Here is a 107,245-nt window from a genome sequence, read left to right on the forward strand (position 1 = left end):
CTGTCCCTTTGTAATTTCCCCTCCTCCCATCCCGACCTTCACCCATGTCCTCAGGCAACTGCTGGCTTGCTTTTTGTTACTATAGATTAGTTTGCATTTTCTGGACATTTATATAAGTGGAGCCACATGGTCTATATTCTTTTTCGTCTGGTGGCTTCTTTCACTCTGCGTTATTCTGAGATCAGCCATGTTATTCTGCATTTCAGTAGCTCATCCCTTTTTCTTGCTGAGTAGTATTTCATCGAATTTGAGCACTAGTTTGTACATTCACCTCTTGATCAAGATTTGAGCTGTTTCCAGGTTTAAGTTCTTATCTAGTTTGGGTTATTACTATGCACAGTCGTGTATAGTCCATGTGTGGACATAGAGTTTCTTTTCTCTTGGAGGGGTGGAACAGCTGGGTCATATGGTAGGTGTCTGATTTACTTTGTAAGAAATTGCCTGCCAGAATGTTTTCCAAAGTGGTGGCACCATTTCCCATTCCCACCAGTCATGTGAGAGTTCTGTTTCCTTCATGTCCCTCCAGGACTCGGCACGGTCAGTCTGCTTGATTTCAGCCATTCTCAAATGGTGGTGTGTCAATGTGATTTTAATCACCTGGCCCTAATGATTGGATGTTAACCAGTCTCCCATGTGTTTATTTGGCATTTATTTTTCTTGTTCAAGAAGCATCTAGTGAAATCCTCTGCATGTCTTTTAGGGATTGTGACTTTCTTATCATTAAGTTTTGAAGGTTCTTTATATATTCCAGATATGAAGCCATTCTCAGATACATACTTTGCAAATTATTTTCAGTCTGTGCTTTGTCTTTTCATTCTTTGGACACTGTCTTTTGAAGAACAGAAGTTTTACATTTTAACAAACTGATTTTTCAGTGTATTTTTGTATGGATCATGTGTTCACCGTTGCATCTCATAAATCTTTGCCTAAACCAAGATCAAGATTTTACCCCATTTCCTTCTAGAAGTTTTAGTTTCTGGTTTCACATTTAGATATATGACTCATTGGGTGTCATGCGAATAAGAAATGCATTTGCATTTCTTATAGTTGGGTCAGCTGTTGATGAACCCTTTCAGCACTTGTAGGTCTGAAAATGCCTTTACTTCACCTTTGTTTTTGAAGGTATGTGTGTGGGGGGTATAAAGTTCTCAGTTGAAAATTGTTTCTTTCAGTGTTTTGAAGATGTTCCTTTACTCTCTTCTCACATTGTTTCTAAGAAATGTGTGTCATCACTGTCTTTGTTTCTCTACACATAATGTGCCTTGTTTTGTGGTTGTGTTTAGCTTTTTCTCTTAATCACTAGTTTTGAGAAATTTAATTATGGTGTACCTTGGTGTAACTGTTTCATGTTTCTCTGGGATTCAGTTGAGTTTCTTGGATCTGTGGATTTATAGTGTTTTTTTAAATTTTTTTAATGTTTATTTATTTTTGAAAGAGAAAGACAGAGTGTGAGCAAGGAAGGGGCAGAGAGAGAGGGAAACACAGAATCAGAAGCAGGCTCCAGGCTTTGAGCTGTCAGCACAGAGCCCAACGCGGGGCTCGAACCCACGAACCGTGAGATCATGACCTGAGTGGAAGTTGAGTGCTTAACCAACTGAACCACCCAGGCGCCCCTATAGTGTTTTTTTAAATCAAATTGGAATATCATTGGTATTACATACTCACATACTTTTTATGTCCCTTCTCTTCTTTTTTTTTTTATTTTTTTTATTTTTTTTATTAAAAAAAAATTTTTTTTTCAACGTTTATTTATTTTTTGGGACAGAGAGAGACAGAGCATGAACAGGGGAGGGGCAGAGAGAGAGGGAGACACAGAATTGGAAACAGGCTCCAGGCTCTGAGCCATCAGCCCAGAGCCTGACGCGGGGCTCGAACTCACGGACCGCGAGATCATGACCTGGCTGAAGTCGGATGCTTAACCGACTGCGCCACCCAGGTGCCCCTCTTCTTTTTTTTGAAACTCCAGATGTAATTACATATCTTAGATCACTTGAATTTGCCCCACAGCTCACTGAAACTCATTTTTCTTCTTCTTTTTTTTAAATTTTTTTCCTGTTTAAATTTGGGAAGTTTCTTTTACTGTGTCCTGTAATTCACTAATCTTTTCTTTTGTCATGCCAAATATGTTGTTAATCTCAATGAGTATATTTTTTATACTAAACATCATAGTTTTCATTTCTAGAAATTCAGTTTGGATATTTTTTATGCCATCCATATCTCTGCTTGGTTTTTTCAATATATTGGAAAATATATTTTTTATATTTTATATATTTTTAATGTCCTTGTCTATAATTTCAACATCTGTGTTCATTAAATGTTAGTTTCAATAGATGATTATTCTCATTATGAGTTCATTTTTTCTGCTTTTTTTGTATGCCTGGTAATCTTTGCCTAGATTTTTCATTGTTGGGTGATGGACCTTTTTGTATTCTTGTAAATATTCCTGAGCTTTGTTGTGGACAAGTTAAGCTACCTGGAAAAAGTTTGATCCTTTCTGGTCTTGCTTTTATGATTTGTTAGGCATCTAGCAGCTAATTATTCCCCACTCCTGAGGAAGGACATTCCTGAGTATCCTACCTATTTGCCCATGAATTCTGAGTTTTCTGAGAAAGGCTGGTGGAGGCAGGAGCTATTCTGGCCCTGTGCTGTTGTCTACTCCCTCTGCATGACATTTCCTAGCCTTTGGTAGTTTCGTCACATGTACACAGTGATCAGTTCTCTGCTGAATATTCAGCTCTCTCCTGGGTCAGGAAAGGCATGACTTTATGGATTATGTTTCTCAGCTTTCTTGTTAGGTGGGAGCACTTTCTTTACAACTGTGTGCATCCTTAGTGGAAGGACAAGCCCCATCTGGTAACTTTCATCCACCTCAAACCCTCATTCTTGTGCTCTCTTGGCACTGAGCAGTTCGCTCCTCAGGCGTTGCTTTACCGGAACCTCAGTCTCGTGTTCTCCCGGACAGTCCTTGCACTTGTCGTCATGCTCATTAGGGGATTTCGGTGCTTCTGTTTACCCCATTAGATGGTAGGTTCCATGGCAACAGGAGCTTTTTCTGCCTCTTTTGCTGCCATGCCCCACGCCTGGCTCCGTACCTGGAATGTGGTGGATACCAAGTACTTGCTGAGTGAACCACTGGGGGTGTGACCCAGTCTTGAGCTGTCTCCCAGCATCTAGCTATGTGTGTCGGGATCATCATCAGGATTGCCACGTGCTAGCAGGGTAGGCCGGCCTCTTCCCCACACTGCGCTGTTGTGCTCTCCGCCCTGGCCATGGGCCGGTCAGGCGGCATTTTGTCTTAATTCTCGCCTTCCTTTGCCTCCGCTGCTCTAGGGTTTTGTGTGTCTCTCTTGGACCTATCGTGTTTTTTACAAAGGCCTCCTCCTGGGAAGGTGCTGAGGACCTTTGTTCTTACTGCACTTGTCAGGAGCCACATCTTAGCATTTCTCCATCTTCCCAGACCTCCTATCAGTCGTGGCTTCAGACGTCCCTTCTAACATTTCTGTGCCGACAAGGCCAGTTTTTGTCAGCGTCCTCATTTCACTGCTATGCCACCCGTGTACTGGCTCAGAATTTATCAGCCTTTTGTAATTCAAACTATCTGACCTCATACGTTGTATTTTTGTGAATTCTTTTGTACCCTGAGTCCTCCGTCTTCTTCCAGGTCAGCTGTTAAAAGTTGTTTGAATTTATGGTTATAAAATGTCTTGTTTGGAAATGTTAGAACCAGGGGTCATTTAGCTCTGGTCCCTTTGTCAGTCTTTCCCCCTTAGTTTCTTTATTTTTCTCACTGTGTGCCCGATACTGTGTTAGCATGCTTGTGCTAGCTTTTTCGTATGGAACCGAGTTGGAGACAGATTAAGCTTTTGTTGTGTTATGGTTAATGCTTTAAATAATTTGTGATTCCTTGACCCCTCTTGCTTTCCCTTGCCTTCAGGCTACTTTTACCTCTGTTTAGACCCCTTTTCTGCCCCTCGGTCCCTGAACACGTCTTCCTCCAGCCCGACCTTCTTTGCCTGGTCACTGCCTGCTCCTCTGGCTGCAGCTCAGGGGACATGTCATCACGAAGCCTTCTTTGACACCCTCCCACTCCCGAAGCTCAGTTAGATGCCCCTTTCCCTATGAAAAAGGTGCGGAGCCAATATAAGGAACATCTTGTGTGTCCGTCGTTCAGCCTAAGAGCTTAAATGTTACTGGGAACATTTAAAGCTCCTGCCTGCCCTTTTCTCAAGTCCATTTCCTTTTCTACCCCAAAGTTAGTGTTTTTTCCGTCCAGTGTAACGTCTGCACAGCACACACACGCATACACACACGCTTATATAATAGATGTATGTATACGTACATGTATGTGTCTCTGTGTAAGTATCCTTAAATAATATAAGCTTTATATAAATGGTATCGTATTATACTTACATACTGCTGTTTCCATTCAACACATTTTTGAGATCTATCCACATTGGCAGAAGTAGCACCTGTCCATTTACCTTGGCTACTATATAGTATTTCTCATATAAGTGTACTGGATCACTTTTCTGCAGTTAGAAACAATGCTAAAAAAAAAAAAAAAAAAAAAAGCAGTGCTGTGATGCATGTTCTGAACATGTGCAAAGATTTCTCCCGCACCTCGGTCCTGTTGCCTGGCCGCAGGGGTGCTGGCTGCCACTCTCCTGAGATCACCAAGCCCTCTCGGGTGGGGCGGGGGGCGAGCCCACACCCTCACCTGCAGCCTGGGAGAGTGCTCGCTGCTCCACGGTGCCCACTGCTCCTGGTGCTCCCACACATCTTACTCTCCACCAGGCTGATGTGTGTGAATTGGTATCTGATTATGGTTTAATATTTGGGTTTCTTTTTGGTTTCTTCAGTGACTTGCCTGTTTACCTCTTTTGCCCATTTTCAATGGAGTGGTTTGTCTTTTCTTACTAATTTGTAAATTTTCTACATATATTACAGATACTGGTGTTTTGTTCACTTACATAAGTATCTTCTCTCAGTGTGTGTTTGGTGTTTTATGTTGTAGTCAACGAATTTGATTCACAGGTATTTTCTGTGTTAGTGTCATTAACTTTGTAGTCTCTTCTTTATCATTTTACGCTTTGTGTCTTGTTTAAGGAAACTTTTTCTACATGGAGATCCTAACGATACTCTAATTCTCTGAATAGTGTTAGGGTTTTGCTTTTTCATGTTGGGTCTGCAACACCCCTGGAATCTTGTGGTTATGTTGGTGTTAGGTAGAGATCGATTACTCTCCATCTGGGAAACTGCTGGTTACAACTGTTGTTACTATAAACTGTTGGAATAACTTTTGGTAATTTGCAGTGCCTTTTTCATGCAGGAATTTTGACAGATGCGTGGATCTGCTTCTGGGCTCTCAGTTCTGTGCCCTTGGTCTGTTTGTCTATTCTCACGTCTTAATTGAAGGTAGTTTCATTAGAGATGTGCGTTCCCAGATATTCTCAGCTTAAGCTGTAGTATCACTCATTCTCTTGCTATGGTGATTGCCTTCCTTCTACTGTATGCTCTTTGAGATGTTTCAACATTTTATCCCCGAAATGAGCTCAGTGTCCACCAGATGATGGGTGGTCACTAAATGTCTTTGAAGTAATGAATAAGATTGGGCACTGAAATCTTAGTCATTGAGCGCTAAATATAGCCCATGTGTTATTGGGGGAAGAACATTTTAAGTACAAATATGTAGCATTAGTTCTTACAACTTGTATTCATTAGGTAAACGAATCTCGAATACTTTATATATTATGTAAATATTAATTACGTGGAGGTTGTGTTTGAAAAACTAGTAATTTTCATAATACTGTAGAATTTTTTTTTTTAATTTTTTTTTTCAACGTTTATTTATTTTTGGGACAGAGAGAGACAGAGCATGAACAGGGGAGGGGCAGAGAGAGAGGGAGACACAGAATCGGAAACAGGCTCCAGGCTCTGAGCCATCAGCCCAGAGCCCGACGCGGGGCTTGAACTCACGGACTGCGAGATCGTGACCTGGCTGAAGTCGGACGCTTAACCGACTGCGCCACCCAGGCGCCCCAATTTTGATGAATATAATAAACGAATTCTTCTAGTCAAGAGAGTCTTCTTAAGAATATTTTTAATAGTGAATATAGGCACGCCTGGGTGGCTAGGTCGGTTGAGCATCTGACTTGATTTCGGCTCATGTCACGATCTCACGGTTTGTGGGTTTGAGCCCCGAGTCAAGCTCTGCGCTGACAGTGTGGAGCCTGCTTGGGATTCTCTCTCTCTTTCTGCCCCTCCCCTGCTCGTGCATGCTCTCTCTCTCAAAATAAATAAACATTAAAACATGTTTATTGAAAAAAGAATATTTTTAATAGTAACTATATATTTTATAGGAGATCCTTTTTATAATTTTTTGAAAACTATTATTTTTTCAAAAGAATATATTTAAAATATCTGATATTTTGAAAAAAGATACTAAGTTCCCTGTGGGCAATTTATCACCACCTGAAGCTCCTAGATGTGAGTGGCAACTCAAGTTTGAAGGACATCTGGGTTGTTTCCAGTTTGGGGCTATTATAAATAAAGCTGCCATAAACATTAATGTATAGATTTTTGTGTGAGCTGAAGTCTCCCTTTCTCTGGGATAAGTGCCTAAGAATGCAATAGCTGAATTCTGTGTGCTAATATGTTTTTTATTGAGGTAAAAGCGTCATACAACGTTCTATCAGTTTCAGGTGTACGACATAATAATTCGGTTTTTGTACGCCCTACGAAGTGATCCGCGGAGGGAGTCTGATCACCTCCCGTCACCATATGCTTGACCCCCTTTAACCACTTTATCCCCTCCCCGGCGTCCTCCCCACTGATAATCACCAGTCTGTTCTCTGTATCTGTGAGTTTTATTTTGTTTTGGTTTGTTTGCTCATTTGTTTTGTTTTTTAGATTCCACATAGAAGTGAAATCATGCAGTATTTGTCTTCCCCTGACTTATTTCACTTACCATAATACCCTCAGGATCCATCCATGTGGTCACAAATGGCAGGATTTCCTTCTCTTTGTGGCTCAGTAATGCTCCACTGTGTGCACACACCACATCTTTATCCACTCATCCATCAGTGGACACTTAGGCTGCTTCCGTATCTTGGCTGCTGTAAATAATGCTGCAGTGAACATAGGGCTGTGTGTGTCTTTTCAGATTCATGATTTTGTTTTCTTCAAGCAAACACCCAGTAGTGCAATTGCTGGGTCGTAGGGTGGTTCTATTTTTACCTTTTTGAGGAACCTCCATACTGCTTTCCTGAGTGGCTGCACCAGTTTGCATTCCCACCAGCAGTGCACAAGGGTTCCTTTTTCCTCCACATTGTTGCCCACACACCTTATTTCTTGTCTTTTTTTTATTTTAGACATTCTGACAGGTGAGGTGATGACTCATTGTGGTTCTGATTTGCATTTCCCTGATGACAGGGGTGTTGAGCATCTTTTCATGGGTCTGTTGGCCACCTGTGTGTCTTCTTTGAGAAAATGTCTATTCAGGGCTTCTGCCCATTTTTAATCAGATTGTTTGGTGTTTTATATTGAGTTGTTTGAGTTCTTTATTTATTTTGGATATTAACCCCTCATAGGATATATGATTTATAATTTTTTTCCCATTCAGTAGGTTGCCTTTTTTTTTTTTTTTTTTTTCCGTGCAGAAGCTTTTTAGTTTGATGTGTTCCCACTTATTTATTTTTGCTTTTGGAGTCAGATCAATGTTAAGATTGATGTCAAGGAGCTTACTGCCTGTCTTTTCTTTGAGGAGTTTTATGGTTTTTGGGTCTTACATTCAAGTCTTCAATCCATTTTGAGTTAATTTTTTTGCACAATGTAAGATAGTGGTCTAGATTCATTCTTTTGCATGTATCTTTCCTAACACCATTTGTTGAAGAGACTGTCTTCTCCCCATAGGATATTCTTGCCTCTTTTGTTGTAAATTAATTGACCATATAATCATGGGTTTATTTCTGGGCTTTCTGTTCTTTCCTGTTGGTCTATGTGTAATGCCAATATGTGCTAATATTTTTAAAGGATTTTTATGTGTATATTCATGAGAAATACAGATCTGTTTTTATGTGGTTTGGATATCAGAATAATACTAGTTTCATGAAGTAGGAAATGTTCCTTCTTCTTGCATTTTCTGGAAGATATTATGTGGAATTTGTGTTAATTCTTCTTCAAATACGGATGTGTGGCTGTGGCTCAGTAGAGCATGTGATTCTTGATCTCAGGGTTGAAGTTTGAACTCCACATTGGGAGTGGAGTTCAAAATCTAAAGAAACAAAATCTTTTGAACAAAATCTAAAGAAAAATTATTCTCTAAATATTTGGTAGAATTTGCTAATAAAATCACTTGGGTCTGGAGTTTTCTTTTGGAGAGTTAAAATTATGAGTTCAATTTTCCCAATATTTATAGGGTTATTGATATTATCTTGTTTCATACTGGGTAAATTTTAGTTGGTTGTATTTTTTTTTAATTGGTCATGCATACATTTGCTGATAGCATTCCCTATCCTTTAAATGTCTGCAGTAGTGGCCCCTTTTTGGTCTAGATAGAGCTTTGTCAGCATTATTGATATTTTCAGTGAACCAGCTATTTGTTTCATTGGCTTTTCTCTGTTTTCAGGTTTATTGATTTCTGTTCTTTATTCTTTCCTTTCTTCTGCTTAATTTGGGTTTATTTTGCTTTTCTTTTGCTAGGCTCTTGAGATGTAATTTTAGATTACTGCTTTAAGACTTTATCTTTTTTCTCATGTATATATCTTTTGTGCTATAAAATTTCCCTCTCCCCCACTGTTCTAACTGTATCCCACAAATTTTGATATGTTGTATTTTGTCAAAGAAAAACTCAGCAGAGTTAAACAGGCAAGGAAGAGCTTATTATTGCAATGGTGGTGGGGGGGGTGGCGGTGCCTGGGTGTCTCAGCTGTAAAGCGTCCAACTTCGGCTCAGGTCATGATCTCGCGGTTTGTGAGTTCAAGCCCCGTGTCGGGCTCTGTGCTGACAGCTCAGAGCCTGGAGCCTGCTTCAGATTCTGTCTCCCCTCTCTCTGCCCATCCCATGCTCATGCTCTGTCTGTCTCTGTCTCTTGATAATAAATAAATGTTAAAAAAAAAAAAAAAGATTATTGCAATAGGGGAGGGAGCTTGAACTCAACTCCAAATAGAGCAAGAGCACCTGGGGATTTACAGCCAGTGGGGATGTGGATGGGGTCAGTGGGTAAAAAAATACTAAGAGGAACTTGGCCAGGTATGAAGGGTGGGAAGATTCATGCTAAGTTACTTGCTAAACCCAGCCACAGTGGTATTTGACTGGAGTAGCATGGATATTATCTAAAAGTTTTCTGTCAGGGTGCCTGGGTGGCTCAGTCGGTTAAGCGTCAGACTCTTGATTTCGGCTCAGGTCGTGATCTCACGGTTGTGAGATGGAGCCCTGTGTCTGACTCTGTGCTGGGCCCCTGCCCTGCTTAAGAGTCTCTCTCCTTCTCCCTCTGCCCCTCCTGCTCATACTCGCACACTCTCTCACTGTCTCTCAAAAAAAAAAAAAAATTCTGTCTTGCTGGGCGATCCCCTTCCTGTCTGTTGGCTGGAGAAGGCAGGCTACTCCCCTCCTGTGCCACCTTGTAGAAGGAGGGGCAGGAACAGAGGGACAGTGCTTACTGAGCGCTTTCCCCAAGTGTCTACGCTGGATGATTAAAATATCGCTAATCCACGTATTGACTCAAATATGTGCAGTGGCAAACAACAGAAAATCAAACTCAAACTGATCTAAACTATCAGGATATTTCTCAGCTTACCTGACTTGAAGTCCAAGGAAGGGCTCGCTAGCTTCAGGCAGTGTTGATCTGGCAGCCCAAGTTACACAGGCAGGTCCAGCTTCTGTCCCCCATTTCCCAACTTCTCTTCCTCAGCATCCCAGCAGGTCTTGGTGATACCTGCTTCGTTTCTCCCCAGTGGGGATGACCAGTGTCTCTCCATTGAAAGCAGGAGGAAGCATCTTTCACAGGTCCCTTAGCAAGCATCTCCTTGCGTCTCTCTGAAGCCCAAGCCATCCTTATTAAAGTAGTCATGGTGGCCACAAGATGGCCTCTGTTAGCTGGCTTAAAAGGAGGGGGCCTTAATGAGAATCTGAGTGTCATTCTCTAAGGAAAAAGAAAAGAGAATACTCGTGGCCCAAATAGCCAGTATCTCCACAAGTGACAAGATTATGGGTTTTTGTTTGTTTGTTTGTTTGTTTGTTTTTAGCTATCAGCACAAGTAACAATTACAGATTTTAAACCTACCACGTGAGATAAGTTTATTTTAACCAATGTCCCTTTGCATGAACTAACAAAAAGGTAAGGACCGTTTATTTCTTATCTTTTTGTTCTGACAGGAAATGTTCTATTCTGTCTTCCAGCGTACTGGCCATTCTTAGGTTGTTACTCGGTAAAGACTCTTAGGAAATCTGTCTTCCGGCTCAGACTGCACCACCCAATGAAAAGTCTTGCTTTCCCGGGGCACCTGGGTGGCTCAGTTGGTTAAGCATCTGACTTCAGCTCAGGTCATGATCTCAAGGTTCGTGAGTTTGAGCCCTGTATCTGTCTCTGTGCTGACAGCTCAGAGCCTGGAGCCTGGAGCCTGCTTTGGTTCTCTGTCTCCCTTTCTGTCTGCCCCTCCCCTGCTCACTCGCATGCTCTCTCTCTCTCTCTCTCTCTCTCTCTGTGTGTCAAAAATAAACATTAAAAAAAAGTATTGCTTTCCCGATACAACATTTAAGCCCTGTTTCATCATTACCTACATAAATATTAAAGTAGCTAATTTGAAATAATTCTATTCAAGGTCTTCATACTGTTGGCATGTGATTTTTCTGCTCTCCTGATGAATATCTCTCCCACATAATATCATTTAACTATCAAAATATTTATTAGCAAGATTTTCATAAGTCACATAATTATTGCTAACTCTGCACACTTTTTGAAACCCAAATGAGAATTTTTTTTATGTCTATAGTTTGTTGTTTTAGGGATTAAATATTTCCCCATTTCCATTGACGTAAAAGGAGCAGTCCCCTCATTCTCTGTGGATCACTGCACGGTGGGAAATGGAGCATTCTGGTACTTTCTGTGCAGCTCCTTTTTTTGGGACATCAGCAATTAGAGTAAACTAAGGGCAGGTACCACTGTATGCAAAACATGACACTTCTTTTTTTACTGTTTTGTTTGTTTTTTTTTCAACGTTTATTTATTTTTGGGACAGAGAGAGACAGAGCATGAGCGGGGGAGGGGCAGAGAGAGAGGGAGACACAGAATCGGAAACAGGCTCCAGGCTCTGAGCCATCAGCCCAGAGCCCGACGCGGACCGCGAGATCGTGACCTGGCTGAAGTCGGACGCTTAACCGACTGCGCCACCCAGGCGCCCCTTGTTTTGTTTTTTTGGAGAGAGAGAGAGCAAGCAGGGGAGGGGCAGAGAGAGAAGGAGAGAGAATCCCAACCAGGCTCCATGCTGTCAGCACAGAGCCCAACGCAGGGCTCAAACCCACCAACCATGAGATCGTGACCTGAACCGAAGTCAAGAGTCAGACACTTCACCAGCTGAGCCACCCAGGCACCTCCCCCCCACCCCCCGCCCTTTTTTTTTTTTTCACTTTTTAGTTAAGTTTCAATTAGTTAATATGCAGTGCAATATTGGTTTCAGGAATAGAATTTAGTGACTTATCAGTTACATACAACACCAGGTGCTCATACAAGTGCCCTCCTTAGTACCCATCACCCATCTAGCTCACTCCCACCCATCTTCCCTCCATCAACCCTCAGTTTGTTCTCTATCATTAAGAGTCTCTGGGGCGTCTGGGTGGCTCAGTCGGTTGAGCATTCGACTCTTGATTTCAGGTCAGGTCATGATCCCAGGGTTGTGGGACTGAGCCCCATGTCAGGCTCTCTGTGCTGAGCATGGAGCCTGCTTCAGATTCTGTCTCTCTCCTTCTGCCCCTCCCCTGCTCGCACAGTCTCTCTCTTTTTCTCTAAGATAGAAAGAATCTCCTGTGGTCTGTTTCCCTCTCTCCTCTTTGTTTTCCCCCTTCCCTTATGTTCATCTGTTTTCTTTCTTAAATTCCACAGATGAGTGAAGTCGTGGTATTTATCTTTCTCTGATTAACCTCCTTCACTTAGCATGATACCCTCTATCTCCATCTACATCCCTGCAGAGGGCAAGATTTTTTTCTTTTTGTTGGCTGAGTAATATTCCATTGTATACATATACCACACCTTCTTTATCCATACCTCAGTTGATGGACATTTGGGCTGTTTCCATAGTTTGGCTGTTGCTGATAGCACTGCCATAGCCATCAGAGTGCATGGCCCCTTCAAATCTGTATTTTTGTATCCTTTGGGTAAATATCCAATAGTGCAATTGCGATTACTAGATCTTAGGGTAGCTCTGTTTTTAACTTTTTGAGGACCCTCCACACTGTTCTCCAGAGCGGCTGCACCAGTTTACATTTCCACCAATTGTGCACGAGGGTTCCCCTTTCTCCACATCCTCACCAACATCTGTTGTTTCCTGGGCTGTTCATTTTAGCCATTCTGACAGGTGTGAGGTGGTATCTCATTGTGGTTCTAATTTGTATTTCCCTGATTCTGAGTGATGTTGAGCATATTTTCATGTGTCTGTTAACCATCTGGATGTCTTTGGAAAAGTGTCAATTCATGTCTTCTGCCCACTTCTTAACTGGGTTATTTGGTTTTGGGGGGTGTTGAGTTTGATGAGTTCTTTGTAGATTTTGGAATCTATCCCTTTATCAGAAATGTCATTTGCAAAAATATTCTCCTATTGCTAGGCTGCCTTTAACTTTTGTTGATTGTTTCCTTCACTATGCAGAACAAACAACCCTAAAATTTGTATGGAACCACAAAAGACCCCAAATAGAGAAAGCAGTTCTCAAAAAGAAATACAAAACCGGACGTATCATGATTCCAGACTTCAAGCTGTATTACAAAGCCGTATCATCAAGGCAGTACGGTACTGGCACAAAAACAGACACATAGATCAAGGGAACATAATAGAAAACTCAGAAGTGAACCCGTCACCATATGGCCAACCAATCTTTGACAAAGCAGGAGAGAATATCCAATGGAAAAAAGACAGTCTCTTCAGCAAATGGTTTGGGAAAACTGGACAGTGAGATGCAGAAGAATGAACCTGGACCATTTTCTCACACCAGACACACAAAAATAAACGCAAACCCAAAATGGATGAAAGACCATAAACTTATCACAGTCCTAGAGGAGAACACAGGCAGCAACCTCTTTGACCTCTTTGACCTAAGCAACTTGTTACTAGATAGGCTGACAGGGGCAAAGGAAACAAAAGCAAAGCATGACTACTAGGACCTCATCGGGGTGTTTTTATTTTATTCGATTTGATCCTTTAAAGTGCTTTGTGACCTCCTAAGGAATCACGACCCACAGCTAAATGGGCCACCAGGGTCAAATAGCAGGCAGGGAGGGCACCTGCTGGGCGTCTCCACTCTACCCACACTGCCCGACTCACCCTGCCTTCCTCCTGGCTTGCATGGCCCTCCTGTGTTCGGCTCCCTCTCCTGTCTGTTGCATCTGCCGCCTGGAGGCTTACTCCCCTTCCTCTCTCCCTGCAGCTGGGGTGCTGCTCCTCCTCCTGTTCTGAGCCCCCTTCAGCTCCCACCCACGTGCTCGCGGTCCTCAAACCTCCCCTCCATTCAGCTTCCCTCCAGGCCTCTCAAGAGAAAAGCCACAGTGATTTCATCCTTTTATGCCAAATCCGGCTCAGTTCTCCTGGTCACTGAGATGGGAGCCCTGCCTTTTCTAGCGGCTCACCAAGGCCTGTGGGGTCTGCCTCCCGGCTGTCCGCTGCCCTTCTCATCCTGCTCGCCTCCGCTGTCTTTGGCCGCCCTCTCCCTTCCAGTCTTCTGCCTAGCACCCGGAGAGCCTCGTGGGCCAGCCACCTTCTCTACTGCTGGCCTAGTGTCCAGGGCTCCTGGTGTTCTGACCCCTGCCCCACTCTCCAACCCCATTTTCTCCCACTCCCCGTCCATCTGTCTATTTGTTCGTTCATTCATTGATTCATTCATTCATTCAACAGATGTTTATTGAGCACTTCTTGTGTGCTGGGCTGTTCAAGATGCCTGTGCTGAATGCATCACAACCTCTACCCGTGTGGAGGCCAGAGGGTGTGAGCAGACGACAGACATACTAAATCAATCCTGATACGAAAGATGACAAAACCCTGTGGAAAATCGAGTTGCAGGGGCAAGAATCAAAAGTGCTGGGGAAGACAGTGCTCGTGAGGGGAGACAGGGAGGCGCTGACAGAGGAGTGGAGAAGCAAACAGAAGCTCTCGTGGGGAAGGAAGGGGCCCCTGGGGCTGTGCGGATGCAGGAGAGGGACATCTCGGTGCGCCAAGGCCATCCAAGCCCCTCGCAGAGCCCCCCGTTCCACACAGGGCCGGGGCCCATGCTGCCCTCGGGGCTGCAGACCAGGCTAAGTGCGTCAGTGTGAGCCCAGCACTAACTACTGTCTCGTCCATGTGGCTCTTACCCTGTTCTCTCGTTTTCCCTCGTATTCTTTAAAAAATCATTTCAGGAAACCTCTGGCACTGTTTGACAGAACGCCAGACGCAGCTGAGCATGGGTTTGGGGCAAACCTGGGTTCAAATTCCAGCTCAATTGCTAGCAGTATGACTCTAGCACATTTTTTTCATTTCTAGAAATTAAAGTTTTCTCATTTTCTCATCCATGAAATGATAAAATAATGCCTTCTTTGCCAGGTTATTGTGAAAATTATTTCTTTTTCATTTCATTCATTCAGCTAGTATTTGTTGGTTGCCCCTGTGTGCTAGGAAGGGTCACAGGTGCTGAGGACGCCGGTGACACCACAGGCACGGCCTTGCCCTCGGGAGGCTGCGTCCTGCTGGAGCATTGTCTGTTCGCTTGTTCTGCCAGCCCATCAGAGACATCTCATGTGGTGCTTGGGAGTCGCTGCTGCTGCTGCTGCTGTCACTTAGTGATCAGGACACAGGGAAGCCGGTGTGCCCCGGGGCCAGCCGTGACGCCCATTGTAATGATCACCGCCATTCGGCTTCATTCCAGAGGTTCCGAGGACATACCCACTGGGAGAGACAGGTCTGCCATCATTGTCACTGTATTTCTGCCGCCTCCTCGGTGTTGCATCTGAAGTTTGGAAGCTTTGGCCAAACTGAACATCACTGCTGATGCCGATCGGCAAAGCCCACACGGTGCCTGAGAAGACGGCCGACAGGAGATGACCTCCTGCGTGCACCTCCCTTCTCCCCCAGTTGAAACTGTTCCCCACGTGGCACTTTCACTTAAAACTACTGACATTTTACCAAATGCCAAATTGTAGCCTTAAAATGTCACCTCTGCACCTTGCCTTTTGCTGCATGTGAAGTAAAGGCTGTTGACACTGAGTTTTTCTAGATCAGTTCTCTTATTTGGTTAAGCATACCAAAGTTCACCATAAAACAAATGCTAAGGGTGTGCCCAGTTTTTATTACTAGCACTTCTTCTCTGCAGCCACGAATGGGGCCCAGAGCTGTCGATGGAAGCTGAGAAAAGAGTGCTGGGCGCAGAGCACAGGGTGTTTCCTGTGTGAGGTCTCAGTGTCCTGGAGAATCTGGCCATGTTTGCTTATACGGGGACATGGAAGTGATTTTCATACCACTTGTGATGTGCACATTAAAGCAGAAAAAGTTGTAACCTAGAAGAGGAGAATGAAGCCCCAATTTGCTTTTACTTTCCATAGTCTGGGAAACTGAGAGCAGTCCTTCTGATGTATGGTCATGCTGCTATGTGGTTGCTCTGCATTCTGCTCTGGAGTGTTCAAGAGGCTCATGGGCCTGGTCCAGACTCCTGCACGTTAGGGGCACCCAGGAAGTTAACATTTTCACTGCATGTTTCTTCAACAGAGTACTGGAAGTCCTAGCTACAGCAATAAAAGAAGAAAAAGAAGTAAAAGGCGTCCAAATTGGTAAGGAAGAAGTAAAACTTTCCCTATTTGCAGATAACATGACACTGCCTGTAGAAAACCCTAAAGACTCCACCAGAAAACTGCTAGCACTGATAACTGAATTCAGTAAAGTTGCAGGATAAAAAATTAACATATAGAAATCTGTTGCATTTTATATACTGACAACCAAGTAGCAGAAAGAGAAATTTAAAAAACAATCTGATTTACAATTGAGCCAAAAAAACAAAAAAAATATCTAGGAATAAACTTAACAAAGGAAGTGAAAGACTATACTCTGAAAACTATGTAACATTGATGAAATTAAAGACACAAAGGCACAAATAAATGGAAAGATATACCATGCTCATGAATTAAAAGAATTAATACTGTTAAGGGGTGCCTGAGTGGCTCAGTCGGTTAAGCGTCCGACTTCGGCTCAGGTCATGATCTCGCAGTTCGTGAGTCCGAACCCTGCGTCGGGCTCTGGGCTGATGGCTCAGAGCCTGGAGCCTGCTTCGGATTCTGTGTCTCCTTCTCTCTCTGCCCCTCCCCCACTTGTGCTGTGTCTCTCTCTATCAAAAATAAATAAATGTAAAAAAAATTAAAAAAAAAGAATTAATACTGTTAAAATACCCATAGTACCCCAAGCAATCTACAGAGTCAATGTGATCCTTATCAAAATACCAATAGTACGGGGCGCCTGGGTGGCGCAGTCGGTTAAGCGTCCGACTTCAGCCAGGTCACGATCTCGCAGTCCGTGAGTTCGAGCCCCGCATCAGGCTCTGGGCTGATGGCTCGGAGCCTGGAGCCTGTTTCCGATTCTGTGTCTCCCTCTCTCTCTGCCCTTCCCCCGTTCATGCTCTGTCTCTCTCTGTCCCAAAAATAAATAAAAACGTTGAAAAAAAAAATACCAATAGTATTTTCTACAGAACTAGAACCAATAATACCGGAATTTGTATGGAACCACTAAAGACCCAAACAGCCAAAGCAATCTTGAGAAAGAACAAAGCTGGAGGCATCACAATCCCAGATTTAAGGGTATACTACCAAGTTGTAATAAGACAGTGTGGTACTGGCACAAAAGTAGACACATGGACCAGTGGGACAGGTAGGAAGCCCAGAAATAAACCCGCATTTATATGGTCAATTAATCTATGACAAGGGAGGCAAGACTACACAGTGGGGAAAAGAGTCTCTTCAATAAACTGTGCTGGGAAAACTGGACAGCTACATGCAAAAGAATGCAGCTGAATCACAAAATAAACAAAGATAAACTCAAAATGGATTAAAGGCCTAAACATGAGACCTGAAAGCATAAATATCCTGGAAGAAAACACAGGCAGTAATCTCTTTGACATCAACTGTCACAACATTTTTCTAGATAAGTCTCCTGAGGCAAAGGAAACAAAAGCAAAAATAAACTGTTGGGACTACACCAAAATAAAAAGCTTTTGCACGGTGAAGGAAACCATCAGCAAAATGAAAAAGCAACCTAGTTAATGGGAGAAAATATGTGCAAATAATATATCCAATAAAGGGATAATACCTAACGTATAAGGAATTTATACAACTCAACACCAAGAAAACAAATAATCCAATAAAAAATGGACAGAGAACCTGAATAGACATTTTAGCAAAGAAGATATACAGACTGCCAGCACACACATGAGAAGATACTCAACAACACTCATCATCAGGGAGATGCAAATCAGAACTACCAGGACCTGCCATCTCACACCTGTCAGGACGGCTAAAATCAAAAAAGACAAGAAATAACAAGTGTTGATGAGGATGTGGAGAGAAAGGAACCCTCGTGCACTGTTGGTGGAAATGTAAATTGGCATAGCCACTGTGGAAAACAGTATGGATATTCAAAAAATTAAAATTGGAAATACCGTATGATCCAGTAATTCTGTTCCTGCGTATTTACCCGAAGAAAACAAAAACACTAACTTGAAAAGACACATGCAACCCTGTGTTCATTTTAGCATTATTTACAATAGCCAAGATATGGAAGCAGCCCAAGTGTCCATCGACTGATAAGTGGATAAAGATTTGGTGTATGTACGCAATGGAATATTACTCAGACATAAAAAAGATCTTCCCATTAGCAACAACATGGATGGACCTTGAAGGTATTAAGCTAAGTGAAACAAGTCAGATAAAGACAAGTACCATATGATTTCACTTATATGTGGAATCTAAAAAACAAAGGAACAAACCTCTCAAAAAAGAAAAAAATAGACTTAAATGCAAAAAACTGGTGGTTGCCAGAGGGAAGCTGGGGGGAGGGGAGTGGGATGTGTGAAATACATGAAGGGGTTTAAGAGGACAGGGGCGCCTGGGTGGCTCCGTCGGTTGAGCGTTCGACTTCGGCTCAGGTCATGATCTCACGGTTCGTGGGTTCGAGCCCCGCGTCGGACTCTGTGCTGACGGCTCGGAGCCTGGAGCCTGCTTTGGATTCTGTGTCTCCCTCTCCCTCTGCCTCTCCCCCACTCGCGCTCTGTCTCTCTGTCTCTGTCTCTCTGTCAAAAATAAACATTAAAAAGAAAAGAGTACAACCTCCAGTTATAAAAATTACAGCACAGGGAATGTAGTCCTAAATGTCATAACATCGTACGGTGACAGGTGGTGGCTACATTTATCGTGATGAGCACTGAGTAATGTATAGAGTTGTTGAACCAATACATTGCACACTTAAAACTAATATAACATTGAATGTTAGTTATACTTAAAAAAAAAAAAGTCTTGCTTCAGTGAGTGGTCAACATGAGGGGACTAGCTGACGTCAAACGATAATGTTTGACCCTAACAAATCAAGTGTCCTGGTTTTTCCTTTCACACCATAGACATCCAGATACTACCGTTTCCTGTCAGCATGGGTGCCAGTTCGTCACCTGAGGAGATTCATAGGGAGTCCAGCCCCACCTGACAACACGGTATCTGCGAGTAGTTTGTCATTTCTTTCCTCTTCTTCCTCAGAAAGGCAGTTTCTCCTGTGTATTAACATCTGGTGTTGGTCTTTGACAACAGGTCTGCTAGTCACGTCTGACTTGAGTGCCACCGTGGGCATGTCACAAGCATGCTTCCACCTACACCCTCGGTGTGCTGGGTCCCGCCCCCAGGCTTTGCCCACATGCAGATGGCCACCAAATGGGGTCTGACTCCTTCCCAGATGTTTCGGGCTCTTGTTAGGATCACCCTTGGTCTTTGATGACTCACGTGGGTGCGCACTCATTGCTCACCTTGACGGATGCGCGAGCACTGACTTGTGCGTGAGACTCCGGCGACGGGACCGTCCGATCGCTGTTTTCATCACAGAGGCCAGCGCAGAAGCTCTGTGGCATTTCCGGTGTACGTTCTTGAACATGAACCCTTGTACGCGAGCCGACATTCGCAGACCTGGCTGGTACCGGGAGCAGCAGAGCAACGGGAAAGACATTGCCCACGAAGAGCCTGGCGTGGGCCGACACCCGTCTCAGGATCGTGTTCTGTGAAGGAGCGTATTTAACAAAGCATGCTATTTATAAGTTAGGGATTTGGTGAAGTTTCTCTTATCCTGTTATTTGTTATATCGTAAAACTTAAAAATTGCCATTTAATTATTAAAAGGCTTCCTTTGTAGTCATCTAAAAACAATCCATTTAAACTTAACATTACTGCTTTCTCAGAACAGATGGGAAACTTGTTTCTCTCTCCCTTGGGCAAAGCGATTTTCAGTAAAGCTGATGTTTTATGAGCCCTGGGAGGAATGACATTAGGAATTGTGCGCTTGTGTGCTGGCTGACCCTGACACCACACCGTCCCACCAGGGGCGGTTAGCTGGGCGCACTAGTTACAGTCTGACCTGGTCCTGATTTGGCATTCTGTTGGGTAGAGAACACATCTTATTTTTATACAAGCTATGACTAAAATTACTCAAAGTGAATAAATTTTATAGATGTTCTTTCTTAGGTTGAGAATATTCTTTCTCCCCCCTAGTTAGTTGAGATATTTGCATATGAGTGTTGGATTTTATCAAATGCTCTTAATGTTTTATTGTGTGGGGTTTTTTTCCCTTTATTCTACTAATTTGATGTATTACATTAATTATTTTTGGAATTTATTTATTTATTTGTTTATTTAGCATAAGTGATTGTCAAATTGGTTTGCATACAACATCCAGTGCTCATCCCAACAAGTGCCCTCATCAACGCCCATCACCCATTTTCCCTCTCCCCCACCCCCCCCCATCAACCCTCAGTTTGTTCTCAGTATTGAAGAGTCTCTTATGGTTTACCTCCCTCCCTCTCTGTAACCTCTTTTTTCCCGTTCCCCTCCCCCATGGTCTTCTGTTAAGTTTCTCTAGATACACATATGAATGAAAACATATGGTATCTGTCTTTCTCTGACTTATTTCACTTAGCATAATACCTTCCAGTTCCATCCACGTTGCTACAAATGGCAGGATTTCATGCTTTCTCATTGCCAAGTATTATTCCACTGTATATATAAGCCACATCTTCTTTATCCATTCATCAGTTGATGGACATTTAGGCTCTTTCCATAATTTGACTACTGTTGAAAGTGCTACTATAAACATTGGGGTGCGTGTGCCCCTATGCGTCAGCACTCCTGTATCCCTTGGGTAAATTCCTAGCAGTGCTAGTGCTGGGTCATAGAGTAGTTCTATTTTTAATTTTTTGAGGAAACTCCACACTTTTCCAGAGCAGCTACACCAGTTTGCATTCCCACCAGCAGTGCAAGAGGGTTCCCGTTTCTTCACATCCTCTCCAGCATCTCTAGTCTCCTGATTTGTTCATTTTAGCCACTCTGACTAAAGGCGTGAGGTGGTATCTCAGTGTGGTTTTGATTTGTGTTTCCCTGATGATGAGTGACGTTGAGCATCTTTTCATGTGTCAGTTGGCCATCTGGATGTCTTCTTTGGAAACGTGCCTATTCATGTCTTCTGCCCATTTCTTCACTGGATTGTTTTTCAGGTGTGGAGTTTGGTGAGTTCCTTATAGATTTTAGATACTAGCCCTTTATCCGATATGTCATTTCCAAATATCTTTCCCCATTCCATCAGTTGCCTTTTTTTCTAAAAGTTTTAGAGTTTTACATTTTACATTTAGACCTCTGATGCATAATTATAGAATTATAGAACTATATAGAACAATATAGCTTGTTGATGGCCGTGAAATAATATCCTGCTGGGATTTCAACTGGGATTGTGTTGAACTTGTAGATAAATTTGGAGGTCATTGGCATTTAATAGTGAGTATTCTAATCCAAGTACATGGTATATCTTCCCGGACTTCAAGCTGTGTTACAAAGCTGTAAGCATCAAGACAGTATGGTACTGTCACAAAAACAGACACTCAGATCAATGGAACAGAACAGAGAACCCAGAAATGGACCCACAAACGTATGGCAAGCTAATCTTTGACAAAGCAGGAAAGAACATCCAATGGAATCAAGACAGTCTCTTCAGCATGTAGTGCTGGGAAAACTGGACAGCAACATGCAGAAGAATGAACCTGGACCACTTTCTTACACCAGACACAAAAATAAACTCAAAATGGATGAAAGACCTAAATGTAAGACAGGAAGCCATCAAAACCCTCGAGGAGAAAGCAGGAAAAATCCTCTTTGATCTTGGCTGTAGCAACTTCTTACTCAACACGTCTCCAGAGGCAAGGGAAACAAAAGCAAAAATGAACTATTGGGACCTCCTCAAAATAAAAAGCTTCTGCACAGCAAAGGAAACAATCAGCAAAACTAAAAGGCAACTGACAGAATGGGAGAAGATACTTGCAAACGACATATCCGATAAAGGGTTAGTATCCAAATCTATAAAGAACTTATGAAACTCAACACCCATAAAACAAATAATCCAGTGAAGAAATGGGCCAAAGACACGAATAGACACTTCTCCAAAGAAGACATCCAGATGGCCAACAGACACATGAAAAAATGCTCCACATCACTCATCATCAGGGAACTACAAATCAAAGCCACAATGAGATACCACCTCACACCTATCAGAATGGCTAACATTAATAACTGAGGCAACAACAGATGTTGGCGAGGATGCAGAGAAAGAGGATCCCTTTTGCACTGCTGGTGGGAATGCAAACTGGTGCAGCCACTCTGGAAAGCAGTATGGAGGTTCCTTAAAAAATTAAAAATAGAACTACCCTACGACCTAGCAATTGCACTACTAGGTATTTATCCATGGGATACAGGTATGCTGTTTCGAAGGGACACATGCACTCCCACGTTTATAGCAGTGCTATTGACAATAGGCAAAGTATGGAAAGAGCCCAAATGTCCATCGATGGATGAATGGATAAAGAAGATGTGGTATATATATACAATGGAGTATTACTCGGCAATCAAAAAGAATGAAATCTTGCCATTTGCAACTATGTGGATGGAACTAGAAGGTATTATGCTAAGCAAAATTAGTTAAAGAAAGATGAATATTATATGACTTCACTAATATGAGTCCTTTAGGTACAGAACAGATGAACACAAGGGAAGGGAAGCAAAAAGAATATAAAAACAGGGAGGGGGACAAAACAGAAGAGACTCATAAATATGGAAAACAAACTGAGGGTTACTGGAGGGGTTCTGGGAGGAGAGATGAGCTAAATGGATAAGGGGCATTAAAGAATCTACTCCTGAAATCATTGTCGCACTATATGCTAACTTGGATGTAAATTTTAAAAAATTAAAAAATTAAAATTAAATTAAAAATTTTTTCTAAAAAAAAAGAACATAGTTTATCTTTCCATTTATTTAGGGCTTTAATTGCTTTCATCAGGACTTTGTAGTTTTCAGCATACTGATTTATACCTAGGTATTTTGGGGTGCTGTTATAAATGGCATTGTTCATTTTCTCTCAATGCCCAATTGTTCATTGGTAATATGTAGATATATAATTGATTGTATGTTGTTGACTTTGTTCCCTGGTACCTTGGTCAGCTCATTTATTAGTTCCAAGGAGCTTATTTGTCGTTTCCATGGGTTCCTCTAAATAGACAATCATATCTTCAGTGAGTAATGGCTGTTTTCTTTCTTTCTTTATACCATGTGCCTTTTCTTTTTCTTGCCTTATCGTACTAGCTCAGACTTCATCTGTTGTGTGGACTGGAATGCTGTGAGCAGACATCTGAGCCCCGCCCCCATGGTGGTGGAAGAGGAGACAGTCTTCCACCATCAGGGGTAGGGTTCATTTTACGTTTTGTCACAGATTCTCCTTGTCAAGGTAGAGAATTTCTTCCCATTCCTAGTTTACTGAGAGCAGTTTTTATCATGAAGGGATATTTAATTTTTTTCAAATGCTTTCTCTGCATCTATTAAGGTCATATGATTTTTTTTTCAATGTATTCATATAGGGAATAACACTGATGGATTTTTAAATGTTGAACCAACCAAGGCTGGGGTTTGTGGGATTAACCCCACTTGGTCATGACAATTGTCCTATTGCTGAATTGATTTGCTAATATTTTGTTTAGGATTGTTTCTGGCTATATTCATGAAGGATATTGGTCTGTAGTTTTCTCTTCTTGAAATGCCTTTGTCTGGTTTTGCTATTAGGATATTACTGGCCTCATAAAATGAGTTAGAAAGTATTCTCTTTTTACTTTCTGGTAGAGATCATGCAGAATTTATATTATTTATTCCTTAAATAACTGGTAGAATTCACCACCGAAACTTTCTGGACCTAGAATTTTATTTGTGGAAAGGTTCTTAACTACAGAGTCAATTTTTGTTAATAGATGTAGGTTATCCAGATTTCCTGTTTTTTCTTGAGTGAATTTTGATAATTTGTGTGTTTCAAGGAACTTGCCCCCTTCATCTAAGTTGTCGAGTTTATGGGCATATTGTGCTCATACAGTTTCTTTATTGTCCTTAGTGTCTGTGTGCTCGGTGGTGATATCTGCCTTTCATTCCTGAAATTGATCATTTTCACCTTCCTCTTTTTTTTCTTGAACAGTTTAGGTAGAGGTTTATCATTTTTATTGGTCTTTTACAAGAACTGGGTTTGGGTTTCACTGATTTTTCAGCACAATTGACTCCTGTACAACACAAGGGTTGGGGCACTGACCCCCAGCTCAGTAGAAAATTTACATAGGACTTTTGACTCCCCCAAACAGCCTACTGTTGACCGGAAGCCTAACCAATAACAGATATAGTTGATCAACATATTCTGTATTATGTGCCATATTCATACAATAAAGTGAGTTAGAGAAAAGAAAATGCCATTAAGAAAATCCCAAGGAAGAGAAAATACATGTACAGTCCTGTCCTGTATTTTTCAAAAAACCCCATGTGTATGTGGGTCTGCACGGTTTAAGCCCATGTTTTCAAGGGTCAGCTGTATTACTTTTCTGTTTTAAATGTCATTAATTTCAGCTCCGTTATCTGTTTCTTGCATTAGAATTAATTTGCTCTTCTCTTTCTAGTTCCTCAAGGTAGAAGCTTAAATTATTGACTTGAGGCCTTTCTTTTTCTCCAATATAAACATTTCATGCTATAAAATTCCCTGTAAGTACTGCTTTGGCCCCATGCCATGAATTCTGATTCTGTGTGTTTTATTCTGTGCTCCATTCAATATATTTTCTAAGTTCCCTTGAGACTTCTACTTTGACTCCTGACTAATTAAGAAGTATGTTATTTAATGTCCAAGTATTTGTGAATTTTCCAGATAATTCTTAGTTTACCTTTATTACGGCCAGAGAACACACTTTGAATGATTTGAATTCTTCTAAATCTGCTTGTTTTATAAGCTATGGTGTTGTCTATCTTGACCAATGTATCAGGTGCACTTGAAAAGAATAGGTGTTCTGTCTATGGACATAGTGTTCTATAAATGTCAGTCAGGTCAAGCTGGTTGACAGTGTTGCTCAGGTCTTCTGTATCCTTGCTGATTTTATCTCCACATTTCTACATACTACTGAGAGAGGGGTGTTTACACCTGTAATGTAATTGTGGATTTGTCTGTTTCTTGTTGCAAGCCTACCAGTTCTTGTTTTGTGTGTTTTTAAGTTCTGTTGTTAGATGTCTGCACATTTAGAATTTATATTTCTTTGTAAATTTACCTTTTTATCATTCCATGATGTTTTCTTCATACAGGTATTTTCCCTTCTGAATGATGCTTTGTCTTATGTTAATGTAACCACTCCAGATGTCTTCTAATCAGTGTTTGCATGGCATATATCTTCTTTCATCCATTTACTTGTAATCTATCTAAATCTTATTAAAGTAGATTTCTTGTAGACAGTATATAGTTGGGTCTTTTTTGTGCACTCAAACAAACTCGGTTTTTAATTGGTGTGTTTAAAGTATTTAAATTGAGTGTGATTACTGGTATGGTTGGGTTTGGGTCACCATTTTGTTTTTCTGTTAGTTCCTTCTGTTTTTGTTCTTCTGTTCCCTCTTTCATACCTTTCTTTGAATTACTGAATAATTTTTAGAATTCCATTTCAATTTGTATATTGGATTTTTTGCTACATCTCGTTGTGTAATATTTTTTAGTGATGGCTACCGAATTATAGTATACATATCAATTTCCAGTGTATTTTTGCATGGAACATTTTACCACTTTCCGTAAGTTGTGGAAGACTTACAAACACCATCTTCTGTCATCGCCGCTATGCGTTATGTCTGCACACGCTATAAACACCCCAGAAAGTGTTATAGTGTTTGCTTTGAACAGTAGTAAATATTCTAAAGAGCTTGGGAAAAAATAGTCTGTTACGCTTCTCCGGGTCCTGAGCCTCTCTGTTGCTCACTTCATTTCTCAAGTTCCAGGCTTTCTTGGGACCTTCCCCTTCAGCCTGAACAACTTTCTTAGCACCTCCTTCAGAGCAGGCCCCGGAGGACACGTTGTCTGTTTTTATTCGCCCAAGGGTATCTTCAGTTTGCCATCATTCTGGGAGGACACAGTTTGTCGAAGAGCAGTTCTGAGTTGACAGAGCCTGCGTCCCGCCCCGCTGTCGTCCGTGGACCTGGCTCCAGCAGGGAGGCCTGCAGCCGCCCGCGTGGTCGCCCCTCTGCGTGTCCTGTGTCATTTTGCTTGGCCTGCTTTCAACTTTGTTCTTAATCTTTGGTTTTCAGCAGTTTGACTGTGATGTTTCCAGGCCTGATTTTCTTTTAATTCATCTTATTTAAGGTTGTTCACCTTCTTGAATCTGAAAAACATGTTTTTCACTAAATCTGGGATATTTTTAGCCATTATTTAAGGGTTTGTGTGTGTGTGTGTGTGTGTACACAAGTCTTTTTCAGGGACTAAAATAACACAATCAGGGGCCCCTGGGTGGCTCAGTCAGTTTAGCGTGTGACTTTGGCTCAGGTCATGATCTCGCAGTTCGTGGGTTCCAGCCCTGCATTGGGCTCTGTGCTGACAGCTCGGAGCCTGGAGCCTGCTTCCGATTCTGTCTCTCTCTCTCTCTCTCTCTCTCTCTCTCTCTCCCCCTCCCTCCACTCATGCTCTCTCTGTCTCTCTCAAAAATAAACATTAAAAAATTTTTTTAAATAATAAAATGACACACAATCATATTGTACTTTTGATATTATCCCACAGGTCCCTGCGCCTCTGTTCATGTTCCCCCAACATTTTTCTTCTCTCCTCTATGTTGGATAGTTTCTATTGATCTGTCTTTAAGTTCACTGGCTCTTGTTTTCTGTTGTCTGTATTCTGTTACTGAGCTTATCGTGTGAATATTTGGTATTGTTTTTAAATGTCATGTGATTCTGTTGTACAGAAAACTTGAGAGCCACTAGCTTCATACCTCTGGGCCTCAATATCCTCACCTTAAAAAATAGGGTGATGGTGCCTGCCTCCTGGGGTTGCTGGGCCTGAATCACAGGGTCTGAGATGCCCAGCAGCCTCACCAGAGTAGTCAGGGAGTGTAGACCAACCAGTGCCCAACGAGTTCCATTACAGGCAAAGCAGGGTGTCTCTGTGGAAGGTACTACCGAGCACAAAAGGATACTGCTCCAGAAGTTCTCAGTTTGAATGGCAGTGACAGGCTAGAAGTCAGCGGCCATTCAGTCCAAGTTGTGAAGGTGTGAAGGTGCTTAGCAAGCTGTTGCAGGGGATGTGGACAAAGTGGCCACCAGCCACGGGGTGGCTGCACGTGCCCAGACTGAGGCCAGTACCGAGTGCCAAGAGCACCAGACAAGGGTGGAGAGACCAGGATTTTCATCTTAAAATATGTTTTTAAGGGGAAACTACAATATACAGACTTCACAGAAATCTACATTTAGCATGTTATATAGAAAATTTTAACTAAGTTTGTAATTTAGGCTGCTGCTAACAGCATTACTGTGTATAATTACAATAAGGGCTGCACAGGCTAGAGTCAAAAAGAATTGTTCTCATATTTGCCAGCTATACTTAGTGGTGTACTCAACAGAGTCATGTTTCAGTATTAGACTCTTGTGTTGAGCAGTAATATGCCTGTGCATAATGTGTATTGGCACTAGGTATTTTGATAAAATATGACGCATTTTAAATGCCCTTAAGTGATACAGATTTGGGGGCACCTGCCTGGCTCAGTCGATTGAGCGTGTGACTCTTGATCTCGGGGCCATGGGTCCAAGTGCCATATTGGGTGTAGAGCTTACTTTAAAAATAATAAACAAGAGGGGCACCTGGGTGGCTCAATCAGTTGAGCGTCTGACTTCAACTCAGGTCATGGTCTCACAGCTCATGAGTTCGAGGCCCACGTCAGGTTCTGTGCTGACGGCTCAGAGCCTGGAGCCTGCTTCAGATTCTGTGTCTCCCTCTCTCTCTGCCCCTCCCTCCCTCTCTCTCTCTCTCTCTCTCTCTCAAAAATAAACATTAAGAAAAATGAAAACAATAATAAATAATAATATTAAATGATACAGGTTAATTTATGAGTAGATATTTTAGCTAAAACTGTCCTCCTCTTCTTCACAGAATATTCAAGGTATCTCCAAGCACCCAGTTCGGATTACTAAACCGCAGTATTTTAAAGGTAACCTATTTCTTTCTACTTTGCTGAAGTCTGGGGTAACATTTTTCTAAAACCCTACAAGTGTATATAATTGCTTTTCTGTAGAACTAATTTCTTTGGTTCCTGAAGTTCTCTGTATTTGCCTGACCAGGATTTAAGTACGCATTGAAAAATAAACTGATATGGCACCTCCTTTTAGGGAGTTAAAATAGATGATAATTATACAAGGAAAGCAGCTCCCCTCCCACCATCTCTCCCTCACCAGCTTCCCAATAGAGGAGAAAAACAAACACAGTAAAACTGGCTTTTATTAAAGTCTGAAAACTACTGGAAATGTTTATAAAAGCATGCTAACACCTTTCTTTTGAGCCCTTCCATGGTAATGCTGCTGGTTACATTTTTATAAAAAAGAAAAAGCTCAAACCTGAGCAAAGAAGGTTCTGTGGCCCCTCCCCCTGGGGTCCTGCACCCTGGGGCGGGGGGGTCCTGCCCCCTCTGCTTCAGGAGCTGCTGCTTCTGCTGGGTCCCCACAAAACAGTGAATCATGACGAGGGGTCCTTTTCAAATACACGAAGTCACACTTAAGCAGGACCGTGGAGGTGACCATAACAACTTTGCCTCCTGCCGCCCTTCAAATCACATTGGTGCATCGTAGGACCGCACTTCCCCAAAGTCTGTCTCCTGGTCGGAGAGGTTCAGGGAGTCTCTAGACTGTTCTTAACTGGAGTACGTTCAAGAGTCAGTAGTTTTTGAGCTTTTCCTCACCAGGAATTCCAGACACAACATAAAATTTTAACAACAGAAAATCCACTTTACTCTCAGCAGTACCATGATATTTCTAAATTATGTTAATAAATATATTCAGCAGTCAGAAATCTGGACTCTTAAATGTGGAATGATATTTGAATAAACTTTGTGAGAACTGGCTGTGAAGAAGCTCGTGTCCAGATTCGCCAAGTGCCCTTGAAATAACAATTCAGGTGCGGAAGGCCGAAGGCTCACCGTCTCCCCAAGGAGCACGTTGGTCTCACCCGAGGGCCACACCTTCCTGGCGGCAGGTGCGGGCAGACTATGTCCGAGAGACACCCTGTGTCACTGCAGCTCACTTTATGCATCTCATACAGTTCATGTGTTTGGAGACGAATACTTCAAAAGTGCTTACAGAATTCACTCTTTAAAATAAATCCTAAGGCAAAAATTTATGCGGAGAGATTTCTTGTGCATAGTGCATAGAAGCAGATCTGCTCCCAGGGTCCCTCACCCTGTCTAGACCCCAGATGCCCCTGTACAGCCCCACCCCGTCTGCCTCTCCTTCCTGCCATCTGTCCTCATCACCCTGGCTCCCTGCCTTGCTCACTCGCTGCAGATGTGCTGGCCTCCAACGTGGGCCAGCCCCACCTCGTGCCCAGCATGGAACCTCTTCACTAGAGACCTTCTAGCTCCCTCCTTCACCTCCTCTGTGCCTTTGCTCAGACATCACTGTCTCAGGGACGTGTATACCGACGGCCCACTCACTCATCAACCTCCTTTCTTGATCCGTCTTTTCCACTTCTCGTCTTCCGACACTCTAGATAACTCACAGTGCCTCCTGCTCCTGGAACGTAGGCTCTGCGGAGAAAGGCTGGTCTGTTCTGTTCCCTAACAAATGCCAAGCGCACAGCCTGGCACACAGCAGGCCCTTCCACACTTCTGATGTACAGAATAAACAGGCGAGGCGCTGCTGGCCTCACAGAGGCGGGCGGGGGGAATCTCTTACTTAGACTTGCAGAGACAGGGATGGCCGGTGGCCCTGAGGCCAAAGGAACCTGGCAGATGGGTGGGGGGATGTCGCTAGAGAGGCCGCAGTGAGGACGGAAAGTTGAGGGTGGGCTGGGCCACGGGTACAACGACAAGAGGCTGTTCGTGGATTCCGAATTAGCGTAGACTCTTATCTCACAGACTTTTCACAGATTGAATTGCACATTCTTGCACACTTATCTGGGGATCCGGAACTTTGGAAGCTATTCCGGGAATCTGAAAAAGACGATGTATTTTCTACCCTGACTTCACTGTGGTAAGATATATGAGCTCACAATGTTATCAGATCTGCAGGAATGCTGACATGAGTTTTCAAAAGCCTGAAGTTATTCCAAGACTATTTTTTAAGAAAGAAGTTATGTGTCTGCAGTGGTTGATCCGTTTGAAGGAAGCAGTAGACAACTGGATGCCAGTTTCCCTAATTCTGAAAGAACCCGTGCCCTTCGCCTCCAAACACGAAGCCCCTTGCTAGAGAATGTACCGCAGATACTAAAGAGCCCAGGGTGGGAGTCCGCCCCCCTCCACACGCGCGTGGGGTGTGCGTGCGCTGTGCTGGGCACGGGCCCTTGTCTCCGCGCTCCCACCCCATCAGGCCGGGAGCACCTCAGGCCACAAGGGACGGTCCCTGCCTGATGGTGACCTACACTCACAGAGAATTCTGGGGGCGACGGCCTCGGGTTCTGTTGCGCGGCCGGACAGTGTCTCAGACGCCTGCGTCTGTGTCCCCGGGCTGTCAGCTTTTCCTGGTCCCGATTGTGAAGTACCTGCTGCCCCCTCTCTCAGGAGAAGAGAGGGAAGTGGGGGCTCCCCCTCGGAGCCCCCCCTTGTCAGGAGGGAATCCCGCCTAGGCCCTGCTGCACACAGCTGCCTTGCAGCCTTTCCAGAGCAGGGCTGTAGCTGCAAGGGAGGCAGGTAGCAGCTCCTCTCCGGAACAAGGAGGAGCACTCAGTTTCCCCGGGGCAGGTACGCCCCGCCTCGAGCCAAGCCGAGATGCTGCTGTGTGGCGCGAGAGGCGCTGGGTGGCCACCTGTCGGGAAGGCCACCGCCCTGCTCTCCGTCCCCCCACCAGCAGCTGCTCGCCCCACCTTCCCTCCTGCCTCGGGCCTCCTCCCCCCCCAGCCTGGCTCCCCTCAGGAGTCCCCCCTGGAGGCACCGCCCCACCAAGGCTGGGGTGCTCAGGCCGCTGTGCTTCCCTCTCTGTGCGCTTCACGGTCCTTTCCGAAGCCCTGTGAGGCCGGCCCCCCGTCCAGCACGGGCACCAACCCCTCCCCACCTGGGCCCCCACGGCCACCGGGCACTGCAGGTACTTGCCTCGCCCAGGCCTTTGCTTCCCTCACTTGAGAGGCTCTTTCCCCGAGCGTCCCCGTGACTCCCCAGCAGCCCATCGTGCAGCCCCACGGCTTCCCTCGAGGACCCGACCTCCCTGCCACCACAAATACCCATGGTGTCTATCCGGCCCGTCCCGCTGGAATGTCCCTGCCTCAGCGTCCCTTTATGGGGGCCCTGCCCCCTGCCTCCCCGTGAGGTGTGCGGTCTCAGTGTGCGTCTGTTGGGTGAATGCGGGAATAGCATGGAGCCCGTTGGCCAGAAGGCATCTCCTCTCCAGGCCCCCACCATCACAAGACTTCAACCCTAACTTGAATTTTAAGAATTGGGAAAATTACTCTTGCATACCCAAGAGGAGGGAGGTATACGTTGAGCTGGATTCTGAAGAGTGGTTGTGGGAATTAGGCTCATGATGGCATCCGAGGGGGAGGTCACAAAATCCACGGAACAGCAGAGCATTAGGCCGGAGGAGGGGGCGGGGAGGGCATGGCGGCTCCCCCCACCCCCCCCCCCCCCGCCATAGGGCAAGGCGGTCATGGCCTCAGCCAGCTCCCAGCAGCGACCTGCAGTCTGGCCACCGGGCCTGGGTCCCCTGTACCATCTGTAGCATCTGGGCCGGGGCCTCCCCCATACTGGCCACCCCTCCGGGGCCACCTCATACTGAGACCCGAGACCCCACCTCCCCCCCAAACTGTGGCCCGGGTTCCTCTCTGGCCGCCCAGCCCTCCTCTCCTGTCTGCGCTCCCTTCCTGGGAGTCCTGCCATAGGATGCAGTCCAGACTCCTCCTCCACACCCCCTTCACCCCCAGGCCACACAGTTGTCTAGTCTCTACTCATTGGCTGCTCCAGATGTTTTTAGACTTGCCACAAACGTCTACTCTTCTCTCTAATCTTGAAAGAAAACCTCACCTTTTACTTGAATGACAAAGAAGCCTTCAGACATGAGATGAGCCCCTGAACTCCCTCCCACTCCGCCTCAGTGTCAATGTGTGCCCTTCTCCCAGTCTTCAGAGTTGCTGTCTGAAAAGAGGAAGCATCCTCTATTGCCAAGATCAGGACTGTGCATGGCATATCTCTAGGCAATGCCACTCATTTACACATCATTGTGAGCGGCACCTCCTAGGGTTGTGCAGTGCACAACCAGTACAACTTTACATGGAAGTCCTCATCCACAGGCTCTTTATTTTCCATTTTTACTCTAGCAGTGTTAGATTCCCCTTGTCGACTTCCGCCTTCCCCTCTACTGAGAGCAACAACAACAACGACCGTCTAGGGTGGCTTCAGGGAAGCCCTATTTTCAACCCCAATGAAGCCCTCAGTTACTGTTTAGGTACAAAAGAAGTCTACGCTTACTCCTTGTTCTTCCTCACTGCTGGCTCATCTTTGCTTTTTTTGAATAAACTTTCCCTTTACCTACTTAGGCTTTTCTTCTTCCAGTTTGAAGCCCGGAACTCCTCCATCCAGGACAATTATTACCATCCTTCAGGGTGCAGTTGGTGCTGAGATCCACAGTACGAGTGGGCTCGGGCACTCCCCACCTGCAATCCCCAGCTCAAAGGCTCTGCGGCTCTGTCACTGACCCCCCCTCCGAGTCCCGTGCTCTCTCCCGGCCCGCTGTGTCAGGAGATGCCCTTCTCCTTGTTCTTTTTAAAATTGGGATATAATTTACCTACCATAAAACTCACCCTTTTAAGGTGTACAATTCAGCAGTTTTCAGTACATTCACAAGATTTTGCAACCATTGCCACTGCCTAGTTCCAGAACGTTTCCACCCCTCCAGAGAGAAGCTGCGCTTGTATCCCTGTCACTCCCCATTCTTCCTCCCCCACAGAAACCACTAGTCTACCTTCTGTCTCTACACTCGTCTGTTCTGGATGTTTCACATTCATGGAACCTTACGATATGTGGGCTCCCGTGTCTGGCTTCTTTCACCAGACATAATATTTTTAAGGTTTATCCTCATGGTAGCGAGTATCAGCACTTCACTCCTTTTTTATGGCTGAATAATATCCCTTTATATGGAATAGTGTATCGTCTATGTTTCGGTTTAAATGAGCAAATAATCTTCCGTTTGTTTAGCCATTCACAGCTGGCGGGCGTTGTGTGGGTTTTTCCGGCTGTTAGGAATAATAATGCTGCGAGCGTCCACGTACGAGTTTTGTGTGCACACGTGTTTTCATTTCTAACCTGACAGAATTGCCGGGCCCTACAGTGATTCTCTGTTTAACTTTTGTTTCTTGTGGTAAAATACAATAATATCAGATTTACCATCTCAACCATTTCAAAACGTACAGTTCAGTGGCAACTGTATTTAAGTTTTGGAGGAACAAGGTAGTGATCCTACTTCACACTCTCCTAAGCACATGGGCTTCCACTCTACCCGTGTTCTCGCCAATACCTTTTACTGTCTGTCTGTTGGGTCCTCGCTGTCCTGGTGGGTGTGAGGTGCTGTCTCGCTGTGGTTCTGACTCACGTCCCCTGATGACTGACAGTGCTGAGCGCCCCTTCGGGTGCCTGATCTTTGCCTCTCTTCCCTCCTCTGCACCTTGAGCACAAGTGCTCACCGTCTTCCTCCCGAATGTCCTTTCTTCCGCCTCACTCTCCCTTCGGTTAGGATATAACATAATACAGCGGGTTTTTTTAGCATGTCATAGATTTAGTTTCACCCCTGCCCTTTCTCCAAAGGTATGGAAAACAAGGACAACGAAAGAACTAATAAAGATAAGAGCAGAAATCAATAAAATTGAAACTAGGAAAACAGCAGAGAAGACCAATGAAACAAACACTGATTCTTTGAGGGACGCCTGGGTGGCTCAGTCAGTTAAACATCCGACTTCAGCTCAGATCATGATCTCGCGGTTCCTGAGTTCAGGCCCTGCGTCAGGCTCTGTGCTGACAATATGCTGACGCCATCCCTCACTCACACTCTCGCTTTTTTGCTCTCTCTCAAAAATAAACATTAAAAAAAAAAAAGCTGATTCTTTAAAAAATCAATAAAATTGGTAAACTGACAAAAATAAAAACAGGATGCAAATCATCAGTATCAGGAATGGAATAAAGGATATTAATACAAATCCAGCAGACATCCAAAGGGTAAGAAGGGAGTATGGCAACTTTGTGCTAAAAACATTCAACAATTTGGGAGAAATGGACCAATTTCTTCAAAACCACGAACTACCAAACCCCAACTAAGATGAAATAGATAATCTGAATAGTCGTATAATCATTAAAGATGTTGAATTTGTAATTTATAAGTTTCTTAAAAATAAGCCCCTAAAGAATCTACTCCTGAAATCATTGTTGCACTATATGCTAACTAATTTGGATGTAAATTAAAAAAAATAAAAAAAATTAAATTAAAAAAAAAAAGCCCCTAGGTCCAGATGGCTTCCCTGGAGTATTTTACCAAACATTTAAAGAAGAATTAAACACCTAAGTGTATATAATGCCTTCTAGAAAATATAAGAACACTTCCCAATACTGTGAAGCCAGTATTACTCTAATGCTTAAACCAAAGAGAGTAAAAACAAAATAAACCAAAAAACTCAAACCCTCTGCAGTTCAATATCCCTCACAAACTTAGGTGCTAAAATCCTCAACAAATTATCAGCGGGCCAAATCCAACAATGTATAAAAATAATTATTCACCATGTTCAAGTGGGATTTATTCCAGGTAGGCAAGACTGGTTAAACATTTGGAAATCAATTAATATAATTCACTATGTGATTAAACTAAAGAATAAAAATAATGTGATTATATCTGTTGACTCAGATGAAGCATTTGACAAAATCCAACATCCATTCATGATAAAAACTCTCAGGAAGTTAGAAAAAGAAGTGAACTCCCTCAACTTGATAAAGAGCATCTTCCAAAAAAACCTGTAGCTAACAGCATTTGATGGTGAAAAGCTGAATGCATTCCCCCTAAGATCAGGGACAGCTTGTTATTATTGAATGTTGAAGTTCTAGCCATTGAATAAGACAAGAAAAAAGAAATAATGGTATACAGATTGGAAAGGGAGAAATAAAACTGTATTTGCAGATGACATCATTGTCTGTATAGAAGTCCCAAAGAACATACTAGAAAAGAATTTTTTTAACTCTTAGAACTAGTAAGTTTAGAAGGTCACAAGACACAATATCAACATATAAAATCCAATTACATTTCTATAAATTGACAACATGCAGAAAATCAAATTAAAAACACAGTACTGGGGTGCCTGGGTACCTCAGTCACTTGAGCATCTGACCCTTGATTTCAGCTCAGGTCATAATTCCAGGGTCATGAGACTGAGCCCCGAACCAGGCTCCATGCTGAGCGTGGAGCCTACTTAAGTTTCTCTCTCTCTCTCTCTCTCTCTCTCTCTCTCTCTCCCTCCCTCCCCCTCTCCCCCTCCTCTCCCTGGCTCATACTCACTCTCTTAAACTAACAAACGAACACAATACCATTTAAAATCAGTCCAAAGAAAAAAATTAAAATAATCACTCCAAAGATAATGGAGTAGTATCCGTAGCATCCAAAGATAAGAAAAACTTAAGTACTCAGCTAGCAAAGTATGTACAGGAGCCACAGGTCTGAGATTTCACCGTGCCAGTGAGAGAAGTCCAAGAGGACCTAGTAAGTGGGGAGACACACTGTGCGTGGAACGGAAGACCCAACATAGTAAATGCGTCTGGTCTCTCTAGATTCATCCATAGGCTTAATTCAATCCCTATTAAAATCCAAGAAAGTGTTTTGTAGACATAACTACACTTAGTCTAAGATTTATGTGAAAAGGCCTAGGGCCTGGAATAGCTAAACCAATGTTGACAAAGAATAAAGTAGGAGGAATCACTAGCCGATAGTAAGATATGACATACGGAAATCAAGAGAGTGGGATGTTAGCAGAGACCAGCAGGAAAGAGAAGCCAGAGACAGACCCACACAAATATGCTCAGCTGATTTTTGAAAAAGGTACGAAGTGCTGGGCAGAAAATAATTCTCTTCAGATTCATGTTAAGCTGATTGGCCATAAAGCCAACCTGAGAAGTTCATGTCTACGTTGGATCTTGTACGTGTCTTTTCTGCATTTGATTAGCTTGTGTTAGTTTTTGAGAGAACTTCAAAACTAAGAGGCTTTTAATATTTGCATGATGGTCGCTTCTAATTCCCCACCAGTGGTAATAAACCAGTGCTTGTGACTTATACTATAATTAGTTGCTGTGGAAATGACTTTTATGTTCCAAACAGAGGACTAGAATAGCACATGGTAAAAAGCTGCAAGATCAAATCTACTCTTAAAAATGTTTGTTTCATGCAAATGTCCTATTGTTTGAAACTCAGAGAGCAAATGGGCAAGTTGATATTATATTCTGGAATATTTAGTAACATTTTCAAAGACTAACAATTTCCTTGAAAAACCTTTTATCAAATATATATATTGCACATAAAATGGAGACTGGGAACAAATCTTAGAAATCCTCTAGAAAGCTGCAATTTGATCAATCAGAGCCAGAGAGCCTGAGAGCTGGAACCTGCCCTTGGAGTCACATCGGAGCGAGGTCAGACCTTAGAGCTGCTGCAGCCAGCTTCAGCATTTTCAAATGCTCATGGAAGACACAGCCATTCTGAACTGCGGGTCCAAGATAGGCCCTGCATCGCTCAGCGTGGAGCCTGCTTAAGATTCTCTCTCTCTCCCTCTGCCTCTCTCCAGCTCACGCTTGCTCTCTTAAATTAACAAAGACAATATAATTTAAAATCACTCCAAAGATAATGGAGTAGTATCCGTAGCATCCAAAGATAAGAAAAACTTAAGTACTCAGCTAGCAAAGTATGTACAGGAGCCACAGGTCTGAGATTTCACCGTGCCAGTGAGAGAAGTCCAAGAGGACCTAGTAAGTGGGGAGACACACTGTGCGTGGAACGGAAGACCCAACATGGTAAATGTCTGGTTCACACATAGGAAGATGCCACAGTACAGTAATCATTACACATTTGCCCAGTTAGGTGGTTTCCTAAAAGTTTTACAAAATGTTCCTTTTTGGCTACGCATTCAACTCAACATTTTCAGAGTGAAACTTAAAAAAGAATTTTTCACTGCAGAATATATTAGTTTTTCTTCTTAAGATTTTTTGGGGCGCTCTTTTGAGATAGTCTCTCATAAGGTGAGTGTGGTAGATAGTATTGCGGGCCGCTTCCCTTCTCTGGGGGAAGGTGGTGCTTCGCTACCCAGCAGATGACAGACTTGGGCCTGTGACTTTCTCTAGCTAATAAAATGTAAGCAAAAGTGACTTGTGTTGCTCCTAAGCTAAGGCTTTAATAAAGTGCACATGCTTCCTCTTGATTTCTCTTGTCTCTGTCACCATAGCTGGCGACACTGACAGAGGCTTCTCCATCACCCTGCATTATACATGGTGGACGGGCCTGGAAGGAAGACGTAGTGAGACTGAAAGATAAACTATTCTTGCTGCAGGCCGTAAGATTTTGGAGTAATTTATAATGGCAGCATCACTTGGTCTAATAGTATCTATAGGACTTGGTGCCATAAGTAAGAGGTTGTATAAGGAATCCTAAATCATGTAGCACTGGCTTCTCAGGGAGGTGGCAGGCAGTGAGGAGTCATCTACTGGAGGCTGGAGGACGGCATTTGGTAAATGGCATAACATTTGGTGAAATTGTCTTTTGTGATAATTTGTGAGGCAAATAACATCTAATTACCTGAGGCTTTAGGCTGAGTGGCCAACAGAACTAAAACGTGTTCTGGTCACTTTTGCTGCATGCGACAAAGTGCTTAAGAAACAAGAGAATTGGCCAGTGTACAAAGAGGCATGAAAGGGAATAGAGATTCCAGAAAATTGGAGTCTTGGGCATTTGAATATAGAAATGATTCTCCTCTCCAACCAGTGAAAGATTAATCTGAAAAGGGCTTTGAGCAACAAAGGCCAATTAAAACACCGCCTTTAACAAATGAAAGATGTGGCCTTAATGCCTACTGTTAACATCTCTGAAAGAATCAAGATGGTACCCATAAGGTTTTAGACCACATAACTCCAAAAAAAAAGAGAGAGACCAGCAGTGGCTTTCCCACAAACTCCTGGTAAAGCCAAGGTACCTGCAGTAAAGTCTAGAGAGAGGATACATCTCCAAATGAATTATGAGTGGGTCTGTTGGCACATGGAACTGAATGAAGTCAAACAGAACTGATTATGTTTCTGAAAGTTGTACTTCCCCGAGGACCACCAGTCTGGAGTAAAAAGAGGCGGTGATGGTTTGAGATTTAAACCCGTGGCCCCCACATCTTCTATGGGAAGCAACAGTCTGGGATATACGCTCATCTCCCTGGGAAAGAAAATTTCTCAGTGCCCTCTTACATGTAGCCAAGAAATATAACAGAAAAGGAAATCCCAGGAAGTGGATAAAAGGACACACAGAACAATGAACTAGGAATACATTCCCAGGGAACAGATTCAGGGTCTAATTGAGGACCCTCTTCCACTCCCAGAGAGGGGCAGCACCTGCCCAATGACAATGCTGTGAACCGCTGACTGCTGTGCATTTCACACTCCCCCCTCATCCAGATGGGTGTACTTATTGTGGTCACCCTGCCCTTCCCGGCTGTGGCACATCACACACCTGGTGGGACAGGTAGCCCATCAGCCTACAGAGCAAGAGGAGCCACGTAAGACCGGATCTGAAGATGATCACAAAAACCCTGATGCCCTGTCAGATGGGACTTTGAACAGTCACCCTTGGCAACAGGGAAGAGAGCAAATATGTCTGACCAGGAGGGTGGACTGCAGTACAATGTATTATTATTCAAAACTATTTGTCTTCCTCCTGAGAGGGACAGTATTCTTCCTTGCCCATGGACTCAGTCTTGGCTACTGACTTGCTTCAGCCAGTGGCGTGGGAATGGAAATGATGTTGTGTTTGTCACCAATGGGTATAAATCTTAAGAGCCAACACGTGGTTCTCCATATTCTCTTCCTCCTCTGCCACGAGAGCCACCGCTGTGCCAGATATGGGCTGGGATATACTCCTGAGTCACAGGATGTGGATCACATGGGGCAGAGCCTCACCTGACCTACGATGGACATTCTGCACAAACAGAACTAGCCCTTGTCTGTGGAGGCCTCTGAACATAGCTTGGCCCGTGCTCGCCACACAGCACAGGTGCAGCCATTTGTTTTGCCATGATTTAGGTATGCCTCCATTAAAGATGAAATTACATCTCAATTCTGTCAGCTTCATGAATGAGTTTATACTAGGCATCAGTAATCTCTGAGTAAGCAGACTAGTGTCACAGAGAATTATATGCGTGTTCCAGACACTCCGGACCTACTTTCCATGACCACCTGAGATTTTCTGTGCCTGGAAGGCCAAGAACAACTTTGGGGTCTCTGTTGGGTTGCCACTAACAGTGCTGAAGAACCTCTTGCAACCTTGTGGTTTAGGGTCCTGGGTCACACTGCCACATAATGGAGGAGCCAGGTTTATAGGCCACGTCCCCTTAAGAGTTAGCATGACCTCTGCACCTTTCTCCTGATGCATACCTCATCCTATACTGATTAGATGTCCTAACATGTGCCTATCTTAGTGGGGCTATTTTTTAGGTTGTAGTTCATGAGAACATTAAAGGATGAATTTTTAGTTAAGATGTAAAAAACAAAAACAAAAAAACACAAGAGACTATTGCTCTAACCCTAACAATAAAACCAAGGTAAATAAATTACAAAATCAGTTTTTCTAAATTTACCAGAGAGCTGAGGATACAACTAAGTGAACAGAGCTCCAGACAGTGATGAGCCCTTCACAGAAAAGAAGAAACCCATTGCTTCTCCCATCACTGGAAGAGTGGCAGTGGAGGAGGACTGTCTTACAGCAGGGAGGAAGAGATCAGCTAAGCTTAATTAGTTGTGGGCTGGTGTGACAGAGTTCTAAAGAGCCTCAGCTCCAGATCCTATCACTTATCAACTCTTTTCCATGAGTCTTTACAGAGCGTCCAGGGGCAGATATCAAAGTTGGGCAGGCAGGGCAACTGAAAGGAGTCAATCCACGGTGTCCCAGACCTGCAGCTGCCAAGGGCTAGGTCAGGGCAGAATACTGAGAGAGCCCACCACCCCTGGCAGGCATTCTGGTACAGGAGAGCTCTCCTGCAGTGTAGAAAGCTAGGCTGAGACTCGAGACAAAGCAAAGCTCCCAGCAACCCAAAAAGCTGGAGGCAGGTTTGCAACACAGAGAAAGGTCGCCTATGGTCTGAAACATTGACAGTGTACCTGTAAAGCCCAAAGAACTACTGGCAATTGTGCCAGTTCTCAGACTCCAGACCCCATAGAAGGGACATTTCTAATCCCACTTTCAAAATGTTTCAAGCCAATAATGAACCGAATCAAACCAAAGTTGCAATAAAACCCAGACCCAGCCCAACCCACAGCTCAGATTGACTTTGCTCTCAGCTCTAGTGACCTGATGTAAAAATTGGTATGTCCTTTTCAGGATGTAAATATTTGCTTCAGTCTCTACCGTCCTTGTATGTAAAATGTCTAGCAAATGATAAAAATTTTTAAGAGCTAAGAAGTAAAGGGGCACCTGGGTGGCTCAGTCAGTTAAGTGTCCAACTCTTGATTTTGGCTCAGGTCATGATGTCATGATTGTGAGATCAAGCCCCATGTCAGGCACTGCACTGAGCATAGGACCTTCTTAAGACTCTCCCTCTCTACCTCTGTCCCTCTCTCCCGCTTGCACATGCACTCTCTCTCTCTCTCTAATAAAAAAAAAAAAATTCTTTAAATGCCAAAGTATCTAAATGAAGAAGTAGACAATATGTGTTAAGAGATTTTTCAATAGAAATGTGAAAACTATAGAAAGGACTCAAATAGTATTGTAAGAGATTAAAAAGACAACATCAAAACCGAGAATCCATCAGATAGCTTCAGAGCAGACTGGACCCAGCATAGGAAAGAATCATCAACTTGAAGACAGGCCGGTAGGAAGTGTCCCAAATGAAATACAAAGAGGAAAAAAGTGAAAACCACCCAACCAACCAGAGAATCCAAGCTATGTGGGACAATATGCTTTAACCTGTGTACATTTGGTATCTCACAAGGAGGACAGAGAGAGAATGAAGTAAAAAATTTTTGAAGGTAACATTTTCCAAAATTGATTGAAGATATCAATCTGCATATCCAGAAAGCTCAACAAATCCTTAATAAGTTAAACAAAAAGCGAACTACCCATTAGGCACATTAAAGCCAAACTCCCAAAGATAAAGAGAAAACCTTGAAAGCCGCAGAGGAAGAAACAGGATACACAAAGATCAGTACGAATTACGGCTGACTTTTCCCAGAAACAGCGGAGCCCGGAAGACGATGGAATAACATCCTTGCCATGCCGAAAATGTCCATCTAGATTTCCGTATCCAGAAAAACATCTCCCAAAAAGCGAGGCAAAATAAAGACCATTTCAGATTTACAGACTCTGAACCAATGTGTCTCCATAGACCTGCACTGCTTGAAATGCCAGAAGTCGCTCTTCAGGGTGAAGAGAAAGGAGACCACATGGGCCAGGAGCCCAGGCAGGAGGAAGACCACCCGTGACAGTGAGGGTAGATATAAAAATATGCTTCACTTCGTTTTGCCTTGTTTATTTTGTTTGTCTTATGTAGTTCTAGATCCAATTTATATGTGGTTTTGAATTCTTGGAAAGTCTATTAACAGTTTTTTTAAGTTTACAACATAGAAGGAGGATATAAGACATAAAAAGTACAACGGGCAGGACGGGGCGCACACGGAACTGTGCTGTTACCAGGGCCTGACACCACCCGTGCACCGGAGTAGTAGAGAAAGGCAGTGCGACACCTGCTAGAATTTCTAGGGCAGGGCAGCCTCTAAAGCAATACCTAGGAGTCCATGCAGGAGACAGAATGGGCTATTCAAAAACATGTGACTCGCCCAGAGGAATTCAAGAAAGACCGGCAGAGAACAAAATGCCAATGTAAATAAAACTAAAATACCAAGATGGGACGTTTCAACTGCAAAACAAAGAGCATTCCTGGAAATAAAGAGGGACATTTTGGGATGATAAAAGACAAATTCATCAGGAAGATATAACCATCCTAAACCTGAGGGTACCCAAAAAGAGAACTTTAAAATGCTTATAGCAAAAACTGACAGAACTGAAAAGAGAAATACATTGTACATTTTATTTATTCAGTCACTGAAACAGTCATTGCTTTTCCCAAAGGGAAATTTATTTCTAAATGAAGTTCAGTAAATATGTAATTAAGATGTCATATGATTACTCTTTTAAGATACAGTTTATGGAATTGGTTTCGAGATACACGGACTGCTAAACATTTGATCACCACACAGTATTATTTCTTCCTGGATTCTGTGTAGTGCTTCCATAAGAAAGTCCTGCTGTGACAATTAATGAAAGCAAAGGACCCCTCTCAAATGATTAGTTCTGTTTTCTTTTTTCTGACCCAGGCATTGGGTAAATGGTATTGTCTGATCTTCCAGCCCCTTCTGTTCAGAGGTTGATTGGTTCTCTGGCACAATTACTTCCAGTATTCCTACAAGCATTGGCAGTATTTAAATAATTCAGTGTTTTATCGGCCCTCAAAACTTCCCAATGTTACATATTCTCAAAAGCATCACTGTAGTGACGTAGATTAATAAGCACGGCAAGATAGCCATGTCCTGTTGACGAGCAGAATCATCTCTTTCAGTGGGAACAGGTTATTAAATACTTCTTCTTGTCAAAGAGTAAAGTGGCTCTGCGTGCCTGATGACCATGGTCATTTTCACTGCTTTCCCCTTGAGGCTGAAGACTAGTGCTGGATACAGAGGGGGCACCGCTGGCAGAAGGGTAAATGTCAGCCAGAAAACTCTGGCCCCACCAGGGGCATCTCTGCTCCAGAGTGTGGGCAACACACAGAGAGTCACAAGGCATGCCTTACGGGGGGAAACCTAGGAGGGAAGAATTAGGATAATACTACCTTAAGAGTATTCTTAAACTTTCATGGATTTCAATGCATGTAATACAATGAATAGTTTATTCCAGAGCTAGAGATTTGGAAGAAACATTGGCAGAACTTACTTTTGTTCCGACTACCTGTGCACACGTGCCCTCCCTTCTGTCCCTCTTTCTTCCCTGCTTCTGTCCCTTTAACAACCAGAATAACACTCACGGAGTCTTACTGTTTGCCTTGTATTGTTTTAAAGACATCTCATTTAATACCAGCAAAAGCCTGTGATCGTATCATTCCCCCATCTTTTGGATAAACTGAGACCAAGGTGGTTTAAGGAACTCGGACAAGGTCATACCGTTGCCGCCTAAGCACCATGATCCATGTCTAGAGGGTTCAATTCTAGGGCCGTGGCTTTTAACCCTTCGGGTTTTAGGAAATAAATGCCCACCTCCTCTTCCTGAGCCTTGTACTGGTGGGGCCTCTACTGTGATTTTCAGTTAAAGAGGAGACCACTTGCAGAGATGTGGCAGGGCGAAGCGCTGTGCACCAGCCCCAGTGGACAGGCTTGGAGGAGCGGGTCCCGGATCTAGGCAGTCTTCCTGGAGGCAGAAACGGACTCTGCAAGGTCACAGATGCAGTCAGGGCCGCAGCTCCCCCAAGAGGAGCAGGAACACTCACTTCTCACCTTCTGAGATCTGCCAGGGTGAAGCTAGGGGATGCTGGAGTCCAATCCCTTGGGACACAGGGCAGCACGGGGATTCGGGGGGTAGAAATGGGAAATGCCACGCAGAAACCCATGGAGAAGGACATCAGGAGAACGGCGTTGTTCTGATGAAGCCGGAGTGGAAGGCATGGCTTGCAGTGTGGTCAGACGGACCGGACCCCCCTGTCTGCTCCTAAATTGGACCTAGCCCCATACTAGAGAAGTTGCCCTGCTTCTGAGCTGGAGCTGAGCAGGCTTGTTGCTTTTGAACTCAGAAGTCAGCTAAGTCATCTCCTTTTGGGACAAGATAGCAGGTGCACCAGGGACCCTGCACCTTCTGCCTCTGGGTGAAAGTACTCCTGATGCTTTTCCAGGGCCCCTTCCCATCATCCACATGTACCCAGGATGCCCTCCTCCCTTCCCTCGGTCCACCTGGGCTCCAGGTCCAGCTGTGCCTTTGGCTACAAGTATGATCTGAGATTTTTTCATTTATAAAATGGGACTAAGGACGCCTGCCTTCCAAGATGATCCCATTCATCCACTCAACAAATACGTGAACATCAATCATGTTGATACAGCCATGAAGACAGGCCATCAGTGGGGAAGATGGACCTTACGCAACGCAACTGAATATTTCATCATATTTTTAGAAGATCATAAAGGAGAAGTACAGGTCACAGAGGGGGCACTGAGCAGTGCCCTGTCCTAGCCTGTGGTCAGGAAGGCTTCCATGAAGCTCTCGGCAAGAAAACGTACAGCAGGGAAGGGAGGGTGGCAACACGTCAGACGGAGTGAAGGCACCAGGCCCTGGAGTGCAGAGCATCTCAAGGCTGTCAGAGGTGAGGCCCAGGTGCCCGGAGTGGGGGAGCCTCAGGACACGGTGGTGTAGCTGCGCCAGGGTGCCCCTCAGTGCCGAGCTCCAGTCCAGCCACTCCAGTCCTTGGTGGCAGTCTGTCTGCAGTCCGCACCAGGGCCCCGTCCCTCCAGGGGCCGGCCTGCACCCCCCTTCTCCTTCCCACACCCCGGTCCCAGCCAGGCCTTGGGTGCCTCAAGGCCTCTTCCCTCTGTGACCTCAGCTCAGGCCTTTTTTTCTGCCCACACCCACTGTTATAATAACTTCCACCTTATCTCGCTGGGATGCGGCCTCACCATGTGACCCCTCTGGGCCTTCTCTGGCTGACGACACTCACCAGCCACAAGCCAGCAAACCTCAGCCAGCACCCCCGCCCCCCTGCCGTGAGAGCCAGGAACAAGACAGCTGCAGTTGCTGCTATCGTCCCCGATTGATCTGGTTGAGGTTGTGCAGTGAGAAGCATAACAACTGGAGAGAAGAAGGCAGAGGACTGTTTTGTGAAGACGGCATGGTTGCCTGCCTCAGAAACCCTCCACTCCAGGGCCTGGAGACGACCAGGCACATGTGGACGCCAGGAGCAGCTTCCCAGTAGACAGCAACTGGCTACAAAATGCGATGGAGGAACAGGTGCAGTGGGAAAGATGCGACTAGGATAAGCCTAACAACAACAACAAAAAAAAATGTGCAAGATCTGGATAAAAGAATAAAATGAACATAGAAAAGAAAATAGGAGGGGCGCCTGGGTGGCGCAGTCGGTTAAGCGTCCGACTTCAGCCAGGTCACGATCTCGCGGTCTGTGAGTTCGAGCCCCGCGTCGGGCTCTGGGCTGATGGCTCGGAGCCTGGAGCCTGTTTCCGATTCTGTGTCTCCCTCTCTCTCTGCCCCTCCCCCATTCATGCTCTGTCTCTCTCTGTCCCAAAAATAAATAAACGTTGAAAAAAAAAAATTTAAAAAAAAAAAAAAAAAAGAAAAGAAAATAGGAAATCTCAGTTTTATAAAGATGTCTTCTCCGTGCATTCAGGCACGACATAGAGAAGTGTCCTAGTAAATACACCATAGGATTTTTTTAGGAACTAGACAAAGTCACTTGCAGTTTATAATGTAAAAATAATCCATAATAACCGTGAAAAAAAACTAAAGATGAGCAGTCCAGTCCTAGCAGATATTAAAGTATGTTATAAAGCCACAGTTACTAAAACATTATGGTATGAGTACAAAATGGAATAGATCAATAGAAAAAATGCAGTCCAGAGATAGAGACCCGCATATAGATATGAATTAATCTATGATAAAAGAGCTACTAATTTAAATGAAAAACAGGCTCTTGAATGATCTGTAATCTTCTGACAAAGCCGCGGGTTTTAGCTGGCCAGTGCTGGGTGTCCTGGCAGAGGACGACCATGGTCTTTTTCTCATTCAGCCAGTCGAGCCTTGTGTCTACTGGGCTGGCAACACAGACACGCCTGTGTCTGCATCATTGCCGGCAAAACAAATGCCACACGAGACGACCTATCACAATTACAGGGCCCTTGGAGACGACCCGACAGGCCATGCGTAGGAAGCCTGGGAGCCTTGCGAGCGCCCTGGGAGGACTGGGAGCGACGGTGGAGGGAAGGATATTGGCTCTGGTTTTCACCTGCACCGGAGGCCAGGGGTGTATTCGCGTGGAGCTCCTCATTTAAGATGTTTTCAAACTGGGTCTTGAAGGATGTTTCTTCCTCCACAGCTGCAGGGCAGAAGGAGCATCTGCATCATTTATTTCTTAGACTCCTTTTTTTTTTTAATTTTTTTTAACGTTTATTTATTTTTGGGACAGAGAGAGACAGAGCATGAACGGGGGAGGGGCAGAGAGAGGGGGAGACACAGAATCGGAAACAGGCTCCAGGCTCTGAGCCATCAGCACAGAGCCCGACGCGGGGCTCGAACTCACGGACCGCGAGATCGTGACCTGAGCCGAAGTCGGACGTTTAACCGACGGAGCCACCCAGGCGCCCCTTTTTTTTAAATTACGAAGACTTGCATTTTTAAGGCCAGACTCTGGAGTTTCTTTAGTTAGCATCATAAACAAAGGCAGATGCACCAAGATGACTTCGGCTGAAGAAATGAAGCCTGAGGAGGACTTTGTGCAGCCAGAGTGAGCTGTGCCGCCACCACGCGCTTTCTCCCAGGCGCTCCCCGGAGCCCAGGACCGAGCGCTTCGCCAGGTTCGGAGGTCGGAGAGTGGTCTCAGAACCAGCTTTGGGGACGTGGGGGGCCTGGAACTCGGGTTTTCTGGGGCCCTGGCGACCCACAAACGTGGTTGTCTGTCCGCAGTTCAGACTGAGGCCGGGAACGTTTGCTCAGAGCCCCTAGTTCAGTGAGCAGAGGCTCTCGGCCTACAGACCTCTCTTCACGACATCAGGGCCTTGGGCACAGCACACCAGGGACACGCCCAGAGACAGGGGTCGCTTGTGTAGGGTCGTCTGTGTTTTCGAGAATCCACTTTCCCCTCCTCCTCCTCCTCCTCCTCCTCCTCCTCCTCATCTGTCTGGAGGGGGGTGTAGATGCCTGTCCAGACTCACACTGGATGTATCTGGGGGGTGGGTGATGGGTGGGGAGTCAGAGAGAGGGCGCTCGGCCATTCTATACATAACGCTGAATTCACGCCCCTGCGTTCAGCCCCACTTCTCCCCTGCCCTGGGCTGTGCCTCCCTATCTTTACGAACATGCGGAACTGAAATCCCTTACTGAAGCCCCTCTCCTGTTCTCTTCTTTCTTGTAGATTTATTTTAACTCCTTTGCTTTATTTTAGTGGAACCTCAGGAGGGAGCAGAGAGGTGTATGGCTAATCGGCCATGTTTAACTAGAAGCCAAGGACTGGCTTTCGCTGTGGTTGCTGAGCAGAGAGCAGGCTCTAGGGCAGAGGGGTCATCGCGTCCTCTGGGTGAGGGTGACGGGCCAGAGTCAGGGAGAGGTGGCCGAGCTGCAGGGATGAATTGACAAGGTTTGGGATCTGGGGAAGTGGGGTGAGTCAGGCCCGAGCGGGTGGTGAGGGGCAGCCAGAAGAGGGTGCAGCGGGAGGAAACAAGAGCCCAGCCCTGAGCCTGTGGAACCTGAAAGTCTCCGGCACACCCACGGCGGGGGGTGGGGGGGGGTGCCAAGCAGGTGAGCTCAGGAGACTGAGTCCAGAAGGGGCAGGGACATGGCAGGTTCTCAGGAGACGATAGCTGTTTTCACTGCCCTTGGGAGGGAGGGGACGGTGCGCGTGTGTGCGTGTGCCCTGCTTGTGCACATTTCCGACCCTGTCTCCCTGGAAGCCCCGGCACGCCCCTCCCCTGAGCGGGCGTGAGCGTGTGGAGGGGCTCGGGGGCAAGGAGGAAGGCTGGGGTGCAGGTCGGGTGGGAGCTGTGCGAATGGGCGGCCCTGGTCCGCGAGCTGAGGAGCCATCTGCCACCAGGGCCCTGCTTCCTCCCACGGCCTCACAGGCGACTGGACCGCCCCATGTGGCCCGACCAGGGCCGCTCTGGCCGAATGGCTAGGATCAGGGTCGGGGGCGGCACGGGCCTCTGTCCAGAGAGTTTTAATCCTTTGCTAAGGGCTCCAGGAGTGGTTTCTGGAGGAAGTTTGAATAAAGAGCTTAAGGACGGATCTTGACTTCAGCTTTCCTGCGAGAAAAGTGACTTCCATACATACGTCGCTGGTGGCGAAAACGGGGCAGCCACTGTGGAAAACGGTCCGGCGGCTCCTCAGAAGAGGTACTCATGAAGTTACCGTGTGGTCTAGCAGTTCTGTTCCTAGGTCTCCACCCCAGAGAAATGAGAGTATCTGTCCATGTGGGAACTTGCAGGTGCATGGTTACAGCAGCCTCACACACAGCGGCCAGAGGGTGGAAACACCCAAATGCCCATCGCCAGAGCGGGTAAACAAACTGTGGTGGTCCGTCCAGCAGGGTATCACTCAGGGTGACGTCCTGACACAGGTCGCTGCTTGGATGAACCTCAAGAGCACCACGCTGAGCGAAAGAAGCCAGTCACGGAGGACCACGCAGTGCATGATTCCGTCTACATGTGCGAAATATCCAGAACGGGCAAGTGTGCAGAAACAGAAGTAGATTACTGGTGGCCAGGGGCTGGGGCATGCAGGAAAGGGAGAGTGACTGATTCCAAGGATGGGGTTTCTTTCTGGAGTGACGCGCGTGTTCTGGAATTAGACGGTAGTGATGGTTGACCGGGCATGTATGAACTGTAGTAAGAACCACTGAAGTTTGTACCTAAAAAGGGTGAAATTTATGGCGTGTAACGATATCTCAATAGTAAAAAAAAAAAAGTTAAAAGAATTAGTTACTCTCCCTAACAATTTTATAGTTAAAGTTAAAAGGACAGAGGCGCCTGGGTGGTTCAGTCAGTTAAGCATCTGTCGATTTCGGCTCAGGTCACAATCTGATGAGATCACAGCCTGCACCTTGTGACTCTCTCTCTCCCTCTCTCCCTGCCCCTCAACATTTTTGTTAAAAAGTTAAAAAAAATGAATGGAAATATGGGTATACAGTTCGGGATGATACAAGGGTTCTTGAGAATGAATTGTACTGATATGATGGTTACACAACGACGTAAATGTTCAGTGCTACTGAATTCTACACTTAGGCATGGTTATAATGATTCGTTTTAAGTTACGTATATTTTACAAAAAAAAAAAAAAAAAAAAAAAAAACCACTAAGGGAAATATACTTAAATGAGTGTCTCCGTCGCTCTTTGTGAGGACATGAGAAATCCCACGCTCTTTGTCTACAGATGCAGTGGCTCTGTGCATCTGAGCGTATCCAGGGCCTGGAGCGGATGGCCTGGCCCTGCCCCTGCCCAAGGCTGCTGCCTCCTGCCTGCACCGGGTTCTCTCCAAGGTCAGACTGGTTCTCTGCCTCCCTTGTGGGCCCCCTCCCTGGAAAGTGTGTCCCAAGGCCCATCCATGGGCTGGGGCTTTGGGCCAGCATGGAGACCCCCAGGAAGTCCAGCTCTGGCCGAGGCTCTGTCTCTGCTTCCAGGGGCTCGATGGCGGGTTCCCCCCTTGGTCCCCTCTGAGGCAGCTGCCCCACTGCGCGCTCTAGCCGTTTTCCCTCTGTCTTTGTCATCAGCAAGACTTCATCTTGGCCAGGTGATCTTTATTTGCATTTTACAGGATTAATTTAACTAGCCATTCTCATTTCCACTTCTAGAAATTATCTGTTAATATCCTCTGCCCAGTCTTCTATTATTTTAATTTGAGAGAGAGAGAGAGAGAGAGAGAGAGAGCGAGCGTGCACAAGCGTGGGAGAAGGGCAGAGAGAAAGGGAGAGAGAAAATCCCAAGCACGCTCCACATTCAGCACAGCCCAACACGGGACTTTGTCTCGCGAACCATGAGATCATGACCTGAGCCGAAATCAAGACTTGGACGCTCAGCCGACTGAGCCACCCAGGGGACCCCAGTTTTCTATTTTTTCTTAATGACTTGTAGAGGTTCTTTACATATTCTGGGCATTACCTTATTTCTTCTTTATGTGCCCAGTGTATAGTTTTTAATTGTCTCTTGAAATGTTTATGATGCTTTTTATCTCACAGGAGTTTAAGGTTATGATGTAGGCTACTTTGTCATTCATTTCTTGTGGTGGTATTGTGTGTGTCTTTGCATTAATAACACTCTCCGATTTGCGGAAACCTGTGTTCTCCTTTGTTTTCTGTAACTGTACTTAAGATTTGCTTTTTTTTTTTTTTTTTCTTTTCATGTTTTGGCTTTTATCCATCCGGGCTCTGACTCTGTTATTTTTTGATGCGTAAAAGCAAAGGTCTAATTTTGATTTTTTCCGACATGGCAAGCTGGTGGTCCGAGCGCAGTGTCTGGGAATGTCTGCACGGTGCCTGTAGCTTTACCTCTGTGGAACGCCAAGGCCCGTGAGCCATGGCCCTGCCCCTGTCGTATGCCGCCGAGGCCCATGAGCCACAGGTAACCGTCTAGGCTTTCCCTTCCGCCCCCACAAATGTTGATCCCTGCACATCTTGTGTCATGTTATTTGTCTGTATTTTTGTGTATGATGTGAAGTAGGCATTTAACTATAATTTCCCTACAAAGATCTGGGATGCCACATCAAAGACTGTCTGGAGCTTTCTGTTTTCTTCTGACTTCTGTTTCTACATCCGTGTCAGTGCGACCTTTCGTGCCCAGCACAACCCGTATCTCCTCATTGCCCACTCTCATTAACGTCCTCTCGACTATTCTCATTTGAGCTGTTCTTCAGGTGAACTTTAGAATCATGTTATAAAGTTTTCACCCCCCAATCCCACTGGTACTTGGATGTCCTTGCACGTAAGCTCAGCATGGGAGGTTGACATCTGTCCCTGTCTCACCTCCTGTCCTGGAGGGTGGCCCGCCTTCCATGTATCCTTCCTCCCTTCCTTCATAAAGATCTGGCACATTTCTTCTCAAAAGTATCAGCAGGTATTTGGGTTTTTTTTATTGCTATTGTGAGTGTAGCCCTTTCATTATATCTTCTGTCACGTCGCTGGTAAGAAAGTAACCAGTTCTTCAGTATTTACTATGGGGTGGTTTTTAAGACCTAATTTTTCTTCAGAATTTTCATTAGTTAGGACAAGTTTAAATACCAAATATCAAAAATAATAAGAACCAAATAGCCATAAGCCCACTAGACTGCCTCTGGGTTTTTTCCCACCTGTTTATCTACAGTTATGATTCAAATGTAAGCTATTTTGTAACCTGCAACAATTATTTATTTCTTAAATAAGTTTTTGGTTTTAGATTTACATAAAAGCAGCAAAGATAGTACAAAGAGCTCCCATATATCCCACGCCTCGCTCCCGCTATTATTGGTCACAATTAATGAATCCAATATTGATATGTTATTATCAACTAAAGTGCATACATTATTCAGACTTCCTTGTTTTTTTCCTAACGCCCACCTTCCGTTCCGGGGCCCCCTCCAGGACACCCCATGACACCTAGTGGTCCTGTCTCCCTAGGCTCCCCTAGAATGCGGCAGTTCTCAGACGTTCTGGCTGTTGATGACCTTGATGTGTGAAGAGTGCTGGTCAGGTGTTTCTAGAGTGTGTCTCAGGATTCGTCCGATGTTTTTCCTGTGATTAGACTGAGGTCATGGTTTTGGGGGAGGGTGACCACAGAGGTGAAGCGTCCTTCTCATCACATCATCTCAGAAGTACGTGCTGTGAATGTACTGTGACGTTGACCATGGTCTCCCGGCCAAGGTGGTATTTCTCGGGGTTCTCGACTGTCAAGTTCTTTTATCCCTTTTTCACACTGTACCTTTGAAAGCAAGTCACTAATCACAGTCCACACAGAGTTGGGGGCTGTGCTTCATCTTCTTAAGGACAGAGTTATCGGGGGCGCCTGGGTGGCTCAGTCGGTTGAGCGTCCGACTTCAGCTCAGGTCACAATCTTGCGGTCCGTGAGTTCGAGCCCCGCGTCAGGCTCTGCGCTGACGGCTCAGAGCCTGGAGCCTGCTTCCGATTCTGTGTCTCCCTCTCTCTCTGCCCCTCCCCCGTTCATGCTCTGTCTCTCTCTGTCTCAAAAATAAATAAATGTTAAAAAAAATCTTTTTTAAAAAGGAGAGAATTATCCGCGTAAATTATTTAGAATTCTTGTGCACAGGCGATCTATCTATTCTCCCTTATTTATTTATCCAGTCATTTACTATATCAGTGGACTCGTGGATATTTATTTTACTTGAGGTTATAACTCAGCTACTTTATTTTCATTCTTGAATTCTTCCAGCCTCGGCCATTGGGAGCTCTTTCAGTTGGTTGCTGTGTCCCTTTGACTTAACCTCGTGTGTGTGTGTGTGTGTGTGTGTGTGTGTGTGTGTGTGTTTATAACTTCCTCACTCTCTGGCACGAGACGCTCCAGGCTCATCTTGCCTGTTTCCTGGCCCAGTCCTAGAATGAGCCATTTCTCAAGGAGCCTTGTTTGCTCTTATGGGAAAATGGTATTAGAAGCCAAGATCTGCGTGGAAGGCATTCTCTTTGCTACGATGGTGTCTTTACTTCTAAGCCCTTTCAGCCAGCAGAGCAAGGAGATGCATGTGTGTGTGTGCTAGCCTGTGTATACATACGTATCTAAAATATTTGTATGTTTCCCTCTATGTGAAGCTAAACATGGTCCATCACCACACAGATCATTCCAGCTCCTCTCCTTGCTTACCTATCTGGCATAAATTTAAATTTACCAAGACCTCTATGGCATATTTTCATTTAATTAAATATTCTTCTACAAAATTATTTTAAATAACCAGATGGAATTCTACTGAATGCATATATACTAATTTAAACAATTTCCCAAATGCCTTCAAAAAAGGCTATAACAATTTATTCTCCATGAGAAGTCTCTCGGAGTGCCCCTCACCCTGCACCCATGCCAACAGCACATATGTCATTTTTGTTTAACTTTAGCAGTTTGGTGAGTGAAAAAGTCCCTTGATGCACTTAATTGCATTTGCTTAATTATCAATGAAAGCTGAATTTTCATTTGCTCCTTGATCATTTCTTCCATGAATCGCCTGCTCATATCATTTTCCCATTTATATCAAGATATTCTTTTTTTTTCTTATTACTCTTCAGGAGCTACTTCTATAATAAATGTATTAGCCCTTTGGCAATTACAGAACAAATATTTCTCCCGGTTTTTTATTGGCCCTTAATTATGTTAACTCTTTTTAATGTTCAAACATTTTTAATGTTATACTATTAGTCCTTGTAGTGCTTGTCTTTGATACTATCTTTTAAAAACTCTTTCCTGCTCCCAAGTCATATAAATAGTCACCTATGTTTTTCTGTCTTTTAGGACTTAATTTGCCATATTGAAATGTTTGATCCCTATGGAATTTACTTAGCTTATGGTGTTAAGTAGGGATCTGCATTCATTTTGTAGCTTCAGGTCCTAAGGGTTGAGATGATCATTCTTGCAGTGAACAACACTGCCATCATCAGTCTTGGAAAGTCCCCTTGATAAGATTGTAAATAAAATAATATACTATCAAAAACCTCCATGTTAAAAAAGAAAGAAAGAAAATTAAGGAATGTTTAGAAATTAACAATAAAAAACACAACATGTGAACATTTGTGGGACGCAGCAAGAGGTACTGAGAGGCAAGTTTAGGACTAAATACATTCATCAGAAAATAGAACTCATTAAAAACAGGTAGGTATTCAGCACAATAAGTTGGAAAAAGAACAACAAATCCACTACACACACAAAAAAGATAATTCAATAAAGATAATTTATAAAAGGCAGAAAATTTTAAAATCAAGGAAGAAGAAAAGAGTAAGAAAATTAAATAAATGCCATTTCTCATCTTCTTATTATTATTTTCTAGTGTATTTTAGAATAGTTACGAGTATAATCTGTGTAATATAAAATCCCTCAGTATTTAATGAGGCTTCATTTTTGACCAAGCGTGTATCCTTTCTCTGTTGGCCGTGGAGTTCTTTATGCACCTGGCAGCCCTGGCTTGTTGGCCGCTGTGTTTGGATCTTCCACTTCAGTGCTTTTTGTCTGCTTGCTTGGTTGCCTGATCTACACATTTCTGAAAGGAGCACATCAGAATCTCCCATTATAATTGCCGATCTGTTTTTTCCCTGTGGTTTTGTAAGTTTCCTTGAGAGGTTTTGAGGCTGAATTGTTTGTTAGGTGTTTATATGTTTATGATGGCTATATATTTTTTGTTTTACTTTCAACAGAATATAATCTCTTTCTTTGTCCTTTATGACTTTTTCTTGGTTTAAATTTAGATCAATGTTGAGATTTCTTTTGGAGCACGTTTGTCTTGGATATCTTTAACTATTCCTTCTTTTGTGGGGTGGGGGGAGTACGCGAGCAGGGGAGGGGCAGAGGAAGAGGGAGAGAGAGAATCCTAAGCAGGCTCCAAGCCCAGCATGAAGCCCAACTCCGGGCTCGAACTCACAACTGTGAGATCATGACCTGAGCTGAAATCAAAAGTTGAACACTTAACTGACTGAGCCACCCAGGCACCCCTATTATTTCATTCTCACCTTTCTTTGTCTTTTTGTACATCATGTTAACATTTTAAAATTCAATCTATGAGTCCCTTTCTCTTAATTGGTGAATTAGCTCACATACATCTGTCATAATTACTGATATATTAATTACTGATATATTTTGTTTTCTTATGTCATGTTTTCAATGGACTGTGTTTTCTTTCCTATTTTCAGTTGGGTAGATCATGTTTTCTTCTGCTGTTTAAGATTTTGCACCTAAATTTTGCAAGCAGTCTGACCATAACTTTTCTTTCTTTTAATTCCCTTGTCAGATTTTTGAGTTAGGAAATATTTCTTCTGGAAAGCAGTGTGGAGGTTCCTCAGAAAATTAAAAATAGACCTACCCTATGACCCAGCAATAGCACTGCTAGGAATTTATCCAAGGGACACAGGAGTACTGATGCATGGGGGCACTTGTACCCCAATGTTTATAGCAGCACTCTCAACAATAGCCAAATTATGGAAAGAGCCTAAATGTCCATCAACTGATGAATGGATAAAGAAATTGTGGTTTATATACACAATGGAGTACTACGTGGCAATGAGAAAAAATGAAATATGGCCTTTTGTAGCAACGTGGATGGAACTGGAGAGTGTGATGCTAAGTGAAATAAGCCATACAGAGAAAGACAGATACCATATGGTTTCACTCTTATGTGGATCCTGAGAAACTTAAGAAAAACCCATGGGGGAGGGGAACAAAAAAAAAAAAAAAGAGGTTAGAGTGGGAGAGAGCCAAAGCATAAGAGACTGTTGAGAACTGAGAACAAACTAAGGGTTGATGGGGGGTGGGAGGGAGGAGAGGGTGGGTGATGGGTACTGAGGAGGGCACGTTTTGGGATGAGCACTGGGTGTTGTATGGAAACCAATTTGACAATAAATTTCATATAAAAAAAAAAAAAAAAAAGGAAATATTTCTTCTGTTTCATTCTCTGGAAGAGTTTATATAAAAGTGGTCTTGTTTCTGGGGTGCCACCCCTGCTTGTGCCCCCCCTCTCTCTCTCTCTCAAAACAATTAATAATAATAATAATAATAATAATAATAATAATAATAAAGTGGTATTGTTTCTTCCTCAGATGTTTGGAGGAAATCATCAGTGAATCAGGGACTGTGATTTTTTTGGTGTGGGATTAAACTTTTTTAATAGATATATGACTGCTCCTCTCTGTATTAGTTTCAGCATATTGTGTTTTACAGTGATTTTGCCCATTTTGTCTATATTTCCAAATGTATTGGCATGAAGTTGCTCATATTATTCTCTTTTTATTATCTTAATGACTTCGAGTCTGTAATGATACTCCCTCTTCATTCCTGGTATTGATAATTTGTGCCTTCTCATTTTCACTCTTATTCAGGCTTTCTAGAGACTTATTGATTTTATTAATCTTTTCAAAAAAACCAATTATGTTATTGTTAAATCTCTTTATTATATGTTTATTTTCCATTGTATTAATGTCTTCTCTTATCTTTATTATCTTTCCTTACAACTTTCTTTGGATTTATTATGTTGTTCTTTCTTTTTCCAACCATTGGTGATGAGTATTTAGAGCACTGATTTCCAGCCTTTCTTCATTTCTAAAATGGATATAAGGCTATAATTTTCTCTCTAAGCATGACTTTACTGCATCTCATAAATTTTGATATGTCTGTTTTCACAATCATCCAGGTGAAGATATTTTCTAATTGTGATTTCTTCTATGACCCAAGTCCCATTTACAAGTGTACCGCTGGGGTGCCTGGGCGGCTCAGTCAGTTAAGCATCCAACTTTGGCTCAGGTCATGATCTCATAGCTCTTGAGTTCAAGCCCCACGTCGGGCTCTGTGCTGATAGCTCAGAGCCTGGAGCCTGCTTCACATTTTGTGTCTTCCTCTCTCTGTGCCTTCCCCTGCTCACACTCTGTCTCTCTCTTTCTCAAAAATAAATAAACATTTAAAAAATAATAATAAATAAAAAATAGAAGTATAATGCTTAATTTCCAAATATATGAACATATCCTAGTTGTTGTTGTTGTTGTTGTTGCTGATGACAATTTTTAGCTTAATTCCATCACAGTCAAAGGACATTCTCTGGAGGATTTAGATCCTTTGAAATGTGTTTTCAGTGGCTTTACAGACCAGCATGAGGTCTGTTTTGCCCTTGTGCCTTTGACAAGAATGTATATGCTCCCACTCTTGGCTACAGTATTCTGCATTTGAGAGACAGAGCATGAGCAGGAGAGGGGCAGTGAGAGAGGAAGACAGAATCCGAAGCAGGCTCCAGGCTCTGAGCTGTCAGCACAGGGCCCGACACAGGCTTCGAACCCACAAACTGTGAGATCATGACCTGGGCTGAAGTCAGACACTTCACCGGCTAAGCCCCCCAGATGCCCACAGTCTCCTGTTATTATTATAGGTTTGTCTATTTTCTCCTTTTGGTTCTGTCCATTTTTGTCCCATATTTTTGAAGCTATATTATTAGGCATTATATAGTTGCAACTATTTTTTCTAATATTAGTGCAACTAAACCAACTTCCTTTTGGTTGGAGTTTGCATGTTCTTGTCCCCAAGCTGTACTGTACTTCTGATTTTTCTGTGCCCTTATATTTAAAGTGGGTCTTCTTTAAGTGGCATATAATTCGGTTTTGTCAAGTTCGACTATTATATTCTTTCTTTTTTTAATGTTTATTTATTTTTGAGATAGCACCAGAGTGGGAGGGGACGAGAGAGGATTTGAAGCAGGCTCCGCACTGACAGCAGCAAGCGAGCCCAGTGTGGGGCTTGAACTCACTAACCGTGAGATCATGACCTGAGCTGAAGTCAGACACTCAACCGACTGAGCCACTCAGGCGCCCCTATATTCTTTTAATTAGAGATTCCGTCTTTTACTTTTGACACAATTACTTGTATTTCTTAATATGTATTATGGTACTGTTTTTGTTTATCCTACCTGTTTTATCTTCTATTTTCTCTCCTTTCTCTCCTTCTCTCTTTTCTTTTGGATGAATCATTTTTTCCCTCTGTTAGCTTTTGGTTTTGCAGTCTTTTAATATTCTCATAATGGTTACATTATAACATGAATCAGTGACTCATTGACAGTCCAACATATATCAGTACTTTTTCCACTTCCCAGACAATGCTATGATCTCAAAACCTTTCAACTTTCTTTACTTATTCACTTCAATTCTACATGTATTTAACCCCCATACGATAATAACACTATTGTCTTTTATAATCAGTGATCTGTCATTGTGAAATGTTCTTCAGCTCTAGCAATGTGTCTTATCTTAAGGTCTTCTCTGTCTGATATTCTTTGGTTAGTATCTTCGTCATGTATTTTCCCCATCTTTTTACTATCAACCTTTCTGTGTGTTTATATTTATAGTATATCTTTTATAGGCAGTGTTTTACGAATGTAATCCAGTCTGACAATCTTTGTCTTTTAATTGGAATATTTTGTCCATTTAGATATAAGTAATTACTGATTTATTTTGTATAAATTGTTCCTTTTAGCATTGTTTTCTATTTTCTTGCTTATTCTGTGTTGCTTTTTCTCTCCTTTCTTGCCTTTTTTTTTTATTAAGTATTTTTGTTATTTCATTTCCCTATCACCTTGTTATATATTCTTTCACTATTCTTTTAGAAACTACTCTAGAGAGTACTGCACTTACAAAAATCTAGTGCAAAAGTTGTACTTTGACCACTTCTAAGACTATAACAGTTTAGCTCCCCCTCCTGCCTTTTATACTATGGTTGTACTATATTTTAATTCTACTATACCTTGAAGGATACAAAACATTATGATATGGTTTTAGACTGTCAGTGTTCATTTTAACTTAACTGATATTCTTTCCATTGCTTTTTATTCCCTCCTTCATCTCTGTGTTTCCATATGGAGTTCTTTTTCTTCTGTCTTTAGCATTTCTAATAGTGCAGGTATTCAGGTAACAAATTTCTTACTTTTTGTTTGTCTGAAATGTTTTTATTTTACCTTTACTTTTGAGGAATATTTTTGTTGAATATAGATTTCTAGTTTGGCAGGTTTATTTTTAGCATGTTGATAACTTCATTCCATTTTTTTCTATTTCCCATTATTTCTGTTAAGAAGTCACTGTTAGTTATACTGTTGCTTCTTTGAAAGTAATCAATTTTTTGTAACTATTTGTAAAAATTTCTCTTTGTCTTTGGTTTTCAGCCATTTTATGTTATGTTTACCTGTGGTTTTCTTTCTATTTGTCTTGTTCATGGTTTTTAGTATTCCTTTTATCAATGGTTTGATGTCTTTCATCAACTTTGGAAACTTCTCAGTCATTATCCCTTCAAATATTGCTTCCTTCTCTCCTTCTGGGACTGTGGTTATACAATAGCTATGTTAGAACTTTTCACCATGTTCCATGTACCTCTTTTGCTCTTTTCTGTATTTTCCATATTTTTTCTCTACGTACCTCAGGCTAGATATTTTGTCTAATCTTTAATTCTGGTGTCTGTCCTCCATTCAATCATCTTCTCAACAGGTATGACTAATAGGCAATTTAAGCTAAATCCTATTTGAGTAAAGTTTCGAGTTCTTAATGTTATTTGTTGTATTTTTCAGACCTACAACTTTCCATTTCATTATTTTTTACAGTTTTCAGTTCTTTACTCAAATTTTCAACTTGTCATCTAATATCATGAACGTATTAATCACAACTATTCTAATGTCCGTAACTGAAAATCACAATATCTCTGTCTCCCATAGATCTGTTTCTTTTGTTTCTCTCCTGGTTTTTGGCCATTTTATCTTGTTTCACGGAATGCCAGGCAATTTTCTGTTGAATAGCGTGAATGAACACGCAAAGTCACCTGTAGCTATGAATAGTGTTATCTTCCTCAAAAGATGATTTGTTTTTGCTTTTGCCAATTAGACAGCGGCAGACTACCTTCATCCGACCAACGGTTGTCCACTGGGAATATGGGCCTCGATTTTTGTGAAAGCCAGTAAATTTCTGGATCATCTTTTCCCCTAGACTAGCAAGGATCCTCTTTCTTGATAAGCCCTGAACTTCAACTTATTCTTTGGTCCCATAGACTTCTGAAAGCTGTCCTCAGCTTTTCGACCTCATTTGAAAACCAGCAGATTCCTCAAGGGAGAATGCGATATCAAACATCAGGCTTATATTTCTGCACTTCCCTCTCTCCGCAGTCATGGCCTTTCAACTTCTTACTGCCTTGGGATTTTTCCTTACTGCTCTCTCTTGCCTTCAATTAGGTGCTTTTTAATATTTTCTCCAATTTTTACAGCTGTTCTACATGGGAAAGTTGCACAACATGCTTACAACTTTCTCTGTAAGTGGAGAACTCTCCAGAATACTTAAAATTTGCTCTTATGCTTTTTGCCCTTAAGAATCATACCTCTTCTGGAGCACCTGGGTGGCTCAGTAAGCTAAGAGTCCAATTTTGGCTCACGTCATGACCTCATGGGTCTGCAAGTTCGAGCCTCGCATCAAGCTCTGTGCTGACAGCTCAGAGCCTGGATCCTACTTCAGATTCTGTGTCTCCCTCCCTCTCTCCCTCTGCCCCTCCTCTGCTCACGCTCTGTCTGTCTCTCTCTCTCAAAAATAAGTAGACATTAAAAAAAAAAAAAGAATCATACCTATTCTTCATTCATTTGCTCAGTAAATCCTTATTGAATGTTTACTGCATTCTAGTCACTGTTTTAGGTGCCAGTGTAAACAGTCATATTCTTTTGTTTTTCTTTTGATTACTTATAAATCAATATTTGTATCTTCCTTCTGAGAAAACGTGTAATTTAGCATGTCCTTCTGTCCCTTTAATCTCTGCTTCCCACTCTACCGCTGTGTTAATATTGTCTACAGTTTTTGTCCTGTGCAGTTGTGTTTCTCTTTTATTTGATCTAAGCTTTTTTGAAAAAATAGCCAATGATGTATTTTGCCGAAATATGATATTCCTCTCACTTCCCATATATCTCACAACAACTCCTGAGGTTGTTGTTTTTGTTGTTGTTGTTACTGGAACACTTCTTCCAAGAGTCTCGTCTGAAGATCTTTGTTTGGCAAGCTCTTCACACCCTTTAGATGGTCTGTCAAGTTCAGTTTCCCAAAGAAGTCCTTTCTGTAGTCTTCCACCTGCTCCAGTCTGGACTGATTGCTCTCTCTGCCTGGTGCACATCTGAGAACCTGGGGCTTCTCCTCACCATCATTGGGGTCCCCTTTTTTGGATCCCCATTCCCTGCTTCCCTTTATCTGGGTTACTCCATTGTCTTAGGGGAGCATATTCTCATATGGCTCCCTCAAAATGGTAGATAGGTTAATTTTAAGAGGCCATACATGTCTGAAAATGTCTCACATTTGGTTGATGATTTGGCTGGAGATAGAATTCTATGTTAGAGATGGTTGTCCTTGAATACTTTGAAGTTTTTTCCTTCATCTGCTGGAACATTTTCTTAATCAGTCTTTTCCAAAGACCATCTTTTGCAATAAGAGGTCATCATTTACAACTCTCTGCCACTTAATTTATTGTTTTAATAACATGAATGATTTTCTATGAACATATAAATTACCTAAAGGGATCCAAGAGAAGGCTGAAAGCCCGAAAGACCAATAACCTTCTAGAGGAAACAAGGAAAAGAAAGAAGCGTACTTCCACAAACACCAAGAGAGCACCTAGGCCAAGAAGTGCTTTCAAACCTCCAGGAAAGAGACGTTTCCTGTGGTTGAAGCTGCTCCTGAGTCCCAGAATATGGAACAGGTCCACGCTCTACAGCCGGCAAAGCCCCCATGATCAAGGGAGCGTTGTCTCAGGAAGGCAGACTGGCTTGCTAGTGGGATAACCATAACCACAGTCCTGAGAGAAGCCCACGTCTGCAAAGTAGGGTGCCTCTGGTCTCCCAGCCCCTCTCCTGTTCTTCCTGCGCCCTCCAGTCACGGTCACTGAGACGAGAGCTGTGTCGTCCTCTCGTGCATGTTCTCACAGACCTGGGACAGAAGTGACGCATCACAGCTGCCTCCCCTGCTCAGTGTCTCACCCGCCTCAGGTTTCACTTCTGTCTTCCTGGTGTTTGCTGGGCTCTTTCCAGCTTGGAGAGAATTCTCTTTCCCCAAGGAAGCAAAAAAGCAATGGAGCCTGAGACCCTGGGCCCTCCGTGTCTGTGGCTTCCAGCAGGTCATGAACTGTGCTAGGGCAACATTTGAAACACCTTGACCCAGACAGTCTGGCTCAGGGGGTCTGGAGGTGGAGGTGGAGAAACTTCAGATGCTCCTTCGATGATTCTGAAGCTCTCAGGTTCTTTGTCACAGGCCATTCCCTGTGCTTTGGAAAGCTTCAGCTTGGGGACCACCTACAATTACCATCAGCTCCCAGAGACCCCTCACTGGACATAGGCCACGTGTCTGGGCCACAGTTCAAAAGAAGCACAACCAGGTGTCAACTTAGAAGGGGCCTTGGTGTATCTCGAAATGCCCGTGCTGGAGTTCATTGCTTTCCAGGGCCAGATCTCCCTCTGCTCCTGGGCTGGGTGCTGCCCACCTTTGCTGGCCACGCTGTGGGGTCTAGGCTGCAGGCCTGTCCCAGCACCCCTGCTGGAGCCAGTGAGGCTCTCCAACCTCCTTTTCCTCGTGAGATTTCGATTTATCTGCCCTGCTTCCTTTCTCGTAGTGAGCGTCCTGTGCTCCTGAGCACAGGGCCTTTCCTCCTCAACCCTCTGCTCAGTCTCTGCCAGGGCATTTCTAGGCCTGATTACGACTGCACCCCTACCTCTCAGCTGCCTAGAGGTGGCCTCCAGCATAGATGGCCAAGTCAAGCATGGGTCCAATGAAGGATTTAGGTAAAATCACACTTACATCATTTTTATACAAATGATTTTTTTTGTATAATTCCATTTTTCCATTTCTCGCCAGCTGAACAGGAATCTAGGTTTGGCTTCATTAAGTTGGAGAACCTCTGACCTTTTGCATGCCCTGGCCCCTGGGTTCCCACCGTGACTCTGCCCATCTGTTGCTAGTGGGCCAAAGGTATGTCTCTGTCGCACTTTGTTCCTCATCCAACATCCAAAGCTCTGCTTCCACGTAGCTTTGTCTTCCTCAGGCCGTCCAGAGAGCCACTCCTATTCATTTGTTCTCTCTGTCTCTCGTGCACACACTTTTGATTCCCATAACTTCATATTTTTGTGTTTTGTTTTCAAAATTTGGGTCTCATTGTATACACATCTTCAATATTTTATGGCTCATATGTTTGGCCCACAAAATCCCTAGAACCTGTAAATGTTACCTTATATGGAAAAAGGATCTTGGCAGCATGATTAAGTTGATGATTCTGAGTTGAGAAGATTATTCTGAATTATCGGAGCAGGCTCTATAAATACCACCACAGCACCCTAATAAGAGGGAGGTGGAGGGAGGACACATAGAGAGGCCATGTGACTGCAGGGCCGAGATGGGAGTGAGGTGGCCACAAGCCAAGAAATGCCAGCAGCCACCAGAAGCTGGAAGAAGCAAAGAATAGAGTCTCCCCCTAGAGAATCAGCAGAAGTGGGGCCTGCTGACCTCTGGATTTGGGCTCAATGATAGGGATTTCAAACTTCTGATCTCCAGAAATATGAGGGAATAAACATACCTTTTTAAAAACAATTTTTTTAATGTTTATTTATTTTTGAGAGAGAGAGAGACAGTGGGGGAGGGGCAGAGAGAGAGGGAGACACAGAATCTGAAGCAGGCTCCAGGCTCTGAGCTATCAGCACAAAGCCTGATGTGGGGCTCGAGCCCATGAACTGTGAGATCATGACCTGAGCCGAAGTCAGAGGCTTAACTGACTGAGCCACCCACGTGCCTTGATAGTGTCTTTTTAAATGTTTTTTTTAAAGTTAATTTATTTTTGACAGAGAGAGAGAGAGAGAGTGAGCTTGAGCTAGGGAGGGGCCGAGAAAGAGGGAGACAGAGAATCTGAAGCAGGCTCCAGGCTCTGAGCTTCTAGCACAGAGCCTGATGTGGGGCTCAAACTCACAAACTACGAGCTCATGACCTGAGCCGAAGTTGGACGCTTAACTGACTGAGCCACCCAGGTGCCCCAACATACCTTTTTTTAAGCTACCAAATTTGTGGTAATTTGTTATAGCAGCCATAGGAAACTAATACATAAACCAACCTCTCAAAAATTCTTTCAATCTCTAATGTGTTCGTTTATGGAACATCTGCTCTGTCTCTGCTTGTTAGTGGCCACTTCAGCAGGTAAATGCAACTTGTGAAATTTTATACTTTTCTTGTCCTGGGATGCAAGGTGACATCATGCAGGTGATGTTATTCCTGTCATTGTATCTAAGCACAACAATGTGGAGGCAGAGAAACTTGCCCTTCACAAAGGTCCTGAACTCTCCCCAAACCTGGACTTGGTGATGGGAGATGTAGTGTGTGGTTCTCCAGTGGGTAGAACTTACATTATAAACTGGGAGACCGAGGGTCTCCTGGGCAGCTCAGTCGGTTAACCGTCCGACTCTCGGTTTGGGCTCAAGTCATGATCTCACAGTTCATGGGATGGAGCCCTGCATCGGGCTCTGTGCTGATAGTGTGGAGTCGGCTTGGGATTCTCTCTCCCTCTCTCTCTGCCTGCCCCTCCGCCACTCACACTCTCTCTCTTGCTTTCTCAAAATAGATAAATGAACTTTTAAAAATTAAAAATTAAATTAAAAAAAAAAAAACTGGGAGACCAAAACTAATCAGATGAAAATCTGCACGGCTATATCAATATCAAGACAAGGAATATTACTAGGCACAGAGAGGGACGTGTCACGGAGAAAAATCAGTCCCATGTAGAGTGTGCCTACGAAGAAAGCTTCAAATACATGAAGCGAGCCTGACAGAACTGAAAGGAAAAACAGACAAACCACAAATAGAGCTGGAGATTTCAACACTACTTTCTCAATAATTGACAAGAACAAGTACAGGGAAAATCAGAAAGTACAGAGACCTAGATAACGTTACCCACCACCGACAACAGAACAGGGTGCTCTTTAAGTGCACAGTGAAGCGTGCGTCAGGATACAAGTCTTGGCCGTAAGACAGGTCTCAAGAAATTTAGAAGAACTGAAATCACAGTGAATGTGTTCTATAAAATAGTGGAATTAAATTAATTAAGAACAAAAATACATATATATGGGGGTTTCCAAATATTTGGAAAATGAAGCATATATTTCTAAATAACACATGGATCAAAGAGAAAGGTCACAAGGGATATTAGAAAATGTTTTGAGGTCGGGGCTCCTGGCTGGCTCAGTTAGTGGAGCATGTGACTCTTGGAGTTGTGAGGCTGAGCCCCGTGTTGGGCGTAGAGACTACTAAAAAGAATAAATTAAAATAAAATATCGTTTTTAATTTTTTTTATTTAAAAAAAATTTCTTTAATGTTTATTTCTGAGAGAGACAGAGAGTGAACAGGGGAGGGGCAGAGAGAGGGAGACACAGACTCCGAAACAGGCTCCAGGCTCTGACCTTTCAGCCCAGAGCCCGACGCGGGGCTCAAACCCATGAACCACGAGATCATGACCTGAGCCAAAGTTGGACGCTTAACCGACTGAGCCACGCAGGCGCCCCAAAATAAAATATTTTGAAAATACATGTGAGACGCAGCTGATGTACTCAGAAATGTGCAACACTAAATACTTATATTAGAAAATAAGAAAGTCAACAATAAATGATCAAAGCTTCTAAGCTTCCACTTTCAAAGGCTAGAAAAATAAAAGCAACTTAAGCCTTTAGTAAGTAGAAGAAAGATAGGAGGTGCAGATATCAGCATAATAGAAAACAGAAAAATAGAGGAAATCAAAGAAACCCAAAGCAGGATTTTTGAAAAGATGAATCAAGCTGATAGACCTGGGGCACCTAGGTGGCTCAGTCAGTTAAGTGTCCAGTTTCAGCTCAGGCCACTCTCTCACGGTTCGTGAGTTCAAGCCCCACATCAGGCTCTCTGCTGTCAGCATAGAGCCTGCTTCAGGTCCTCTGTCCCCCTCTCTGTCAGTCCCTCCCCCCACGCGTTCTCTCTCTTTCTCTGTCTCTCTCTCTCGCTCAAAATAAATAAACTTTTTAAAAACTTTATTTAAAAAAAACTGATAAATCCCTAGTGAGACTCATTAAAAAATTTTAAAAAGCAGCAGTATCAAGAATGAAAAAGGGCTCATCAGCCTTAACTCTGCAGACATTAAAAGAATAACAGAGGAATGAAATTAACAACTTTATCTCCATAAATTTGAGAACTCAAATTCCTTGGAAGATACAAATTACCAAAACTGATAAAATATGAGACAATTTGAAAGCTTTTTATCTATTAAAAAAGTTGAATTGGTAATAAAAACCTTGCCAATGCTATATGACTTCACTAGTAAAATCTATCAAACATTTAAGAAAGTAGTTCCATCCTTTACACATACTTTCAGAAAAGATAAGAGTGAATATTTCTCTTCTTATGAGGCCAGAATTGCCTTGATACTAAAAAAAGACATTGCACAAAGAGCAAACTGCCGACCAATGTGCCTCGTGACCATAGATGCCAAAACCCTTCACCATATTGGCAAATCAGATCTAGCGGTATACAAAAAGGGCAATACTCCTTGACCACTTGGACTTTATCCAAGAAATGCACAGTTAGCTTAACACTCAAAAATTAATCAATGTCATTAATCGTGTTAAGAGAATAAAGGAGAAAAACCATGTAATTATCTCAATAGATGCAGAAAGGAATTTGACAAAATTTAAGAGCTATTTATTACAAAATTTTCAGTGAGCCAGAAATAGAAAAGGGATTTCCTTAACATGATTAAGGGCACATATGACAAACCTATAGCTGACATTTTAGTTAATGGTGAAAAACTCAGCTCTTTTTCCGAAGAATAGGAACAAGGCAAGAACGTCTACTTCCATGCTTCTATTCCACATTGTGCTGGAGGTTCTAGCCAGTGCAGTAAAGCAGGAGTAGACAATAATAAAAATAAAGGGGATGCAGCTTGAAAAGAAAGAAGTAAACTATCTTTATTTGCAGACAGCACTATCATGTACACAGAATATCCTAAGAGATCTACAAAAGATGCCACTACTAGAACCAATGAAAATATTTAGGAAGGGCATAGGAAACAAAGTTAATGTACACAAATCAATGGCATTTACCATCCCTGTCAAACTACCACCAGCATTTCTCACAGAGCCAGAACAAACAATTCTAAAATTCGTATGGAAACACAAAAGGCCCTGAATAGCCAAAACAATCCTGAAAAAGAAAAACAAAATTGGAGGCATTGTGATTCTGGATTTCAAGCTATATTACAAAGCTGTAGTCATCAAGACAACATGATACTGGCACAAAGACAGACACAGATCGATGGAACAGAATAGAAAACCCAGATGTGGACCCACAGCTATATGGCCAACTAATCTTTGACAAAGCAGGAAAGAATATCCGATGGAAAAAAGACAGTCTCTTCAACAAATGGTGTTGGGAAAACTGGACGGCAACATGCAGAAAAATGAAACCAGATCACTTTCTTACACCATACACAAAAATAACCTCAAAATGGGTGAAAGACCTAAATGTGAGACAGGAAACCATCACAATCCTAGAGGAGAACACAGGCAACAACCTCTTTGACCTCGGCCGCAGCAACTTCTTACTAGACACATCACCGAAGGCAAGGGAAACAAAAGTAAACATGAACTATTGGGACCTCATCAAGATAAAAAGCTTCTGCACGGTGAAGGAAACAATCAACAAAACTAAAAGGCACCTGCAGAATGGGAGAAGATATTTGCAAATGACATCTGATGAAGGGTTAGTATTCAAAAGCTAGAACTTATCAAACTCAACACCCAAAAAAACAACCCAGTTAATGAGCAGAAGACATGAATAGACACTTTTCCAAAAAAGACATCCAGATGGCCAACAGACACATGAAAAGATGCTCAACATCACTCGTCATCCAGGAAATACAAATCAAACCCAGGATGAACTACCACCTCACACCTGTCAGAATGGCTAAAATTAACAACACAAGAAACAACAGTTGTTGGCAAGGATGTGGGGAAAGGAGAACCCTCTTGCACTGCTGGTGGGAATGCAAACTGGTGCAGCCACTCCAGAGAACAGTATGGAGGTTCCACAAAAAACTAAAAATAGAGATACCCTGTGACCCAGCAGTTGCACTATTAGGTATTCACCCAAAGGATATAAAAATACAGATTCAATGGGGCACATTCACCCCACTGTTGATAGCAGCATTATTAACAATAGCCAAACTATGGAGAGAGCCCAAAAGTTCATCAACTGATGAATGGATAAAGAAGATACATACAAAAATATAGATAGATAAATATATATATACATACATTGTGTATATATATTTATAGACACACACAATGGAATATATATATAGTATATATATATTGTATGTATACATACATATACATATTATATATATACATATACAACAGAATACTACTCAGTCATCAAAAAGGATGAAATCTTGCCATTTGCAAAGACATGGATGGAGCTAGAATGTATTCTGCTAAGCAAAATAAGTCAATCAAAGAAACACAAATACCATATGATTTCACTCATGTGGAATTTAAGAAACAAAACAGATGAACATATGGGGAGGGGGGAAAGGAGAGAGGGAAACAAACCACAAGAGACTCTTAATGATAGAGAACAAACTGAGGGTTGATGCAGAGAGTAGGGGGGTGGGTAGGGGGTGGGCTAGATGGGGGATGAGTATTAAGGAGGGCACTTGCTGTGACGAGCATTGGGTGTGTATGTGATGAATCACTGAATTCTACTCCTAAAACCAATATTTCACTGTTTGTTGGCTAACTAAAATTTAAACAAATCAATGGCATTTACATATAATACAGTAAACAATTGAAAATTTTTAAGTAAAACAATACAATTACAATAGGATCCAAAAGCATTAAATACTCAGATAAATTTAACAAAATATGTGTGTGACGTGCACACTGAAAACTACAAGCATTGCTGAGAGGAATTAAAGGAGATCTTGGGGCATCTGGGTGGCTCAGTTGGTTAAGCATCCGACTCTTGGTCTCAGCTCAGGTCGTGATTTCACGGTTGGTGAGTTTGAGCCCTGCATCGGACTCTGCGCTGACATCTCGGCACCTACTTGGGGTTCTGTCTCTCCCTCTCTCTGTGCTTCCCCACTTGCACTCTCTCTCTCAAAACAAATTAACTTTAAAAAAAAAAAAAAGGAGATCTAGACAATGGAGGAACATATACTATGATCATAGATTGGAAGACAATACTATTAAGATACCAGTTTTCCGGGGCGCCTGGGTGGCGCAGTCGGTTAAGCGTCCGACTTCAGCCAGGTCACGATCTCGCGGTCCGTGAGTTCGAGCCCCGCGTCAGGCTCCGGGCTGATGGCTCAGAGCCTGGAGCCTGTTTCCGATTCCGTGTCTCCCTCTCTCTCTGCCCCTCCTGCACTCATGCTGTGTCTCTCTCAAAAATAAATAAACAATATGGGGCGCCTGGGTGGCGCAGTCGGTTAAGCGTCCGACTTCAGCCAGGTCACGATCTCGCGGTCCGGGAGTTCGAGCCCCGTGTCAGGCTCTGGGCTGACGGCTCGGAGCCTGGAGCCTGTTTCCCTCCGATTCTGTGTCTCCCTCTCTCTCTGCCCCTCCCCCGTTCATGCTCTGTCTCTCTCTGTCCCAAAAATAAATAAAAAAAAAACGTTGAAGAAGAAGAAAAAAATAAATAAATAAATAAATAAAACATTAAAAAAAAAAATTTAAAAAAAAAAAAAAAGATACCAGTTTTCCCCAAATCAACCTATAAATTCAACGTGATCCCATGATTCCAGTCAAAATCCTAGCAGGATTTTCTTGCAGAAATTAACAAACTTATTCTAAAGTTTATATGGAAGTAATGAAAACGATTTTGAAAAGGAAGAACAATTTTGAAGAATTTTCCCTGATTTCAGAACTTGCTGTAAAGCCATAGTAATCAGGGGCGCCTGAGTGGCTTAGTCGGTTCAGCGTCTGACTTCAGCTCAGGTCATGATCTCACGGTTCATGAGTTTGAGTCCCGCATCCAGCTCTGGGCTGACGGCTCAGAGCCTGGAGCCCGCTTTGGATTCTGTGTCTCCCTCTGTCTGCCCCTCCGCCGCTTGCACTCTGTCTCTTGCATTGTCTCAAAAATACATAAACATTTAAAAAAGCCACAGTAATCTAAACGGTGTGCTGTTAGTATAAGGATAGATCCATAGATCATTAGAAAAGAAAATCCAGAAACAGACCCTGAATTACATACATGATTAATTCACTTTCAGCAGAGGTGCTAATGTAATCAGGTAGGGGTGGAGAATAATTTTCCCAAATGATGCTGGAGCAGTTGGACGTCCACTTTGAAAAAATGAGCTTTGACCCATACCTCACACCACACACACAAATCGACTCAAAATGGATCAGAGATCTAAACATCAAAGTTAAGACTGTAGACATCCTAGAAAGAACACATAAGAGAAAATCCTTTCATCTTCGGGACAAAGATTTCATAGATAGGACACCGGAAATACCAATAGATGATGAAAACCTGAGCAACAGACCGGGAGAAAATACAATACACATCTCTGGCAACAGACGACTGTCCAACGCAAACAAAACTCTTACAACTCAATGATAGGAAGACAAGTAACCCCCCAAAGATTTAAGCAGACACTTCATAAAATAAATGCCAATAAGCACGGGAAAATATGTTCAATATCACTAGTTATCACAGAAATGCAAATTAAAACCACAATTAGATACCTCCCCATACCCAAAAGAATGGCTTAAACTAAAAAGACCAGTAATCTGTGTTGGCAATGATGTGAAGCAACCACAACTCTCATACACTGCAGTTGGAAATATAAAATTGTAAACCATTTAGAAAAAAATAATCCTTTTCTTATAAAGTAAACATATGTTTAGCATACAACCTGGCAATTCCACCCTTAGGTATTTATCCAAGAGAAATAAAAATACATGTGTAAAAAAAGACTTGTGCCAAAGTTCCTACTAGCTTTATTTATAGTAGTCATAACAAAAAAATCTATATATCTATCAACAGATGATTGATACACGAATCGTATCGTATCCTTACATTGGAAAACTGTCAGCAATGAAAGGAATGAACTAAGGATATACACAGCAATGTAAGTCTCAAAAATATTATGCTAACTGGCACAAAATAGACACGTCGATCAGTGGAACAGGGTAGAGAGCCCAGAAAAAAACCCACGCTTATGTGTCAAGTAATCTATGACAAAGCAGGAAAGAATCTCCAGTGGGAAAAAAGACGGTCTCTTCAACAAATGGTGTTGGGAAAACCGGACAGATGCGTGCCAAAGGATGAAATTGGACCACTTTCTTACACCATACGCAAAAACTCAACATGGATTAAAGACCTAAATGTGACACCTGAAACCATAAAACTCCTATAAGAAAATGCGAGCAATAATCTCTTGGACATTAGCCTTAGCAACATATTTATGGATATGTCTCCTGAGGCAAGGGAAACAAAAGCAAAAATAAACGACTGGGACTGTATCAAAATAAAAATCTTTTATTTTTAAGATAAGATCTTTTATTTTTAAGATATTTTTAAGATGTTGAAGGAAACCATCAACAAAACAAAAAAGCAACCTACTGAATGGGAGAAAATATTTGCAAATAATATATCTGATAAGGGGTTACTATCCAAAATGTAAAAGTAACTTATACAACTCAACACCAAAAAATATCAATAATAATCAACTTTTTTAAATAGGCAGGGGACCTGAATAGACATTTTTCCAAAGAAGACGTACAGATGGCCAACAGACACCTGAAAAAATGTTCAACATCCTTCGTCATCAGGGCAATGCAAACCAGAACCACAATGAACTATCATCTCACCTGTCGGAATGGCTAAAAAAAAAAAGACAAGAAATAAGGTGTGTGGGCGAGGATGCGGAGGAAAAGGGAAGCCTCGTGCGTTGTGGGAATGTGAGGTGGTGTAGCCACCGTGGAAAACAGTATGGAGGTTCTCAAAAATTAAAAGCAGAAATACCATATGATCAGTTATTCTGCTACGGGGTATTTACCAAAACAAAAGGAAAAGACTAATTTGAAAAGACATATGCCCCCCTACGTTCATTGCAGCACTATTTATAATAGCCAAGGTATGGAAACACCCTAAGCGCCTATCGATGGATGAATGGACAAAGATGTGGTGTGTGTGTGTGTGTGTGTGTGTGTGTATATGTGTGTGTGTGTATGTATAATAGAGTATTACTCAACCATAAGAAAAGAATGAGATTTTGTCATTTGTGACAACATGGATGGGTCTAGGTGGTAAGTGAAATAAGTCAGACAGAGAAAGACAAATACCATATGATTTCATTTATGTATGGAATCTAAAAAATAAATGAACAAACACAAAACTAGAAACAGATGCATAAATACGGTGCATTTGGTGAGGGGATGCATGAAATAGATGAAGGGGATCAAGAGGTACTAACTCCCAGTAATAAAATGAACGAGTCACAGGATGAAAAGTACAGCCCAAGGACCGTAGCCGAGAAGACCGTAATACTGCTATCTGGCCACAGATGGTGACCACACTCACTGTGGCGAGCACTGAGTAATGCATAGAGTTATCGAATCACTGTGTTGTGCACCTGAAACTACTATAACGCTGTATGTCAACTATACTTCAGTAATAAAAAAATCTTAGAAGTATGTTAAGCTAAGTAAGAGAAGCCGGACACAAAAGAGTACTTACTGTATGCTTCCATTCATATAAGATAGGAGGCAAATGTAATCTACAGTGGCAGTAATTGGATTTCCACCTCACTGGGGCTGCAGAATTGGGGGTGGTTTGACCTCAGAGGGGCACGAGGGAATGTTCTGGAATTATAGAAATATTCTGTGTCTTGATTGTGCTGGTGGTTTTATAGGTGTGTGCATTTTCAAAATTTTTTTCAATGTTTGTCTATATTTGAGAGAGAGAGGGAAACGGAGCGTGAGTGGGGAAGGGACAGACAGAGACAGAGGGAGACAGAATCCGAAGCAGGCTCCAGGCTCCGAGCTGTCAGCCCAGAGCCAGACGCGGGGCTCGAACTCACGAGCTGTGAGATCATGACCCGAGCCGAAGTCAGACGCTTAACTGACTGAGCCACCCAGGCACCCCGTGTGTGTTTTTTTTTAAGCATTGAGCTGTACACTTAAAATGGGTGCAATTTATCACATGTGGCCGATACTTCAATAAAACTAATTTTTAGAAACCAGTAAAACACCAAGAGAACTGGCACTCTCTCCCAGCCACGGTGACCTGCACTTCTCGGGTTCTCTTTCAGCCTGACACCGCAAACAGTCATCGTACTTTGTGTTAGGCCACTTCAGACACTTCTGCGCCTGGCAGGGTCAGCAGACCCAGGGTCCCGTGGGCAGACGAGCTGACTACCCCCTCACCCAACAAGCAGGTGCGAAAGCAGAATCACCCCGTTGCCACCCCGTGGCCAGGCAGCCAGCAGGAGGCCACAGACTGAACTTGCCGTATGTCTCCCGGACACTTTCATTCTTTCGTGAGAAACTTTGCTTCTGTTTCCTCAATTTTTTAAAGTTCTTTGTACCTTAGGGGTGTTAGTCCTTCATCCCTGATGTGACAAATATTTTCTCCTAGTTTGTTGTTTGTCTGTTGACTCTGCCTATGGTATCTTTTTTTTTTTTTTTTTTTTTAACGTTTATTTATTTTTTTGGGACAGAGAGAGACAGAGCATGAACGGGGGAGGGGCAGAGAGAGAGGGAGACACAGAATCGGAAACAGGCTCCAGGCTCCGAGCCATCAGCCCAGAGCCCGACGCGGGGCTCGAACTCACGGACCGCGAGATCGTGACCTGGCTGAAGTCGGACGCTTAACCGACTGCGCCACCCAGGCGCCCCATCTGCCTATGGTATCTTACGCAGTACAGAAGATGCGGTGTTTCGGTCGTTGGCGGTGGTGACCTGTCAGTCTTCCCTCTCACTGCCTCTGGACTTAAGTCCTTACATCCAGGTTACAAGGAGTTTGCCATGTTTCCTGGTGCCTTTCCCAAACGGCTCTCCAGCTGTCCCAGCACCATGTACCAGGAGGCCCGTCTTTGCTCCCGTGGATTTCTGCATGCCACCCAGCCTGTGCCCGAACTCTCCGTCCTACTCTGGCGCCGTGTCCCTCCGTGCACCTGTAGCACACCGCTGCACGGTAGAGGGCCCGCCGCCCGTGTCAGCGCCTGAGTGGCCACGTGCCCCAGCTCTCCTGTTTCTGTGCATTTGCTTCTGACCTTAGTAAGAATGCCTCTGGTGTCTCCCCTTTAGTGAGACGCCAGCCCTAGCATTGGGGCGTAGGGGTCGTAATTTTAAGGAAGTATCCCGCTATTCCTATTTTCTCAAGGGTTTTTAGTAGGAGTGGGTATTGAATTTTGTCATAGGATTTTTCAACAACTATGTAGACAACCATGTAATTTTCTCCTTAGTCCTATTAATGTGGTGAGTTCTATTAACAGATATCCTAACATTGAACCAACTTTACTTTCCCGGTGTAAACTCTGCTTGGCCGTGGGTACTGTTTTCTCAGTGTGGTGTTGGACTCCATTTGCCGAGATTCTATTTAGGATTATTACATCAATCAATATTCATAGGAGATGGGGTCTGTGATTTTCCTTTATTATACTCTCTGTCATGTTTTAGTATAACCTTTATACTTAATGAAAGACATTTTTCTTCATCTTCTATGCTCGGAAGCAATTTACACAGCATGGGGACTATCTGGTCTCTGAGGTTCGATAGAATTCCCCTTTAGGACCACCCAGGTCAGTGGGTTTTGTGGGGTAGTTCCTTCATCGTTTTCTCGGTTTCTTCTGTGGCCATTCTTCCGCGGTCTGTCTCGCTTTTGTCTCTACTCGGTCCAATTTTTATAATTGTGCTTTCTTCAGAAATGTCCGTGTCACGTAAGCTTTTACATTTATTTGCATAGAGTTCTGCAAAATAAGATGTTTTTAACTTCTTGCATGTCTGTGTTTTCCCTTCTTGTGTTTCTTCTTTTGTGTATCTGTGCTTGCTTCCTTTTGATTAAACCAGCTAATGGTTTGTCCATTTTATTTTTCACAGAAACGAGGATTTTTATTTATTAATTTGATCTCGTGTTTTGCTGTTTTCTACTGCATTAATTTCTGTTTCTGCCTTTATTCTAGCTTTATGGTTTCCCTCCTCTGTGATCTTTCGATTTGCTTTGTTGTTCTTTTCTTGTCTTTTGAGTTGAAAACCTCATTCATATGCAGCTGGCCCTCAACACAGGCTTGAGCTGCACGGGCCCACGTACGCGTGGATTGTTTTGCTACAGGATAGGACTAGAGATGTATTTTCTCTTCCTGATGATTTTCCTCATAACACTTTCTTTTCTCTGGCTTACGGTATTGTGAGAATAGCTTCTATGGCAAAGACACACACAAAATATGTGTTCATTGACTGAGTCATCAGTAAGGCTTCCTGTCAGCAGGAGGCTCTCAATAGTTAAGCTTGGGGGAAGTCAGGAGTTATATGTGGATTTTCAGCTGTGTGGGGGGGGGGGTCACCACACTAACCCCCATATTGTTGAAGGGTCAATTGTACTTTTATTCTTTCAGTTATTAATGTAGGTGTTTAGAGCTATGACATTTCCTCACCGCTTTAAATGTAATCCACTGGGCCTGACATAGTGTTTTCATTAGAAGTGAATGTAATTTCTGTTTGTATTTTTCTTCACCCAAAAGTTGTCTGAAAGAAGTGTTTTTTGTTTTATTTCTAGGTAGATGGGGTTTGTGTTTTTTATTTCTTTGGTTTGGTTTGGGTTATAATTTTAGTTTTCTTGTGCTGTAATCAGAATGTTATTTTAACATTTTTACTTTGTGCAACCTTTTGATGTTTTCTGTGTGTCCTAATGTATGATGGGTTATTGTGAATATACCGTGTGTGCTCCAAAAGACAGTATACTCTCTATGATCAGAGAGCGGCTTTGATGTATGTCCACAATATCTATTTATTGGCTGTGCTGTTTGGATCTTGTCACACTTTGGGAAGAAGCAGGCTCTGAGAGTTTAATGCTGCTTCAGCAGACAGCTTTCTGACTCTGGACAGCACTGACGTTCCCTCAGAGAACAAGGGAGAGGGGCTCGTGCAGACACGAGGGGAGAATTCATCTCCCTGCCACGGAGACCCTTTGTTCATTCAAGGAAAGGCAGCAAAACGGGGCAAGCTTCCAGTGTGAGAACATCGGGCAGACGTATGAGAGCCACCTCGCACTTGCAGTGTGACCGTGGCGCCAGGACGTAAGTGACTCGCCCACGATGGGTCCGGAATGCGCCTCACGCCGGCCCGCCCAGCCCCCAGCCCGGGCTCTGCACGCCGCTACGTCTGCTGGACCCCACACCTGCGGAGCTCACCCTCACGCTTCTCCTTTGCTCCGCGGTCCCTTGTCGGCTGGTCTTGGCCACGACAGCGGCCATCTGTTCCCGGGTGACACACTGATGGCCACTCGGTGTTTGCGGGGCTCCAGGGCGGTGGTCTCACCTGAGCCGCACCGGGGGGCACACCAGCAGCCCTCAGCTCTTGCCGCATGAGTCCCCATGCTACCGCAAGGTGGCTTGGCTCTTGACAGCCAGCAGGAAGATGCTACACGCTGACGTCCGTGATCAGGTCACATACCTGTGACCTCCACTGAGCCTGGTGAGAGACAGGGGCAGGTCTGCCCACCCTCCAGGGCAGGGGTCACACGAGGGCGTGAAGACCACCAGGCGGGACCGTGGAGGCCCCTTGAGGATCTGTCTGCTACACACCCCTTTCTGAACTTGGGGCCCCGGGCTGCACGCGGCCCTCCACAAGCCCCCACGGCCCACTGTCCCAAGGAGTCCCGTGACACAGGAGCTCTGCCAGTGCTGCCCACGACTGGACACACGAGGAATACTGAACAAATCCATGAGCTGGGTCGTCTTCGGACCCTACTTGTGAAAACATTTTGTGTACACAGTTTTTCAGAAACTTTGCTTTAAAGAACTGAACTCGGGGAGCCTGGGTGGCTCATCGGTTGGGCGACCGACTTCAGCTCGGGTCATGATCTCACGGTTTGTGAGTTCGAGCCCCGCATGGGGCTCCGTGCTGACAGCTCGGAGCCTGGAGCCCGCTTCGGATTCTGTGTCTCCCTCTCTCTGCCCCTCCCCCACTCACGTTTTGTCTCTCTCTATCAAAAAATGAATAAACGTTAAAAACAAAAATTGAAAGAACTGAACTCAGTGGGTGATAGCGGGATGACTCAGACTCCCTTCATCTGTCTCCTCCTCTTGGCCTCCCTGTGTTGTGCTCCTGAACCTCCCTGGGTCACTATTGGGGGTGGGGGCGGGGGGGGGGGCGGCGAGAGGCAGAATTCCACCAAATTACATTAGATTTTGGTGCCTCGCATCGTGCCCCAGAATCACATGTCACAGACACAATAGCTTTGGCTCTGCTTCCCTGGCGGGCAGCCTGGGCTGGAGGCCTAACCCCGTCCCCTCCTGGCTCTGGGACCTTCTCCAAGGCCCTCCACCTCTCTGTGCCCCAGGCACCTCCCAGTCAGTGAGGAGGTAGGCTTGTTGGATGGTGCCTGGGACCAGCCGCCCCACCCTCAGCGCCTGCCCCCACGCTGGGGACCCACTGTCCAGCGTGCCCTGGGGTGCGCCACCAAGGGCCTGGCAGCTCCGTGCGGTGGTGGGGCCGCAGGGAGAGGGCCGGGCGTGAGTGTGGCGAGCACCCCGCACAGTGTCACGCACATGGCAGGATGCGCTCAGACTCCGTCTTCACTCTGGCACCTTCTGGAATATTCGCCTCATTTTTTGCTGGAGAGGAAAAGAGCTCCAGTTTGTAAATAAGCAGTGAGTCATTAGCCATGATGTTGGTGAAAAGAGTAATTTGGCTGCTTTTAGCCCTGTCGGTGACAGGGCTCCCACCCCAAGCCTCCACTTCTGCTGTTGGGCCGTCACCGGCCAGCTTGACGGAGATCACCGCGTCTGCCGATGTCTGCGCACGGCGGTGCTGTCCTCCTCGTGTGGAGCCAGAGTCCCGGTGGGCAAACCTGTCGGGTCTCCTGGGCTGCTGGGAACCCTCTGGAAATGCATCCCAGAGGCTTCCAACCAGAGGCAATGACAGGTTTCCGCACAAAGGTGCCACTGAGGGTCTGGAAACTGCTGCCCTGCATGCCGGGGGCACAGGGCAGAGGCGCTGCCTGAGTTGGCATGATCAGCATGAGGACCACGGTGACAGTCGAGCAGCAGGACTGTGATGTGAGCAGAGAAGGTGCCCAGGGGGGACGCCAGGTCGCAGCAGCCTCGCTGCGGCCTGCAGGTGGGGCCACCTGGTCCCCGCACCTCCCTCAGACTCTGCGGGGGGCACCGTCCCTGCCCGAACTGGTGGTGACCACAGAGCAGCTGTTCCCCGGGGACCCGGCCCAAGGGCTGACCCTCGGGCTCCTCTTTCAGCCACCTACCAACTACCAGTGCGCCCCAGCGCCGTCCTGCCGACAGCCCCTCTGCACCCATCAGGACCCGCTTCCTCCAAGAAGCCACTCCTGACTCCTCCCATCTTGCTCTGAGCTCCCACTGCTCCTAGAGTCCATTTAACCCTGATTCTCCACGGGTTCCGCACTCAAGTTCGCCCCCACATCCAGGCACGTGTGGTCAGCAGGCCCCCCTCCACCCCCGAGTGTGGAGTGTGCCGTGGGCCGGGCTCCAACTGGGCACAGGAGGACTTAGGGGCAGGTGCAGTGCCTGCTCCCAAGGGCTGACATTTGTCACAAGAGACGCACAAGCAGGCCTGTGAGGGCAGCACTGAGTTTCTGGTGCCGAGTAGGGCCGGGAGTGGCGGGCAGACCGCCAGAGCAGAGCTGGGAAGGCCGCGTAGTTTGCCGGGTCTGCTCCAGGCAGAGCAGCGGGCACTCCTGGAGGCCCACTGTGTCTCTGAGCTCAGACAAGAGTGAGAAACTGTTAGCAAATCCGCAAGGGGTTGAAAGAGCACTTGGAGACAAGGGAGTGATCATCCTAAAGTTACAGATGTAGTGCATGCACGATGTCGTTAGCCGTCTGTGGGAACAGTCACCCCATTCAGATGGGATTTCAGATGGGGAGTGACTCATGCTCCCACCGAGGGCCTCTGCTCGAGGGGCCGGGCCCGCACTCGGTCACAACTCACACAGCAGAAACCTGACCGAGGGGACCCAAGCATGGAGGCCAGTTGTGTGAAAGGGGCTGGCCTACATGAAGCGTGGAACACAAGCCCTCACGGAGTCAAGGGTCATCCTGCGTGGGGGCCTTGGAGTGTGACAGGTCCCTGGAAGGGCACGCGGGCAAGAACCCAGAGAACTGACTGGACTTCCTGTCTCCATCCGAGTCTCTGTGTCTTCTTCCTGTGCAGTTCCTGCATTATTTGTTCCTCCTGTGAAGAAGCTTTCTTCAGGTACAGGGACCTTGGCCAACTCTGCCCTTCACATATTCCCAACAGTTCTGCCTGATAAAGGAAAAGAATTCTTTCTGAGCCATATGTACTGAGAAGGAGAAGTGTGACTTCTGTAATGGCCGAGTGGCTCCCATCCGACTACCTCCCATGGGTATTGACTATAAATTATGGGGACAATATAATAAACAACCACCTAAAGGTAGTGGAACATGACCTTTGGGAGGAATGGTTCAGGGTGAGGTCCCTTTTTATAACTCTTCACCTGAAGACAGGCCTCAGTGTTACGGGTGGCTAAAATTCCAGCAGAAATGCATAGTCGTACTTGCTTGAGGAAACACAGGACAGAGTTTGAAGCAACTGGAGAATCTGGAAAGTGAGAAAGAAATCTCAGAAAAAAGAGAGCCAAAGGAGAACGCTAAATTCCAGATATGAACCCTGCCCAAACCTCTGGCTGCCCCCTAACTGTGTGTAAGAAGGGGCAGACTTCAGACAGCCAGCTAAGTCTGAAAGGACTGACCTGAGGTTTCAGCTGCTTCCCACTGCACAGGGACAAAGTCTGAAGTTTGGCTTTAGCCAAATTAACTGCCTCCTTTAAAAAGAAAGAAAGAGGAAGGAAGGAAGGAAGGGAGGAAGGGAGGAAAGGAAGGAAGGAAGGAAGGAAGGAAGGAAGGAAGGAAGGAAGGAAAGAAAGGAAGGAAGGAAGGAAGGAAGAAAGAAAAAAAAGGAAGAAAGAAAGAGAAAGAAAAAAGGAAAATCACTGGGGCACCTGCTTGGCTGAGTCAGTTGAGCATCCAACTCTTGATTTTGGTTCAGGTCATGACCCCAGGGTCATGGGATTGAGCCCTGCATCAGGCTCCACACTGACCATGGAGTCTGCTTAAGATTCTCTCTCTCTCGGGGCGCCTGGGTGGCGCAGTCGGTTAAGCGTCCGACTTCAGCCAGGTCACGATCTCGCAGTCCGTGAGTTCGAGCCCCGCGTCAGGCTCTGGGCTGATGGCTCAGAGCCTGGAGCCTGTTTCCGATTCTGTGTCTCCCTCTCTCTCTGCCCCTCCCCCGTTCATGCTCTGACTCTCTCCCAAAAAAAAAAAAAAAAAAAAAAAAAAAAGTTGAAAAAAAAAAAAGATTCTCTCTCTCTCTCCTTCTGCCCCTCTCCCCCACTCATGCTCACTCTCTCTCTCTTCCTCAAATAAAAGAAAAAAAGAAATTCAGTACTCCTAAAAAAGCACAATAGAATCCAGAGTGTCTAAAACATTCCATTCACAACATCCAGGATATAATACAAAATTAATAAACCTATGAAGAAATAGGATAACTTGATCCATACTCAAAAGAAAAGGGAATCATGCAAGCAAATCCTGAGATGACCCAGATGTTAGAATCCACGGACAAGGATTTTAAAGCCACTGTTATAACTGTGCTGAAGGATGTAAAGGAGAACATGCTCATAATGAGTGAAAAAATAGGAATCTCAGAAAATAAAAAGAACCAAATGGAAATTCTAAAACCGGAAACTGCAGTATCAGAAATAAAACATCCACTGACGAGGCTTAACAGCAGATTAGACATGAGGAAGGACTTAGCTGAGAAGACTCAGGGTCCCACTGACCAGACCTGCCTGAGGCGTCCAGCCGCCATTTGAGTCCTTCCTGAAAGCCAATGGGGTTTCCACTAGGCCGCCATAGCCGAGGGGCAGCGATTGGAATGTCAAAGAAAGAAAGAATCCGACATGGATTATTTCAGTGTAACGTATTTACGAAGCTCTGATTTGGTCTTAATTAAGCCCTGAAAGAGAAATTGAAAATTTTTCATTTCCATCGAAATGGCATCAGGCAAGCTTGGCAAGAGGAAGGTCTGAGGGTTCTGTGAGTTCTCTCTGCTGGGAGAGACTTTGGGGAACACGGGGCACCACGACCTTCCCTGCTCTTCCTTGCCAAGCAGTGCGAACGCCTTCTGTCCAGACCACTGAAAGCGTCAGCTGGCTGGGGCTAGGCACGGGCTGGCTACAGAGACCTGGATCTCTGAGGTCAGTCAGTCCCGTCCCTCTGGCGGCCGCCTCTCCCAGTCCCCACCCTTGGGCCATGGTTTCTGGGCTGGATTTTCCCAAAGGCCCCCTGGGGTGCCCTCTAGTGTGGCCCCAGGGTGGGCCTGGTGCTGAGGACAGCAAGTCCGCTGCTGGTCCTGGTCGTGCCCTTGCAGGGAGTCAGGTCTCCAGCCGTTTGACTCTAAGGGATTCCCTCCAACGACGCAGCCCCTCAGAGCCCAGGGCTTTGCCCGTGACCCTGATGTCCAGCAGGGCCCCCAGCCTCCTCAGTCTCCTCGTTCTCCTCATTCTCTGTTTAAATTACGTTCTTTTCTGGAGGAAAATGGGAGAGAATGAGTCCCTACTGAGAACCGAGTGGGGGTCAGGCTCTGCTTGGAGCTTTACTGCCTTGGCTCCACGTTCCCCTAATACCCCTGGGATAAAGACTAGTGTTCTTGAGTCGTAGGTGAAGAAGCAGGGTTGACTGCAGGTCAGATAACTTCCCCAAGGCCACACAGAGCCTCCCGTGGCGAGACAGCTGGACTCAGACCCAGGTGTGTGTGGCCCGGCATCTTCCCAGCGAGCTGTGCTGGGACTCACGGTGCCGTCCTGACCAGAGATCTTGCCGTAAAAAGCCTCACAAGAACACCTGCATCCTCTAGGGAACCAACACTGGTCTGGACCGGAAGTGTTTGTCTCCAAATAAAAATGTCAAGGATAGGAGCTCCTAAGTATCATTTTCTCATAATTTGGCCATGGAAGTTTCCCTTCCTCTTTCCCCTGCGCCCCTCCCCAGTGTCCCCTAGTTGTGGAGTCAGGTCTCCCTCTGGACAGGCTGAGAGCGGGGACCACATCTGCTTCATTCGCGGCCCCACCCGCAGCACCTGCCCAGGCGCTCAGTCAATACTGTCGAGTGAGTGAATGTGTAACAGAAACCAGTCTAGGCCGAGCAGCACCCAGCACTCAGCCGGGAAGCCAAACCCAGCACCATCCTGACCCACCAGAAAGACGCGAGTGGGACCAGCTGGACCTAGACCCAGAGTCTCCCAAGGGCCCTTCTGTGGGCTCGCCTGTGTGCGGTGGCTACCGCCTGGCAGCTTGGGCCCCCGGTCCCTGCTGGCGTGAGTCGGGCTCGCCTCTGATCTCGAGCGTTTCTGTCCGTTTAGGGAAGGGGCGGCTTGCTGCTTGCCTTGGAATTACTGTGCTGGAAGCTGCCCAGTTTTTGGAGAGTTTTTTGCAGAAGTACAAGAAAATCAAGGACTTTGCCCAAACAACCGTTGCCCAGGGTCACCGGACAGGTGAGCCAGACACAGCCAGAGCCTGTGAAGGCCCTCCCTCCCCCGCTTACCCGAAGTCCCCACTGGTTGCCAGCCCTGCTCACTTGGGGGGTGGCAGACAGACAGGAGGGCACCGGGGGAGCGCCCAGCCCCTGCTGGAAAATGGGGCCACAAGGCTCCGTGTGACAAGGGTCCAGAGCCAGGATGTGCTTGAGGCCATCTTGAGTCAGAAAATGATAGATGGATAGAGATAAAATCCTGTACCTGAAAGTGAAGAACATGCCTTCTTTTTTTTTTTTTTTTTTTAACGTTTTTTTATTTATTATTTTTGGGACAGAGAGAGAGAGCATGAACGGGGGAGGGGCAGAGAGAGAGGGAGACACAGAATCGGAAACAGGCTCCAGGCTCCGAGCCATCAGCCCAGAGCCCAACGCGGGGCTCGAACTCACGGACCTCGAGATCGCGACCTGGCTGAAGTCGGACGCTTAACCGACTGCGCCACCCAGGCGCCCCGAAGAACATGCCTTCTTATGTGCGTGGTGTATTTACAGAATTTCAGCACAAGTTGGTCACAAATTCAAAAGGATGTCAGGTAGAAGATGTCGTGTGGCTACAGTGGAACTCAAAGGTAGCTTGTATCTGGACATGTGGCCATCCGTCCACCTGCCTGCTCAAAACTGCCTCCCACTCTGTAATGACTTAGAATGAATTAAAAAAAGAAGCCCTACGAAAATCACAAACATCTTAGAAATACGTGACAGTGAAAGTATCTCGTGAAAATCTGTGGGGCCTGGCCAGGTGGGAATTTCACTTAGAGGTGAAGGAATGCTTTAAAAGCGTATTTCCGAAGGAACGAAAGGAATCTGTGAACATAAGTGAGTTGTATTCAACCCAAGGCATTTGGAAAAGAGCAGCACAGTGAAGTCAAGGAAGAGGAAGGAGAGGAATGGGCGAGGGAGCAAAAATTCATGAGGCCGGCAACGGGAAAGTGCAGAGAGCAGGTGGACGGCAGGTGCAGAGAGCACAGAACCGGGTCCAGTCGAGCTCTTAGGAAAGTAAAATGCTACCGATTTTGAGATGTGACAAGAGTGATGAAACCCAGTGTTGATGAGAGCGTGTGGAGTCAGAATCGGCAGAAAACGACAGTGCGGGAGCTTGTGAGGCCCTTCCGCAGGCCAGACGCGCGTCAGCGGCTTTCTGCAAGTAACTTACAACCCTCACTGCGATCCCAAAACGTGGGTCGTATCGTTACCCATCTCACAGAGGAAGACGACAGTCGCCGAGAGGTGAAGTAACTTCCCAAGTTCACACAGCTGGCCGCGGGCACGAGGCTGAGGCCCAGAGCCAGCGCCCTTCCTGCTGCTGGCTCTGCCTGCCTGCCTTGCACTCAACTCTTGCCCAGCGGTTACTCTTCTGGACAGACGCTGTAAAGAAATCCTCGCGCGATCACGCTCTTCTTTCCCAGCGTGTGTTGACACCGGAGACACGAGCCCCTAGCGGTCCCGGGGCCGCAATCCAAGAGCAGACAGCATCCCGCAAGTAAGCAAGTCCATCCGGACAGGGTCAGAAAGACGGGGTTCTAGATGTGGAAGAGACAGACAGGATACCGGTGCAGAGCGATGGGGGGAGGCCCCTGGAGAGCTCCATTGGCCACGGCCTCGCCGAGGGGGAGCCGTCTGAGCCGCCATGTGGAAGGCCAGGGGGTCTGCAGGGGGCAGGGCGGGCCACAGGAAGAAGCTGGGTTTCATTTTTCACAAACCAGGCCACGAGACTGCGGAAAATCAGTTGGCAGGGGAGACCGAGGTCAGACCCGGTGCCTCGGGGGCAGTGACAGGGTCAGCCCAGCAACCGAGGCGGGATGGACGGAGAGCACAGGTAAGGGACACCAAGGAGACAGCATCAATGGCTGGCATGGAGGGGGGCTCAGGCCCCAGCCGTACGAGCAGCTCTCCAGGTGGGCGCCCCCGACCCTCTAGGGGCTGCAGCAGGCACACGAGGCGATATGCCAGGGTGCTGAGGAGCGGGAGGTCCAGGTCCCTTACCAGGCCCAGGGCAGGTGTCCACGTGGCCTCGTCTTTTGTAAAGTTGACAAAAGCCAGACGTTTGAACTGCGATCGTGGAAATGCTGCCTCCTGCCAGCCCCACCGTTCCGGGCCGGGGTGGGGGTGTTGCGGGGCGGCCACAGCTAAGGGGGAGTTGAGTTGTGACTCACTTAACTGGGATTTCAGGGCGGATACTTCTGTGGCTTATCCCTCCTTCCCTGCATGATTGTGGGGTGCGTGCCGCGCTGGCTGGGTGCCTTCCAGGAGTCTCCTTCCATGCCCTCGCCCACTTGGTGAGCACGGTGACGTGAGGGAGAGGGAGAGAGGTCGTCTCGCAGTGTGAACAGGGGGCACGAGCCCAGCCCCACGAGCACTGGGTGGAACAGAAGCAGGACTGGAGCCGGGTGGAGCCGGGGACCTCCGCTCCGGGCCACGAAGGGGTACCTGGGTTTCAACTTTCCTCCCACGAGAAACGACTGGAAGACTGGGCAAACTGCATGAAGCAGCTGTTTTCAGACACTGGACCATGGGCACTGTGCTCCTCTGGCCCCTGAGAGAAGAGAAACAAAGCGGGGGAGCCCCCTGAGCACCCAGAGCGCGGCGTGGGAGGGGGGCCCAGGCAGGTCACGGTGGTGTCACTAAGCCAAGGAGACAAGGGTTGGGACCGGGGAGGCGGAGGCAGAGTATCAGAGAGGACGGAGCTCTGCGGAGAAAGCACTCCATACATCAGAGGATTCCCTGTGTTTTTGAGCCCCAGGGCGTGCACACACAGAGTAAAACCCCGTAGGACACAGCAGAGTAACTTCTGGAAGCAGTAGGCTGGGCGGTTCCAGAGTCTGTGCAGGTCCTAAGTCACTGGGGCTCGGGGGCTCTGTTCTGGGAAAGCGGGGACAGTGATGCTGATGCCTCCACCTGCCCCGTGGCTCTCCTGCCCCGTGGCTCGCCTGTCTGACTTCCGGCTGCACTCGCACCTGACACGGGTCAGGGGAGGGCAGTGTGTAAAGAGTGTTAAAAGCCACTTGTGGGACTTGGGTAGGAGACGTCTGAGTCCTGACTGTTGGTGTGGACATCTGGGACACCCAGGAGAGCCCCCAGAAGGAAGGGCCCAGGAGTGGGTCCGAACCAGCCCTGATCACCGGCTACTCAAAACCCATCCACGGAGCTTAAACACAGGCCTCAAAGGCATCAGGTGACCTGCCAGTGACCTGGGCCTGACCCTCTTGAGAGGGACACACCAAACCTAACACTCGCCAACAGGAAGCACCCAGCACCCAGCGTGCGGTCCAGAATCACCAGACGCACAGAGAGGCAGAGACTGGAGTTTGCTCGGCGGAGGCGTGGGCTCTCCTTGTCCCCACTATTAGGAGACCCCGTCATATTACTGCCAGGCCCACAGCCGCCGCTCCATACACTGTCATCTTGCAGCCGTGATCTCTGTGGGAAATTCTCCCAGTCTTCACATACGTGAGATCCTAAGTGGGGAACCTAGCAAAACAGAAGTCCTCACCGGTCAGGAGCATTCTCAACCAACACAGAATGCTTGTGTTTGTTCTGTAAGGAAGACCTCGGAATTAAGAAGCTTCGGGCCCCACAAAACTGGGGCCTGCCCTCGTGTGTCAGGATGCGGCCCCTGACCCGGACCATCCGCCCCTCCTTGAGTAGAATGAGGATTAATGCTTTTCTCCCCATAGCAGCTACCCCGTGGTCCAGAGTTACTTCCATACCCAAGTCCCACAAGTGGCTTTTAACAGTCTCTACACACGGCCCTCCCCCAACCCTGTCAGGTGCTTGTGCAGCCGGAAGTCAGACAGGCGAGCCACGGGGCCACGGGGCACACACACGGGGCATCACTGCCCCCGCTTTCCCAGCACAGAGCCCCCTAACCCCAGATGCAGAACGGGGGGCCGCGCTCCGGCTCAGTGCTGCATGGGGCCGGGTCCTGCCAGGACCCCTGGACCTAATCTGAGGGGAGCCCAACCCACAAAGGACAGGTAACCATGGGGTGTCGCACGGCCTGTTTGTTTCTGCCTCAAGTCCTGCTTCTCCTCCGTGTGACCCAGGCTACGTGGCATCCATCGTGGGCCGAAGGAGACCGCTGCCGAGGGTCCACACACAAGACCAGCGGCTCCGGGCACGAGCAGAGCGACAGGCGGTCAACTTCGTGGCACCAGGTACCCGGAGCGCCTCAGCCCATCCGCCGGGCGCATGTGCTTCTTGGGTCCTTGACGGCCTCGGCCTCAGGTTGTCCCGTCCTCACCGGCAGCTCCTCTGGGGAGGCACCAGCGAAATGACTCTGGCCTAGCAGGTAGGTGCTCAGTGCATGGTGGTCTCTCTAGTTACATTTCCCCCGAGAGACGGGCTGAAGCCGTGCCATCCTGTACCTGCAAATAGGGAACGAGGCAGGACCAGGACCAGCCTGGAGCTCAGTCCTGGACTCCTGCCCTGGGACTGTCCGTCACGCCCCTCACCAGAGCAAGACCTCGCAGGAAGGCCCCCAGACCCAGCAGGCCCTCCTGGGTCCTGCAGCCGTCAGCAGGGGGCCGCTGGTGAGAGTGACCACACAGCGTCTGCCCCTCGTTGTAAAGACTCCTTTGCCGTCTCTAGCCATGGCACTCAGATGGCTCAAGCGTCTGCACGCATCACAGGCTCCGCACACCACAGGCTGTTCCGGTGAGGCCCCAGGCAGCCTGGGAGTCGGCATCATCCCATGAGTGGCCCCATAGGTCACAGATGGAGAACCGAGGCCCCCAGGGCCCAGACGTGAGGCCTGCCCCCAGAGGGGGGTTCTGCAGCAGGAGGGTGGCCAGACTTGGAGCGGGCAGCGTGCACAAAGGGGAGGACGGAGATCGTGGTCCCAGGAGTCCTGCAGAGACAGGGACGTGGAGGCACTGCCCGGTCCAGACTCCACCCCCATGTGTTACTTGGACAACCAGAGGCTCAGCAGCGGGCAGGGCAATTCCTAGGGTCTGGTCTGGGCTCCGTAGAGAATCTTCCCGGGTCCCGTCTCGCAGTGTGACCCCCCAGAGGACAGTGACAGCCCTCCAGATCCCGAGGGGGAGGTTTTCGGGTCTGAGGCAACAGTCAGGCCAGGACCACATGTCTGTTCACTAGGCGTGTGCAAGGCGTGTGCGAAGCGACATCGAAGCTATTTTATTTTTTTAAACTTTATTTATTAAATTTTTTTTTCAACGTTTATTTATTTTTGGGACAGAGAGAGACAGAGCATGAACGGGGGAGGGGCAGAGAGAGAGGGAGACACAGAATCTGAAACAGGCTCCAGGCTCTGAGCCATCAGCCCAGAGCCCGACGCGGGGCTCGAACTCACAGAGTGCGAGATCGTGACCTGGCTGAAGTCGGACGCTTAACCGACTGCGCCACCCAGGCGCCCCTCGAAGCTATTTTAGAGCCCTTCCAGAAAGAACTATGCACAAGACGTCTTCACGTGAGAAGCTGACTAAGAGTCTTGGCCACGGAATCGGGCTACCACGGATACGCCTCCCTGCCTACCTGTGTCTCTGAGCAAGTGACTTCCCACCCATCCACTCAGTAAGAGTCTGCACCCAGCGGAACCAGGTGCCAGGAACAAGCAGTGGCTGGTGCCGGTGAGAAGGTTCTGCCGCTGACGCACCAAGCAACCAACATGACCAGCCGCGAGGCCCCCCCCTCCCTGGGGCCTCCCCTTCCCCCACACTCCCCTCTCTCTCCACCCGCCCCCCCATCCTTGTTTCCCCGGCTCCGTGCATTCTCCGGAAGCAGCGGGCACCCCGGCACCCTACCCGAGTGCAGGCTCCCATCCCCCCGACACCCCCCACCGCCCGCAGGCTGGCCTCAGCGGCCACACTTCCACATCCAGCATTGCTGCCACACTCTCGGGGGAAGGGACGTCCCTATGTGGGGGCTCTACCCTACAGGGGAGGAAGGCAGTCCGCTGACTTCTCCGCTGACCTCGGGAGCCACCAACAGCTAAAGCGATTTAAAACCACCGATGAACCTTGAACTTCAGTCCGTTGCCCGTGATCAGAATGGAGTGTCCAGACGGCCCCGTGTGCCTGGCGCTGGAACGGGCACGTCCCCTACACCAGCCAGCACCTTGCAGAGTGCCCAGCACAGCCCTACATGGTTAAATGGCCGACAGATGGATCTATCCCTACCCAAATCCGGGCACCTGTGTCATAGCCCCGTGTCATCCACTGGAGAGCTGAGCAAAGCAAGCCAAAAGGCCACACAGCTGAAAGGCTGAGTGCACGTCCCCGCCTGGTCACCGTGTTAGCTGGTGCAGTGGGCGCAGTTATAGATTCTTCAGCCGGTGTGCATGCCCCAATGTTGGCAGAACCTGTGGATGTGGTGAGGTATCATTCCCATGGTTACCTCAGGCCACATGGCAAAGAGCATTTGCAGTTAAAAGGGAGACTGTCCAAGGGCGCCTGGGTGGCTCAGTCGGTTAAGCGTCCGACTTCGGCTCAGGTGATGATCTTGCAGTTCGTGGGTTCGAGCCCCGCGACGGGCTCTGTGCTGACAGCTGGAAGCCTGGAGCCTGTTTCGGATTCTGTGTCTCCCTCTCTCTCTGTTCCTCCCCTGCTCATGCTCTGTCTGTCTGTCTCTCTCTCTCTCTCTCTCTCTCAAAAATAAAGATTAAAAAATTTTTAAAAAGGCGGGGGGGGGGACTGTCCAGCGTGGGCCTGACCTAATCAGATGGGCCCTTGAAAGGTTTAGGGGTCAGAATCAGAGATTCCCAGCAGCAGATGCCCTTGTGCTGGCCGTGGAGAAGCAAAACTGCTTGTCGGATGGAGGGCCCGTGCAGCCTCCGGGGCTGAGCGTGTGGCCCGCAGCAACACAGGACCTCCCCCGGAGCCACTGCAAGGAGCTGAGTTTTGCCAACAGCGTGGGGTCACTTGAAAGTGGGTCTTCCCTAGTCAAGTTTCCAAACGAGGACATGGCCAGGCCCTTTACGGATCTCAGCCTGTGGGACCCCCAGCGGAGGGCCCAGCCGCACAGGTTGGGTTCTTGCTCTGCGAGAGATGCGAGATGGCAGGTCTGGGTTGTCTTAACCCGCGGGGTGTGGGGTCCTGCGTTCTATAGCATAGAAAACTCAGCCTGCCTCTGCGGACCGTGCTGGGCAGTCCCCGCTGTGGGGCCCTGGTCCTCACATCTTTTGTGAAGCAGCACCTTTTGTGTCCACAGGCTCGGCCGCAGACCTCCGTAAGATAGCCGTGACCCACATCGTACTGCAGTGGCCACTTCCCCTACTCTGGCGGCCGGGTCAGTGCGTGAGTGGCCAGCCGGCCTGGGCCCGACCCGGTGCGCGGACCCGCCTTTCCCGGGGCTCGGGGGGTGGGGGGAGGCCCGTGGATTCTGTGGCTGAGCCATGTGCATGCATCTCCCGGGAGCAAAGCAATGCCTCCCACTTCCCGCACGTGGAGGCAAAGGGGCCCCCTGGGCCTGAGCTCCTGTCACACTCCTGGGAGGGCCCTCGCCTGACCCAGGCTGGGCCAAGTGCCCGAGGGCTGGCCCACGCGGCTGCAGTAACGGCAGCCCATCTACCTCGGGGCACGAAGGGGCCTCTTGAGGTTCAGCTGGGGCAGAAATGTGTCTCCCGGGAGCGTCTGAGCCCCTCCCGCCCATCTCGAGGGGCACCACATGCAGCAGCCTGGAGGCGGGTGGACCCCACGGACACTCTGTCAGGACATGGAGACTCCAGCGCCCCCCCCCCCCCCCCCCGCCTGCCGCTATCACCCCGGTGTGCCAGACACTCCGTCCCGCCCCCGGCTGGCACTCAGATGCATCCTGGGGCTGGGGGCTCAACCTCCGGGCCACAGCTCTCTCCACTTTTGGTCTCTGCCTCAGGTGCTCCCCCAGGGGGAGGGGGACACACACCTAGTACATGTGGCAAAGCCAGGCAGGGGCTCCTTGTCACCTGGTGCTTTGCTGGCCCAGAGCCCCGCCTCGCAGCCACCCAGGATCCTAGTACATGTGGCAGGGGCGGGTTCTCCTCCAGAACTCCAGGACCCCTTCCGCACAGCCAGCCTGGAAGTCCCCCAGAGAAGTGAGTGTGTCAGACCCCAGAAGGTCTGGCTCCCTCCCTCCTTGGTCCGGTGTGTTTGTCCGGTGGCGGGGGGGGGGGTCCTCCAACAGGCTAGAGCGGGCCTGTCCCTGCACCCAGCGCTGCCCAGGAAGATAAGGTCACGACAGGGCTGGGCAGCCGCCTCTCCGGCCCTGCAGTAGAGGGAGGGGGTCATGCCACTTGGGTCACCTGCACGGGACAAGGGACCTGCCTGCCTACAGCCACCCTTTTCCATCTGAGGCTACAATTTCCTCTTGACTTCGGTACTGTTTTACCTTCTCAAGGCAAAGATTTCTTTCCTTCTCTGAAATCCCGTGTCTTTCCTTAAAAAGCCTTCTCCTGGCTCCTTCTTCACATATTTCCTACTGTTCGTTTTGACTTTTGAGGCTGTGTTCTTTTGGCCATTTTATACAGAAATGTGCCCCGGGCAAAGGCCCTGCCAGAGACTTTGGGTGGCACCCTAGCGAAGGAGTGGGGAGGAGACTGTCCCCCTGAACCCACAGAGCCGGGGAAGCCGCCCCGGCAGCCCCTGCCCCAGGCACTGCCCCTGACCGTCTGCCTCAGGGAGAAGCAGCACGGAGCTGGAGGGCATACGCCTCGGGCCGCCCGATCTGAGAGAGCGCCCCGAGATGCCTGGAGCTGGAGGCACCACCCCACCCGACAGCAAAGGGAGAGGGATAATGGATTGGGGTGGGCGCTATGAATCTCCGCTGCAGACCCTGTGCGTCTCCCCCAGAGGCTTGAGAGCTGCCCTCCCCCAGCCAGGGCCTGCCGTCATGGTGACCACTGCCCAGCGGGCCCCGCCACACCTCAGCCAGCGCAGGCTGCCATCCAGGGCCTGGGGTGGAGCGACGGAGGGCGGGTGTCTGAGACCCCACAGGTGCAAGTTACCTGTGGGCACCTGTCCCGGGGTCTGGGCCACATCTCTGTAGCAACAGGGGGAGGCAAGAGGCAAGAACAGAATGTGCAATGCTCTCCTCTCCGAGTCTCCTGTCCCCTGCCTGCCATCTGTCTCCTTGCCCCTGCCCCACGGCAGTGCCGGCCCCTCCAGTTTATCCAGAGCTCCTCAGGGCTTTCCTGCCAGTCCCAGACCCATGCGTCCTGCCCCCTGTGTGGTGTCTGTAGGGTCAACTTAGCCTGCAAACAGCCTGTGCGAGCTTGGCCGAACCAAAGGCCACACGGTGGTCTTGCATCTGTGATATTGTATATCTGCTCGCCACGAGGGCGCCTGTCCGACCTCCAGCCGCTGGCAATGTGCCATCGACCTGGGGCACCCTGTGGCCAGGCCTCACCCAGCTCTGTGGGGCACTCGCTGTCTTGGCCTCAGAAATGGGCCCAGGGAGGCAAGAGGCCCAGCCAAGCAGTGAAGAGTGGCCTCGATGAGCCTAGACTCTTCGAGACAGCAGGGCAGTGGGGTTGGGGAGCCCTGAGCAGGCCCTGGCCTGCCCCTGCGGGCAGGGCGGGCAGGTAGGGGCGAAGCGGGAAGGATGCGGAGCAGTGACAGGGCCTGGCAGAGCCTTTCTGGAGCTCTCCCGAACAGGAGCCCGGGTGGAGGGCAGAGGGCGGCAATCACCTCAGCTGCCCACTCACGTCCCGGGGACAACAGGGTCCAGCGCGGGCATCTCTGAGCCTCTTCTCTCTGGTGCCCCAGTTTCCAGTTAGAAGTCAGCGGTGAGAGGGGTGTGTGAGTGACTCACGGCTCAGACCTATTCTTAGGTGGCTCAGAATTCACAGTGTCATTTCAGGAAGCGTGAAAACTGATTCTGCTAAACTGAAAACGGTTATGAGTCCCTCTTCGGAGTTTCTGCCCATTTGAAAACTAAGTTCCCGTGGGAGCAGTGACCCCACCGGAGACCTTGAAGTCTGTTGAAGAAAGCGGAGGCAGGTGCCAGTGGCCCTTGGCCAGAGACGGTGTGAAACGCAGGCACACGTCCCGGGGCGGCCACGGGGGCCTGCGGCCCGGGTGACGCCCTGTGGACTCCCTGCCAGGAGGACGTGCGCGTGCTGTTGGTGACACTGTCCACTTGCGGCGGCCCGGACTCCAAAGGTGGACTTTCCTCCCATCATAGAAATGCAGAATCCCACAACTGCCGACTCTGGTTCGGAGGTTCAGGGCGGCAGGACCAAGGTCCCTCTGGCTCCCTGGCCCTTTGCCTCTCGGTGCCCTGATGGCGATGTCTGCTCTCACCATCACAGCGCCTTGCAAGCCAAAGGAGAAAATAGTGGCGGTCAGAAAGAGCCCTGGCCAAGTCAGCCCTTTGGAGAGTCTTCCTGGAAGCTGGAGGGCATACGCCTCGGGCCGCCCGGTCTGAGAGAGCGCCCCGAGATGCCTGGAGCTGGAGGCACCACCCCACCCGACAGCAAAGGGAGAGGGATAATGGATTGGGGTGGGCGCTATGAATCTCCGCTGCAGACCCTGTGCGTCTCCCCCAGAGGCTTGAGAGCTGCCCTCCCCCAGCCAGGGCCTGCCGTCATGGTGACCACTGCCCAGCGGGCCCCGCCACACCTCGCCTGTGCGGCCCTGGTTTCCCGGTGCTTCTGGGCCCACAGCTCTGCCCCACGGGGCCTCTTCCCTCGCAGGCTATGCCTGCAAAGTGACAAGGACCAGACGTGGCCTCTGACTTTGAAGGCCCAGTCCCAGGGACAGCAAGGCACACAAGGGCAGGGCACACGGGTCCCTCCCTGATGTCCACCACCCTTCCTGTGGGTCACCTGCACCACGCCTCCCCTCCCTGAGTGTGCAGGGCCAGCCACCTTCCTCGGCCCCGAGGGCAGGGCTAGCACCAGATCCAGGGCCACAGCCCCTGGCCAGCGTCACCTGCCCGAAGCACGTAAGTCAACCCAGATCCCACCAGAATGCATGAAATCTGGCACGAGCCGGCCGAACCCAGCAATAGCCATGTTCTGTGCAGCCGGCATGGAGCTAGTGAGGACCACTGCTCCGTCCCTTCCCCGTGCACACATTTGCGCCTTCACTTGAGCCGAAGCCCTCCCGAGACCCCTGCCCCTTGGTGCCCATTGCCCCCACACTTCCTGCCACAGTCCAGGCCCCACCTCCCTACTTCCAGGGGCACCCGAAGGGCCTTAGAGAAAGGGTGCTGAAGAAGGGAGCGGGCGGGCCAGGGCTGACAGGGGCACAGAGCCAGAGTGGCTTCCAGGGCAGGGGCGCACCCCGTGCAGGGAGCTCGGAGCGAGCCCTGGCCCCTCTGGACGATGGGATCCATGGGGCTCAGCCCCCAGGCCGAGTGGGGGGAAGGGAGGTCTCGGGGCAGGGGCGGCAGCAAGGTGCCCAGATCGTAGGCGGCCTCCTTGCGAGGACCCACAAGCAGAGCCTCGACTCTACAGAAAGAAGGGTGTGGGCAGGCCTGGCCAGGTGTCCCAGGGACCCCCCCATGATGGGAACCAAAGGCAGGAGCAGGGGAGCTGGGGTCACCTCAACTTGTGCCCCCCTCTTCCCTGGGGACTGTGCTGGTGACAGGCAGGTGACCGCAGGCAGCAGGAGCTGGCTAGGTCTTCCTGCTCCCACAAGTCATGTCCTTCCATGGCGCCCCGTGTGTCTCATCGCTGCATGAAGCTTGGTATCCAGACGCCACATCTCAGGGTGACTCCCCCACCCCACCCCCGCCGAGTCTCCCAGGTTGGTCGCCCAGATCCATGACGAGCTGTTATTTGAGGTGGAAGATCCACAGGTCCCAGCGTGTGCGGGCAGGTCTGGACGGCACATGGCTGTTTTAGTTCAGGGACAACTACAGCAGCTGCCCCTTGTGGGGACTCAGGGCCACTTTCTGCCTCGTGGTGCCCGTCACTCGCCTGTACCCCGGCAGGCAGAGCGTGAGCCTAACTGAGGGACTCGTGAAAGGCCTGGACGTGCCCCATCCTGGCTCCGTCCAGCAGAGGAAACTCCGTCCTTCAGTGGAGAGGTTCTGTGCACAGTCAGTATTTCCCCAATAGGCTGAGGGGCGAGGTCCCACCTCCTGCCCTTAAGAAGCACCTGAGCACTCGTGAAGCTCCCCCAGGGTGGCCGTGGCCACACCGCAGGGCTCCCAATGTGCATGCCAGGTCAGAGGGAATGGGTGCCATGCTGCCCTCCCAGGGACCCAACAGCCCTACACCAGCAGCCTCTGCCCCGGCTCCCTGCCTTCCACACCACCAGTGTCCTCTCTGCACAGCACAGAGGAGACAAGGCCACTGCCTTCAAATAAGTGCTGACCCGCTTCAGGCACCCAGAGACTGGTTCCCCAGGGAGATGGCCAGCTAACCCCTGAGTCACAGCAGAAACAGAACAAGGCAGCTCCCACCCATTCCTAGGGTCTTTCTGTCACAATCTTTGTACTGAAAATTTCAGATAACTTTGTAGGATGGAATGAAATATTTATTGATCCAAGGGACAAAAAACTTCAGAGCAAACTCTGAGAAACACTAAACCAGCTGACCCCTCCCCGCCTGGGCCACCCCCTTTCTCAGGGCTGGAGGGCAGGTGTCCCATGCTGACCCAGGCCACATGGCAGGGCCAGGCCACCAGCACCAAGAAGTGCCCCCACAGGCTCTACCATTATGTGGACCTCCACAGGGAATTTGGCGGGGAGCGCGGGCCCTCCTGCCCCAGCAGCTGCAGCCAGAGTTGCCCTCTGATCCTTCCTCCTCCCAGCCCCGGGGCCTCTGGACAGAACTGGAGGCCCTGGCACGGCACTTGCCCCCCCTGGCCAGACCCCCACTGGCTGAGGTCGGCAGCAGAGAAGCCGTTCTACAGCCTGGAGGGCGCTTTTGCCCCAGGGACCCATGGTCGGTGCAGTGATGGTGCCTTCGAGCCTGTGCCACGGATGTGGCCAGTGGAGATGGGACCAGCCAGGGGCTGTCAGACCTACTAGCGCAGGTGGCCACGTGGACCCAGGAAATAACTGAGGAGCCTGGGGGCCAGGGCAGGGCTGGGCCTGAGCCTTCCCGTGGCCCTGTCCCTGCCCAGGCGGCTTGGGGCTGCCTCTCTCCTCTTTCCCTTTGTTCCAGCTCTTGTCAGGGGCACCAGGGAGTCCCTGCAGCACATGCAGGCCTCGGAGCTGCACCTGCAGGTGAGTCGGGCCGGGCAGGTGCCACACAACGCTGCCAGGCTCCTCCCCGATGGGAGAGGACAGTCCAGCCACCCAAGGGGCAGGAGGGCCGGGACGGAGGGCCGGGCCCACCCACCGCACCTGAGCCCCCACAGCGCTGCCCTCCCCCACCTTCCCCATGGTCCCCAGAGGCCCAGGAAGCCCTACCCCACCCCACCTGTAGACCAGCAGGTGGCAGGCGATGGCAGCTGTGGGCAGCCCCCATCCTTCCTGTCAGGAAGGAGCTGTTGAGCCACCGTTGAGGGCCTTGGCAAGGTCCCACCCAGGGTTGGGGTCCCCAAGGGCCCTCCAGGCCCCCCGTCGGCTCTCTCAGAACCAGCTGATCCCCAGGGAGCGGGAACCCTGTAGTGGTGAGCAAAGGTGAGTGCCTGGCCTGGCCCAGCCCCCACAGGCCTGCTCCCTGGCCCAGGGGCCCCGGCAGGCCAGGTGAGATGCACAGCCAAGGTCAAGGTAGTACGACACGGGGGTGGATGTGGCCCGTCTGCCTGTCACTGTGAGCGTGTGTGCACGGGCATCTCTCCAGGCACCGTGGAGCATGTTCTGATCCTGTCTTCGGGCAGGTGTGGCCCATGTCCGCCTGCGTCGTAGGGTTGGGAACTGGCCTCGGAGGGCTGGCCTGGGCCTGGCAACCAACTCTGGCTGCTGCCCACAGATGCCCCCTAAGGTGAGCCTGAGTGCCGGCCACTCGTGGGGACACCTGGTGCCACTGCGGGAGGCCCCGGGCCCTCGGCCCAGCCCACGTCCCGCGGAGTCTCCAAGCAACCACCCAGCCACCGCCACCCCCTGTGCCAGCACCTTCCCCCGGTGTGTGCATTTTTCCCCTTCATTTTGTCTGTGGCCCCAGGCAACAGTGGGAGGAGAGAACTGGTTTCCACCAGCCCGTCGTGTGGCCGTCCCCAAGGTCAGCACGGGGCACTTTGTACTGGTGTCACGGCCAGAGCAGGCTGTGGAGGGGGCCACGCTCACCCCCCGGGTTGTCCCCTGGAGTAAAGGTCTTTTCAAAGCCGGCCGAATTCCTCCCAGGGATGGGAAATGCCTGTCCGCAGCCCTCAGCCAGACCCAGGGCGGAGTGCCCGACACGTGGCCCTGCCTGGCTCACCGCAGGCCCTCCCAGCCCTGCTCCCATGGAGCCTGGGGGTGGGCTCCTCCAGGGCCACAGCTGCTCCCCACCCAGCGGGTGCCCTCCCTGCCGGCTCTCTGAGCCTCCCGGGGCCGCCAAGATGGCAGCTGCACCGCACAGAGAACACAGCACCGCGGGCACTGGGCTGGTGTTCATGACAGGCTCCTCTGGAGGCCAGAGGGGCCTGTGTGCAGGCTCCGGTGTCTCCAAGAGCCCAGCCGGGCCGGCAGGGCCTCTGGAGTCACGCTCCCGGGCCCCACTGCCTCCCCACAGGCCACCTGCCGGCCAGCTCCCCTGAGTCTCCTCCAGAAGCAGTTTTTTCAGATTCCCCCCCGCCCCAAGTGCCAAGAAGAGCCCAGACCACGCCCCCCAACAGCCTCACAGCGGGCGGTGACAGAGGTGCCCCTTTACAGTGGGGAAACTGAGGCACAGAACGGTCACATCATTGTACAAGCCCACCTGGCTAGCAAACGCCAGGTCTAACTGCTCCCCTGCTCTGCTGCCTCTACGTCACAGCCCCTGGAAATGTGCCCCTGGGGTCCCGTTGCCAGACCACCCTGGCACCCCCGGGGGCCTCCACCCCCATGTGTGAGCTGCTCATGTAAACAGTGACCGGGGTCTCCACGCTGCCCCTTTTGTACAGCCCACCACACACGGCACCCCTTTCCTGCTGTGCCCGGGCCCATTTTTCCCATGGCTTCAACATACCATCACTGTTTCCACGGAGTGTGCAAGTGCAAGGATCCCTGACTGCTGCGTGATGGAACATTCCGGAATCCGGAGATGGCGGGGAATGGCCGCTGGGCCCCTCCATGCCGGCCGTGGGGGTGTGTGGCATGTCCACGTGCCCACGTGCACACAGGGATGGCCACGCCTCTGGCGGCCTGTCTCTATGCTGTCACCTCAGAGGCACGGCCACCGCGGGGCTTCACACAGATGTCTGAGAGGAAATGACTGAGCTCAGGCTGACGTCCAAACAGGCCTCGTGCCCCTGGGCCGGCAAGGGCCAGAGCATGCTGCCCAAGGCAGCTGGCATCCTCCGGCTTCAACTTAGCTGGCCGGAGGGCCTGTGGCAGGAGGGGAGACCCTGGAGACCGGGACAGCCAAGGTCGCTCCTCCCACCAAGGGAAGGCCCACCACGGTGAACTGTCTGGGCCTGGGGAGCACCTCAGTGTCCGAGCCCCCTCCTCACCCCTTTGCTGGGACTGGACTCTCTCCCTTACACCAGGAAGGAGTGGGCCTGATGCCGTGGCCTGGCCCCACAGTTCCCACTGCCCCTCAGAGCGCAGTCACTCCTTAGAGGCGCCACGTGGGCAGGAGGATGCCCAGGCCTGCGGTGGAGCCCTGGCCAGGGCAGCCAGCACAGGGCCAGCGGCCTCGCCTCCCAAGGTCACCCAGCACCTGCCCCAACCCCCAAGGAGCATCTCCAGAAAAGCAGCCTTTCCTGGCGAAGTGCCAAGCGGGCCCCTCAAGAAAGCACAGGAGCCCAGTTCCGTCAAGTCCGGTTTTATTGAGAAACAGCAGCATCGGGGGCCACGTAGGCGGAGGGGCCACAGCACTCCCCACCCCTCCTGCTGCTCACACGCCCACAGGAGGCCTGGGACCCCCCACCCGCCCCTGGCCCAGCAGCCTGTCTCCTCTGGAACTTGGCCGGCTGCCCCTCCGGGCCCTCTCAAGGGCTGTTTTGGCGCATCCTGGGGTCTCAGGGAAGTTGCCACGGTCGTGGACCCATAAACAGTAAACCATAGGAAGTGCAACCAGCCACCATGAAATGGTCTGGGCTCTGTGCCCCCAAAGACACAGTGTCCATGGCAGTTGTGGTCAAACAGCCTGGCCAAGGTGACGCCATGTTATCAGCTCTGATCACAGCTCGTCTGGCTGAGTGTCCACCCTGCCACTCTCCCCACACACCCAGAGACGCAGGCAAAGGCTCATCCTGGGTCGCCCCCGCTTCACACAGGCCCACCCAGTGCCATCCACCGGGGGGGAAGGGCACACTACATTCAAGGTCCGCTGGGCCCTGGGGAAGGGCCAGGGGGAGGGAGAGGGCCCAGCGCCGAGCCGTGGACGCGGCCACCTGCCAGGACCCCGCTGCTCGGCACAGGGCTTGGGGCCAGCCTGTCCAGGCTGGAACGGGAGGTCCTCAGCTACCAGGCTCCCTCCCCGGCACCACACCCTTGCACATGTGTGCACACACATGCACGTCCACACACAGGCACAGGCATGCCCGTGCACATATGGTGAGCACACGTGTGCATACACACAGGCACACATACACGTGTGCACACGCACACCATGCACACACACAGCCACACAGGCACACACACCAGACACACTCCGTCTTCAAAATGGCTAATTATTGCTGTTAAAAAAACAATACATCCAACAACGGTAGGCCGGGGCTCCCCTCCCGCACCCCAGGCCCCGGGCCGCCCCACTCACAGCACTGCTGGAAGCCTATCGTCAGCACCAGGGAGCAAACGTTCCAGGATCTGCCCCACAGCCAGCCTAGAACACACGCCCTAACGCCTCCACCAAAGGACCAGGAGACCAGGGACACAGGCTATGGCCAAAACACATTCACTGAAGCAGCTTCAGACACAGGAGCGACACCGCCCACCTCGCTGGGGAGGGTGGTGGGTTCCCGAGGTTCAGGGGCCACCGTCCAGCCACTCCCTGGACACCCACAGGAAGGCTGCCTCAGGGTAGCTGCCCAGCTCCGGCCCCGGCCCCGGCCCCGCCCCCGCCGCAGCAAGGGCCTTGGCTCAGGGCCACATCTGCCAGCCACTGCCAGGGCAGGCAGGGGCAGTCACTCCCCCTGTGGCCCAGGGAGCCTCCCAAGCGCTCGCCAGATACTCAAGAAAGCCATCGGAGGAGCGTCCCCCAGCCTGTCCCCTCTGAAGGCCTTCTGTGAGGAAGGATGCCGGGGGCAGGCTGGGGGCCGCCCACAGACCTCAGGCCTCGGGCAGGTTGGGTTGTAGGGCCTCCCAGCTCAAGCCTGTCTCCCAGAGCCGGACCTCCGACTCCCTGGGGGAAGGCTGGCCCCGCGTCTCCGCCCCATTCACCCAAGGGCAGCAGTGGGAGGCCAGGCTGGACACGGGTACAGATGAAAGGTAAGAGACGTCACCAGGGGCCTCCAGGCGGCTGGCCTCAGTACGTGCACTCGCTCTAGCCACCACCCCCAGGGGCCAGCTGTCTGCAGACCCCAAACCTGGGCAGTGGGCCCCCCGCCAGGACTCTGGCGGCTCCAGGCCAGTCCAAGGTGCCAGAGCCCTCAGCCGCCCCGAATCCCACTGCTGGGAACTACCCATCGGGTCTATGTCTCAGGCTCATCTAACAAGGACATTCTGGAACACTCCACCTCCTGCTTTCCAGTCCAAAAACAGAGGCTTCCAGAAGTCCTGGGAGCCCTGTCTCCTGAGCATGGGTGCCAAGCCTGGGGGCTGGCTTTTCCTGGGCCTCGGCAGACGCCCCTGGGGGAGGCCTAGGAGGCCAGCAGGGAGAGGGAGCAGGGCCCCAGGAGGATGCTTCACAGAGGTAGAAGAAGTAACGTCAGAGTTTCTACAAATGTATAAAATTCACATCTCAGTGCACGTTTGTGGAGCGGCTAGCTCCCAGGCTGGCGGGAGGTGGCGAGCCAGAGACAGGCATCCTCCACCAGCGTGGCCCAGGGGACAGACGGGGGATCTGCTCCCCCAGTGATCCTCGGGCCCCGCTGCACCGCACGCTGGCCAGGCGAAGGCCCTGTCCCAGGCATGGGGGGCACCCAGCCTGTTGAGCACACAGGTGCCTGTGCCCACAGCAGCTGGGCATCTGGGCTCCAGACACACGGCCACCCTGTCATGCCCCCCCGCCCCCGGCATCTCTCCCAAGTCCTGGCGGCAGTGGAAGGGCAGTAAAGAAAGGTGCGGAGTCCAGCCAGTGTCCCTACCCTCTGGGCCGTCCGCCTGGGAAAGACACCACAGCCCACCCAGCCCACAGACCCCACACGGACAGACAGAGGCCAGCAGGGCAGCGGAGGGCCACGCCTCTGCCCAGGAGCAACCCCAGTGACGTACTGTGGTCAGCGTCAACCAGATGCCGGCAGCTCCGGAGCCCCAGCCCCACCGGGGCTCCAGCGGCCCCCACCCACCCCACAAGTCCCGACACCAGGGACCAGAGGCTCCAAAGGCACAGGATCAATGGAAGCTGGCAGCGTCCCCAAGCTGCCACTGACAAGACACAACCCACCATGCTGACCCCGCGCGGCCCCCACCTGCCCTTCCTGCCCGGCCAGGCCTCAGCCCAGCCGCAGCCCCCGCCACGCCCCACGCCAACGGAGGCCGCCCCAAGCCCAGACCAATCCGAACAAAAAGAGGAAAAAGGCACAACTGTTTGTTTTCCATTTTGCTAAAACACTTTACGTCTGTCTGTATAATCCAGATTAACAAAATCTGAGAGCTGCAAGAAAATAGGGTGCCGATTTCTGTACAGTCTACAAAACTCCCATCCCCAAGCAGGGACTGGACGCCACCGGGGAGAAATGTACAGGGGACAGTGGGGTCTGTACAATGTTCTGCAAATATCTCGATTGCTGAGGCACAAAAGGCCCCTCGGGAAACTGGGCTCGTTTTACTGGTCTGCTGCTTTCCGGAGTGCCTTTTTAAGAACGGCCCCTCTGTGTCCCGCACACGGGACCGAGCTCAGCGGCCCACTGTGCCTGCCACCCCCCCTCCCCACCCCACCAAGTAGAGGGGCCTCGGTGGCCGTATTCATGCCCCTCCTGCCCCCACGGCCGGGTCCAGACTCACAAGCTGGACAAGTGGGCCCTGCCATCCGCCCCTTTCCTCCCCCGTCCAGGCTACCCCACGCCTGACAGCCACCTCCCACCTGAGAGGGAGAGGCAGGGGGAGGGGGGGGCACAGGCACGCCGGTACCGCCCTCCCCCCCCCCCCCCAGCCAAGGCAGACAGCGCTCGCTCCTCCCAAAGGCATCGGGGGGAACCTGCTGCCATCCTGAGTTCAGTCCTACGAGCCAAGGCTGGACAGGGCAGCCCAGAACCTCCCCACAAACCAGGAATGCTCTTTAGGGGGAAAGAATGCTAAGTCAGGGTTCTCCCTCCAGATTTCAAAATCTGAAACCCTCCACCCACCCGGCCACCCACCCCCACCAAACTGGGCCAGAAGTAGTGCATATTCTAGACAGGTGTGTGTGTGTTTGTGTGTGTGTGTGTGTGTGTGTGTGCGCATGAAGGTATAAACTACCATTTTGTCCCAAGAATTAAAGTCATGCAGAGTGCTATTCTGTCTAAATAACTTATTAAAAAACAGGTCGGTTTCAGGCTGGGAGAAGCTGTGGGCTCAGTGGTGTTGGCAGCGGCCTGGCTGAGTAAAGTAAGATTCACAGGGCAGAACCCAGCAGCCGTGAGGCAGGGCGGTCCTCGGGGAGGTCTGGGGAAGGCCACCGTACTCTAGCTGGCACTGGGGAGAGGCGACCACGTGACTGCCTCCCCACCCTGCTCTCCTGAAGGACCCCGACCAGGCTGTGCGACAGGTTGCGACAGGTTGCTACGGGAACCACACGTGGGTGAGGATGCCAGTCAGCAAAGCTGGGGCAGGGAGGGGAGGGGCAGGGACCAAAAGGAAAGAAATGTGACTCCATGTCAAAGCAAAGCTGGGCTGGGTGGAGCGCGGGGCGGCGAGAGATAGGCACGCCCCCCCCCCCCCCCCCAGGGCAGGCGGGCTGCCGTGGCTAGCTCAAAGGCCGGGCAGGGGGCGCTCACCAGTCTAGGCCCAGTCTGAGCAGGGCAGCAGGGCGGGAGGCCGTGGGGCATGCGGCATGCTGCAGCCAGGCCGTGTCCTCAGCATGCACAGAGCAAAGCGGGACCCGCGGCTAGCTCCGTGCCCCGTGGGGCAGCGGCCGGCCGGCTGGCCCAGCAGGCCACGCCTCCCGGGAGCCGACAGCTGAGCCATAGCCTGGCCGGTGGCCAGGGGTCTGCTGGGCGGGGCGGGGGGGCCTCGTCGAGGAGGTCCTGTGCTTGGTGGGCCAGGCTGGGCCTGCCCTGATGGCGGTGGGCGGGAAGAGGCCCCTCGAGCAGGCCAAGCAGCCGTGTGGACGCGTGGCGGTCCATGCTGTCACTCTTCAGGGTGCAGCCCCGGAAGGCCGGAGAGGGCAAGGGGCCGCGGCTGCGAACAACCTGGCCCCAAAAGTGTCACAGACGAGCAACAGCCCCACAGCCCCGGAGAACCAGCCAGAGAACCGCGTGATGTTGAAAAGGGAAAACCCAACACGAACGCCAAGGTGAGCGTCTGGAAGCGGGCCCGGGCGGTGGGCAGGCGGGCACAGGCGGACGGGGCGGCAGGTGGGCGGGCAGGCGGGACGCGGTCACTCCTCGCGCAGCTGCAGGCGGTAGCGGTGGTAGCGGACCTGGAAGAAGAGGCGCTCGGCCAGCGACAGGGTCATGCCGGGCAGCACGTAGTGGTCACTCGAGCCCATGTGTCTGAAGCCCAGCGACTCGTACAGCTTGTGTGCGGCCACCTTGACGGCCGTCGTGCCCAACACCACCGCCGAGTAGTTGTGCACCAGAGCGAACTCCAGCACCTTGCGGCCCAGCGCCTTGGCGATGCCCTTGCCACGGAAACGCGAGTCCACGGACATGCGCAGCAGCTCCACCGTGTTGTCTGCCTCGTGGGCCCGCGCCGCCACGATGCCCACCACGTTGCCATCCAGCACGGCCACCCAGAAGCAGGAGCCTGCAGGGACAGGGCAGTCAGAGCTGCTGGGTGACACGGCTGCCCCTCCAGAGCCCCCTCTGAGTGGAAAGGGCCGGGCCTGGCCTGCCCGCTGCCCGCTGCGGCCCTGGGCCCGAGTCCCTCCCCCAGAGACCAAGAGCTGGGCAGGCCTCGGCCAAACACAGCCCTCCTCTGCCCGGCCACCCCCAGAACGAATTTCTGGATGGCGGCGGATGGCCACAGACAGGCCACAGGTGCAGCTGACCTGCCCTGGCCCCCGGCCCCTTGGGACTCTGCACACTGGCTGCCGTGTGTCCACAGCAGGCAGCTGGGGAGAGGCAGGTGCCGTGGGGGTACATCCAGAAGCACCCCTACAATGGGGGCCTCAGGGGGTCTGGGGGGACAGGCCAGGGCAGCGGGACCCCTCTGGGAGCCATGCCCCCCCAGGGGCCTCAGGAGGTCTCAGAGGCCTCCACTCTCCTGGGCTGGGAGCTGCAGAGCCCGGGAGCCCCGTGACCTGCTTGGATCAGGACACAGAAGCAGATCCTCGGTAGGCTCAGGAGAAGGTCCAAGTGGAAAACCAGGATGGATGGACGTGGGCACCACTGCACGCTCCCCACTGACCCTGGCCTCTCCTGGGCAGCGACCCAGTGGCCAGGCCAGCCGTCCCCACCCATGGCCTGGACCAATCACAGCCCCACGCAGGGCGGGAAGAGGAGGACAAAGGCCAAAGGGGGATGAGGGGAGAAGCAAGAGGAGAGACAATCAACCAGGAGGAGAAGGCCTGCAGAGCACGGGCCACAAAGCCCGCCTGGTCACCTCTGCTGACCACCAGCCCAGACGCCACAGGAGGCAGGGGCTGACCGACAGGGGTGTCCACTCTGAGCAGCCCCACCTGCACGCGCCCTGCCTGTGGCCAGGCCTTCCACCAACCACCCCCACCTTCTCCCCTTGAGTGGCCAAACTGTCACCCCAGAAAGGTTCTGCACCTGACCCTGCCCAGAGATCTCACCCCTTTGCCCGACCCCCAAGGGTCCCCCACTGTCTTGTCTGCCAGCAGGCCCCATCAGCCCGTCAGCTTGGCCACAGGGTCTCCCGTCTCCTTCCCTGCCATACTGACACCTGGCCTGTAGCCAGAGCTCAGGAATGGCCGAGGGCCCCCCCGCCCTGATGGACCCCTACCAGCCGGCCTGCCCACCATCAGGGTTTCTGGCTCCCCCCACACACCCAGGCCAGACCAAATCTCCCTGTACCCCGAGCCGCACAGCCCCGTCGGCTAGCCTCCCTGCCCCCGGGGCCCCTTCCTGCAACCTACTGGACGTCTCCGGGGGAAGCAGGGCACACCCTGCACTCACACCCAGGGAGACCATGGCCCAGAAAGAGCAGGGCCGACAGCAGGGTCCTCCCAGCTCCCAGGCCGAGCCCCGATCTGCTCCTGCAGCCTGGGCCTTGGCACCAGCTAGGTGGGCTTTGCCCTTCTGCAGAAGCTGGGACTCCGTGGTGGCCGAGAAGATGCTGAGTTCAAGCTGAGGAAAGGGGCCAGGAAAACCGAAGGTGCCGAAGGGCTGGGAATGGGGGTGGGGACAGCGCAGGACAGGGCACCACAGGCTGGGGCTGGTGGGCCAGGGGCTGGTGGTGCCAAGGTGGGGCACCCTTGCTCCGGAAGCCTTGCTGCTCTTGTCCCCGTGACCTGCAGCTCCTCCCTAGAGCTCACCAACCGTTCGGGCCACACGGTCCCCTCTCCTCGGCCTAGGAACCCTCTGGCACCTGGGAGACCCCAACACCCCAGAGGGCTGAGACGCAGGCTCCCTCCTCCAGCTAGCTCAGGACATGGAGAAAAACATGTGGCCCTGCCTCCCAGGACCCAGCCTGCCTCAGGATCAGCCCGGAGGACAGAGGACAGCCCCCAAGGGCTGCAGACCCTTCTAGACCAGACCCAGGCCCTCCGTCTACAGAAGCCCGGGGGCTGGGGCAAGACCCTCTGCCTCACTAACTGGCCCAGAAACCAGAAGTGGGGGCAAGACTGAAAACCCCTGCTCTTGCAGGGCTCACAGCCCTCAGCGACCCCACGAAGAACCTTCTCGCCACCATGAGGTCCCCCTCCGCCAGGGCCCTGGCCGCTCCAGGCCAGCCCAAGATCCAGCAAAGCACAGCAGAGGGGCCCGAGGAGAGGTGAGAAAGATCCCACCCGCCCTGAGCAGCAAGCACCGGGGAAAGGGCATCCGGAAGGCAGCGCTGCCCAGGGCCGGCTCAGGACACACGCACCCGCCCCCACGGGACGCAGGACAGAGGCCTGGGGTCTGTGCAGACGCTCGGGGGCCTTGCTTCAGCACCAAGGACCTAGCTCTGCCTCCCCCAGCCCTTGCCGGCCCTCTGCACCCCCAACCCCCCCCCCCCGCCAGAGCCCTCACTCAGAAGACTCAGGGCCCCGGGTGCGCCAGCCCAGGCCTGCCCAGGCCCGGTCTGTCCCCCCAGGCCAGTCCCCGGGGCGGCTGGCTGGCGGCGTGAGGGTGGCCCTAACGGAAGGAGGGGCGGTGGGAGGGGCGAGGAAGGGGCCGGAGACACGCGACTCACCGGGCGGCTTCATGTAGTACTGCTCGATGTCGGCCATGTCCGTGTGCAGAGCGCAGTCCAGGTAGGCGAGGACCACCTTCCGGCTGTAGTAGTAACGCAGGCCCAGCAGCCCCGCCGGCACCAGGCATGTCAGCAGCAGCGAGCGGGTCAGGGCAAAACACAGCACTGCGGGGAGAGGGGCGCCCCGGTGAGCAGCGGGCAGAGCGGGCGACCCCGGGCTGGGGGAGAGACACACCCCCCTCCCCCCCCCCCCCCTTCCGCAGCTCCCTGCTAAACAAGCCAGCCGGGCACATGCGCCCAGCACGCCGCGGCCGCTTCTCCGCGGGAGCAGCGGGTCGGCCTGCCGGCCTCTCCCTCTCTTCCCTCGCGGCAAACTTCCCACCGTCAGGACGCGCTGTTCGGTAACCTGACATCACGGGATCTCTAACCGCTCTGAGCACAGCGGCGGCTTCTGGGCAGCCGCCTTCCGTGGCTGGCAGGAAGAGCCCCCCAGGCGGGGTTCCTCGTGGCCCGTGCCCACCGCCCATGTGGCCGAGGCCGTGCACACACCCCTGCGCACTCGAGCGAGGCTCGGACAGGCTGTCCCACCTTGTAAACTCGGGGAGTCGCAGGGGGGCACCTTCCGGCAGAGGGCCCCAGGGCCAGCCCCCCCCCCAGTGTTCTGAGGTGAGGGTGGGGGGATGAGGGAGGGAAGTCCGAGATGGTTTCCAGACCCATCTAGGCTGCCAGGAGACAGACGCGCCTGCAGTGAAAGTCACTTTTGCTGCGTGACCTTGGGAGAGCAACCACCCACGGCCTCAAGCTCATCTGTGAAATGGGGGCAACCGCCCTCCGGGGCTCCGTGGAAAAGGCCTCAAAGCCCCTGCGGGGGCTGCCTCCCCCACCCCCCCGGCCCCCTCGCTCTGCCTCCTCGGTACTCACCCTCCCCCGGCACCCGGGGGAGCTGGCTGTCTTCCCCTCATAAATTAGCACTTGGAGCCGCCGAGGCAGCCTCCCCCGCCCCGCGGATTATATATAGTTACACGCGCCAGGCGCGGAGCCTCAGCAGCGGGCGCTACCTGCCGCCACCCCGCCCCCACCCGGGATGACCGCGGACGGGACCGGAGAGGCGGGGCCGGACCGAGAGGGGACGCAGGTGGAGACCCCGGCTCTCCCCCTCCCTCTCCCCCCGCCCGCGGCCCCCTACCCTCCGCCGGCGCTCGTTCCCACGCCCCCACCCGGCGCGCCTTGGCCAAGAGCCCGGACGCCG

General features: G+C 48.7%; 1 protein-coding gene and 1 long non-coding RNA gene across 3 annotated transcripts in view; one reads left to right on the forward strand and one right to left on the reverse strand.

Moving 5' to 3' along the window:
• The first annotated feature begins 1,022 nt into the window (after positions 1-1,022).
• LOC147582151 (uncharacterized) lies at positions 1,023-71,779 on the forward strand. Of its 2 annotated transcripts, XR_015250648.1 has the most exons (5): positions 1,023-1,122; positions 27,914-27,971; positions 29,889-30,003; positions 62,487-62,600; positions 71,382-71,779. It is a non-coding gene; the product is annotated as an uncharacterized LOC147582151 (long non-coding RNA). The 2 variants fall into 2 exon arrangements; XR_015250649.1 differs by lacking the exon at positions 29,889-30,003.
• A 29,306-nt stretch (positions 71,780-101,085) lies between these two features.
• The window catches only part of ASPNAT (aspartate N-acetyltransferase), a 6,877-nt gene continuing 717 nt past the window's right edge, over positions 101,086-107,245 (reverse strand). The window contains exons 2-3 of the mRNA XM_086705622.1: positions 105,997-106,161; positions 101,086-103,443 (exon numbers count right to left, since the gene is read on the reverse strand). Coding sequence (XP_086561748.1) covers positions 103,076-103,443; positions 105,997-106,161 — 533 coding nt within the window. The 3' untranslated portion in view covers positions 101,086-103,075. The remainder of the gene's footprint in view (positions 103,444-105,996; positions 106,162-107,245) is intronic.

This window comes from Puma concolor, chromosome B1 (genome assembly GCF_028749965.1).
Source record: "Puma concolor isolate L17-30 chromosome B1, mPumCon1.1.hap2, whole genome shotgun sequence".
Lineage (NCBI taxonomy): Eukaryota > Metazoa > Chordata > Mammalia > Carnivora > Felidae > Puma > Puma concolor.